General features: G+C 44.7%; 1 protein-coding gene and 1 long non-coding RNA gene across 3 annotated transcripts; both read left to right on the top strand.

Moving 5' to 3' along the window:
• Positions 1-6,542: 6,542 nt before the first annotated feature.
• Positions 6,543-53,309, top strand: LOC147657700 (uncharacterized). The gene is made up of 3 exons (XR_015291887.1): positions 6,543-6,806; positions 43,941-44,083; positions 53,146-53,309. It is a non-coding gene; the product is annotated as an uncharacterized LOC147657700 (long non-coding RNA).
• Positions 53,310-53,631: 322 nt separating this feature from the next.
• LOC100864650 (uncharacterized) lies at positions 53,632-114,326 on the top strand. Of its 2 annotated transcripts, none has more exons than XM_086907516.1 (9): positions 53,632-54,897; positions 94,490-94,589; positions 107,926-108,096; positions 108,452-108,607; positions 108,698-108,931; positions 109,027-109,256; positions 109,400-110,062; positions 110,175-110,555; positions 110,636-114,326. In XM_086907516.1, the coding sequence occupies exons 1-9, from the start codon at positions 54,718-54,720 to the stop codon at positions 112,028-112,030; spliced, it is 3,510 nt and encodes a 1,169-aa protein (XP_086763642.1). In that variant the 5' UTR covers positions 53,632-54,717; the 3' UTR covers positions 112,031-114,326. The 2 variants fall into 2 exon arrangements, with proteins under 2 accessions (XP_086763642.1, XP_012347115.2); XM_012491661.3 differs by lacking the exon at positions 53,632-54,897 and adding an exon at positions 65,110-66,096.
• The last annotated feature ends 3,400 nt before the right edge of the window (positions 114,327-117,726 follow it).

The following is a 117,726-nucleotide window of genomic DNA, read 5'->3' as shown; positions in this document are numbered from 1 at the left end:
CTTCAATATATGTTTGAATTAATTCAAAGATTATATTGTAAGTTATTGTTACCATGCACATGCGATATTATCGATTATCGAAATGGAATAAGACAATAACGCTATTAGAATAAAAGAAATTGTAATTAAATCATAGCGAATCATAAGAATTAAAATTATTAAATTCAAAAATTAAAAGAAATGTAAATTTATATTTATAAAAATATATTTATTAAATTTCTTTATTATGTTTTAATTTTTTCTAATTTCATTAATTTTTATATTAAATTAATTTTAATAATTTATTTTTATTATTATAATCGGTGTATTATTTTTTCAATTTTAAATACATAGATTCATAATTTATATTATACAATATTTCAATTTTCGCGCGGTTTCAAGATGAGGAAGCATATAGCTCCAGCCAATCAGATAAGTTCTAAGGCCCAGCGGTTAAACGAATCAGAGTGGATGGCGTCAGTCTGCTGTTGAAAGTGATAGAGTGAGGATGTGTTATACCGGTATGTGGAATTTCTGCGTATTGATATCTGAGGTATGATTTATAAATTCTTACTTTTGTAATTAATAACAGTTCGTTTAATCATTTATTAAGCATTATTATACTAGAATTAATTAATTTTTTGCACTTTTTTCATTGTTTTCTATATTTTCATCTATTTAGTAGTTACGATTACTACCGGTGTTTGTGTCATAAATTTTAGATTTGACTCTAATTATTACATTAATATTATCTTAATTTTATACATTTTTTTTATGATTTTGATTTCTATTTGTGCAGGTTATCGTTTGATCATCGATCTGACTTCTAAACTATAGGTTATGACACAGGATATATAGAGAGATATATTTACGACGTACAAGTGTAGTAAGATTTTATTTATTTAAAAAATTCTAGTTACTAAATTACTAGTATCTAAATTTTATTTATATTTCTATTTATTCGTAAATGAAAGTAGTCAAATTGTTATAATTAATTTTATTTCATATATATTTCATATATTCTTTAATGTATATATTACGTTAACGTTAATGTATCGATGTTTTTGTTTTTATATTTTGCTTAAACGTTTAGTTGTAAACGTTTCGTATATTTCTATATTTGTTTTGATATCATGCTCAAGTTTGAAAATATTTCTTATCACAGATTTTCGAGAAAATTGGCGGTTTATGTTCGTATATGTCGACATATTTCGACATGTTTCGACTTGTCGCCGAGCATATCCCTTCCCCAATTTGTTATATTATAGCGATTGAGGCGCAGGCTGTCATTTTGCGGTTGAAAATTGTGACATCTCGACGATTCGATCAGGTATGTAATTTATAATACATTATTTCCATAATTATTTTTGTACTTTTTGTATTACTGTTACGCGATCAATTAATTATTCATTAAATATTATTATAAATAATAATCTTTTGGAAAATAATTTATTCTTTTTTATTTATTAATCTATGATTGTTAAAGTTATAGATAGTTTGTATTATTTCGAATTTATTATATTCGAAAATAAAATTTGAGTTTAGTTATGGCTTTGATTTAATACAATCAATTTTAATTTTATATATTTATTTTTCAAGGTTTTAAGATAAGATTTAAAGATCATCTTTTGTATAAATTGAGTGATAGAATAAGGCGGGAAAATAGGATTCCAATATGGACGCCGCAATGAACATTTGACACAATGATCAGTCTAATGGCGATTCCTCGTAATAGAATGGTAACGTTTATTTTGTTAACAGAAATAAGTATATTTTATTTTTATTTATTATTAAGTAATTCATAATCATTTATCATAATACATTGTAGTAGAATGAAAATAGAAGAAATTAAACAAATTGCATATTAAAAAATATTAAACTATTTTTATTAAATTTTTTTTTTTTTATCTCAGATTAAATCAATTTTTAATATATTTTTGTGAAATGAAAAATAACTTTTTTCGAACAAACGTTTGATTAAAAAATAAAAAAATATTAATTTTCCTTCTTTTTTTATCATCTCATTTTTTATTTTCAGATAATATTTGTAACCGCGTGCAATGTGGTTAGTAGAGTCAGTGTTTGCTTCGTAATAATAATTTATGTATTTTTTAGAACACAGCTGTTCTAATGTAATTATAATTATATAATCACTCGTGAAATTAGAGTCAGTTTGTTCGCCAATTATAATTTAAACGGTCTCGATTTGATATTTTTTTATTTTTTTTTCCTCAATTTAAATATTCTTGTATATATATTACATAGAATTGTATATTGTATATTAAAGTGTATATATATATTAAAGTTAGTGCTTCAAGAGGATAAAGCAATCATTCATCACGCGAAAAGGTAATTACTTTTTTTATTTCAATTTAAATAATCATTACATGCACTTTGTTTTAAATTATAATGTTTCATTTTTTATTACAGTTTTCTCTTATTTGATGGCAACTTTGATGAGTTTACATGGGTTAATATCGACGACAGTATCTTCACATTTAATGGTGAGTCGCATGCATTTTGATTCCTCCGGTTACTTAATCATGTCGTAGAATGAAAGGTTCAAATCGACACGAGTGACTGGTTGTATACGTAGAATTTTGCACGAGCACAGTGACCGTGGGTATTTATCATACTCATGTATAGTAATACTTTTTTGTATGATTTATTTTTTAGTACAGGCTAGGTCTTCTTGTACATCGCGCTTTTAAATATTAGTAATTTTCAGAATTAATCATATAAAGTTAAATCATTGTAATATTCTATTCAATATAGATATATTTGTAAATGTACAATATTTAAATATATGAATATTCATATACAAAATTAGACACGAATATTCGGATAAATAACAAATTATTCTTAATCTCATTTTTTATAGTAATATTTTAATTGATTTAGTTATTTGATTTTCTAGATAATAAAAATTAATAGTTTTTCTCTCGTTCGAAACAATATTAAATTTTATATACAAGAAGACACTTCGCGACAGGTAGATTTTGAAATCAAAGCTACAATTTTAAAATGCTTCTTCCATATTTTCGAAAATATGCTTTGATGAAGGAATCACCTGAGGATATTTTCATTCGTATTAAAATTTAAATTTGAGTCAATTATTTTATTACATTTTAATTTTTTTGATAGATATGTTCCATTTAATTGTTTTTATAAAAGATTAAAATTTAAATAATTCATCGCATCGAGTAAAGTTATAAAGTGCAAAGAGATACTTCAGATAAGATGAGAATATAGAATACATTCATTAGCCCGTTAGACACAAAATATTTATATTAATCTATCTTTTTAGCTTAGGATTTTCAGGTTTAATCCTTTCCGTGTTCATATTGTCAGGATCTCGCTCACGTGCCCAGGTGCTACTTGAGTGAGAGAAAGGCGATGAGCACGATGACCTTAGCTCAATAACAATTTCTCAGCGACTGACGATGCGTTAGTGTATCGTGCACGACGTATTTTCCGCATTGTGTGCGTATGGTTAGGCCGTGGAATTGCGTCGTTTCGTTCGTATATTACATTCCATAATACGATTTGTACGCGATAATACAATTCTTATTTTCAAATTACAACAACATATCATCAAATTTTTTTTAATTAAATTGTTTTATTCTTTCGTATAATAAATAAGTTTTCTTAAAATTAAAGATACACGCTTGTCTATCGCATATCACGCAAAGGTCACTAGCCATCGTCGGTCGATTTCAGGAAAATGGTACGTAAACTTAGAGTGTGCGAGTGTGGCAAGCTCGGGTGTCGGAGGGGGTCCCGGGACGCTTTCCCTAGTGCAGGCTTTTTTTGCGCCCGAGCGTTATGCGTGAGAATCGTGGAGCGAGTGTGTTGGTGCGCCTGTTTTTTGCCATTTTTTTTTTAAATATAGGACTAGGTAGGATAGGTAGTATACTTCTGGTGTGTGTGTGTGTATTAATTATAAGTAGGTAGGGCCGGGCAGGTTGTCACAGTCTCTCGGATCGGGTAGGCGCGTTCTCGCGTGGCAATCTGTTTCAGGAAATCAAATTTGAAAAATCGAGGAAGGAAGTTGGGAGGAAGGAACGATGGCTCGCGTTCATTCCTCGGCTTCGCCGATCGATCTTTCGAGTTTCGTGGCCGCGGTCGCGGAATAAAATTCGAAACGAACGTTGCGCTCGAGATTGTGCACGTGCACGGAGAACGATCATTGCGATCGTTGGTCGTTCGTGTGCGCTTAGCTTTCGCGATATGATCTTTTATTTTTTTTTTTTTTTTTCGATTAGTGAATCTCGAGCCTAGATTTAAGTTTCAGCGGGCATCGCGCCCGAAGGAGGAAGACCGAAGAGGCCCGACAAACTGTCACGAAGAGGGCTGCAACGAATGGCTTTCTCATTTTTTGGGTCTTTTTTCGGTCCAAAGAATGGGAAGTCATTGTTACTATTTTGTCACTGTGCTCGTTCTAGTAGTAAACGTAGTAAATGTTGTATCGTCTGGCCGATTTGCATGCCGGCCCACCACGGATCCAGTCATCAAGGGCATCGCGATTTTGAATTTTAGTGTTGCGTTATTTTTATTTATTATTATTATCGCGATTTCTTTTAATTATTAATTCTTTTAATAATTTGAAATCATGAATTCGGTCTTTTATTCATTTATTTTCTTTATTTAAACTTGAATTTATTCTGTGGTGTTGCGATTGGTGATATCGGGATATCTTTTCATTTGTAGTGTATAATAGTAAATTTTGTATTATGTAATAGTAAATTCACTTTAAAATCACTTCTAAATTGCGTGTTTTTTTAACTAACGTTTACAAATTGCCCATATTTTTTCCACTTGGACAGTGGAAACATGTTCCTGTTCCTAATCACCTATTGCAATTAAAAGAGTTGCACGAGGCTGATTGTACAACGGCAATTTCCGATATGGCTGCAATCTTTCGTTATTAGCGTTGCGTATAATAAAATGCGAGTGCATAAAATAGTTTAATTAGAGTTTCGTAAATGGTTAAAACTTATTGCATGTGTATGTTTCCGTGAGTTTTCTTTTTTTTTTTTTTTTTTTTTTTTTGTTCAAGAATTTCATTGCAAATATAACAAAGCACTCTTCGTGTTTTCGTTTGTGAATTTAGCGTGTTGCGAAACAGAAAAAAATATTTCACTCACGGTTTGTTCGGGTTTACATCGAGTGGATAATTATTTTGGTAACTTTTCTGGCTATCTTTCTTTCCAGCGTTTTTCTTTTCAGCCTTCCTTTATGAAAAGTGTTTGTATACTGTTAAAAAATATATTTCTTTCTTATTGATGATTTTGATAAAATTATGAATTACTTGACAAATTATATTTTGTTAATTTCTTTTTTTGTTACTAATCCAGTAATTGAGTTTGTTGCAGGTGTAAATCCAGGAAGAAAATAAATAGAAGGAAAAAGGTAGGAGAGATAATTACGTAACAATGTTTGATCGAAAATTATATTTTGTTATTGAGTTTTATTAATTCCATTGTATATCCAATCTTTTTTTTCAGGAATTCTACAGAATGGAAGAGAAACAAGATTTTATTCTTTTTTCCTCATTAGATATACCTAGATATATCTTCAGATTTTATATTAGAAAACAACAAGGAAACATTTAGCTTTCTGATAGGTAGGATTTATAAATGCGTTTAATGCTTTGTTATCGAAAGGTTTATCCTCACTAAACTTTCTCATTTTAAACAATCAAATTCTTGATAGCTACGTGATTTTATTCACTAGTTATCTGCACTTTCCAACTTAGATTTTTATTAGCTATAATGGTTCGTGTCGTATTAAAAATTGTCGATGTCATTAGTATGAACATAGGATTGTGAAAAGAATGTTTTAGATTTTCGATAAGCAGGTTTATAAACAATATATTTAATTCTTCTTTACAATGCATGTATGTAGAGATATGAAATCAGCTTTTTAAATAGGTAGTTTTAATGTTGTGTTTAAGTTTGTTTCAGGCTTCTTCATAGGAGCAGATTATATTATTAAATTACATTATATATATATATATATAAAAACTCTTATTTCTTTTTAGGAATTATAATACGAAATATAATACGTGATACGGTATCTATGTATTTCCCATTACAAGGCTTGAAATTTTCATATCCTGCTCCTATGTTGTCCTATTCCTTCTTCGTTACAAATTTTCAAATAGATGGGATTTATAGACAATTCTTTTTATATGTATATACGTAGAGTTGTTTGATATTGATTTATTTACTTATAAATCATCTATTTAATTTTTATCGATTTGTGGGATGAAAGTTTTTTAGATTTTTAGTAGGTAGATTGGATTTATAGAAAAAACTGTTTAATTTTTAATATTAAATATTTAATAAAACGGTATAGTTTTTGTATTCATTTTTTATTATCAATAATCGATATTGAGAAACGTAGATTGCAATATCGTAGCTTGGTATTGCAGATTGTACAAAAAGTTGAACTCTACACCGAGAGATGGTACTGGCTACGAATTCCCAACATTCCACTGGTCGTTCGAAACGGGAGATGCGCGCGCGTTCGATGAAGACATGCGCGAGACAAGCGGCCGCAGTCTCGACAGTCGGTGCATGGCGGCCCGAGGCCCATCGTATCGCGCAGCCCTCGAGATACGCGTTCGAATATACGAGTGCATTCGTGGTGAACCGGGAAAATTTCTCTCTTTTCCTTGGATCGTTCGGTCGTAAGAATATTAGCGGCGTGATCGACAAAGTGGGTGACGCTTGTGTGACAGAATTTTTCGTCCCAGCGGAATCTCGTGGATTCGCCGGAATCGTCACACGACAGAGAGAGAGAGAAGACGAGATATCGTTTCGGTAAGTACTCGCACGTACTAATATTTCAAATCGTGTTTTCAATCATCCTTAAAACATTGCACATTATCCTTCGTATTTTTATATATTTGATCAATTAAAGGGACGCGAAAAACTCCGGTTTTAAAAAGTGACATTTCGCCTCGCTATTTTCTCTTCGAATTTCTTACCACGAATGTCACGCAATGCCATTTACGCGATTCGATTCGAACATTAGGAACGATTAGCGAGAACAATCGATATAATTTCTCCCATTATAGATATTAGCACGGATATTCCGGAACACGAGGGCGACGTGTCTGACGTGAGTAAAACGTAATATACTATCATCGGATGACGTATCCGGCAACGGTGTTCAATGATGTGGAAAATATCGAAGGGACAGGAGATGGCCAGGCTCGGTGGAACGGATTTCTCGCGGATATCTTTATTTCCGTGCCTCATATGTGCCTCATATGTGGTTTTCAAGCCTCTTCTTCTTTTTTTCCCTTTCTTTTCGTTCTCGTCCGTTATACGGACATCCGTGTGGAGTCCACACCCGCAACGTTGCCAAACGCTACAGGTGTGGTCATTGACTTGGAGCATAAGGTTTGTTGTTAATCGGTCGTGTTGAGAAAAAGATAGCGTGGATAATTCGGAAATATTATCCGCTCGAAATTTCGCCGCCAATTACGAACGCATATAAGCGGTATTCGTAACATCACTTTCACGGCTCCTATCGGCTACGTGGGCGAGCGGGCACGCTCGATTCGAGCAAACCGAACAAGGTTAACGCGGACGGGCAAGGTTAACGTTAATTCGCTTCGCATCCACGTTTCGAATCGCAAGGATTCTTTAGATTATCGCCAACTTCGAAACCCATACCATCCGTATCCTTATTATCCTTGCGATATTATTTTATAATGCGATATCTATTTAAAAATCTGTATAAAAATTAATGCGTTCGTCACGTACACATAACATAGACATTCCTACGGATAATAAGATTCTCTCGATTCGAAGATGGACTCGGTTCAACCAGTTTCCACGAAGCGAACGAGGTTAACGCGGAAGAGCAAGGTTAATGTAGACGACACCAGATGCTCGTATATCGCGGCAACTAGTAATCTGGTCTTATCAGTCGAACCGTGTTGGGTACCGTTGCTTATCAATTCACGGTTGAAGATAGATTTCTAGCGTACGATGGTAAACTTGGATCGTGGTTCGCATTTACCGGAAGCGGAAACGATACGTCGTAGCTTCTCCTTCCATGCCTGGCGCATTCGCGTTTAATTACGATAATAATGATGATGATTACAGATACGTATGGGCATAGAAATGACAAGATTATGCGTCAACAGACACTAACGATGGCTTAAATACGATGGTGTATTAAATATTAGCATTTTTCGCGTTTATCGAAAATTTTCAGACATAAATATAAATTTGATGCAGCTTTAAAATCATACGAGGTAAGGATACGATACTTGTTAACGAACGTTTTCGCGTTTCGATAATCGTTCTTTAACATCCGCGTCATTACTCGTATTTCTTTCTTTTTCCATTATTGCCGAAACACTCACGCAAATCACGTAAAATATTCCTTCAATGCGCTCTTTTATACTTAAATATCGAATATCCGCATTTATCCTTATTCACATCCAATTTTAACTATTCGATTTTACTTCTTTCCAATCGAAATCGCTCGTTCGAACGATCTTCGAAGCTCATTCGTAACAATTACGATCCCTTTTTTTACGATCTTTTACGATCTCACTCGCTCGCTATCTTCTCGTTCATTGTCGGCGTTCCTGCTCTGAAACCTGAGCGATAGAGAGCGAAACGAGATGAGACGCGTTAGAATTACAAAACGCTCGTTAAATTGTACGTCGCGAGGAACGCGTCGAAGGCGCGAGAACAATAGGTTAGCGGTGACCGGTTAAGCGAGAGGGAAGCACGAATCCTCTCTCTGTTCGCATTTTCTCTCGTTTATCTCGTTTCTCTGGTTGCTCTACGGAGAGCGAACAGAAGCGTATTTATGTAGGTATACCGAGTGAGAGTAGACTCTTGTCTCGAGAACGGTCACTCGAGTGGTGAATTAGCGGAGTCAGCGACACCCGTTTCTTTCCCTTTCTCCTTCCACTTGCTCTTCGTCGATCGTTTCGCTCGCGATTTCTTAGTATTCCACAGGTACAGATGGATCTTCTCGCGGATACGATCGTTGGTCTCGTATCAATTTAACCGTTATTCGTCTCGAGGTATACCACATTCGCCTTTTATTCATGAAAAGGAATCGAAATATTAAAAAAAAAAAAAAAAAAAAAACTCGACACTTTTGTCTTAAACTCGTCACGATTTTTGCAGAAAATATCAACAGCTGTTCATCGCAATTTACGAGCAAAGATTCGTCTCCTTCCCCCTTTGTCTCGAACGAGACATATCACTCAAAAAAGGGGAAAAAATTTTTCGCTGCACGATATTTCATCCTCGTCGCCCCCGTGGAATCCGTAGAAACGTTTTTCCACGATTCCGATATCCCATCGATCGCCTCGTTAAAATTCATCCACGAATCCGTGACTCTCCACCAACTTGCACATTCGATAGAAAGTATTTCAGCGGGGATTGTACGTGGTTATTGACCTTGTTCATGACCTCCATCGCAATTACGTTGCCGCGTTGCGCTTTTCAAGGATATTGAGCCGGCGCACCGAGTCGATCGATGAGGTCTTCAACCGTGGCTCCGCTTTTTCTCCCCCCCCCTCTTATCTTTTCCCTTTTTCCTTCTTCTATTCTTTTCTTTCCCCCTCTCTCTCTCTCTCTCTCTCTCTCTTCTTTTCATTCTTTCTCCTCGGCTCTCTTTTTCCTCCCTCTTATTTCGACCTCCCACCCCCCTCTCTTAGCCCCCATCGAATGGAACTCCGATATTCGCCGAGCTTCGATAAAGCCGCGGCTTTCGAAGTGTAAGTGCGTCGCCTATTAATAGAGCTCTCTCTTCCCTCATCTCTCTTCTTTCCTTCCGGGGCATACTTTGGACGAGGAGAAGACGAAGAAGGGAGGAGGCGGCCCTTTTTGCCGCACGCACCGCGTGTCGGATCCCGTACGCGGCAATCCCCCTTTTCCGCGCTACTCCAGACGGGAAAAAATAAAAACAAGTCGAATGAAAAATAAGTCGTAAAGTGGAATAGTCCCGCTATTCCTTCTTCTTCCCCTTCTTCTCCTCCTCCCGTTCGCGCGCATTGTCGAAACATCCTTTCCGATCCTTTCTCTTTTTTCTGCAAATTTCCCGAAATTTCTTGCTGCCTCGAATCTCGGTTTCGATCGGCCAATGAATGCCTGGACGAGAGCGTAACGATTTTCTTTATCCGGGGAAAATTAAACGGATGTTTCTCGACTATGTTCCAATAATATTCGATCTACGATTTTATTATACAGGGGTAAAGTAGTAATCTCTTACTCGCTGATAATTTTAATCGCTCGATCCTGTTATCGCACGTAATTAGGTAGAAAGTGATAAGTAAGTTATTAGTAAGTGTAGATAACCGTGATAATTATTCTCGTTATCTTTTCGAGCTAAATATCACGAGTTTCCACTTAATAGAGAAAAACGCGAGGTTTTTTCTTTTTTTTTTTTTTCTTATAAACGGAAAGTTTATACACAGTTCGATATAAAAATTTGTCTTGCCTTCATACGAGACGCGATTCACCTTTGCTTTTTATCGTAAAAATTAACGACTTCTCTAGTCGGTCCGTTCGAGTGGAGATCCGGCAAACCAACAAAAAAAAAAAAAAAAAAAAAAGAAAAAGAAAGGAAAAAAGAAAAGAAAACTACAAGCGCAAACGTTCCTTTCAGCCTCGCCTCCCCTCACAGTGCACACAGTGTTGCAATTGAAAGGCTTGGGGCTACTAGCCGGACCCCTGCGACAATACCTTTCTCTGTAATTAGTCTAACGTGGCCGTTGCGTATGGAAAGGCTCAATTAGAACGAGTGGCACACGCGGTCAAATAAGCGATCGGGATGGAAGAAAGCAGAGATGGAACGTGTCGCTTTGAAAATTCATCGTCACGCGATGCGAACGGTATTTTTTCTTTTCTTTTCTTATCTCAAGGTCGTTGGTCGCTCGCTCGCCCATTGGAGGAGCCATCCCCGACCACGCGAAAATAATCTAATCATTTTATCTTGGTGAATGCAGATTCACGAAGGAGCGTGTCATGCGCAAATATTTAACGACTCGTAAAACTCGTTGCTTTCTTATCGCGACGAACAGCCGATGCATTATCGCCGATAACGATCGCGTTCTCGAAGAGCGATGATCTCATTTATAACAACGGGAGACCTCGATCCACAATCTGTTACGCCTCCTCCTCTTTCGTCCCTCCTCTTCCCAATCTTTTTTCCGGGATTTCTTCCTCCACTTTCTTGGAATTTAATCGAATCGTGCCCCAACACGAAACATTATCCTCTCCTACCACGGGAGAGGAACACATCTTTTCATCCCCCGATTCAATTTCTCCTTCCCATTTCTTTCCTTTCCTTTCCTTCCTCTTTTCGACGGCTTTTAATCGCGGAACAATGCGTACTCGTCTTTTCCTGGATCTCCTCTCTCGCGCGGTCTCTCCTCGGGGACAGAGCCAGGGGCTTTATCGCGAATGTTTACAGGGTTTATCTTCGCACCCTTCGCAGTGGTCCGTCCCAGTCACTTACGTCCCCTGCTTATATCGCTCTTGCTGGCTCGCTCGGACCTCGAAGGGATTCCCCGAAGGGGTTGCAACACGTATGCCGCCCACCTTTCCTCACCTTTCCTCTCTCTCTCTCTCTCTCTCTTTCTCTGTCTTCCCTGCGACAGGAATAAAGGAAAGAGGATTCTCGCGAATTTTATCAACGCGCGGAGAAGTTCTCGTTTCGAGGGATAATAATAATAATAATAATAAGGGGAAAGAGTTTCGAAGGAATTTTAATAAACGGAGAGGAGACGTGAGAGATGGAACGTGGGATGGGAATGGGAGGAACGTTGAAAGAATTTTTGTAGGAATGGAGGGTGGAAAACGCGACACGATTTTCGATCGATTAAAAAGGGTGAAAAAAAAAAAAAAATCCGTGCGCACCATTTTTATTCAACGCGAGGAGGAGAGAAGTTGCGGCGAGGTATTACAACCCTCCAACTGTTAATCAACCTTCCATTAAAACAAAATGCTTACCGTGAATTAAAACGTGGAGAATTTTGTTCGCGTGGCGGCGTAAATCCTGCAACGGTGCCGTTTATAATTATTTTAACGACTTTGAATTTTAACGTTTCAACGTAATTACATTTTCCACTAAACAATCTCATATTCGTAAGATAATTTTAATTCCCGCCAGTGCGTGGCGCAATAAAATCGGAGATATTCGACGGAAAAATCGTTACCTATATTTATTTTCCCTGCTATATTCATTCGTTTGTTCCTGGTTTTACAAAGCCAACGAAACGAGCGCAATTCTGAATCTCGTTCAACAAACGTTTCGCCTCGACGGGATAACAAAAAAGCTGCTCCGAGCAAAATAATAATAACACTCTCGATAAATTTTACCCAAATTTGCCCCGTCATTGAAGAAAAATGCGGAAAATCGTGGTGTACACGAGGCAGATTCGAATAATTAGAAACGTCACCGGTTTTCGTGGGGGGTTACAACACTTTGTAAATCACGCAACCCGCCGTTGGGAACATGCGTGCACCTATGCAGTCGATGCACGCAGGCGTGATCGCAGGTAGACGACGACGCGTGCCTCCACAGAGGTGGTGCACTCGAGCTGCGCCCTTCCGACGTTCGCACACGCGATCCTCTCGTTAATTGTACCCAAGTTGCACGCACGCACGCAGTTTGCTTCGCGATATACGGCCTGCTTCCCTTTTCGTCGAGCGCTCCCATCGTGGCTTTTCGACCGCGTGCATTATCACCCTTCTTTCTTCCTCTTGCTTTCTTTCTTCCTTTAATTCAACGTGCTCGCTTCTTTTCGGACAGATAGATTCGGTTGGTCCCCGTGAAAATTTCACGGCCCCGCTCGAGCCACGTGAGCCGGCCTCGATTCTTAATGGCTCGTCACGCTCGACCGTGGACAATTCGCAGAGATTGTCGGTGGTGGCGCGAGATACGATCGGATTCTTTCCACCGAATCCGCTGCTTCGCTTTTTACACGCGATCCTGCCGCGTCGCGAACCTTGGAAACTTTCCCACACGACCGACTTCCTTATCGTGATAAAGAGTAGAGCACGTGATGGAGATACGCAATAATACGTGTTATTAATTACGCTTATTCGATAAAGAGAAAAACAAAAAATAGTGCGAATGGTTTCTTTCTCCTTTCCTTACTCGTCGTCCTCCTCTTCCCAGCCAGAGTTTCTCTGAAGATCGTGGCTCGTGCTGGTACATCCATCGTGCTCTATTCCTCCTAAATTACAATCCGCACCACGTGTTTCCAACGTTCCCTGCCTTTGTCTCCGTCGCGGATATAATTCAGGCTCAGGCACTCTCTGTCTTTCTTTCTCTCTCTCTCGAGAGAGAGAGAAAGAAGAACGATATTAACGATTGGACGATTGGTTTACACGAAGTTGTAAGCCGAGCTTGTTCCTGTCTGGCTGCAATGCCGGTAATGGCGAGCATTAGACGAAATTACCGTTACAGCATGATTGCACGGAATTGAAGCTTGAAATTGACGCGTGATATCGCCGTGTGAAATTACGTATCGGCCGCGTGAGAGGCCCCATGAGAAACGGTTACGTCGTCGCTCGTGTTTTATTTAATGTTCCTTAAATAGACGCGTTGTGATTCTCTTCCCGTGATACTTGCCCGTTCTTCGCAACCTGGTTCAAGTGGCTCGAGCCACTGGAAATTCCGTGTTGTTGTTCCGCGCTTTAGCCAAGTGCTTTCGATTTACTTCTTCTTTTCTCCACCGTCCTCTCTCTCTCTCTCTCTCTCTCTAACGCTTTAGAATTTCTCACGAATCGTGACACTTTGATTTGTTCACACTTTCTCCGGAATAAAAAACGAGATCGATATCGACAACAATCTCCATCCGTTCATTTCGTTCGGATGGGCGAAAAAAGAAAGAAGGAAGCAGACTCGAAATTTTGTTGGAAAGGCTATAGCACGAAAACTACTCGAGTCGAGTAAGTTGTCGAAGCGTGGAGAGTTTTCACAGCTGTTCCGGGCACAGACGGCCAAGCCGCTGCCTATGTCTATATTTACGCCACACTTCGACTTTCCGGTTTCCTCGTTTCCTTTAATGGCGAGTTCACGGAAGTTGGTTAATGTAGAAACCGATCTATTATTGGAGGAGGAAGGCGCGGAAGCAGAGCACACGTAGAGCACCGTTCGTTCTAACGAGAAACGATTGGGGAGAGAGAGAGAGAGAGAGAGAGAGAGCAGCGAGATCGATGTATCTCGCTTCTCGAAAAGATCGATTTCGATGGTGGAGTCACGAATCGAAGTCGTGGCCGTTTCTCGAGGCCTGTTCCTGTGCGGCTCAGGAACGCGAAAACGATCGATAACTCGGTGGAACGCCCCCGTTGTCGAGGAGAGAGAAAGGAAGAAGGACAGCGCGAGCGGCCCACCCTTTCTCTCTTTATATTCCTCCTCCTCCTCCTCCTCCTCCTCCCCCTTTCTCCCTCCTTCTTTTCAAACCAAGAAGCTCCTTTAACCTTTCCTCCTCCAAGGTATATACGTACACCGACGAGAAGTCGGCCAGGGCTGTCGATAGGATGACAAAAGGAGAAGTTAACGCCTTATCCCGGACGATACGTGTGGGAACAGTCCTCTTTTTACCTTTCTCTTCCTTATCCTATTAACGAAAATTATTCGAAAATTAGCTCCGCTTCTCTAACTCGGTTCTCGAGGGTCGATTTCTCTTTCGTTCTCAGGGTTGAGAGAGAAAGGATTCGAGCGTCAACGAGATCGTCTATCGAGAAACCGATAGATAGAAGCACAGATGTCGTTTCTCCTCCTCCTCCTTCTCTTCTTCTTTCGATCGAATATTTCTTTCGTATCGACCGAGCAATCGGTGAAGAACGATTAAACGTCGGTGGTATCGTCTCTCGTTTCTCGCCCCTCTCTCTCTCTCTCTCTCTTCGATTACATCGCGTAATTGCCGTCTGAGCCGATCCTCGAACCTCGTCTTTTGAAACGAGCTCGAAACAAAGCTGTGCCCGTTCGTTTCGATTGCTGTACCGCCGTTTTCGTCTCGCGTCGCGCTTGAAACCACGCGAAAAATGCTTTCCACGACGCGGAAACGGAGAGGAGGATGCGACCCAAGCAAATTATCGACCGTGTATTCTTTTCCACCGAGGATCATCGATTTCTCCTCCCGTTCCTCGATTATTGTACCGTTCTATTTGAAATATCGTATCGATTTGTTATTGGTTGGATATATTTAAAGATTAAAGCGAAAAGTGTTTTCCACGAAACGGAGAGGAGGACCCAAGCAAATTATCGGCCGTGTATTCTTTTCCACGGGAGGCAACGATTTGGATCATCGATTTCGGGATTGCTCGATTATTGTACCGTTTTATTTGAAATATCGTATCGCAACTTCGATTCGATTTGTTATCAGTTGGATATATTTAAAGATTAAAGTTTACGCGTTACACGTTCGCGCTGTGAAAGAAGCGGTAAACAACGTGTTCTCGGAAGCACTGTTCTCTTGGCCGTTAATACCAAGATAATATACACGTTGGAGGAAATGGAACTGGGAAAAAATTCATAACATCCGCCGCGAATGCAACCCAACCTCTTCGACCCGGTTCCCCGATTTTCCAAGCGTTGCTCGAGCACGGAACACGTGCAAACTTTGTCGCTTTGTCGACCGCTTCGACAAAAGATCGCGAATAAATATTTCCATTGGTTTGTTTGGCCACGTGGCTTCCGTTTACAAGCCACGTTTCGCTTGGTCGGAAGCGACCTCCACCCGTTCGACAAAAGAGAATCTTATTAAAGATTCGAAACATGGGGTGGGTGCATTTCTGCATCGAGCTTTTTCGCCCCACTTTCTTTATCTCGAAAAAGGTTTTTCGAAAAACAATCGGCGCGATTGAGAAATTACACACGCGCCGTTTCGAGGGGAATTGCAAACCTGCCCACGTTTCGCTCGCGTAGGTTTGCAGATACGCTCGCGGGTTGCAACGTGCTGCGACGTTACGCTAATGCGGTTTCAATAGTATAGCGGACACGTAGGTGCGTGTATGCGCGCGGAGTTCAAGGTTCTTGAAAGTGAGAAGAGGATGATTTCCCTCGTGAGAAAAATTTGAAGTGAGAAGAGAAAAGTGGATAGATCTAGACTTTGGTCGAGGAAGGAAAGGAAGAAAATTGGATCTTTGAGGATATTTTCTATCGTAATCGATCGAGAGAAATTTTTTAAATAGGAACAAAGAGGGAACAGAATAAAATTCGATACATACTCGTATATCGAAGGGAACGTTAATTACGCAACGATTCGTCGAAACGTCGTGTACAACAGTTTCAGAATCATTTTTATCGACGCCGTGGCGTTCCTTGGCGGAAGGAAAAAAACTCATCCTCGTCGAGTTGTCCTTGTCTCGGCGGTGGAGTTCGGTTTGGAGAGGCGAGGGAACGGGAATATTTCGGCCAACAAAGGAAGCCTTTTGATTTCCTTTCGACCGTCGTTGCGCACGGGGAGGCAGATAATCAAGCTTAATTAAAACGATTATACCCACAAATCGAGCGGCAACGAGAATGCGGGCTTTCGAGCGCTTTCTTCCCTTTCAACCAATTACCTTCACCGAGCTTTCGAATCGAAGGGAGCGGGCTTCGAGAGAGAGAGAGAGAGAGACAGAGAGAGGAGAGGTTGCCGTGCACGCGATTGAAGTTTCATTCTCTTGGAGGGAGGAGTACACGTTTTAACGGAGTGCTTTCAGACGCTGCTTCGCCGTGAATTACTTACGACGACCCAAAGCGATCCGAAACGTGTTGTCCGTGGAAAGACTTTAATCTCGCCTATCTCTACTTTCTCTTTCGATTCTCTTTCCACCTCTCTTTCTTACGTACGACAGGGATCCGCGTATCGCATCGCATCGTATCGGCACGATTGTTCTACAAAGACGCGTTATTCCGTCACGCAAGAACGGCGCGTAAGCGCAAAAATGTTCGAAATTTTTTTTCGAAAGCACGAAAATGGAGGCTGGTCCCGAAAGGGGGAAGGAAGGATTTCACCGGCCAATTAACGGAGTGAGTTTGGTTTTATCTTCGGTGAAAGATGGACAGAGTCTCCGTTGGGGCGACGAGAGGAGAGCTTCGAGGTGTAAACGCGTTACCTTTTCAAACGACGCGAGGATAAGACGCCTCCCTGCTTAAGGGCACAGGCGTTTAAAACCCCCTCGCGAATCAATGTTAATAATAATCGTTGAAAGCGCGATTTAACTCTCTTCGAACGGGATCCTTTCGGCGATCGTCCTTTCCGCTTTCGTTTCCAAAGAACAAGTTGTTCTTCTAGGCGGTGGTTTCGAGAGGGAATCCAATCTTCTTAGGCAAACTTTTTTAAACGAGAATTTTCAGTCGCTCTGATCTATCGAACGCGAATAACATTTCTCTCTTATCACGAAATAACGTCAAGTCGAATCTTTCGAATCCCGTGTTTGAAAGCTGTGCCGAAGATCCCGTCACCAACGACGGGAAGAGTGTAGGGAAAAATACGATTGCCCGTAATTTATGGATCGTCGAACTTATCTCGATTTTCCCATTTTCGGGATTACAATCCTCTTAATCGGTCCGCTTGCTTTAAGCTGTGTCGATCGTTCTTGGATCGTTCGCGATTTTCATTTCCGTTTTATGGGGGACCTGCTGCGGGAAACGACTCGAATTTTACGATCATTCCTCACCCTTCCTTTTCCTCCAAGTTATTATTCTCGCGAAAGGTGGTCGACTAGAGGACGAGGATCATGGCGGTGGAGTCTTTACGACGACTATGCGTTTCGTGATTTCGTTTGAAGTAACGAAATTTGAGTTAAATTTTCGGAAACGGAGTAATCATTTCGCGAAAGAAAATCGCTCTTCAAATAATTTCTCGCACGCGAATCGATCACGAATTCAATCATTTTATTCGGTCGGGTTTTTACGTTATGAATGTAAATGTTTTTACGCGCGATAATAAAATAATGGAAGGGATAAAATATTTTAGAATAATTTCAGGATTTTATTATTGGGCTGATTGATTCAACTTTTGCGAGTGATAAAGTAAAGAGAGAGAGAGAGAGAGAGAGAGAGTTTCTCGTAAAAATCGTAAAAATAAGAATTAAGCAGTAGAGCGAGTAGAGTTTTTTCTTTTTTTTCTTCTTTTTTTTTAATGCTAGAATATATATTTGCGTAAAATTCTTATTTATTATAGATGTCTAAGAACGAACTACGATATCGGTATCTTTCCACGATATGCAAAAATGGTCGTGTATCGTTAGAAAAAGTCGACTTAATCGCGGCCGACTGCGAAATTTTGTTTCCTCGTTTACCGTTTATCGCGTCGATACGTCCCACGATTCTAGCATAAAGATTTCACGTTTGCCCACGTATGTCTGTTGCTTTAATACGGCCAACCTACCTTTCGTACGAGCGATTCCAGAGAAAATTGGTTGCTATCCAGTTGGAAATAAAATTACGCGAACCGATTCGATATCGTCTCAACGTTCTAAACTTTGTAATCTTTATCAAAAAAAAAAAAAAAAAACCATTATAATTTAAATATTTTCGTTTCGAAAAGAGAGAGAGAGAGAGAGAGAGATCCTTTCGAAACGAATCGAATATAATTTTATCATTTACAAGGTTGCAGAGGAAGAGATATTTTCGAAATTCCCGTCACGTATTTATTAATTTTTTCTTCTTTTTTCACGCTCTCTACGCGTATTTACGCGTGGATCTCTCAAAATTTTATTTCGTATCCACGAGTAAAAGCGGCAAATTTCTCTCTGGAATAGTATATTATTCCAACGACGCGCGTAAGCGTGCTATTACATAATGCAGCGACCGTGCGAACGAGAAAATCGCACGAACAAAACGAGATCGAGGAAACACGCGCGTTTCTGTGAAAAAGCCGATATTGTTATTTCGATCGATCCTTCCTTCACCCTTAAAAAAAAAAAAAAAGAAAGAGAGTACGATCGATCGCGATGTCCGTTCGATTTACCGAGGGAAAATTCGTTCCCTCGCGGATCGAAACGACAGGATCGGAGCGATCGGATCCGTGAAATATCGCGCGTGTATCTGCATGTCAAAGGGTTGGAAGAGCACAGCCCCCCCCTCCCCGGAGCTCGAAAGAGTTTGTTGACTGTTGCACGCGCGTGATTTGCGCGTCTACGTCTACGAAGTGACTCTCTCTCCCTGCTTTTCAGACCTCGCGTGTTTCTCCGTCTGTCCGTTCGCCGTCGTCCATTTCCCCCTCGGCGGAGGGGAGGAGAGGCTTTTGCTGAAGTGAAGGAGCGGTCTCGTTGACGGGGCGGGGGGGGGGGGGAGGAGTTGCGAGATAGTCGCAAGCGGGAAGCCGACGAGCGGCTTTGTCGTCCTCGAGTGCTCGCTTGGAGATCGTGTTTAAGGCGGCAGTTGGAATAAATTCGACGGAGGGGCGATGACGACGATCACGGTTCGATCTCCTCGAACGATCAGCCGCGCGGAAATTTGAGTTTCGTCGATTCGCCCTCTCGCGATGATATCGCTGTTTAAACGCTGACTTCGCACGCTGTTCCGCAACCGTTGTTGGATCCCTTGCGATGTTTATCCATCTCGTGAGAGGGTGGGGGGGGGAGGGCAGGGGGTCGAGAGCCGGGTCCTTTTTTTCACCTAACTAAGCTACTTTCTCTCGATGACGGTTCTCTTTAAAATTCAAATGAACGAGAAGTACGTAGGATGGAAGGGGGAGGAGATGGTTGGATCGAATTCTCCTCTCGGATGGAAAAACGGGGACGCCGTTGGCCGATCCGGGAAATTCTTCTGTGAATTTCGTTGTTTATTTCGTTTCACTTTTTTCCATCGGTCGCGAGGAAAGACGAACGGGGTTGGAGGGAATTACGAGCAAGTATCGGATGTCGAGCGGGATTCGCAAACCGATTCGGATGTTTCATCGGCGAGGCGCGTTATCCTCGACGAGATAAGGAGGCCTCACCCTCCTTAGCCTCGTGTAATTAATGAAGTTACGCTAACGCGATCAGCTCCATCCTCTGCCGCTGTTGGTGGCGATTCCCTGTCCTGTTAATGCCGTCGATGGCTCGAGTCTTCTCGTGTTTGTGTGACGTTTTGTTTGGGATCGAGAGGTGAGATGAAAAATATTAAGGTGTCCCATAAGTTTGTTTGTTTGTTTTTACGAAATACGAAATGAATATTTGTTGTTTAAGGTTGTAAGGTTGATTCGCGTTGTATATGAACCTTCTTCCATCTCTCAGGAAACCTCGTTATTTCCAAAATTGTTGGAGAATTTTTTTAACGACAGGAATAGTCGAGTGGAAATTGCCAGCTCTAAATCTCTTAAACCAAACGATCGTAATAATCGTAGCATTTCCGTAAACAAATACAACTCTCGTTTCCAGTATCATTTGAACTATTTACCTTTTTTAAAGCAACGAAGCATACCCCTTCCTTTGGCTATCCATATCGAAGGGTGTAGAAAAAAGTTTTTAAAAAGGGACCACGTAACCAGCGGAATGTACTTTTAAAAAAAGCTCTGAAAAAAGTTAATAAATAAGCTTGTTTGTATAAAAATAGCCAGTTAAAGTGATTCGTAGCCCGTAGGTACGAAAGAAACTTTACACCCTAATATATCGTTTCGAGATATAGCAGATAGGTATACGATCGATGCAAAATGCTTTGGTTGGAAAAGTGAAAGGCGTAGGGTATTTTATCGGATCGTTGGACACGACGGGCAAATCTATATTTGCAAAAAGGGGGACGTAGCGTTTTGGGAACCACGCGGAGCGTGGTGTGTCGACTTAAAATTATCGCTGGTCGGGCGGGCACGTAGAGAATTTTCGGTTGGCAAAACGATGTTGTTCCCGCGACAGCTCGTGCCAAGGGAAATGCGACGCGTGGGAAAGCGTTGTTTCCAGCTACGTATCGAATAAATGCCGTTGAGAATGCCGGCTAACCTCCTCGTCGTGCGCGTCGAAGAATTCGAATCGTGATACCGTGCCCGTTTGACGAAAACCATTTACATTTTACAACCGGCGTCGTGACGGCTGTCTTACCGTTCGCTCTCGCTTAATTAATCCAATTAACCCCCGGCCAAATATCCCCCTCTTACCTTCTTCTTCTTATCGACGCGGTATTCCTCGCTAAAACATGTAAAATAATTAATTTACAAATTCGCGTTAATAATCGTACGAATGGTGGAACGGATTCGAGTTTCGGGATCATCAGTTTTGCCTGCGACAATTCGTCGTAACCGTTTTTCGACCGGTTATCGGATTTTCGGTGTCAGAAACGAAGTGGATACGGTTGGAGGAGGTTGGCCGCGCTTACGCGGTGGAACGGATTCGATGACGAAGCTCCGTAAGATAGCGCGGAAGTGTATCTCGTCCGCCTCGTCGAAGCCAGCGGTTTGTTTGCTTTCTTGTGCACACGCACAGATACGGGGATAGTGCGGGAAACCGCAGTTAATAATCCTGTTCTCGTGATCGGTGAACAGACCGGTAAACAGACGTTCTTGTCTTAATAAGCGTACGAAATCGTAAGCTGGTTAACATCGATCCGCGTTAATCCATCGATCGGAGTTTTACGAGAGCGAAACGAAACGTTGACGAAACGGGAAGACTCCTTTCTTGCGTGTAAGGAATGGAATGGAAGATATTTCGTGCGATTTCGTGGAAGAAGAATTATTGTGAAATTGACGATTGAGATTTCCAGTCACGCGTGATCGAATTTTTAATGTCGATAATAAATTTCCACGGCCAAGAATACGATCGATGCACGCACTAACATTCCACCCTTTCCCTTTTTTTAATATTCACAAAACCATCGATATTCGTATTCGTTGAGCGAGGAAAGCATAAGATAAAGTAACATCTGGCGCGTTATTGATCGAAAATCAATTTGCCGATCTTGCGCTAATTCTGATCGAGGGTAAGAGGGTTAATGGCGTTGGTCGACCGATTTTTTCCCAGATTAGCCTCATCTGGCCCGGCCATTGTCTTCCATTACGCTTTTTTTTTTTTTTTTTGCCAGCCGATCCATGGCGAACGATTGATCTTCTTCTTAACGTAGATGGGACACGATACGCTCTCTCTCTCTCTCTCTCTCTCTGTTCGAGCTAGTTTTACAATTGGTGATTCGCATACCGTCCCACGATAATCAACGGTCGGCCGAGAGGCGATCGTTCGAACTGGCCGCGTGTCGTGTCGCGTCGTTTCATTCCGTTTCGATTCGCGAAAGGTCAATGGTACAACGCCTCGAGTTGCACATTGTTGCACACGGCCGCCTGTCACGCCGAAGCGCGGCTATTGATTTTCAGATACGCGGCGGCCAAAGGATTCTCCCGTTGTCCGTTCAACAGGACAACCTTTTCTACACCCGAGACATTTTTTTTCAATCTCACACTTCACGCGATTACGCGTTTTGATTTAGAACATTTTGATTTCAAATGTAAATATTTTTTTCCCCGATTTGTATTTAACTCGAATCGAAGTTTTTCTTGTTCACGCAAATCCGTGTTACGTAAATCGTTGTTTCGTACGATCTCGTGAGATAACCGGAATGTTAAATCGAAATGTAAATCGGGTGCGTAGGTATTCGCGTGATTCGGCCTTTCAAGGCGGTCGAACCAGGAATAATGTCTAATATTTCACCTGCGTTCCTCCGTTCTTCGCGTCAAACTGCCAAGTGGTAAACCGTTCCTTTACCTGTTCGATCGTAAAATCACGAGTCGAGTCGAAGATAAAATCCAGAGCGAACGTTTCGAGTTTCGCGACAAATTTGTGCAACGAACGGTTTTTCGTCGATTCGATATAACGAAAATAAAATCGAGTCACGATAACTCGCAATTTTCGGCTTCTCGCTGTTCTTCCTTCACCGCGTAATACACGCGCGGAAACCGAGAACGGTTTTCGAGTGGCGTGCTCGTTTCAACCGGTATATACGAAATTGGTTTCGTACGCCCGGCCAAAGTACCTCATTTTCCATCTCTCTCGCTCTCCACTCGAGCGTGCATTCCTATTTATGTTTTCGCGATGCAACAGAACTGCATTGTCGACGCGGCCGTAGGAAGCGCATTCGCGTCGAAAACGGGATATCTTATCTCATTTCCATTGACTGGTTTAACGAGTCGAGGGCGGCCAAATACGAGGAGCTTACTTTTCCACGAATTTTCGTTGGAATATTATCGTATAATATCGTAATAATAATAATAATAATAATAATAACAGCAACAACGTTGCTTAATTAAAGATATATATATATATATTCGGTGTATATAGAGAACTGTATCGTGCAATGAAAATATTTTCGTTGTTACTTTTGACGTATCGGGGAAAATAATCGAATAATAACAATTTTTCACGACGAAATTTTCGAAAGAAATTAAATCTGAAAAGAACGTTACACCACTGCTTGTACCGATACTTTCTACGATAGTAGAACGAAATAAAAGAATCTCTGTGCTCGCAATCTTGAGGAAACACGCGTCTTCCGTGAAATATCTCGCGTGTTTTAACAACGATATTTAAACGGAGCGTTTTATGCACTGCTCGCGATATTAAGTGTCGCTTATCTCGATGAGATAAGGCTGGATAAGGGGCACGATGAATTTTTACGCGACGCGCAATATTTGAGAGGAGTGGGAGTGGTGCGAAACGAGGGGAAATGCAAATTGCGCACGAAATAATGCACGTAACCGTGTTATTGAACATTACGCGTGCCCACGCCTCTCTAATGACTCCCAGAGAACGTATGCCAAGTATTTGGCCCTCATTACCATCTACGTTGCGCCACCCACCTCGGTCTTCACCCATTCCAAACAAATTGACTAATTATACGATTGCACAAGCGTACGGATTCGTTGGCTACCTGATTGCTTTCAATTAACGCCCGACCTTTTCCTTCTTTCGCCGCTTTGCCTCTTCCTCCTCTCCCACGTTTTTTAATCCTCGCGCGTTTTGTTTGTTAAAAATAGGAGAAATGTGTATATATATACATATATATATATAAAAGACAGAAATGCGGTGGAGAAAGATAGATGGGTCGATCGATGGTTTATTTAGATTGCGGATCGTCTTGTGATTTATAGCCGGTTCGTGTCGATAAGAGCACGCTTGTAACGAGCGATGTTACGATGTCAACGACTTAATTTGCGAATTCAGGAAGAACTTGATGTTAACGACGCTTTGACACGTGATTTCTACGTTGGATAGAAATCCCTTTCGAGATCAACTCGGTGCACGCGACCCTCTTCGAATCGCCCGCCTCGATTTTGACTCGATACGAGACTCGTTTGTTAGAGTCTTTGTTCCGACAAATCGTGTTTGCCATCTCTGGGATTCTGCAAGTAATGCGTTAAAAAGCTTTCTAAGCTTAATTTTATCCTTACAAGTTTCGTGACGTTCCACGAATTAGATCTCCGGATTCGATATATCGCGAAGATTTATCAACGCGTCTTATATACCACGTTTTATCGCTGCAAAGTGTAGATACGCGTGGAATTAAATCGCGTTGCGTGAGGGAAATTAATCGGAAGCTAGGAGTGGGTCACGCGTGCCGCGTTTCGTACCTGATGCGCTAATTATTCGCATCGATAAATTTTTAAAGGAAACGTTTTATCGAACCTTGGTTTACTCTGAAAAAACGATATTCGTTTGTTCAGAATTTAGACGACAATTTAAAAATTGTTCTCTGAAATATTTCCAAAATCTTTTATTCCGCTCCGCCGACAAATAAATCTACCCGTACGTAACAACAACAACAACGATCTCCTTGTAAAACGCGACACCGTGTATCCTGGTGTCGTCCAGTCGCCGAATCGGTTCACCGTGTCGAAAGGAAGCGCTGGTCTTGGCGTAAAATCGAAATTCGTCCCTGTTTCCTCCTCCTTATCGACGACAGGTAACACGTTTTATTTCGTCCTTCGGCCGATGGTAATTCGCCCATCCTTCACGCCCTTACGATCGCATGCATAATGCACGCAGGCGGCCCGCCTGTCGTCTCTCAGCGAGCGACTCTTCTCGATTTCTTCACGGAGGTATATCAATCGGTGGTGGGTGTGCATTAGACATTGTTATTAAGCTTCTGCGAAACACTTGGTGATTTAATCGATACGATTTCGAAATTCAATCTCGTTGCGAATCGTGCGCTGGATAAAGTTAAATTTCCGTTCCGAGTCTTGTATGGGGAAAAATTGGTTCCGCGCTCGTTTGCATCCGAGCAGGAGAAGGTAAATTGAGAGGTATTTTGAACAAGCTCCGTGACTGATTATATAGTGAAAGTCACGTTTGCAGTTGGTGGTAATCGTTGGTCGACTATTAGACGCGGATTGCCAGTGTTTCCACGGCACAATGACCCTGTTCCGATCCTTTGCCTTAATGAGTCTTTGTGCCCCTCCTTTTGCACGCGATACGTATTCAGCGTGCTGAAAGATGACTCGGCGATACAACGCAGAACCCTCTTAAATCGACGATTGCCTCCAACGAGATCTTCTCCTCTCTTTTCTTCTGTTTATCCGAAATAACGGCGTTCTCTTCGCGATATATCTTTTTCTTCCTCAATTCGATTAATCTTCTGGTCAAGTATCAGAAATAGAGCAAATTTTTGTTCAACCGAACGTCCGTTAATTTACGAAAATTTTCGTTTCATTGGATTCGTTCTTTTTCTACGGGGAAAGATTAAAAATTCTCCACTCCTTCTATTTTTTTTCCTCGCTTATTATTATCATCGTCGTAGAGGAATGGAGCGCAATTGGGGAGGGATTGAAGGAAATATGTTTTTTTTTAAAAAGATGGAGAAACCAGGTGGAATCGCGTCTAAATTGGTCTTTGGACATTTAGGAGCCTAGAAACGGACGGAGGGTCTTGAATCTTCTCGCGTGGGTGTGACCACGGCACACGGTTATTTATGAGTACCTGGCGGGAACTCGTTTCGAATTTTCGAGCGCAGGGTGGTCCTGCGTCGTGGATTCTTTCTCACAGCGAGCGGATCCCTCGGACTTGTTGCGTGTCCCGTGATTTGTAGATTCGTGACAAACTTTCGTAAAAATGAGACGGAATTCTTTCCTTACCCCGTGATCCATGCTTCGTGATACATCGACGGGGACATGGAAGGAAATGGTATCGGAAATGGATGGTGATTTATTCGATCTCAACGTTAAAATATTAAACGTCAAAATTTTAAAAAGTTGTTTACGCTTCCGATACTAAATACGCGATCCGATATTCGTTTATTTCTTCGCGATACACTCTTGCTTTTCCCCCCGTCGGGTCAAAGTATCCATTTTTCAAGTTCTTAAGTTAAGCCAAGTTGAACAGCCCGTTCGTTTACGACGTCAAGTGCATAAATTCTTGAGATGTTTCTTGCGCGTCCACCGCTCCTTCCTTCTCCCCTCCCCCCTTTTTTTTTTCGCATGACAAATGCGTTTCTCGAAATGTTTCATTAATCCTTGGGCGTGTGGGATTAAGAGAAGTATTCAAGAATTAACGTTTTATACTCGAGAAAAAACGCCCCCTTTTTTCCCTGTTGTAACTTTCCTTTCCTGTAACTCTACTCCTTCGAAACTCTTGGAAAACGGTTCCAAGTTGGTTGGTCGTTGAAACAGTCGGATCCGAATCATTTTGACGAGTGTTGGAGGAAGTGTCGAGTTTTATTAGCACCTGGTAAACCGTCCGTTCGATAACATCCGATGATTATTCGATCGGTGTTATCCGCGTTGCACTTGCAGTTTACAGAGTGCCGGCCGTGTTTCTCGGCGGGCGACCGCGGTTCCCCAAGATTATGCGCTTGTCTCGCGATAGCGCGTGCCATTGTTCCCGATCTGTTTGCAGCGATCTGACGTCAACAGTGCCCCCACGCCACGCGAGAACCATAGCTGCTTCCATTTCTTCAAAAGCGAAAGACGAATTGCCTCGTCTCTCTTTGAAGAGAAATATCGTGATAATTGAAACGAGAATTTTAGAATTTCTTTTTAGAAAATTTTTTTCGAGGAAGAAAGGAATCGCGGGGACGCGAGAAACATTTGCAAGTCGAATTTTTCGATGGCGCGGGCTCTCGTTAAACGTTGGCGTTAAACGAGCGACCGAGCAACTTTTCTGCTTCGTTTCTTATCTCTCCACGTGGCGTCGCAAAGTACCGGGAACGGCTCTAATTACTACGCGTTCCCCGTATTTCGAAACGGATCTCCATTCTCGTCCGAAAAGAAATTATCCTCTCTCGAGCTCGTCGTGCCCTTTCCTTTTTGACGTACTCGAAAGGATTGATTCTAACGAGATAGCGGAGCTTCTTTCTTCCCTCTCTCGCGAATAATATTGGAAGAATATTGATCCAGAAAAACGTTTGAAAAAGAGATTTTTCGAAAACGATCTCCTCTCTAGGCCCAAGTTTTCTCGGCCCATCGACTCTCCAATTCCACTCGACTGTGTACACAACCCGTTTCACACGTTTTACAACCGCGTTCCACGCCTTTTTATCGCACCCGACTTCTTTCTCCATCGAAAGACGTCCTCCAATATTCCCACAAGAAACCCGAGGACGGCGCACAACAAGGTTTCGACGGTTGGAAGGGCATCGTATCGCCAAGAGATTTTCCTCGGTGAAGAAGAAAGAATGCGCGTGAAGAGAGAACGTGGCGAAGTGGGTCACTGTTGGGGAGAGATGTACACACGAAGAGGGATTCTCGATTCTCTCCGCCCGTTGCACGCTCGAGCGATAGCGGTGAACGACGTTGGACAAACGAGCGGGGAAGGCAACACGAAGGGAAGTGGACAAGAGGGAACGGAGAACGAGAAGGATGAACCGTTATAAGCGTGTACGAAACCGTGCACGCATCGATCGTGCGCACGGTAATCCTTCGCTCCACGCGATTAATCCGAATAAATTGCCGATATTCCTCGATATTTTCGCCAATAATAATCTTGTTTGAATACAATTTTTACAGATCATCGTTCGTTTTCTTCTTCTTTCAAAACACGATTCCATAAAATCGTGGAATTTCGACCACAGGTGAATCCTTTGCGTTGCGATTAATTCGGATAAATTGTCGATATTCCTCGATATTTTCGTCAATAATAATCCTCTTTGAATACAATTTTTATCGATCGAAAGAATTACAAGTCGTTCAGGATGTATATACGCTTCGTTCTTCATTTCTTCTTCTTCTTTCAAAAACACGATTCCAAAGGTGAATCCTCGCTGGGACGAGATAATAAATTTCGGAATCACGAAGCGGAGGTGCTCGTGAATTGTTTGAATTTCCATTACCGCGTTGGAGACCAGTCGAGATGGAGAAAGAAGGAAGGAGGAGTGTCTCGTCTGGCGATTTTTAATCGATCGGATCCGTGCACGCCTCGAGATTCTCGCGTATGGGAATAATCCCGACTCGACTCGCACGTTGGAGTAAAAAAAGCTTGGTCACACGGGGTCGTGGACGAGGATCTCTTGCGTCACGGGACCCCGTAAAGGGGCCACGTATGGCGGCCAAATATGGCCAGGAATCTTACCAAACATTGATCGAGAGCGAGAGGGGGCATCTCGCTCGTTTCCAAATCGAGCCAAAACAATTCGAGGAATCGCTCCTTGCTCACCATTTACATTTTTTTTTTTTTTTTACATTCGACCTCTGATCGAGAACGGGAGGAAAATCACGCCAATCGATCGATCACGCTCTCGACAAAAATTGTACATAAATCCACTCGAGGTCAAGACATTTTAATCTCGTGAATAATTCTGCATATGTTAAAATCCTCGATTTTAACGGGATAAATTACGCGTTAAATAATTAATTTTCATCGATTTTTTCAAGCGATATTTCTCTCCCCTCTTCCCATACTTAAAAAAGAAGATAAATAGTCGACACTTTCGGATCTCTTCTTCGTTTCGTTTCGTTTCGTTTCGAGGCGAAGCAAATTTATTGGCTACGAAGATATCGATCGATCGATCGATGGAATAAAATTGGAATTTTCGTTGGAAGGTAAGTTCACCTTGGCTCGAGCTACGATCCGTTTGACCGTGTTATCGAGCGCTGCCTAAACGGACTGCATCATCGTTCGGTCACGTTTCAGAGCGCTCAATAACGCTCGAAAGCGTACAGCGATTGTTTCCTGGCCGTGTCGTGACTGGACTGTCGTTACAAATCAAATTTTACAATCTTAACGCGATGTGTATAACGCGGGACAATGTCGGTGCATTAAAGTGAAAGGAACGAGTAATTGTTTCGCGGATATTTCTCCTCCCGTTTTAAAACTTGCCTCTCCTCAACGGGATCCACGAATCGAATCGAGAAAGATTAGATATCGAAATGGAGAGAGAGAGAGAGAGAGAGAGAGATAGGTGACGTAGATAAATCGTTGGATGTCGCAACGCTCGAAAGGGATACTTTTATCGATATATTAAAATGGCCGTCGTGGTCGTTGTCTCGCAGATCGAACCGGAAGCAAAGTTCGCTCTTCCGTTTCTCCTCCTCGCGCTTCTCGATTCCTTTCGCATACGCGCACGTGGAAGCTCGTTGGAGGAGCCGTTTTCTGCAGCTCGATACCAACGAGGGAGAGTTCGCGGCTCACGTTCCACTCGACTTCCGCTCGCAGAAAGCACGTGTGCGCCTCGTCTTTCCGCCTCGTAATCGCTTCCATCACTTACGATATCGATCGAAATCCATTCCCTCGTTGATCCATGCTTTTCGATCGGTATTCGGAAAGGAATCGATATCGAAGAAATTATCGCTTTGCGCGATAATTGTAAAACGATAACGATAGCTTGGAGGAATTTTTCAATCGAATCGTAGGATCATCCGATTATTTTCTTTCTGGGAATTAAGAGTTTATTTCCAAGAGTCCGTCGATCGAAGAACAAGAAAAAAAAAAATAAATAAACACGTGGAATTGAATTGGAGTATTATCTTAGAGAGTGGAAAAAGTTTGCTGGAAAATATATACTTGGATTGAAGATTCCGTGCGAATAGACACGAACGCGTCGTTCAACTTTGACCACCCCGATAAAAGCGAAAACTTTATCGGGCTCTGAAACTGTCTTACCGTGCTTACAACTCGATACCCACGAACCCACGTTTCTCCAACTTTGGCCGAATCGTCCCCTGGAACTCGTCTCGAAAAAAAAATGGACCGATTCTATCCTTCCAACTTCTTTCTCCACGATATATACATAGGCTACGGCTCGGATTCGATCGTTCCGTTTCGTTCGCACACGGATCGATTATTCAGAGGCCGTGAAACGGCGGAATCGACTCGCCTCGATGATCCTTCTCGCTTCGTCGAGGAGGAACGCTCCAAACTGTGTACCATTCCGGCACGGTGCACGTGTACGCACACACGCGTGTTTGCCGGGGATACATAGAGAGATCGGTGCCCTCGAGTAATCCCATCGACCGCGCCACGCCATTTCCGCGATATCCTATATATCTAGATTTCCCGTGCGTGCCACCCCTGCGTGTATCGTACGTAAGTCAGCCTCGTCTCAAGCCTTGCTTTCGATTCCACCCGTGATAATAACGAATGGATTGTCCGCTCGAAATCGATTATTTAACATTATTTTTCCAACGCGTTTCTAAATATCCCCCCGCGACGGAGATAGCAGACTCGGCGGGAAGGGTTTTGCTCTTTTTCGCCGAAACCGAAATAAACTTGGCCCGTCAACTCTCGGTCCCCGAGAAACTTCAGTCCCCGTCTAAACTTTCACCGAGCTTAACCGGGAGGAGGAGGAGGAGGTAGAACTCGAGCGTGGAATTTCTAATTCGCAGTAAATCAATATTCTCTTGACGAGTCGTAGGTTGTTAAGCAAGCAGGTAAGCGAGTAAATCAATATTCCTGGATAAACCGGAACTCGATCTTTCCGCGTTTTCCGCTCGACCAAAGTCGAAAGAAACCGCAGAGATCGGATCAACTCTCGCGCAGACGGATAGTTTAGTTTTAGGTTTAGCTGAGAAGGAAAGTTTCGTTAAAACTTCTTCTCCGTCCGGATCGGCACGTTATTAACCCACTACGGGCGATTATAGTCGCTCTGCGAAAGATGCCGTACGATACGATCAGTTGTTTGCACTTCGAGTGGAAATGTAGCGTCGATATTTTGTTTTTACCATCAATTTTCTTGTCAATGAAGGCAACGATCTTTCTCGTTTTTGGCGTCGAGATATACGTTGATCGGCGTGGATCAGGCGTGAAGAATTTTCATTTTCGGTTGGCGACTTCGAAGCACCGGGCCTCAAAACGAGTGCGCGAAACGCACTCAAGAGACGAGGGAAGAAGCGAAGGAGGATTCGAAACGCGAGTACTAGACGTTGATACACGGCCTAATAGAAATATCGATCCTCAGGGTCGATGCACTTTACGCCGCGTTCGAGCGTTTAGCCACTTCGCTTCTCGACGAGCGGCGAATCGCTTTTAATCGCTGCAACCGATTTTCACTTTCTTTCGCAAGAAAAATTTTCTCAAGAAACTCGAGGATAGTAGTAGTGGAGGATAGTTTGAGGATTGAATATTCTTGGAAACGAGTCTTGCCCGGTCTTTTTGTATTCCTTGAATGCGTTGATCGGCGAAAGAATAGAAAAATGGGTAGGGCGCGTATCGAGCGGATACTCGACGTCGAGTCCGATCGAAATCCTATATTTAGAAAGAACTGTGGAGAGAACTGTCGGTACTTTAAGCGCCGGCAGTCGTCCACGTACGAGTTGGCTATTCCCGTATTCTGCCCTCCACGCTTGCCTCTTCGTTTTTCGTCTGGCGCGCTGTGTCCTCGCTCGCCGCCTCCTTCTCGATTCTCTCTTCTTCCTTTTGTCTCGACGTCCTCTCTCCTCTATACGCGTAGAATTTTTGCCCACCGAAATCGCTTCATCCTCGTCGCCCAACTTTTCCTTCCACCCGAATCTTTCCGCCGGAATTGGCGCGACACGGATGATTTTCCTTGTTTATCGCGCGTCCATTCGTCGAATTCGAACGTGGATTCGTTCCACGATGCGATTACGAAGGGAGCGGGCGAGAGTTTTGCTTTTCCTCCCGTTTTCCCTCCAATTGCAACTTCTCTTGGAAATTCGTCGTTGACCAGAACGAACGAACTTGCGAACTCGAACAAAGAATTCAGTCATTCGTCGTCGCCAGAACGATACGTACGTGGTTGCAAGCCACGCATACATACGTTCTCGTGTAATGTCCCTCCTCGCCGAATTCACCTCCCTCTGAAAACTTGCACGCGGCGCAGTTGGACACGTTTTTCATTTACGAAGGCAATTTTAAAAATTTTTTTTTGCGCCCAACGATCGTTAAAATCGTCACGATCTTTCGAACGATTTCCAGGCGTGGCAAAAGATAGACGCGGGCTAGATAAAAATAATTTTCCAACAACGCGTTATCGAACCCAGAGACAATTTTTCAAAATATTCGACGAGTGGATTGATTTTGACGGACGAGCATACATCATTTCAACGATATACAGAAAAATCGGCGGATGCATTTTGCGAAGAATGGGTGCGTGGGCGTGGATCGATCTGCTTCCACTCGTGAGTCATGGCAACGTTGATCGCGAGACGATTCTCGATCAATCGAGAACTAATTCGCGTTCTTTGCCGATATTCCGTTCACGGTCACGTGCGTGCAACGATACAACAATCCAGGATTGGCCAGGCGAGAATCGATCGCAACGTGGCTCACCTTTGAAAAGGGAGAGAGAGAGAGAGAGATATTGTGCCGCTCGATGAACTTGATTAAAAAAAAACTTGACGAAGATCGCCGAGAATCGTAAGAATAAAACGTTTGGATTTACAATTTTGTTCCAACCGATTATTTTAACAAGTTGTGGGAGAAGAAGAAGAAGAAGAAGAAAGATGGCGCGTACAACGAATATGAAATCGTATACGCGAAACAGGATACTCGTGTTTCAAACGTTATTCGCGACAAAAATACGCGATACGATATTTGACGTCACCTCGAGCATGGCGTACACGCGTTATTACGGAACAGTCGGGGGCATTCATTCGTTACAGATACGCGTCGGCTTATCAACCGGAGGGAAAGTTGAATGAGATTGCGGGTAAAATTCCCCTTACTTTTTATTAAACGTGGATCATCGATCTCCTCCTCCTCGTCGAATGGCGAACGAATTTTGTGGAGGAACGCGAACCGAAAGGGTTCGACCACGCGGCAAAATAACGAGGCGCGATGAATGAAAATTTTCCCCTCCTCTTCCTATTTATTCCTCTTCTGTTTCGGACATTCGTTCGCAACCACACGTACGATCGAAAAGGGGATGCAAGTTTGCTCGATGTGAAAAAAAACGATGGACTCGTTTTCCGGGGAATAGAATAAAAATTCGATTGGCCGGAGAGAAAGAGGACGATCGAAGGTGTACGAAAGCGAGGTAGCGTAACTTGGAAGCTCCCCCGTTTCCTTTCGTCGCTTCGTTTTCTCCTGGTCGTCGTCTCGTTTCAACCACACAGCCACACCGCCTCTTCTTCCTTTTGTGGCGCGAATCGAAACGTCGCGTTGCGCTCGACCTCGACGGAGGATGATCTCGAGAGAGAAAGGAGAGGCGAGAGGAATGGTGATAATGCGAGGGAGGGAAGAGAGGAAGGTGAGGGAATGGAAAAAATATATATACACATTGTATATATACGAGAATAAAGGAATTGGAATCTTGCGCAGGCGGTGAAAAGAAAATGAAGGGAGGGAGATCTGTTTTAACGCCTGTTTCTTCTTCTCTCCTCGTCGAGTTAGCCGAGAACGTGGCAATATCTCGTAATAAAATCTGTTCGATGGTCCCTTCTTCGATGGATCGGCGAGAAAAGAAGGGAAAAACAAGCGGAGCGGAATAAATAAGGCGTATGAAGCGACAGACACGCGGGAGCGTGATTAATTCGTCGTCGTTTGATTTATTCAAATTACTCGTTTCCCTTTGTAATGACTGGCTGGCTCGGTAAGAGGAGCGATAGAGAGAGCGATAGGGAGAGATAGGGGAGAGATGATCCTCCGAACGGACGATGCGACGATGGAACCAACTTTGGAACCGTTAAACATATTTTCCATTCATAACCCGGCCGCTCTCCTCTTTCTCCTCTTTCCCCTCTTGTTTTCGAGTCAGCGATCCAGCGTGCGTAAGAGAAGCATCCCACCAACGTTCCACCAACTCTTGGCGGAAAAAAAAGAAGAGGAAAAAGAAAAAGGAAAAAGGAAGAGGAGAGGGAAGAAGAAACACATGCGCATCCGGTTCGTAATCGACGGATCGACGGGAGAGGAGTCGTATAAATAGAGATAGTGACGGGCCGCATCTTCGATGGCTTTGGTAATTTTTGTCGAGCGGATGTAAATTGGTGAGCGTGCAAAGGTAATACGGGACGAGAAACATCGATGGGAGTTGGATCGATGTCCGCAACGACTCGAGTTTCGTTGACGGATGGTTGGCGCGTCGCGTGACGATCGGATATTATGAGGATTGGAACGGATGACACGTCGATGACAGCGTCTCGGTCGCTCAGAACTCGATTCCTCCGCGTAGGCAAATATTTTAACGAGGCGATCGCGCGGAATTTCGCGCGACAATGGCCGCTCGAATTGTAAACGACAGCTGCGCTCGATCAACGACTCAACGTCGCACCGATCAATTTCCATTTTAATTCGGATAAAATTTTCTTTGGAACGAAGAATCGATCGCGATTAGAAAAATTCGATACGTTGTCGTAATTCGTTCGATGTTCGTTCGAGAGAGAATTATTTTGAATCAATTTGAAAACAAAGCCAGTTGGAATTCGATTCCGCAAAGTTCAGCGATACTGTCTGTTCCCTGTTCGTGTTTACCCTATTCCCGACGTCTCGAGGAAATCCTCGAATTGTAGGTAGGACGGTAGCTGTTGGAAATCGAAATCGAAGAGGTGTTATTATATTTGGTATCGCCACGGGCGAAGGTACACGGTTTATACGTATAGCGAGTACCGTTCCGGTCGCATCTCGGCCAGGAATGGTTGTACGGAATGGCCCCGGTTCCTTTCCTTTCGTTTATTTTTACCGACTTACGCTGGTCGGGCCACGCATCGTGCCTTCTTATTGAGACGTTGACGTCCGCCACGTGGGCAGATTGGGGATCGCGATATATATATATTCCCGACTCGATCGAGAACCCGTCGAAATGTCGAGGCCTTCCAAGCCTCCGATCCTTTTTATCGATATATCGGTTTATTTACGATGGAATCGAATCGTGGGCATAAAACGACCCAACAAAATTATGCGATGTATCCGTGAAACGAATCGTCAACGTGGTTTGAAACGCGATTTAAATTTAATACGAAAGCGTAATAAATTTACCAAGTAACAAATATATAAGAAGTGGTAATAATCCGTTCGCGGGATCGAGAAACGACTCGAATCGAGTCCGTTCTGTTTCCAATCCGTGGAAGAAGATTTTTCAAACCCGTTCCAACAATTTTTAACCTCGCCGCAATCGTTCGAAGAACCGATGCTCCCCGAATATTTCTCCTCCTCGGACAGATCGTGTGGGGAAAATTACGAGAAATGAATTAACTCTTAACTGCGGTAGAATCGCAGCTTATAACCACCCACTCGTGTCACCGACGCGAGTGTGGTCCTCGTCGCGTTTCACCGGGCGAAACTTTCACCCGGAACGACAACTCGCGAACGATCTTCTCGATCCCCGAGAAAGTTGTCGCGAGAATCAACTCCCTTCGAGCATGGGGGAAAAACCGAAACGGATTGGAACGGAAGGGAACGAGTAAATCGCGATACCTGGATCGACGAGGATCGATCGATCGAATCGCGTGGTCGTGTCGCATCCCCTCGAGAGTGGGTATCGAGATTAGTTTCGAACCTCGACTGCTCCCGTTTTTTTTTTTTTTTTTGCCCAACCCGTTGCTTTTCTCAATTATTAAACGTCTCCGCGTTTCGCGCGGAACTTGTCCTGTAATCCAGGAGGGGAGCCTGTTGTATCGCTTTCATCCCCGTCCTCCTCGTGAATGGAATCCTCCGTGAAGGATATGGATTCGTCTCTCGTTCGTTATTCACATCCACTCCCTTTACGAGGAAACCGAGGACAAACAAGCTTGAAATTGGCATCCCGATGGACGCGCGACTCAGACGGCTCGTTTGCTCGATGCTCCTCGATAAAACGTTGCCCAACATGCCGGCGCAAGCTTATCGTTTTTTAACCTTTTGGATCGATCTTTGCCACGATGAAACGTCGGCAAATCGATGATCGACGGTGATCGGCGAGCGAGCGTTTCTCTCGGCAAGTGTGCGTCGAAGAAGAAAGGGAAAAAAAAAGGAGAAATCACGATGCTCGTATTCGTATTCGAGGGAAGGGATTTAAAAGGCCGTGTCAGATGGGCACGCGTGCAATTCGATCTACACGCGTGTGTAAATAAATGCGAGCGTGGATGCTGAGATGGATAGGAATCGATATCGCTTGACTTTATCCGCCGGTCGAACCGTTGGACGCCCTCCATCTCCGTCCATCGATCTCCCCATCGTCGTCCGTCGTCGTCGGTGTAGGGGCTCGGATTACCTTGCCGGGATGCGGAACGAATCGCAAATATGCGCGATTTAAGGAAGCGGGATCCTCGAAAGGTAAACACGGAGGAGGATTCGAACGTGGAAGGAATTTTTCGAATTTATTCTTTTTCCCTCGATCGTATATGTCATGATCGGATTCTCTCTTCGTTGAGCAAACAGGCCGAGCTTATTTTTCGACACGAAAAGCAAATTTCCCGGAAGATGGCGACATCTCGAGCGTCCATCGCAGGTCGCAGATCAAAACGAAGTGGACGTTAACAGCGATCAATGGTGTCGCGTCTCGTTGGATTTCGAGTTTGCGGTCACCGTACGCATGCGTTAGAAACGGGGCCGGAAGATCGAAACCGATCGGTGGCTCTCGAGACTCGGCCACGAGAGAAATCTGTTGCTCTTTGATTCCCCCTCTCCATATATATTTATTGGATTATCCTCGCGTTCCGTTCTCCTTTCCTCGTCCTTAATTAGATTTTAACCGGTTGATGGATCGTTGAAAGTATTTTTTTTTTTTTTCCCCTCCCCCTCTTCCCCTTCTCTCATCGTTCTCCAACGTTTTCCAACGTTTTCGAACGAGGCGAGAATAGTGGCGGAATTTTCGGATCGGATAATCACGGGCTCCGTGACCGTGACCGTGATGCGTCTCGAGCGTTTTTCTCGATCCCTCTTGGGGGGATCGATTTCTTCGCGAGTAACTCTTCGTTGAAACGGGATACTTGCCGCCACTGAATACCGTGTAAATTGGCGGCTTCACGCACGATCAGGTTTCGCGCGGACGAGCGATGGAACACATGTCGAACAAACGATTGCCGAGCTACCGGTAATTACCGATCGCCGGTGTAATTGTTCGTCACGGTGCTTATTTGGAGAAAGTCGATTTTACGCGAAAGGGAAACGTCGATCAAACAACTCGAGGGGGTTCGATCGATCTCTCCTTGGATCTATTTTTCGATCGAAATCGGATGTGGGAAAAAGTGGGAAGAATTTCCACGTTCGCGTGAAATTTCATAATAATCGAAAGTTTGAGTTTGAGCTTGGACGAGATTAGATCGATGTTACGCGTGGCGATGGGGAGGGAAAAAAAAAAAAGAGATTAAATTAAAAAGCAGCGCACACTCGATATCGTCCTACTCGCTTTCGCGCGGAGAAACATTTCGACGGGTTTTGCGGTGCGTCGCATACATAATAAAAAGTACGTTTATTAAAATAAGAGAGGATAGACGGGTGGTGGGATTTTTCTGAACAATTTTAAAACGCGTGTTTCAACGTTTCGAGGACCACTTTTAAAAGTTTTATTTCACGGTTTGGCAAAAATAGCTTTCGAAAATCTCGTTTCACCGCGAACACCGTTCATCGAAACGCATTCGGATGCAGGAGGATGAGACGCGAGAATCGATAACGTCGCGTGTTTTCGCGCCTGCTTCGTCCTTCGGAAAATCTTCGATTTAGAATATTCCAGGCGTTTGCCAGAATTTCCGTACACATATCACGCGTGCGAAGAAAGAAATTTAATTCTTTGAAACGAAAACGCAAGACGTCGGAGAATAAATTAATTTCCGTAGCAAAATGATTGTTACATTGGTCGAAACGTGCATTTCCATAATTGAAAATGTTGTGTCGCGCTAAATTTCAACTTGGACAACAAGAAGAGGGCGCTGTTAAATCGTATTTTAACATGCCTAGGAGGCGTGTTCGAACCAGAAAGCTGTGCAGTATCGTGTATCGTGTATATACCCGAAAAGCGCTTCTACCCTTCCTATTAAATTACCCTCCCTCCGAATATGACTTCTCCCCTTTGAACTTTCATCCTTCTGATCTTTAACGTATCACACGCACGCATATAACTGAAAAAATGGAACAGAACGGAAAAACATCTTCTCGTCGATTCGTTTTATTTCGAGAGGAAAGAAGAAGCGGCCACTCTTTGCCGCTCTTTCCACGCCTAAGTTACACGCACAATACTTGCGCAACGAACCACGTACGTCGATGTAGCGGTAAGCCTCCCTAAGCCAGATCGTTACATTATTAATCGGGCAAATCGATATCTCTCCGGCCTGCGTTCCGTTCTATGCACGGTTTCATCGAACGGCAAAAACCTTGCGAGGAGAGCAAAGTCTTTCCTTCCTCTTCGATACACGATCGAGTGGAGGACGGCATTCGAAACGACTTTTTGTGAAAATTCCACGCGCGCGGGTTAATTGGAGGACAAGGGCAAGAGCAGCACAGCATGTGACGCATTCTTTCCTCGCTTCGATAACGATTGTTTTAACATTCACGTTGATATCGCGACACCGTAACGTAACGAACAGAAAATTTACACCTCGCGCCTGTTGATAAAATACTCGCGACACCGTACGAGTCGTGTAACAAAACCTTGCAAGGACATCCACCGCAGCCTTTGCGATAAACTCGTTTCTCTCTCATCCCGCTACACGGTAATTACCTGCGAATCAGGATTATTGCGTCGAATGGAATGCAATAACGTTTCGGGGGGAGAGAGAAGAGGCGCGAATAATCCTCGCCGTTCGCGCATTCAACGCTGTTGCGTTTCAATGGAGATACACTTTGAACCGAGCGAAAGAAAATCAACGGCGAGTACTTATTGTACGCCGATACGAGCGAAAGTTGTGAATTAAATTTTGTTACAACGCGCAATTTGTTACTCGCCACTTTGGTTATTTACGATCCCCGCGCGGGGAGAGCCTCGGTTGAAATACGACCATGCTCGTCGTATACGGATATTACCCGCTCTGAATATTAAATACGAATCGCGAAAAAAAGAAGTGGAAAGGTCGCGTGGGAGTTTTTTTCTTTCTCTTTTTTTTTTTGCGGCAAAAAACGCGCTTCTAATATCGCGCTCCAGTGACGCGAGAGATATTTCTTTTTTTTTTATTAGCGCATCGAGTGAACAGATCGAAGGGGAAAAGTCTCGCGTTCAAAATTCAATTTTACCATATTTTACTAGTTTATTTATATAATTATCCCATCGATCCATCGATCCATTATCGTCGTCGATATTCTTCGGATTAACGGGCGAGAATACGATCTCGATGTTGAGTTTAATAATATTACGTATTTAACGTAAGATCTAATAGGTGGCGTGCAAAGTATCGAAGCAAAGTTACGAAGAGAAATTAATTTTTCATTCGTCGCACGATATATCCATAGCTACCAAACGGAAGAAACACGCTCGACGCTCTACTCAACGTTATAACGTAACGAGATACGCTTATATTTATCGATGACACATAGTCGCGCAACTTCTGTGCAAGAAATTATACCTCCCTCCCTCTTTTCTTTTCTTTTCTCTCCGACCTGTATTACGTAAAATTGTCGATCGCGAAGCCCTCGTTTCCCTCGTCGTGGACGTTATTGTATTGCGCCGTACATGCGCATAGCGTGGACCAGATCGCGTGAACGTATCGCGTGATTCATCGAATTATCGAAAATGCAGAGATCGTCACTGCTCGTGGCGAACTCTGATCGCGGATTCCGACGCTGACGCATTTCTCGCTGCAGATTTCCAGATTTTCGATTCTTCCATTGTTTCGTTGGTAAATTTTTTTTTTTTCCACTCGCCGATTCGTAAATTGGCAGATTCGTTCGAGAGGCAAAAATAGATGTACGCGATAAACAACGCGAATTACGTCGAACAATAATGGAGAATCGATTGAAATTCCCGGACGATTGTCCTTTTAACAGTTTTGTTTACGTAACGCGGAAAATTTCAGAGACAAAAGCGAGCGCTGTTGGGGCGGCGACGAAGGCGAAGAAGAAGGCGACCAGGATGGAATCTCAATGACCGCCGATCGTCTCGGTGAATTACGTCAGATCCATTTGTCATTCGGTTTGCAAAGCGGATTCCGTAGACGAGGATCGTGTTCGCGGTATTTCGAGTAATTGCGCCACGAGTAATCGCCGATAAATTCCGATTGTCGAGCCGTTTCGTTCGCCAATCCGACCCAAACAATTCCTCCCCCCCTCTTCGTATACCCACTCTGCTCTCTTTTCCTCCTCGAACGAAGAGGAAAAGAAAAATCGCGCGCGCAAAATCGTCCCTCCAAATATTCAACGACTTCGGTTCCAACCGGTTTTAAGCGACTTTGCTTTCCGTTCCTTTCCTACGTCGCGTCGATTGCGAAAACGGTTGGCGAGCGAGTGGTCGTCGATCCTCCGCGAGGAGTAAGAATTTATCACGAGCCCGTTAATCGGCGGTTAATTAGAGGCCGCCGAGTGGCGGGGAGGGCGCGTGGGCTCTCTTCCGCTTGATTTACAATCGAGGTAACGCGTCGCCTCTCCTCCGCCAGCCTACATAAAATGTTACTTAACCCCGCCCGAAGTAAATCGATTTCTGCGGTTAATTCGCCGCTATCCCGCGCCAACTTTGCATATCCCTACGTACACACGCGCGCGCGTCTCTTTCCTTCTTTCTTTCTTTCTTTCTTTCTTTTCCCTCAGAGATTCACGCTCTCGCGTCTGGTCGAACGGGAAATATCACCGATCGACCAACGGTACGCCGATCCTTGATCATCGTCGTCGATCAAACCGATCGACCGTAAGGATTTTCGTAATCGTAATCGGAACGGAAGTAATCGGTACGCTCGTTGCTATGCAATTTGAACGTAACTGGGTTAGGTCTGTAGTCGTACGTATAGCTGGAAACGTATAGTAGGAATTCGTGTCTATCGAATGTAAATTCGATTCAGAGAATTTAATCCCAATTCTCCAAACTTGGTTCTGTCGCTATCGGTTTGAACAAGCTTCGAGTAGCGGAGTAAAAATTCTTGATCGATTATAGGAAGAATTCGTTCTCTTCCCAGATTAATCCCAGAATGAAAATCGGTGGAATTAAGAATGAAGTTTTTGAAAGTATTTGCCTCTTTGCACGAGTTTGCAGTCGTTTGAAAGGTGAAGAAATGGGGGAAAATGTTCTTCGAACGCGATCGAGTTGATTTTCTATTCCGTGAAAGAAAGATTCGTTTATCGAGGATGCGATGTTTGACGAAGGAAGGACACGATTTGCGCCGGACGTGTAGCTCCTTAAAGCGGGGAAATTGATTGCCGTGACGCTGACTCGCTGACCTTGTTGCTATAATATACCTCGTAAAAAGGCGTACAGTTAGTCAGCGATGAACCGAGACGTGAATTTCTCGGGGAATACGTTTCTTCGAAGTGCGAACTGCTTGTTGCTCATTCACTTTTTATTGCAAATTGTGTTCTCCTCAAACTGGGGACGGGTATTAACAGGATGAGATTTCTTTCTTCCCGTCTTTTGTCTCCGAGAAATAATAAGCGTTATCGAGAAATTTTAAGAAACACAGGAGAGATTGAAATAATATCTACGATACATACATATGTTTCATCACGCAATCGTAAAAAGCCGTCTTAAATGTATGTACGAAGTTTATCCTCGACGCGACGACCACTTTCTTTCCAGTTTTCTTTCTTCTTCTGTCTTTCCAATTCCGATTTTTCTTTTTTCTTCTTTCGAGATGAAATCATCCCGCGCGAAGAGGGAAGTCGCGCATTCTTGGAAATTCTTCCAGTAATTCTTTCCACTCTGGCGGGCTCAAACTTCCTTCTCGAACGAATAGCAAAGCTCTGCCACTTTGAGACGTTGGTTGGAGAATATGAGGGAAAACGAGTATAACAAAACGCCACCGCGTTTTTCTATAGTTATTTTTTCGCCGAAATGGACGAAGGTTGGAGGGGGGGGGGGGCGGCGGCAAGGTGTACGCGTTTCGACGACCGAGCTTTGCGTTTCCCTCCCCTCCGAGATTGCACGCTCGCTCGCAACGAGCGAGGCGAGTCGAGGCACACTTTGATCCTCCACCAGAGGAAAGTTTTTTTCTGCCTGCTGGCATTTTTCCTCGCCGCTTCCGGTGTTTATTATCACGCGCGAACCACCATTCGAGTCACGAGACGCGAACACACCCCTTCCCTTTCGCCGTTCGTCGCCGTAAAACGTGTTATTCGCAAATGCTGCCGGCAAATTCGTTGAAAACCCGGCCAACGAAAGCGTTCAACCCTTTCGCGTGCAACCGTTCTTCAACGCAGAGAGAGAGAGAGATACCTTTTCTCTCCTCTTCGTCTTTTCGAGACTTCTTTGTTCCGGTTTGGAAAATTCGTGAAAAACGAAAAAAACGCGAATTTCTTTCGATGGAATTTCGATGGTAAAACATGGAGAGAATCTCGAGGCGCGTGGTGTAAATATATCGGTGACACGATCGTGATCGCACGTGTCGTGGAAACAGGACGTATAGGTATATCTCGTTTGCAATGTAGGAATCGATCGATGCGTCACGTCGTCGCATTCATCGTTGGATCGATTCGCGTGTCGATTCTTGGTAAAAATCATCCATCTTTCCACTCGTTTCTCTTTCTCTCTCTCTCTCTGTGACGAGAGGGAAGAAACTCGACTCGTTTGTCGTCTCGTGTCTAAAAATCTAAGTGGGTGATTCGAATCGAAATTCGCGCAGGATCGTTCGTTTCGCTGGTGAAAGCGAGAAAAAAGAAAAAGAAAAAGAAAAAAAAAAGAAAGGAAGAAGCGGAAGAAGCAACGCGTTCGCACGAACGGGCTAAGTTTGGCAATTGGAACCACTTGGCCCGAGTTCAAAAACTTTTTTACCAAGTTTTCTTTCTTGGTGGCAGCCTAGGAGGACGGTGACTAACGAGTGCGTCACGCTCCTCTTCTGCCCGCCGCAACCTGTTTTTTTCAATGTTTGCTGCGCTCGCCTTTGCTACGCGTGTGTCAGCGTCACGCGTTTATGCCTTCGCTACCGGCTTCCCCCGCCCGCTCCTTCGTATTTCATTTTTCATGCCTGCCTCGTCCTAAAGTGGGACACGACCACGACAGTTCTCGCGCGTTTCCACTTTTGCGCCCGCGTGCCTACCTTTAACCGCTCTCCTCCGCTCTGTTCCCGATTCCCCTGTGGAAAGTTTTCGTTTGATAAAATTTCGTTCGTAATAACGAAACAACCCGTGAAATAAATTCCATCCGTCCTATTCGAAAGATCCACCTTCCGTGCTTCGACTTGTCGCGAGAGTCAATCAAGAAAATAATGAGAAAAGTCGCCTCGAATTCGTATATTATCCTCCTATGCATCATCTCGGATCGTGTCGGTTCCTTTAATGCACCCGTGGTGAACAGGCGGCTAATCGCGCGATCGATGAGAGTGAAGAGTCGCGCGATCCGTTGTTCGCGATCCGTGGCCCATTAGCGGGCATTTTCGAGGGGTGCGAGATCAGGGGTTCGAATTCCGTTTCGAGTCCTCGCCCAATCTCCTTTCTTCTCCTTTCGGAACCCTCTCCTTTCCGATTGTGTCGCGCCGAGTGTCGTTGAAGGGAGCGAAGGTGGCGCGAAAGGGCTTCTTTTAGATAGGTTACAGCGAGTGGTTTTAAGCGGTGAGAATTATCGGGCGAAATGCATTCGTTTCTGTCGGGGGAGAATCGTGCTCGTCCAATGGCTTGGAATTAAAAAAGCGCGTGTTCTTGCAGAGGATAAGGAGAGCCGTCGTGGAGCTGGATTAAGGACGGACGTCATGGAGCGCTACGAGGAGGAAGGCGAGGACAGCGACAACGAGACGGACCCGGAACAACTTTTGAACGAATGGCTCGGCGAGTTGGACAGCCTGACCGTGGTGAGTAGTTTTTCTCTGGTTAATAATCGCCGTAATAATCGCCGCTACGCGATCGAATCGGTGTGGAGAAGAGGCGTCTCGTTGCCACATTGTAGTTGCCACGCCGGTCAATTGGTGTCAATTGACGTGTAATCTAAATAATAATTCGGCAGGGTCGTTTCGTTACGAAAACAAAAAAAGAAAAAAGAAAAAAGACACGACCGTTTCTACTTCTACTAAAACTTCTACTAAAGTTTCTCTAAACTATACATACGCGCAATTCCGTGAACGGCGTGTATAAATCTTGGACACAATGAGAACGAACGAGATTTCGATCTGTTCTCCGCGACGAATTCGATGTTCGCTATCGCCGTGGTCGATAACCGAGCGAACGGTTCGAAGTTCTCGAGAGCACAATGAAGGCCGCAAAGCGACAAATTGTCGACAATTGACGCGATCGCGATTCGAACTTTGCCCGACCAACTTTCCATCTCCTCGTCGCTCTCTGTTCCTTCAATTACTTTCTTCGAATTATCCGTTTAATCCGTAAAAACGTTGGAATCGTTTTCCAAATAATTCATCTTCTTCGAGGAACACGCGCGTCGACGATTAAGAGAGAGAATTTTAAAACGGGGGATGGGAATTTGGTTGGAATAAACGAAAATCACGCAGGGAAGGGAGATGGAACGGTTGCTCGTCCGTATCTCGAAGGCGGCGACGCGCGATAGATGCGAAGAGTTCACTTACTCGGAAGATAGATTAAACGTGTTCGCGAGTAGCAATCAACGATCGAAACAGTTTCTCGTAGTACTTGTACTTGGACTTGCCGTGGAAAATCGATAGCCACGCATTCCATGCTCGATCCCGTGTGCGTGCACTTTTACCCTCGCGATTCTTCGAATTCGAACGATTTAACCAGCTTTTCGAAAGCTCGAATAGCAGCGGGATTTTGTGTGCGCAAACGAGGATACGAGTTACAACGGACTTAGGGCGGTGGATAAAATGATGATGAAACGTAATGGAACAGCGTAAAGTGAGACGCGTGCATCGAAACCGTTCGATATTTCGATATTACCAGATTTAATCAATTATAATCCTGCATCACAAACTGTTCGATTAAGGCAGAATTAACAGAATTGGAATTATTCGTTGACGCTGCGCCCGATCAAACGACTAATTATTATACAAAGTGATTTCTATAATTGTAAAACGACGAGTAAGTAAGAACATTTTATCGAAAATCAAGCTATCTAGCATCGGTGAAAGTTTCTAACAAGTTTCTAACAACAATGAAAGCAACGTTATTGAACGAAACAAATAGCCCGATCGAAAGTGCAGGAAAGTATGTCGAGACGTCAATTTAATCAAGTCCGTTCGTGTTTTGCGCGCATTTATCCGTAATAATCACGGTTCGACTTTCTTATAGACGTGCTACTCTACATAGATAACGTAAAAAGAAGAAGAAGGGAAAAAAAAAAAGAAAGCTTGAAAAAGAAAAAAAAAAAAGAAGAAGAAGAAACGCCTGGAAATGTTAACGCCACGAACGATATCGGTCGCGTAAAGTTAGGTAGCGTTGCGCGTGCAACAACGCTCGTACGTACGTACGTACGTAAGGGAAGGTGTTCGATTATCTGTCTAGCGCGATGCGCGCGCCGGATCCTTCCTGTCCGAGAGCGGAAAGGTGAGAGAGCTTTTGCACTTGCACTTGGCGATGCATCGGAGGTCGGTCAAGGCGCCTGTGCACGGATCGATAACCTGGCCAACGCGGAATGGATAACGTTGCAGCGCGGTGGTCGGTGACCTCGACAGAGGCCTATTCGCAAATATTGGAGTACACGCGATTCTATCGTTAAAAATCTCGGCATTTTTTTCAATATAATCCCCTCCCCCCCCTCCCCTGCCCCCCGGATATCGGCTCGATCGATCAACGAACGGAGGCTCGATATTCGTCGCTCGTTTTCTTCCATCCGTTTGATCAATGATCGAATCGAATCGTTTCGCTTTTCTCGTCGTTTCTACGCGATACCCTTTAAAATTTGCGCGAACGTTCATCATTTCGAAAATATTCTTCTCGATAGATTGAAATTGTAGAGACGGGGTTAAAAACGAATTATACACGGTGGACAATGGTTCTATCTCTCGCTCCATGGTTTCGTTACACGTCACGTATAAGATTTCTCTCTTAGGAGCGGCGAATCGCACAATTGAATTCCGAGAATGCAGATGAAACTGCAACGATGTTAATTTGTCCTCTTGATGATGAATACAATTCTTAATTGGCATACACCAGATAACATTGTTGTTACATTTATCGTCGGGAAGAGATTAGATTTTTCTCTCTCGTTATTATTCGCTTTTATCGTGTCATTATATTGAATAAACATTTTCAATGAAAATATTAATAATAGACGCATCGTGTCGAGATATATCGGAACGTATCTCCTCGCGTGTTTGCTTCTAATTAAATTAATCTTTTTTTAATAGTATAACAAAGATAGAGAAAGAGTTTATTATTTAACGAAACGTTTCCTCCTTTAAAGAAGGAAATTTGTCTTTTTTTACAATTTACAACTTTTCCCTTCATTCCAGCGCGATCTAATATTTCAAGCTCGAATTTGATTCTCGTATATCTCGAATTATCTTCGTCGAGTATATTACCGACTCGATACAGTTCCCTGTTTTATCCATCGCCAGTAAAGTTTCAGACCTTGCGCTCGCAATGCGCTTCGGAATTTAAATACGCGCGGCGCGAATGCAGCGAGTTGAGCGAGAGATGTTACTCTAAAAAATATAAGATAATGTTAAATTAATGTTAAAACGATGAAATAACATCTTTTTTCTCCTAATAATTTTTTAAATTTCGAACGGATCGATTTAAAAAATTTCAAATTTTTAATATCGTAATCCCGATCCTCGAGAAATCAATCGTATCGTATTTCTCAGATCTCGAATTGTTTCTCATTATGTATCGTTGCATTCGTATGCGATCTTGCTGCTCATAATGGATCATTAATTAGAAATAATTACATTCGCGATTGTCCTTCGACAAGTTGGTTCAGTCCTTGACATAATAATAAAGGCAAGAATCGCGTTATACGAAACGACGAGGTATATTATATACGTGCAGCGGTAAAATAGACAAATGTCGGAGGACTTCCGGCGGCTATTAGTATGCGGGCTTCGTTGTATCCGCATCCGTGCGGCTCTTCTTAGCATTGTTAATCGACGAGAACCTTTGTCCGTCGATATTACTATATCCGGTTGTAATTCCCTACGATCTCATTGATAGAACGAAAAATTTCCTAGAATCGGTTCGCGCTCTCTTCGCTGGGAACAGATGAATAAATTTCTCCGTACGAAATTAATCGAAATGAATCGTTATATCGAATATGAAACGGATAAATTTTTAGGCCCGCATGAATATGTTTGAAGAAGGAAGAGGGGAAATTTTTTTCATTTTTTTTCAATCACGATCAATCGACCAATCGTGATCCTGATATTTGATTGGTGAAAAGCGCAATAAAAATCCTCGATTCTTCTCGACTCGAAAGGCTCGTTAATGAAATATAAATGGACGCCATTGTCCATTATCGAAAATTCAAAAGAACAAGTTGGACCATCACCTGTGGCTACCACCTGGTTTCGAGAAACGATAGATTCTCTTTTGTTAATTTTCGGCCGCGCGTTGTGCGTGAAAAGGGCAGGGAGAAAAGCGTTGGAAAAGAAGAAGACGAAAGACAGCGGAGGGAATAGGTCAGGTAGCTGTTCGATCCACGTGCCCAGTGGCAGCTGCAATTTGACGGCCCTTCTTCCTCTGCTTCCTCGACTCCCTCGTAAGGCGATCCTCTCGTTCCCCAACGAGGCTTCTGTTTTCCTCAACCGAATCGTTATTATCGGCCTCGCCTCGCGAAATCAATGCCATTTTTCTTCTTCGACTTGGGATAAGAGACGATGAATGAACTTATTCTTTGTCCGCAGCGCAGTGGCCTCGCGCAAAAGCAAGTCGAAAATAGACTGGTGATAATGATAATTTACTAATCGTGGTTAAAGTAACTGCACGAATTTCCCTGATACGAACGTTATTTTTTTTTTTTTTTTCGAATGAATAGGAAAGAAAATGAAAGGAAAACTTGTATCTAGCATCAGCCACGCGTTCTGTCTACCATCTGTTGCCCTCCTCTCCTAATCTTTTTCGAGATCTGTGAAGCGAACTGGAAATACTACTGTCGGTAGGAATTTTTAAAGATTCGTCTCTTCGAAATCTCTCCACTCCTCTGTTAAAGTTTCGAGATTACATTAAATTATCGAGGATGCGTGCATTTTGAATTCGAAGCTTCTTGTCGTCGACGATATATCTCGTTAATTTCTCCTCTTTAATTAATGGTGGAAACGATGGGCGGGGAAGGTTCGAGAAGAAGCGAGGCGCGCTCGACGCTGCTCGGGGATATCTGTATCCCCGAAACACTCTCAACACCTCGGAAACAGGCCTGTCCCGTCTCCTGCGTCGTCGTTTGGGTTGCAGCTGCCTCGTAGCTGCAGCACGTGTTCCTCTTCACGGGGGCAGGTGGTTGGCGTCGTTAAGCAATCGCCTCCCCCTCGACGAGGGCCGAGATTTGGACCGTCGTGGCACACGGTCGACCAACAGGAACAGGATCTTTTACGAGCGAGAGGGGGATATAATAATACGGGGGATAGAAGAGAGTGGTTGGTCCAGCAAGCACGAGGCAAGGAGGAAGGGAAAAGGTGTCCGGGATGAAAAGGTTGGATTGAACATCGCCGGGATATATCGAACGTATATCGAACACACGCGGATTCGAAGCGGATTTACGCGCCAGAATTAGCAAAATCTTGGCGAAAGTTCGATCACGGAACTTTGTTCATACTTTGACGAGTTATTTCGATCGAATTATGAGGAGGAGATTCTTTTTCGAGATCCGAGTAGGCGATACGTCGAGTTTGCGCCTACGTTTGTCACTATCGGTTTCACGGATCTGCTCGTGAGATTACGTGTACGTGTATTGGCTATAAATGGAAGTAGGTTGTATCGTGTAACGTAACGTAATTGGTAATGCAAGTGAGAGGTGTGCGCGAGAAGAGGATGCGTTTTAAATCCGGTTCTCATTGTCAGACGAGACTCGCTCGCTCGTTTTCCTTTAAATCGTTTTAACGCGAAAAAAAAAATATTTCTTCTGTATCCTCATATATATATATATGATATATTCGATTCATTCTCGGCTTCTTCGAGGATATCTTCTACTTTCGCCTACTTTTCTAAAAAGAAGAAAAAAAAAAAAAAAAAAATGTAAGAGAAACCTTTCACCGAAGTACTCGAAACACGTTGCAACGCGTCTCCTCTACATAACGGGTCATCGAGCAGCTCTGTTACCTTATGATAACGGGCCCAAAGCAATAAACCCGCCGACAACCTGAATATTTTGTTTCTCACGAGGCGACCAATCCATCTCTCCGATCCGCGCTCGGAAGAAAATCCGTGCGTGGAAGGGGACGAAATAGGATGATACGCGGTCGTAATCACCTTTTTCATTTCTTTTCCTTTCTTGAAATAGCTAGTAGTAGCAGCAGCGATGGAGGGAAGAGGGGGAGGAGGAAGGGGGAGAGGGAGAGGAGGCAGGTGATACCGGAGATTTGCTTCTCGCTCGTGACCGGTTCCTGGATATGCGGTTTTACTGCCGCTTAATAAGCTGTAATAAGGACCGGCCTGATACCCTCGCCACTCGATATTCCGTAGAGCGATAAATCTGCGAGCGGCGCGGTCGTAACGCGAATCGCGCAAGGGCGAGAGACAGGCAGGCAGGCAGGCAGAAGGCAGGTGGTTCGTGACTCGTTCCGATACCGATGATGCTGTCTGCCGACGTGGCAACTTCTAACGAGTCCTTCAAACCTGTCTCTGTAGTTCTCGTATTCCTTCGATTCTCTCCTTCTCCTCGCTCTCTGTCTCTCCCTCTCTCTCGATGGAGGGACGAGTCCATTCCATCGAATCGAACGTCTCCTCCTCTCTTGGTGTTGTTCGAGAAATATTTCTCGCGTCTGAACGATTCGGCCGAAATGAATTACGCGTAATTTTAATTAAATCCATCTATCGTTTCTATTCGAAAACTTGGAGGTTAACGAGGCTAAGGAAGGAAAGTTAGTAGGAAGTTGGTGAACGGAATGAAGGAGAGGTAAGTTTCGGAAGTTTGTCACCTTCTTTTTTTTTTTTTTTTTTCGATCGACTCTTTCGTTGCGCAATCTCGAATACACGCTCATCCGTAAAGGGGTCTAGGAGAAATTGAAATGGACGATGGACAGACGGTAAAGGCATCGAAGGAAGGATCGAAGGAAGGGGGGATTGGACGCGTGATAAATCTCGCTTTTTGGCCGGCAGTGTTGGGTTAGGTCTTGCCTCCAACTCGTTTATCGCCACGGTCGATCGAGAGGTTTAACGACGCAACACAAGGGTTGCGTTCTTCTAAATGGGGACGGTCCACCCTCTTGCGCGGGTGTCGGCCTGTCCTTTTTTTTCGGTATCGATTCGACGAAGAGTTCTCTCTCTCTCTCTCTCTCTCTTGCCAAGGACTCGAGTTGGATAAAGGAATGACGGAAAGATGGATTTTTCCTCCTTTCTTCTCTCGCCTTCTTCTTCCTTCCTTCCTTCCTTCTTTTCTTTCTTTCTTTCCTTGTTTCTTTGGTAAATCAGATGCAGCCTCGCCTCTCGTCGCAGCGGCGTGCAACAGTTGGCGAGGAGGAAACATCTGTCGGTCGCGGCGCATGCGTATATCCCTCAGGTAAAACCTGCACCAACTCAGAGATTCTCAAATTTCTCACCTCGTTCCTCGCAAAAGCGATGTTTCTCGCGATCGGTTAAAAAAAAAGGATGTCGATCGAAGTTTTGATACACGGAATCAAAGAAAAGAAAAAGAAAAAAAAAAAAAATCGAATCGAACTTTTTGAAAATTGAACAAAGAATCTTTTCTCGCGCAATTAGTTCCGCGCTTGTGATTACGAACGTCCTGACAATCGTTTTGCCATAACAATCGTCACGGTAAGAGTGGCTGCAATTACCAATGACAATTAAGAGTGAAGAATCACGGCCTCGTTTCAAGAGCTCGAACGAATCGAGTTTCTCACAATTGCTCGCCCTCCCCTCTCCTCGTGATTTCAGAAAAGTAACATGGTCCCGCGGATATTCTTAGGATCGGATTTCCCTCTCGGTCGAAGCTGGCAATTTCAATTACTTTACAACAGATATTATTCCGGAATACTCGAGTCCATATTTACGATTTCCAGCCGCTTACGAACGGACACTGCTATCTCTCACGCGATTGTTCCCGCGAGAAAGCAAATTGCGATCCTTTGAAGACCGATCCTTTGAAGAAGTAATAATAATTCGTTTCAAATGTTGGAAAAAAAAAATACATACATATATATAAATATATATATACACACTTAAAAAAACAAAAGAAAAAAAAAAGGATATGGAAAGTGTAATGCAACAGTGTATTTCATTCTTAAGAACCTCAGAAGCTAGTTGACCTTCTATTGTTCTCTTTATCGCCGATAGGTCTCACCCGATCTTTTAGCAGAGTCGAAGAAGAAAGTGCAACGACCACCTCTCCCTTTCCCTCCTCCAACTGGTTCGTTACGCTGAAAACTCAATTCACACTGTTTCGAACACACTGTTCTCGTTGCGACCTCGTTGTTCAACACCGACCAATCCGATCAATGGATTAATTAACACACGAACGTCTCTTCCTTCCTTCCTCCAGAGGAGGAGGAGGGAAAAGTGGCGAGACACAGCTCCAACCCGATAATCCTATCCGATAATTAAAATTGAACACCATCTTCGGTCTCGCCGCCTTGAAATTCAATTAGATCTAACCGCGAGTTACGATCCGAGTTCGATTTACACTGCCATGACGGCGGTCACCGCTGTTTCTGTTCCCAATAATAGGATGACTCACTCACGATGAAAATTACGTATCCACGAAGGGGTGGAACACCCTCGTCGCGTGCCTCGCTTTATTCTTATCATTCCGATTCTGATGCAAATTCGTCGGACACTGGATTTGTTTTGTTAGTCACGAAGGGAGAAGGAGGTGGTGGTGGTGGTCAACTTCGATAGAAAGATGGAGGAAAATATTAAAAATTGCTCGCGAAGCGAACGATATCGACTCGTTCGTTATTTGGTTGAACGGTGCTAGTTACCTGGCACCGGGTTACACGACGTCGGTTCGCGTGCTAGAAGGAGGGTACTTTGTTCCCGTTAATCACTCTCGAATTTCGTTCGATTTCGGTCGCGAAAGTTTGCTCGCCTCTTTTCTTCCGTGCTCGCGATTCGAGTGATATCGATTTCTTACCGATTACTCCAGATTTCGTCCATCTCTTTAGATTTTTCTACTACCTCAACGCGAGGAGTAGGAATCTTGTTTAACGTCCGAAGACTAACAACTTTACGCGTAAAAGAGAAACAAAAGTAACGATTGCGTCACGTACACAATAATCGCATCTATCGAGGATTCACAGTTCGAGGAATTGATATTGATTTTCGATCGATGATCGGCGATCTCCGGATGCAGGAAAGTAGGGGAATAACGCGTCCGGCGCGAGAAACGACCGTCCCTTCGTGAGGTGGTCGAAACCGCAGATATTCACGGGTGGAAAAAAAGAAAAAAAGCGAACGCGCTCGAACGTGAAATCAATAACGATATTCAACGAGATTACGCAAGGACTGACAGATGTATCGGTTGACCTATATTCGTTCGATCTTCGGCGTGATTAATTGATTTCGGAGGGAAATATTTATTGTCGCGATAAATGTTGTTGGAAAGAAGAAGAAAAAGAAAAAAGGAGGGATAGAGTTTAAAACTTTGAGGATGGAAAACGTTGAAAAATTGAATCGAACGCGACGATTTATAATCGTGGCCGCAACAGATCCTTGGAGCATGGATGGAACGACGATTCTGAAATTCAAGAGCGCGAACTGGGTCACCCGGATCGTGATACTTCCTCGTCTTTTTTTTTTTTTTTTTTTTTTTCATCCTGTATCGCGTAGAGCGAGTCCTTCAAAGTTATCTCATCCATAGGTGTGCCTCGTGCGGACCGTTCTGTTGTGCAACACAAGTTCCCAGAGGAAGCCGTATGCATCGTCTGTATACGATACGATACGAAAGAAGAAGGAACTTCGAACGCGTGCAATGAATCGTAAAAATAATAATTTCTAAAAATAAAACGAAATTACGTTTTTTAACGTTTGGTTTTTATCGAATCAAGTCGAACGTTGTTATTTTATTTAAAAAATAGAAAGAAGGTGTAGAGGGGAAGGAAGATTTTTACGAGTTTATAAAAGAGTGAAAAGGGAGAAAGAGGTGGTCGGTTTGGAAAGACGATGCGATTCGGTGGGGCTGGAGATCCGTTTGGAAGAAAAGGAAAAGGAGAGGATTTTGAGAAACACTGCGTATCTGTGCCGAGCGCCACGCGACCAGGTCGTCCGGTCGGGCTGGGTGCCGGGTGTTGTTGAAATCAACGTGGTGGGGTTCCTTCGACGACCACAACCGGAGCCTTATGCCTTCAGTCGACTCTCGGCTCTCACTGCGACTCGAGCTGGCTGAGATTCCGTTAATTAAGCAACCACCGATCCGCAACCATCGGCACGCGCTCGAATCGCGTCCGTCGATCGTCGCCCCGACGAAAAAAACAACGCTCGTCCCGACCTCGAGCAGAGAAGAAGCGAACCGAGGGAGGGAGGGGGGGGGGGAAAGCCTCTCCAAGATTCCATTCGCTGCCGATCCATTCGCGAACCAGTCACGAGCCGATCGGTTTCTCGAAACGTCGTTCATCCAAAGGATGAATCGATCGAACATCGGCAACATCGAGGATCGACGAGGAGCGTCGCGACGAACGTTTTAAAACCCGCGTGCAACGATCCCGTCACGGCCGGGATCACGACCAGTTCCTTTTACCGGTCGATCACCTCGATCCACCGCGTCACAATCGCTCGTGGAGCGGGACGTGCACGTCGCGTACGCGTCGTTGGCTGGTTAATTAGTACGTGGGTGCCGTGATAGAGTGGGAGAGGTTGGTCGAGAGAGAGAGAGAGAGAGAGAGCGAGTGGATGCAAAGAGATGCCGAAAGTGGTGGAGGGAGCACGATTGAGAGGAGCAGAAGAAGAGAGCATCGAGAAATAAAAGAGGAGGCGAGAAGAGGGTTGTTGGTTGTGGAAGAAGCCGGAGTGGAGCCTGTGTGGAGACGGTTAAATAGATGCAGGAATCTGTACGCCTCGGCGCCATGCTGGTGTAGCGGCGAGAAAAAAATATTTCGGTGTTGTGTGAACGTGTCCGTGCGCGGATAGGAATCCCAGGAGCGTAACAGTCGTCGCGTTCGGTTAAAGGGATTCGTGAATTCGCTCGAGGACCAGTTCGCCTATCGACACACACCCGTTGGAGCAAGAGGAGGAGGAGGAGGAGGAGGAGGAGGAGGAGGAAACGTTGGAACAGGGAGAATTTATCTCGAAAGGGGGATTGTCAGGAGGGTGAAAATTCGAATCGAAAAGATCGATGATCCTCGACCAGTGATTTTATTTTATTTTATTCTACTTTTTCCTTCCCCGTTCTCTTATCATTACGATTACGATTGAACGTGAATAACGCGCGAGGAACATGTTGTGCGGCACGTTCGGGAAGAAGAGAAGGCATCCAGGGGATGAGTATCGATTGGTGAGATCGAACACGATGCCTAGGATCCTGTCGGCGAAGGAAGGCAGCCTGGTCACGGTCCGGAGAACAAAGTCCTCGAGGGTGGCGGCTCGTTCCCCTCATCTCAGGGATCTTCTGCACATGGTAAGCCAATAAACTCGGTGGTGATTCGAGGTATTATTGTTTGTCCCTCGCGATGAATATCTAACGTCGGAAAATCGACTCTCGAGGAAACGAGTATGTACGCGATTACCGTTTCGTTGTCCTTCAACGTCGTGGCTCGAGCGTTGAAACAAAGAACGGGAAAGGTCGTCAACGACCTTGCAACTTTATCTTTCCCCTTCTTTCCTTCTCGTACGAAATCGATCGGAATTGTATTTTACACGTTTCGCGTTTCGAGCGCAGCTGTTTGAACACGGACAAACGATTTCGACCATGTAACGCAGCTGCTGTCCTCGACAAGATTAGATTAAATTTGGTAGAATCGATACAATCGTAATACCGTCTTCCAATTTTCTATTTCTCGTCGAAAAGTTTCAATTCGCAAATTTATCCATCCATCCCCTCTGATTCCTTCGTGTAAAAGAAGCCGAGGGAAAAGGTGATCCGTCGTAATACATTTTCGCTTTCGAAAATAATTGGAAGAAGAGGTCGATCGTGCAACGACACGTTTTACAACCCCCGTATGGCAACAAGGGAGCTTCGATCGATTCTTCTTCCTCGAACGACTCTCTAATCGTCCCTCGAATCTACGTACACGCGAATGCTTCGTTCGCATATATCCGCACGCGATGATATAGTCGAGCGGGCGTGTACACGTTGCATAATTTACGACACCGTCCAACCGGCGTTGAACGCTCGATTCGTTCGAAAGCGGAGAGACCGATCTTCGATTCCATCCCGATATTTCCCTAATCGCGCCGATAATATTGGCCTCTTCGCCAACATTGTTGTGAAACGATTTCATCTGATTGGAATTTAATCAACAACAACATGTTTCAACATGTTTCAGCCAAATTCGAAGCTCCCTAGAGATCAGCATCCCTATTTACAATTTATCGGAGTAAAACGACTTGGAGTCTATTCCAAGATGCGAAAGAAAAGAAATGGAGAAAGCAAGAGGAGAGAGAGAGAGAGAGAAAGGAATAATTTCTGCATCGTGCAGAAATTCGGCGTGTCTCGCGAGAATCGTTGGGGGGAAGGAGGAGGTATCGATCGAGGGGGGCCGGTCACGATCATCCTCTTTGTCCTCCTCGTCTTTCCGAAACTCCTCCTCGCTGTTTCTTTTTACGGTCTAAATCCGGCCACGGAGGCGCCTGTGACCGCTCGCACAAGTCGCCACGAGATACTCGTGAGATGAGAAAGAGAGAGAGAGAGAGAGAGAGAGCAAAAGGAAGCACGCGAGCCACCTTCTCGAGATGTTGGCCTTATAAGGCCTCCTCCGGGTGCTGCTCGTCGGTCTTCCATTAGAAATCCTTTGTCGTCCCGACCTCTTTTTCCGGACGGATTCTCGAGGGCTTTTCGTCGCCGGGATAGAATCCGCGGGCCCGACCTGGATGGATGGGGAGCGAGGATCGTTAGGAGAAGGTTGGTTCGTGTCGTGGAACATCGGTGAGCAGTTTTTAAGATAATGAGAAAGCGAGCCGTGCTCTTTCTTTGTCCACTTGAGAGAATTACCCGACCCGAGAAAGGGATGACGTCGAGAGGGGACGCGATCTGGATCGGGCCTTTCTAACGCTGTGAAACCTGGGATTCTTCCGTCTTTTTTCAGTCTCGAAGAAATCTTTGCCCGCTCTCCCGGGGACCGACCGTCCCTTTGTCCAGGGCATATATCCGGCATATCGTCCCGAGTTAACGCTTCCTCGACGTTGCTCCTCCTTTCGTCTCGAGGCTTTTTATATATATATATATGTAAAATTATGAAAATAAGTCTGACCGAAGGAAAGAGAATTTTATACGTGACTTTTTATCTGACTCGCGTAATAACGCGATAGAAATTGGAATCGTTAGAAGAAATCTTGTTTCTGAGAAAAAAAACAGCAAAGCGAGAAGAGCGTGAAAATTTGTCGTTCCAGTTGTCCGTCCTGCGACCGCCTACGAGAGCTCCTTCTCCCGAGCCGCTTTGCAGCCGTGTCTAGTTTCGCCTCTCTTCTACCCGGATAAAAAAAAAAACGATCTCGACTCGATTTCTATAATTGCCTTGCTACTTTTTCAACGTCCTTCGTTGCCGAGTAATCACCACCGCCTTTCACTATTCGTTCGCCGTTGCTGCGAGTTTTCAATGCCTCGTTTGAACGCGCGAGAACCAGGAAATTAGATTCGAATTCGAATATTGGCGAGCCGATCGAGAGAAGAGGACGGATTTTTTTCACCGTCCCTCGAGGGGATGAAACGCGGGGAGAAGAAGCGATTCCATCTGGCTGGCAATTTGTGTACCCGGTCAGCCCGCTTCGTTCCCTTTTGTTCCCCTCCCCCTCCTCCTCTTCTTTTTCTTCGCTCTTCCCTCGCTGGAATTCCACTTGCCCCACCCCAGGACTCGCGAAATATCTCGACGCATTCCTGCGCACCGTGCAGCTCCTTGGATTTGTGCCCTCTCGTTGTGCCGCTCTTAAGGACCTGTTACGACTCTCTCCCACCAAATCCACGCTCGATTCGCACGCGACGATAAATATAATATAATTGATGATTTCTTGATCCGAAAACTATTCGGAGGAAAGGCGCACGTTTCCATCCACGAAAACAAAGCAAAAAGGATATTAACGATGGATTAACTTGCGCAACTTGTTAATGGAAAGTTAATTATAGGAATATTTCTAGATGCCAACCGCTATTTCTGTCTAGAGAGAAGGGAGACTTGGTAATCCTCGTAACTGGTACCAGATGCCATCAATCCTTCGGATACCCGCTTCTCTTCCGGTAACCTTCCATCGATAGGATTCTCGACGATGAAAAATTCCTCCCTCCCCCCTCATGAAAATTGCGCAATCGCGGCAAAATCGTTGTACAAGCGGTGACGAGAGAGTCGAAGGAGAGTAGCTCGGTTCAAAGAACTTGTATCGTCGCGCCCTATATTTCGTTATCGCGGTGTCGTTAAACCGCGCTTTTAAACTCGCCGCTTTCGTCGTCGAGAATTGTGCCCTCTGAAACGCTTCTGAAACGGACGCTCCTTTTTTCTTTTCTTTTCTTTTCTTTGTCGTTCGAGCGAGGAAAACAAGGAGGAAAACAAGGAGGTTTTTTTGTCGTTCGATCGTGAAAATTGTAGACGAGAATGCAACCGTGGCGGGATAGGATTATTCTTGGAGCAATTAGCACGACGTAAATTAATTTTAGCCATTCGATCGTGGCACGATGAATAGGAGTCGCGTTGCATACAGCTGGAAGGATGAGGAAGAGGAGGAACAGGTTGAAAGGTTTTAGAAAGTCATCCTGACTTATTGAGCTTTACTCTTTTATTAGAAAGTTTGCTGATATCGTGATTCTTAACGGAACACCGAAACCAATTTACAGTTAACAATTGGTGAAATCAAACGCATTGTTCAATTTCCTACATACGAGTCTCTATTATATTTGCAATAATTTTTATTATTAGATCTAAGATATATACACACACATATATATATATATTATTTACTTTTACTTATTTTTTATCGATAGTTGACGGTGAATAGTGAATGGAAGTAAGAAAAAAAAGAAAGAAAAAATAGGCGTCGCATTGGGACGCAATTTTATTAGCGATTCGATTCGTTGGAGCGTTCTTTAAACCTTCTCCGGATTGGTTTACGCCGGTTTCAATTTGTGGCGCCGTCCGCGAAGCTTCTTCTAATTACCGCTAATTAGAGCCGATGCTGCAAGTGGCGGCTGTTCTCTCTTCTCGGATCGTTGAAAGGAATTCCCTCGACTATTGGCGTCGCCTAGTTTCCAGGAACGTTACTTTATCCAGAAACGGGACAGAGACTCTGAAAGCGATACCGGCGCTTCTTCTTGCGTTACACATCCTCCTCTCGTTAGACTAGACAAGCTTTTGCCTATCAAAAATCTTTTTAATCTTCCCTTTCGAATCGGATGCATTTTTTAATTTCAACTTTTCTTCCTCGAATTAAACGCGATTGATACTTTTTTCTTCTTTTTTTTGAAAGTGTTGTACGCGACGATTTGTATTCCAACAGATTCGTTTCGCAGGCTTGTCGCTCTTCGAGTTGGAGAAACAAGGAACGGTTAAAAATCGCGGAAGAACGTTGCTACGAGGAAACTCGGTCGCGAGAAACAATGGTGTAACTCTATTAGAGATCGTGCAAAGGTTGTGGCGGGCGAATATGACGATTCTAGGAGAGGTTAAATCGGGCCCACATGCGCGTTTCACTGGGCGTGGCCGGCCACTTAATCCGAACGACAACGTCGACGAAACACGGTTCCCTTTGCTGCAGAATTCTCCAAACCATCCGAGAATACTAACCATCCGATTCAGTTGGATCGATATCTCGTTGAACGTCTAAACCGAGAGATAATGGGGGAAAAAAAAAAAAAAAAAAGAAATCAAGTGACGAAAGTAAAATATATTTTTTTTTTTTTCCAATTTCTTCAACTTTCCTCGATCTAATCGACGAGATGTACGAATCTTCTCAGGAGAGAACGAGCGAAAAGATCCTGTCGTGGGATAGTCTCCGCTTCCCAGGGACCCTTTTGGCCTCGCCGTTTATATTTCTTCTTCCACCACCTTCCTCTTTCTCTCGCGCTTGCTTCTCCTACCTTGCCCCTTTCCGCACCCGGGAGATGTAAATCTTCGGGAGATGAACTTTTGCCTCTTGCGTCAGCCGAGGCTTCAACTTCAAAGGTCCGAAACTCTGACCACTGGTTGCTTTCTTCTTCCATGGAACAGACACCTCGAGGGGCCAGTGGTTAAAAATTAACCACTTAACTTTTCGTTCGCGACAGCGCCACCAATTCGTCCGATTTATTAATTCCTCTGGAATTCTCTCATTTTCTTCCTTTTTTTTTTTTTTTCTTCCAGTCCAGTAGAACCCGTTTAAACCCGTCACGTCGAGTATTTAAAGTATATTCTTGTATTCCTTGTCGATCGAAGCGGCCGTCAAAATTTCGAACAAATCCTACTAATCCGAAAAATTCCGATCTTCGTCTTCTTCCCGTTGCGCCTGTAGCTAGCCAGCTAGTCCGCCATATTGGCTGTAGCGCGAGGAGACGGCGTGCATGGTGGACGTGGTCCGCTCGCGAGAAAACGGTATCCTCGGCAATCGAAAGCGGCAATCGAAGAAGAAGCTAGGAGCATTAGCAGCGACTCGGTCGAAAAATGGTAGAACGCGAGTTACAAGCAGGCGACTCAAGTTGTCGGTGGAAAGAAAAGAGCACGCGAGAGATGATATTTCGACGCGTCGTTTCCTAACTAAAAAAAATTCTCCGTCCAAATTTCTCAACTCCCACGCGTGGCCGAAGGCGTTCTCTCTCTCTCTCTCTCTGGTTGGAGAAACGCGAGGGGCTTCTCTAGGTGCATTCAACTCGTCCCTGGTTCGTGGTAGCGTTGGTGGGGTTTAATGGGCAAGCATGTCGTACCGTGAACACAGCACCGGCAATCATGACTTACGCGCGTATCGGCGCGCGCGAACCGCATAGGACGGCGGGCATAATGCCACGGGAACGCTTCGCTCGTGGCCTGTTTCAATTTAATGCACAATTGCTCGCCTCGTGTCCCGCTCCGCGTTTCCTTTCTTCGTCGAGATCCGCCCGGTTCTCTCTCGTCGGTGTGCCGGGGCCCTCTCCTTTACACATGCGCGCGTCCCTCTCTGCGGCCTGGTTGTTGGACTTTCCAGAATAATGCAACCACGCGAAATAGCGTTCTCTCTCTCTCTCTCTCTCTCTCTCGTAGGAAGGGGAAATAATCTTTTTTTCCTTTTCTCTCTAACGGAGAGATTTTAGAGAGAAAGAGACGGGATCGGTGAGAATTGGATGGATCGGATGGATGATCGGATGGACAACGATTGGTTTGATAATATAAACGGTTCTTGGTGTACGTTTGAGAGATTAGAAATTAGACAGAGTGTCGTGAGAATTTATATAACAATTTATCCAGCGATAGATGGATGGATGGTGGGTAGGTGGGAGTCGTGAAAGGATGATATTGCGAATTTAGAGTCGGTTTGGTAGTGAGCTTCGTGAAATTTTTTCGTATCCCAGTTTTTTATATGGTGTAACGGAAAGGGGAACACGCGAATAAAGGAAAAATGAAAAATACATGAGATTCGTGGAAACGTATCGAGCGTGAAATCTAACTTAACAACGTTGAGAGATACGTTTCTTCCGCTTAATCTGATGATCTAAAATCGTTGAATCAAGCGCATTGTATTCTCTTCTTTCTAATTGCATATACCTCGTAATTATTATTGTTAAATAATTAATAGTATCGGGTTCGTTATATCAGAATTATGAAAATGATAACACAAGATAATAAAAAATCTTTTTTCACGAGATTGCAATCTTGCAAACTACTTCGCACGCGTGTATTTAATGAAAAATACTCGTGTAACGATTAAGATTCCATTATTAACCGAAGTATCATCCGTATTATTATTATTATTATTATTATTATTATTATTATTATTATTATTATTATTTGAGACGAATCATGTCAAAATATAATAATGATATAAAAATTTGATTGTGATCAATTAAAACGGGTTTTGTCGAAACATCTCGACCTCGATCTTCGAAACGCGAGCATCCTCCCGCCCCCTCCCCCCTTCCCCTTTCTCCCTTTCCGGCATTAAACGATTTAATAAGCGCATTACGTAATCAGAGAAACGAGGATCGTTTCTCTGAAAAAAACGACCGTAGTGAGCTGAATTATCAAGAGCCCTCTTCCTGACGCGGTTCTCCGCGAAAAACCGCTATTACCATCGACCGATAATCAAGCCGATAACGATCGTCCAGGTAGCGAAGAGAATGTGAGGCTGGTAGAATGCATTTTGCATGCACCACCACGATATCCCGGATTACGGCATGAGCGCTGTTAATTGGTGCGCACAATACGATTGTGCCAGGACGCAACTGCCATACCGGTACGACTGCATTCTCCTCGCTGGCTAGCCCGAATTCTTCTCCGTGCGTTCGAATTCTTCTCTGGACAATCTGGATAATTATTCCTAACTCGGTACGTGATCACGTACAGTGTGAATGAAGTTGATGGACAAGGGAAAAATGGACGCGCAATTCGCGCAAATTCGGACGGACAAGAGGAGAATCCTTTTTGGATTTGGATTGATTTTTTTTAATCATTTTGAGGGATAACAATTTTCGATAATTCTAATCATCCGACAAAATTACACAAAGAATGAATAAATATACAATACAAACTTGAAACGTATATATTCGAAAAAGCGGGGAATAATAATGAAATCGATGCCACGATTGATTATTTCGATATTGGTAACATGCAATGGCATACCGTCATCACGGTCGAACGATTCGCAAAAAGAAAAAAAAAAAAAAAAAAAAAAAACGGAAGCAAATACACGGGAAGCACGGGAGGATCGTTTTCCAGTTCAATGCCAGACTCGATATTGTATATACCCTGTTTCATTCGCCGACCTCTTTGCATAGAGGGTTGTGACCGAAAGATCTCCATTCGGTGGTCAGGATGTCGCGACGTGGCGCACGTAGACGACGATAACGCGGTTTCATTGCGTGCTTCGATCGAATAGCAACATCGTGGCAACGAACGCGGAGGCGAAATCAATTAACTCGGCCACGTGTGTGGACGCACACGAACCTGACCTCCCGTTTTCCATTGTACAAGCGGGTAGTAGTAGTAGTAGTACGCGTAGTACAACCTACAGAGTTACGTATACTATACGTACGCTTTTCCCGTACGTGTACAGGCAGCGTTGTCCTGAACGAGTACGAGGCCTGTACCCGCGTACATTAGCCGCGTGGGTTGCCATGGGCAACCCATGACTAACACACGTTCCAGCATCACGTGTCTCTCCTGCGTCTGTCTCTTTCTCTCGTGGTTCGCGCCAGTGCCGTCCTAACTGGTGGCGCTGCGCTCTTGTCATTTAGTTTCGATTTTATAATCGAATTTTGTAACAATTTTCTGTTGTTGTGTCGTTATTTTTTATACAGAAATATTTTACAAATGAAAATATAAATGTGTGTACGAAGTTTTCGTGAGTGTCGGGCAATTGGAACTCTCTGATTAAGAATTCGATTTCTGTGTTCAGAAGATACCTTTCTCGAAGATATCGTTTGGAAGATAGCAACGAAATAGAGGTTAGTTAATATCGTTCAAGATAATTATTTGATCGATCGTTTAATAGATCGTTTAAGAGATAATTATCAGAAATCAAAGTAATTTGAATTCATTCTCGAGTGAAATTTTGATAAAAGCATTCTTTAAATATACTGTAACGTAAGAAGAGATTATTTACTCAATATGTTTTTTGTACGTTTATTACGTTTGTATCGAACAAGTGACTGGAGATAGGTAGTTAAGTAAGTAGCGGTAACGGACGTGCGATATTTTAGTTGAATTTTTTACCACTCGTTTGCTTGTTACGGTACTGAGGGTCATTCTTCCTCGTTCTGCCTAAGTTATGCCCATCTTTTTCTAAAGTATTCCGCTTCTTCAAGTGCTCTAGCATCCAGGAGGTTTGCTCCTCTTCTCCTTGTCGTTCTTATCGTGACATACTTGCCATTTTCATCGCTCCTCTTTCTTCCTCGATGGTACCTACCATACCTCAGGGATGTATCGTGGTTCATTGCGGTTCAACGATGCGTAATTTTTCAGAGACACGGCTTACGTAATATTTCACGAACTTGGTTCAAGGGTGGTCCAAATTATCGATTATTCGAATTATTCGTATCGTCGTATATTCGTATTTATCTATTTTATAACGGATGATCTTTTTTTAATATTTAATCGTTAAATTCATAAATGCCTTTGTCAGCTTAACAAAAAACTTCGTTCCCGTTCAACGAAGCAACGAAGTACTTGATACTAATAATCTAGTGGTGGAATTCCAATTGTCTTATCCTTTCGAGAAACAAGATCGTTCCTTGTTCTTCGAGGATCTTTTCTCGCGAATGATTCTTTCTTATCGGCAATTTGTTTATCGGCCTCACAAATCTATATCTCGAATCCCGTAACGCGCGAGCATAAAAAGATGAAATCCCTGGCGCTAGAAGAAAGTCGCTATTTCTGGTATCCCTCGGGGCGTTAGATCCAGGGTCTCGACTGAAAACGGATCGTCCCTGAACTCGTAGCGACTCCACGCGAAAGGGAAGGGGTCATGGAACTGGAGAGAGGGAGGAACGGATCGAGTTGAACAGAGATGGACAATTCCTGGTGGGGGAGGATGAAGGACAAGAGCGGGAGGAAGAGAAACGGAACAGGGATGCTGCTCTTGGACAAAGATAGGGCATACGGAGTAAGAAGCGAGACAGAAATGAGAGAACTATTTCTGGCCACCCTTGGCTACGTTTTTTTTCTTTCTTTCTCATACTTCTACTCTACCCTATCTTTTTTCTCGTTTCCTCGTCTTTGCCCAATTACGGATGATAGTTGCCGTTTTTTTCGTTCACTCGCGGAAAGAAGAAAGTCACGAAAGAACGAAGAAAGGAGAGGTCAAGCAGAGAAATGCATAATGACGGAAGAAAGAAGGAAGTCCGAGGATGGTGGAGAGAAATAGAGTCGAGCTAAAGCGACGAGGGAAGCTGTAACGAAATACATATAAAGAGCGCATATATAATATATGCGACGAAAGAAAGATAGAGAGAGAGAGAGAGAGAGAGAGAGTTGGCAAAGAAACAGAAACGAACGAAACGAAGAGGGAAAACAGGAGGCTAACAAAGGGTGGGAGGAAGATGGCGTAAAGGTAGCACGATAGAGGTTAACGTACAGAGAACAGAGAGGGCACTAGAGTTGCGGGGAGAGTTGTAGAGTGGGACCAAGATGGGATGACGAAACTACGAGGAGGAGAAAGAAGAAATTAAAGGGAGAAAGAAGGTTGAACGAGAGGAAGATAAACGTTAGGTCTGACTGAATCATCGAAGAAGGATGGAAGATACGATGCGGTTGCGAGTAACGGGGAAGGAACGACGAGAGAGAGGTAGTGAAAAGGCGACGAGTGCGAGAGAGACGGAAGAGCGGCGGACGATTCAGTGAAAAGAGCGAGAGTGAGCGAGAAACGGAGTTTTCGTGGGCACAAGAGAGAAAGTATTACTGTTCCCTGTCCGTCGAATAGAGAGGGAGAGGGCAGATGAAGCACGTCTGGATAAGAGAAGGAGAGAGTATGAGCGAGGAAGGGAAAGAGCAGGGACGAGACAGAGTGCGCCCACCGAGCCGCCTCCATACCACCTCCAGCATTCCCGGCCTGCACACACAGTTGCAGCTGCACCGCCGCCGTGGTTCGCTCGTGTGCACATGCGAGACTGCGCGCGCGTCCATCTCTCGCTCGCTCGCTCGCTCGCTCGCAATCATCTCTTCGCCGGTACGCTGTGTGTATTAACGACGCGTTCTCTTCTCGAATATCGAACCGTATAGCGTGTAAGTTTTTCCTCTCGATAAGAGTGTGTCGTGTCGACCAAGATCGAGCCAGTTTTCCTCGTGACTTTGATCGTGTAAAGAGGATCATCGATCGGATCATCGTCGTCAATGTTCGTGAAGGAAATTTCGGAAAACTTTCATTTTCCAAAAATCGTATCTTATACTCTTTTCCAACGAAATCATTCCCCCCCTCCTCCTCCTTCCTCCCCCTCTCCCCAGTGAGATACAGTGAACAAATTTTTTCGAAGCAAGATTTCTTCGCGTATCATCGGAGCATACGCGATTGGTGCACACGTGCATTCGTGGTCCCGGTACGCGAACGCACATCGAAATTTCGTCACCTTGTTAATTCCAGGAATATATTGCACGATCGATCAGAAAAACTTTGACATTTGGCAAATGTCAGCGGTGTACCCCGGCGGAGTGGCTTCCGCATAATCGAAGCGTGGCTCGTGATAAACGATAAGAAAAAGCAAGTTACGGTTGAGTGTTTCTCTGTTTTTCGATACACACGCACGCACACACGAGTATCGCGGTTGTTTCCTTGGCTGTTGTGATATCCGATCGATTTCAAGGGAGACATGTGATCTCGCGTCGAAACGAGCAAGGAATAGGATCGAGAAGAAGCATCAGCTTGACCGGTCGCTCAGAGGCTCGAAAGGGATTCGAAGATGGATTGGGTGAGAAGGCAGGACATTAAGGAGGAGTCACCGGAAACTCCTACCGCTCTGACACCGGATGAGCCCGACGAGTCCTACTTCGAGGAAGACACCTCGATAGACGAGGGCATGGTACGTGATTCGCGTGGCTATTGCCACTTACACTACCGTTCGTTTATCAAACTATCAACGAATCATTTTATTCGTAAATTTCAACCTTGAGATTCGTCGAGCCATTCTTTTTACGATTCTTCGAGATAAATAAACCTCGTTAAAAGAATCCTCGAAAAGATCATAACTTTTAGAAGGTGCGATTTAGAAGAATTTAGAATTCGAGTAATTCGTTCAGGTCACTGATAAATCGTGAAAGGCATTCTCGATATTTGCAAATCATAGCGAGGGAACTCGACGACTAAAACGAGTTTCGCAACGAGGAAATTTTGCCATTGTTTTCAACCATCTATTGCGCGATGATTCATTCATTCGAGTTTTGAGCAATAATTTTTTTCCTAATTCGTATAATAACGATCGACGAGCACGAAGGAAATCGGACTCTGAGATTAATCGCAAAATCATCAATTTTCGATTGCGTGATCGCGTATGGCTTGAAACGAGTGTGTCACCGACTCTCGTATTCCGTTATTAATGGAAAAGTATGCATGTTAATTTAACGCGTCGCCACGCACCGAGAACGTTTCGAAAGTTTGTTCCGATCTTTACGCCGATCTCGTTCCTCTCGAGAAACTCGCGAGGGAAATATTTACAGGAGACGTTACGTATCGATTTCAATAGAATATTGTATAAGGAAAGTACACGCGAAAGATCGAAGATTAAATTTTAATCTTCCTCGTTCGAAAATTTAATTCAATCCTCTTCTCGTAATATCTTCTTTGTAAAACGTTGAACGTATCGTAAAATGAATATTTATCGATATCTGGATTTTAACCAATCCTGGCACCGCAATAAACCTTTCCTCGAAGTCGGCATAGATAATATTACAATACGGATTCTAATTCTCGAGAAGTAACTTGGAAGTTACTACTACTACGACGCTTTATACGCTGCGTCATTGATCTTCAATCTTTCGGCCATAGATCGTTGGGGAGAAAGCGTGTACCTCGACTAACTCGATTCTATTTCACGCGCATTTGCTCGCCAGTAATCGTCGCGGGCGGCTCGTGTCGTGAATCCATGCCCGATAATAATTTAAATTAACGATGCTCGTGTTACGTTGGCCCACGGCCACGTAATTCAGCCGAGCTTTTTTCTTCCGGCGAACTCTCTCTCTCTCTCGGAGATCCGAGAGACGGGGATTTAGGTCTGCCATTAATTTTGCTTTATCTCACCTTGACCCTTCCCCTCCTCCCCTCTTCTCTCGTCCCTTTTTTAATCTTTACGAGGCTACGCGAAGTAAGAAGTTATTACGACGCTTCCTTCCGGCGAGGCGCGCCTGTAATTGTTATCATTTTGAGCGGAAGATGCTATTCTCCCTCTCTCTCTCTCTCTCTCTCGATGCTTTTAAACGCTCTATCTCGAACTTTTCGAATATTATTGTTGTGTAAGGGATAGATATTACAATGGAAGCAAAACATTATTTATTAGACTCTCTATTTTCTCTCTCTAACATCATATTCGTTGACACTCTTCTCTCCTCCATAATCTCGACTCGAGATAAAACCTAACATTTACCATCGTACACGAGCAAATATACGGTAATAAACGTTGATGGGATACGCGTACGCGATCCGTTTCCACGCAAAATCTTCTCCACACGCTTCCTTAACGATCCTGCCTCCCTCGACTCGCGAGAGCATTGCACGATTCGGTTGGATCGACGACGACGAGGTCGGTATCTCGAGTTACCGAGTCTCCCTGGTAATTGGCACGCGGGGCGGGCGAGAGGAGCGGCCGTTAAGGGAAATTCGAACACGTGTCGCGAGCCCTTCCCCCTCCCTCTTTCCTCGACAGAGGAGCCGGCCTTGGAGCGTTGGGCGCGAACGTTGCAGCGGGTTTAAGCGGCGGGCAACGAGAAAATGGACTCGAGTGTAAAGTTACCTCGAATCTACAGTTACGGCCATTGTTGCGGCCGTTCCGTTGCCTCTGAAGTGGCTGCTTGAATTACGGCCCTGAAGCCGCCCCGCTCGTCTCGATCGAGCACACGCACGCACGGGGGCCGGCTTTAAACGCCGCGATACAAACGTTTCACGCGGCCAAAGATCGCTCGATCGTAACGGGCTTGAAAAACCTTCCGATCGATGTAACAACACAGAAGACATATGGTCGCGTTTAAACGCGATAGCAGATATCCGCACGGGGAGAGCTAATATGCCGATTTCGCGGTTATTTCTCGCCGAATGAACGAAACAAGCGCGCCGCTGTTTCGACAAGTATTTTCCTCGAAATATTTTCCAAACCGATTCTCGAAGAGTAAACGAAGAGAAAGAGAGTGAGAGAGAGAGAGGAGCACGAAACGAGAGGTGATTCATCGCGACCGTCGTCGTCCTTGGAGTTTCCGCCCGTGACATCGAAACGACACGAGGGGTGGAGGGGAAAAAAATCGTGTTACAAGATTACGGTTATTACCCGTGTAGACCGTAGTTCGGTTATCTGTCTCGCGTTTTCGTGGGTGCGCGTGTGTGGCCTGAAGGCGGCAGATAAATATGGAGGATCAGCGACGCAGCGGTTATCGCGGCCGTGTACCGGCAAAGACGGAAGTCACGTGAGCTTGGGTAGCCTCTGTTGGTCGGTATCATGGCCGGCGAGAGCCCCGTTTTTTCTTCCTAGACCCGAGCTCGATAAGAGGAAGCGATAAAAGTGGTTGGAAGCCGGGCACCGAAACCTTGGCAACGCCGTGGCTCGGCTCGAAGGGCCAGGATGATTCAGCGACAGCTGCGTGGCCGAGGGCCGTCTTGCTCCCGAAATTTGTTAGTCAAAATCCGGAGGTGGACGCGATCGACGCGCGATCGATCCTCCCGTGCCGCGGTTTCAAACATGCACACTCTCTCGTTCTCCACACCTCTTCCGTCCGCAAATTGCTGTCCCGGATTTATAGCTCGCCACTCTCCGCTTTTTTTTTTCTTTTTTTTTTTTTTTTTCGAACGTCGATCGCGAATTGATATAATTTATGAATCTTGTCCCGATCGATCATGCGGTGTTTTCCTTTTTCTCTCGTTGTGGATGGTTCTCTCGTTGTGGTGTCTAGTCGGAGGGGAAACGTTCCAGACAAAAAGAGAAAAGAGAAACACGCGCATCTATTACGAGTATCTATTAATACGCGGATTGTAGAAAGACTGATATTTTTCGATCACAGCGCGCGACGTATCCTAAAAAAAAATCTGGCCCTCGAAACTTCAAACGCGAGGGACTAGAATCCGAACTCGGGAGAGGAGAGTCGGTTAGCTAAAATGATTTGGACGAGCATCGAGTCACGGAACGGCCGGAGATAGAGGGAAATATAATTTCAATCGCAAAGAGGAAATCCATAGGCGGTGGCTGGCGAAACGGAGGGGGATGTTGGCGACCAGTCGCCGTGCCCGTCCACCCTCACCCCCTCTCTCGCTCCGTGGGGGATGAAGCATGAGTCACCACCACCCCTGTTTTTCGGCTGTCTCGTGCCACCCCAAACCTCGTGGATCAAACGGAACGAGGAGAGAAACGGGCATTATCATAATCCTTGTCGACAGGCCAGTGCAGGGGAAAAAAAAAGAAAGGAAAGTATACATAGTCGGAGTCAGAGATAGACTCGGTTCAGGTGTCGTTGTTGTCCCTCGATGATAATGTTTTCGAGTGGTGCGGATCGTCACGGACGAGCGGATTGCTTTGAAAGTTAACGCGAAAAGGGGCTGACGATTCCTGTTTGCGGAGATGAGAGAAGAACGAGGTCGAGGGAGAGATAATCCATGTGTATGCAACCTGAAAACCTGGCTCCTTTTCTTCTTTCAACGTGAACGATTCCGAATTACGGCGGAAGGATTTTGGAAAGTGTTTTTCTCTCTTGTGTTTTTGTTTATCGACTTTGGTCGACGAAAGAGGCGTCGGACAGATACGGATAGAAAGGCTCGTAGAACGTTAAATTGTCGTTACGGGTAGAGTACAGTAGAATTCCATTTATAGCCGAGTCCATTTGTCCGAGCTAAAGTTGTAGTTAGTGCCCCGTTAACCCAACTCCCCTCGAATCCATTTAACTGGTTGAACCTGTGTTATTATTTCGAGCGAAAGGTAGAAGGTGTTTCACGATCCGTTTTTCCGATTCGTTAGGTCTCTTAGTAAAAACTCGGGTGTCCGAATAATTTTCCATCCCACTCGGAGGAAGAAGAATCTCGAAGACGCTGTTTCGAAATATCGTTCGCGTACGGGAAGAGAAACACTCGAACGTCGGTTATTCGAAACGATTCGACGGAGAAGAATCTCGCTCGTAAAAAAGTCTCCACTCGTCTCTGTATCGCCATATTGAACTAATATCTCTCCATGCAAAAACTATCCTACATCCCATTCTTTTTTCTCCTTCGTCCAGCTGGAATTCGAATTAGAAACGAAGGGGGATAAATAGAGAGAAGAAAAAAAGATATGGTTTCCGTTCACACGTGCGGGGGAGATCACCGATCACCGCGGTGTCGTCATCGACGCGAGTTAATCCCATTATTTTCGTTCGCCTTCTCGTCCCCCAGAAAGGGGAGGCGACGCGCGTGAAACGTTGGCATCTGGAAAAGCTGGCATCTGCCGTGCAACACCGAACGAGTTTCGATGTCGAAACTAGATTACCAACCGCCCCTTCCAAGATGGTGGAATACCGTGGATTTATTATGCGCTTCCTTGGGCTCGTGCCGAGCCCGATACGCGCCTTTTCGAACGGAGAGGATGGGTGGGTTTTCGCGCTCGACCATCGTCCGCGATTCAGGGGCGGAGGTTATCTCTTATCTCATCGTTGGCTCGATCCGAATGCGGAGAAATTATTGTCAGGTTATCTTGATTCCGCTCCACTCAATTTGCACGAACTTCCTGAAAGCTCACGCGCCTATTCAATACCTTTCGTTCGTTCTCGTGATTTATTCGTTTATTCTCTACTTCTTTAATTGCGCTTAATCTTTTACTACTTCGAAATATATTTGATATTTTTCGGTACACATATATATAGTTATATAGTTTTTCCAATTTGGATTTTTCGCTCCAGAGGCTCGCGTTTGAATTTTCGTACGAATCGAGGTGGACGTAACGCGACGAGCAGACGTTGGAACGATTTGCGAAACGCGGCGCGGTATCGATTCTCCAGACCCGATGCGGTTTTTTGCCAGAGAGCGAAGCTAGAGAGGATCGCGCGCGAGTGGAAGAGCGCAAAAACCCCGGCCGAGCAGAGAGAGAGAAGGATATCTCGGCGTGGGCGAATGGTTATTATTGCTTGGCGCCAGACTGGAGGAGGAGTCCCCATGCTAAGAACGCGTTGCGTTTCACTCTTGCCAATTCTTTCTCGCGGGAGAAGAAAGAATCGCGATGGATCGCGATCATCGTCGAGGACTACCTACTCGTTTCCCTTAACCCTTTCGCTTCCACTTCTCAGCCGAGCTCGAGAAAAATGCTCGAGAAAGATCGTTCGAATTCTTCCTCTCGAGTTTCCTTCGCCAGATGGGACGATCTTAACTCACCTTTAGTACGATCGTTTCCACCTGGAAACAAAGTCATTCCATCGATCGATTCTCAACCATTCGATTCATCACATTTCTGATGGGGAGGAAACTGGGGATGCTCGTAAATTCGCTTCACCGGCGATTGGATCCCGATGAGTCATTTGACGAGGTTTCAGGGTTGGAGAATCGCGAAACGTGGCGCAGATAAGGCGAGAACCACCACAAGGGTATCCGCTTTCTTATTGTCGTGGCCGAGGGGGTATCGTAACGCGAGACGTGGCCGCAGAATGTCGCGGCCGGATTACGACACCCGCGTCCAGCCCCGGCGTAACGGCGGTTACGAGCGGATGTAGCACGGTTGCGTCGTGCTTAACCCGCTCCTCCGGGGAAATTGGAGAGCAGAAGTTGGATGAACTCGTACGTCGCTGCCTCGTTCCGCTACTTGATTTAAATTAGTGCGTTGAGAGCGATGATCCTTTCCTCCTTTTTTTCTTTTCCCTCGAATTTCGGTAGATCTGAATTTCGTCGCGAAAGGGAATTCCTTTCCCACCGTCCTACCATGAGATCTTTCTCGAACCATCCATCCGTCGTATCTCGAGGAACGAGAAGGAGACTCGTTGCTCCACCGACACCGCATGTGTCTCTAATGGGCTCGCGGACAGACTGGTGCCACTTATTCTCCTTCCTTCTGCTCTTTTGTGCTCCAACTATGCTCTCGACCAACCTCTGGATCTCTCTCCCATTCATCCGAGTACTTACTCCCTTACTACCGTGTGCCCAACCCCAACGCTATATTTCGAGTGTAAATCCAGCGAGAAAAATTCATCCATCTCTTTTTACTGTCACAATCTTTCGAGGAAACGAGTGTCGATTCCCTGGTTAATATCGATCGTAACGAGAGAGAGAGAGAGAGAGAGAGAGAGAGAGAGAGAGAGGGGAGAGAAGCGATCGGGATCTTGGCCAGGTTGTCGAGGAAAGGAGGGATTTGCGTTGGGAAGGAGAAAACGGGAAGACGCGATGGAGAGACAATGCGAGGATTACGGACTCGTCGCGTCGAGGCCCATCGTCTTTCGCTGCACTCGCTCGTTGGCGAAAGGGTGGTTTTTCACAGGCGGCATCCGTACGACACTCGGGCCCGGATTAATCGAGCGGAACACTCGACGAACGCGGTCACGATCCGCGGATCGTTTCTCATTGTTCTCGATTATTTCCTCCTCTTGCCTCCCTCCTGATTCTCAATCATCGATTACGAAATCCCTATCGCCAACCTGTTACCCGTTTCCGCGATAAGGAAACGATCGATCGTCTGCGAAGGGGATAGAAATGGCGGATCGTCGTCGTAAGATGAAAGAGAGAGGGAGAGGTAGAAAGTCACGCCCTTTTTCTCGCTTAGGAATCGGCGAGGAGGTCTACATATTTGTAGGATTTGTATTAGACTTTTTTGTGTAGAGAAATTTGTAAAAGAATGCGAGAAATCTGTATTTTTGTTGAGGGATTAAAAAGAAAGAAGAGAAAAAGTGGCGGGGCGGAGTTAGGGAGAAGTCAACGCGCATATAAGGAGCATATTAACCGTGGGCTGGCACGCGAGAGCCCCACAAATCCGTGGACGAAAAGCTTTACGTGACCAAGCACGTTCGCGACGAACGGTCTGACCGTGACCGCACGTAACCTTAGAGCTCCTTTCAGTTTCTTCGCCTTTTCGCCTTTTCATCCTTCGTTTCCTCTCGCGTGAACGTGATCTCGCCGGTCTATAAACTTTTCCACCTTCGATTTCGAAATTTTAAAACTTCGTAAACCCTCGCTCTAAGGGGAAGCTTTTCTCCCTCTTTTCATCGAGTCGACCGAAAATTGGAAAAAATTAGTATCGTTCCTTTTAGTTGGGGAGGGAGAAATCAGGTATAGAAAAGTTTTTGTTCGAGGAGAAAGAAAAGTTTCTCGTTATCACGAAAATTATACACCTTCGTGATCTAGCTTCGAACAGATTAACGACTCGAAGCCACGAAATATTCTCCTGGATATAAACCTTGCCTTTAAATCGTTTCGTTATCCTTTCTCGCTCCTCCCTCCGATTTTCGTTGGTACGAGCGATCGTGGTAAAAAGATATCTTTGGAATAGTCTTGGATCCGAAATAGTAGCTTTTCCAAGAAGATCTCGCCGTTTAGATAGAAACGAATGCGGGTCGAGACACGGGTGTGATTCAGCCGCTTTCGCTTTCCATTCCGCTCGCGCGTAGAATGCCACGAGCAAGCGAAACGCTGGTATTCCTCGTATTCAACGCCGATGAATAAGTCTTTCTCTCTCTCTCTCTCTCTAAGTTTTTCTTTTTCTCGCGCGATCGTTTCATTTTTTTGTGGAGGATATTTCCAATCTTTCAGGATAACGAGCAGTTCTCCTCCAGTCCAAACGAGCGACTCTAAACTAGTAATTTTATTCCATGCACGAATATTGGTACGTGTAAATTTAGCAAGTGCTCAATCCGTTATCGGTGATGGGTAATTGAGAGATGCCCCGAGCGCACTTATTTTTATCGTCGCACCGTCCTAAATCGTGCGCGGCCGTTTTTTATTTTCGACGACGAGGCGACGAGTTTCATCGACATCCCGTTTCTTTCTTTCGTTTTTCGAGGGTGAACCGCGCTCCCTTTATGGAGTGATCACTCGCGCTTCAAGATGAAGTCGAGGATGTTTCCGGATGACTTGTGTCACCGACTCTCCGACACGTTGAAATTGTTCCTCCACCTATTTTCTTCTCCTCCAGCGTTTTTTTTTTTTTCTATTACGAGTCCAATGAAGTTCTCTTTCTTTCTTTCTTTCTTTTTTTTTTTTTTTTTAAAGAAATACTCGTTCCAGAACGCTTTATATTCCTAGAGAACACTCTTGGCTCAATCTACACGAGTTTCTACACGAGTTTCCAACTTCCTCTTCACGCTCCATTAAAGCATTCCTTACGCGAACTCTTAATGGCATTCCAATACGAACGAACAATCTCCTTTTAACAGAGCATTTTCCAAGAGCATTTATATTCGTAAATAATTAATATCGAATTCGAAGATTTCAAAAGACACTCTGTCAACGTTTCTCAAACTTCAATCTTAATCGATTCGATTTATTTTCCTCGTTCCTTATCCAACCTCCGTATAAATAATCCAGATCGTTTCTCTAGATTCCTCGAACAAATTCCATCTATTTCTCGAACCACGCGTTTCCTGCTTCGTATCGATCTCTTTCAAAAAAAAAAAAAAAAACACGCAATCAGTTCGATCCATTCCTCGAAATCGAATGTTCGAATCCTTTTTAAGATCAAGTCGATTCGTGTAAAAATCTTTGGGCGAACAACCAACGTGTCCCTCCTATTTCGGTTCCTCGAGCTTTCTATTTGCAGGTAAACGTGCAAGTGGACGAGGTCGGACGGAGCCGTGTAATCTGCGCGAACGTGATCAGGAAAGGTGGAGAGGGGAGAGAGAACTCGGCTCGTCGGGGTCGTCCGCATTAGAACTATTCGTGCTTAGATCGCGAAGGTTGCGAGCAGAATGCAATCCGCAGATGTCGAGCAGCTGCCGCGGTAAATTGCTTTCGTGTCTTGCATTTAATCCCGCATTGGTAGCTTCTCTAGGCAACGATGACGAACGAGACGCCAGCACAGCTGGCATCGACTTTCCAATTCGACCATCCTCTTAACAACCGTCCTCTGCTCCGGGATAATAATATTTCCTAACTCGAACGATAGAGGTCTCCATGCTCGAACCATTTCTTTCTCTCTCTCAGATCAGATCAGACGGGAAAGAAATGTTATTCCACGATCGAATTTGCAAATAGGTTTCTCGATCATCGATTTCGCGTTAATTTTCCACCAACTATAACACGATCGGGATTAAATTTCGTTGGAACGAGGGAGAGAAACATTGGATGAAGGGAAACTTGGGAATTCCGGTTCGTTGCACGAGGCACCGTTTGTGCCTGCCTTGGACGACGTAGACGCTCGAGTTGGTCGAGCAACTTTTGCTTAATCGCTCGCACCCTCGTCGTCGCGATTTTATCGGGCGATACTTTATCGTGGGGGAGAAGTTTGGGTTTAACGATGGACAGGCGGAAAAAGTTTGGTAATAATTTCGAGAATTTCGTTGCTGGTCGAGATTTCGTCGAGACTGGGGGATGGGGAGGGGAGTTGATTCGGAAAATCAAGCGGCCGTCGACGGCAATTATTTCGAAGAAAAAGGAAGAAAAAGGTAGAGGAGGGGTAGAGAAGATGGCGAGGTATCGTGGTGCTTTTATTCCTTCGGGATTCCTTCGTGGTTCCAGCTCGATCGGTTCGCCTCGTAAAATCTAATACTTTGTATTCGGATTGGACGGTTTTAGGGGCTCGTAACAAAAGCAACAACCCCAGAAATCATTTCCCTCCCCCGTCGAGTCAAAGGGAGAAGTTTATTAAACGAGATGGTGTCCGATTACCGCCTTTTTTCCTTTTCTTTATCAATGTCCTTCTTATCAATCGCTTCTAACCTCTCGATCCTTAAAAAAAGATATCCGTTCCTCGTAAACATTTTACGCTAATTTGTCGTGATCGAAATGTTCCTATCCCAAACACCGTTACGGCCAAACCTTTTTCACAATCGGCAACGGAGTTAATCGATGGACTCGAGCGGAGAGAAAAAGTTGGTCTCTTTGTCGAAAAACGGGGATGGGACGTCGGGGCTCGTTCACGCGCACCTGAAAGTGTCTCCCAATTAAAAGTTTCGGAGTTTGGCCGGGGAAGTTTATCGCGTGGCGATCATCTCGTTTTCGGTGCGGAACGAATGGCCGGTTTTGCGGCGTGTCGATCGCAAGGTTTCGTTGCAACGGCCGGAAATTTAGTAAATTGTATGCGCGCCGGCGTGGCGCGTGCCTCCGCATAAATTGTCTCACGCACAACCCCCTTTTCGCGCCACCCTTCCGCTCAAAATAAATTCGGGATAATGAGCGTTATCGTTGCGTCATCCCCGTCCGGATTAACCGGCGAATTTAAATTGGCCGATGCGAGGGGTAGATTTCGATCGTCCTTTTGGCTTTCGAACGGATCGGGCCGTTGAGTCGACCAGATAAGAGATTGATCGAATTTGTCTCGTCGCTTTTTCCCCTCTACGATTTCTTTGTTCGATGGAACGTTTTTTTTTTTCTTTTTCAAGATCAAGAGACGATCTCTCCAATTTTTGACCGAGGAAGGAGAGGAACCTGTGTTCGATCGGGTTTTCGGTCGCGTGGGGAAACGTGTTCAACGCGGATAAGAGAAGGTAAATGGATAAATGGCGCGTGGAATTGTGCCCGAGAGGAAAGGAACGCTCGTTATTATTAAATCCAAACAGAATCCTAGAATCCTAATTCGCTTTCGTTATTTCGTTCGCTCCCTCGACTCGAAACGAGCGCAATTAAAGCGCTATTGTGCGGTGATCGCATGAAAAAACCTCTCGGAATATCACCCCTCTCGGCCACGAAAAATATTGACACGAGTGGTGGAGAGAGTGGTGGTTGCCCGTGTCGAGGCGCGGCGTGAGTAACGCGAAGAGAGAGAGAGAGAGAGAGAGTGAGAGGAGAAGCAAAGAGGAAGAAGGAGGAAAAGTAGAAGAGAGTGAAAGGAGGGAAAAACGCGGTGGTTGCGTGGGCGTAGGCCGACAACGCAAACAGCGAAACCTCGGTATCGGTACAATAAGTTGTAACAAATGGCTACCTCGGCCGTTCCCCTCCCCTCCCCTCGCGTAAGGGCGCGCGAAGAAAGGACGAAGACGAAGGGGACGAAGACGATGGTGGTGCCACGCCTCGGTATATAAAAATATCGGGGCGACGGTGGGCGTTTAAATAAACTTGTGCAGCCACGTCTCTCGCCGAGTCCTCGAAAACGAGACGAATGGGGGGAGGGATACGGCGGGGGGTGGAGGGGCAGAAGAAGAGGAAGGAGAGAGACGTGGTTGTCTCCACGTGGAATGAGAAATGACCAGCGAGAGGATATATCGGGTTTTATGGGGGCTCGGGTAAGAGCCACCGAAATGAACCACCACGGCCCGCAATAATATTATTGTTAGTGCTTGGTACGGAGGGTGCCTCGTAAATCAATCGTTTTACGCGCGCAAATTATTAATTGTTACGTTACATTCATTTTAGAACGTAGTACTTTATTATTCGGAAGTTATAGTATCGAGAGAATCGAACGATATCGAAGTTATTTTTTTTTTTTATTATTTTATTATATATTTATTATAATAATTTGGACGAACGATCGATCGCGATTTCGTTCGTGTAATTTATTTATGAGAGCGGAGGGAAGGGGAGAGGAACGATAAGGAGAGGAGAGGGCGATAATGGGAAGGTGGTTTTTGTAAACAAAAGGCCGCGACGCGACTCGGTCTCGAGTCACTTCCGCTCGGCGAGACGGCGGCCGTTTCCTCCGGCGCGAGCTCATTGTCGCGCGGCGATCGCACGCGGCATCGGAATGAGAAATTTCGGTCGTGCGATCGAGGCGAGAATTCGAGGCGCGGAGAGAAAGTTGGTGTTCCGGCTAATAATCGGCCTTGTCGCGATCGAATCGCCTCGATTAAGAGCGTGTCGCTGTTGCGTTTCGCGCAATTATTTTAACACCTTTAACACCGTTCCGACCGCTCCCGCTTTCTCTCTGAATTTTATCCATCGGATCTCTCCCGCTTGAAGAAACGAATCCGAAACTCCTTTTTCCTCTATCTGATTCGCCCCAAGGACGACGCGATAAACGAAACGGGCCAATAACAGATGCTTATCGGATCCACGGTTGCGCCATCACGCTGATCGACACGAATACTCGGTAATAAACGGCACACCACCAGTTCTCTCTCACGTAGCATTCCGTGGCGTGAAAACATCTTGTTTCCAGCTCCTACGGATGGGTGATTCGCCTGAAAATTATTGCCTTTTGAATTTCGTGTCTTTTCGTCCTACGCTCTGCTCTCTCTCTCTCTCTCTCTCTCTCTCTCACGTCGTTGCGTGTAAAAGAATGTCGCGAGATCGAGCAAAAACCACCGCCGCCGAATTGTTTCGTTGTTATTACACGTTCGAACGGCGGGGTTAAGTGATTCGAACGTTTGGTTAAATCGGTAAGTTCGATCGTCTGATTGTCTCAAAGTCGTTCTCTTCAATTTTCGAACGATTCGATTATTAACGAGCGTTGTAATTTGAGGATCGTTCGTATCGATATGTATTTATTTGATAATTTGATTCATGGATGAACTTTCGTTTTATTTCGATTTTTGTTGAAAATTCGTTTCAAAATGCGAAGCGAATAGAACGTAACAGTCTTCTTTTTTTGTTTCGAACGAGTTTGCCTGTTTAGGAATGGAAACCTCATTTCGAAAGAAGGAAGAATTAGTTTTTGGAGTAGCGAGGACTCGACACGATGGGCGGATCGTTTATACACGCGGTCCTTTTGGCCTCTGTGAAATATATAGCCGAGGGTTTCACCCTTGAAAAGGCAATAAAAACCGTCTCGTGCCCAACCGTCGAGTGCATCGACGTCTTGAGCATCGTTTCTATTTACGGTTGCGCTTCGCACGTGTTGCGTTTCAAAAATTTATGCTCGTTGAAAAACGCGTATATAATATCGTGTCGTCGATCTCTTTCGTTTCGTCGCGTTCGTCGATCAACAATGTATTGATGTATTAATTTCTCGTATATTAATCTTATCTCGGCGAATATTAATTCTCTCTTGCGCGTCCAACTCCAGAATCGTACAGACTTAAGAAGACCTCGATAAAGAAAGAAAGGGGTGGAGGGGGTGGGGGGGAGTTCCCTTTTATAGGAACAAGTCGAAGGGAATTATCAGACGTCGAACCATTTCCTTCGAAAGAAAGAAGATCTTTCTCGCTTTCTACCTTCTTGAATGCTCTTTGTTCCACCAGTTTGTTCTCGAGAATCAAACCCGACAAATCCTTCTCGCGATTCTTGCCAAGTTCGTGATCCCTCCGCCAATACACTCCTCCTCCCCATGGCCACCTTTTGTTCCATTCTCTTTGTCACAGTGTATCGGTTTTTCTGTCATTTCGTTCCCTCCACTTTCCAGTTAGGGCCTTCTCCTCCCCTCCGTTGTTCTCTCCAAATCCCCATGGTCAACCGCTCCCTGAAATTGCTCCATCTGAACACTGCTCCTCGTCTATTTTTCTTCTCTCTCTCTCTCTCTCTCTCTCTCTCTTTTTCACGACTTCGTAACGTTTTCCCTCTCGATCCGTGAAAACGAGATTTTCCTTTGACCTCTCGCAAATAGGATTTCGAATCGTTTGTAGATTCGAAAGTTTCTTCCCGCCACTTTTCTCCTTCGTTCGCGATAGACAGGCGCGTTTCTCGAAAATTGTTGTGTGAAAATTTGCCCAAAAGAGTCGATCGGTGCTTTGCAAAGATCTAATATCGATGGATATTTTATTCGTATATATATCGAACGATGAAGAAGGAACGTTTATCCGACTCTCGATTCCAACAGGCGTGTGTCAATAGCGTGCGGGTGAATGAGCGAATTCCGTTATATTTGAATCATTGGTGAGGAAGAATAAGGTTGGAAAGGTGGTGTCGAGACGGTCGTCGTTTGCGGAATGCAGCCAGGTCCGGGGGCACCGACTGCGATGTATAAATAGCGGTCGGCGTTACCCGAGTTCGGCTATTATTGGAAACGTCGCGGTTTTCCACTCCATTTTCTCTTGTTTCGCGCGAAAAAACGGCGTGGACGAGGTTTTCTTTGACGGTCAGGGCCTGGTGGGCGGCGTGCAGAGACACGCAGTCGACGAAAATAGAGGATGATACTTGAACCTCGAGGAGTTCTCCGACCGAATCCGAGTTCGATCTATTAATAATCGGCCATCGAAATAATATTTTGCCCCGCGTGATGGATGAAACGGATCCACTTGGCGGCCCAACTCATTTTCCAAACTGATCGTTCCAAACGAAATTCGTACAAAATGAAAGGCAGGAAGGAAGGGAGGAAAAGGAAGCGACGTAGAATTTAATCAATTCGTTTCCGTTTCGAAACGAGAGAAAAACGGGAAAATCCCATCGATATTTTCGTATCCTTTGATTTATCCGCTCGCGTGAATGTGACGCGTGGGAAACGATCATCCACGACGAACACGTGGATTCTCGTTTCGTATCCGTCCATATTTTCTTTTCCTCCTTTTGTCGACGACGAAAAAAAGGGGAGGAGAGGATTTCGTTGGTTTTCGTTGATCCGAGATCGAGAAGCGATCGATTCGCGCGCGAGTCGCAAATAACTCGTGGATTTTTTACTCTCGACGAATCATCAGAGTTTATCCCCTCTCTTACCCTCGCGATATTTTTATCTTTTATCTTTTCAGCGGCAGATTTCCAAAATTCCACGTATTCCACGTGGAAGAAACGCCTTTTCCTCTTTCCTCCTTCTGATCTCTCGAAACCGTTAAGGGAAGTTCTAATCGGCGGGATACCGGTTGGAGGAAGGCTGGCCGGCCGGCTATATTTAAACTGGCGGGCCACGATGTTCCACGATTGGGATGCGTGGAAATGCCACGGGACGTGCTTAACGAGCGGAAGTACGTTGCAGCTGCAGTCGAGCTGCGAGAAGGAGGAATCCTCCCGTGTTGCTCGCTTTCTTTGTCTTCGCAAAAATCAAATCGATCCTTTCGCGCGACCAATATTTTCTCTCGTCTAAACTTTGACTCTTCTTTCCAAAAACACGAGCGGAAACGGAAAATTTTGCACGGGTGGAGAAAAAAAAAAAATGTTGGGAAGATTAACGGTGGAAAAGGTCGGAAGGAGGGGAGGGAGAAATAAAAACGTTGTCTCGAAGGGTGAAACGATACGATACGAACGAATTTATACGTGTGGCTGGTCGAATGGAAATTCGGTTGAATGCGTTCGAAACGTTGAGTCGATCATCCTCTCGCTTAGCGAGAGAGCTTTGTCCCGCGCTTTCCACGGGATTAGAATTTGTCGAATCGGCCTGTCCACTTGCTCCTTTGTTTAACTTTCGGCTTCTGCCTTTGCCTCCCTGTGATTTATCTTTTAAATCGATTCGAAACGCTTCGAGTCGAGTTAAAACGAGTTTAAACGAACTCGTCGCACGCAGAAAAATATAAAACTTGCCATTTTCATTCGCTTGCATTTTCATCTTTCTCTCGGGGAACGGTCTCAAAATTACGAGGCAATATTATTATTTTCCATTTCGACTATATAGAACGACGAAACGTTGTGGAATTCGGTATAACGTAGCGGGATTCGATTTGTCGACTCGAGGCCAATATCCGTGATAGGGAATCGTAAATCCCTCGGACAAATCCCTTCCCCCGATTTCCATTCGTTTGCCAACAGCCGTTGGAGCGTGTCTTTTGACCCGGAAGCGGCGCACTACGGTGCAATACGCGAGTCAGGGAAGACGATTTGTCCCCCCCCTTCTCTCTCTCTCTCTCTCGTCGCTCAATTACCAACGTATTCGAGCGTATCCATGCGCGTCGCTGAAGTGTCCACTTCCTTGAAACGATCCAATTTTGCCCCCGGTGGCGGACCAATATCGTCCAATTGCCGTCCTGGTCCTGGCGTAGCGAGAAATTGCGGCGAATCCGCGGACTGTTCGCGCAACCAGTTCCGCGCTCGTTTCCCAATTATCAACGTTTTCATCTCGTGAATCGTTGGACGGAGGAACGTTGGTCATCTCTTCGATATTCGAGGTTAAGAGATCCAATTTTATTATTTGTTACAAACTCGTGCGTATACGTGCAACGAATCGAGAGATGCTTTTAATTTTCTTTCGTGCGTTGAGAAGTCTGTTTACAAGATGAGGGGGGGGGGAAGGGGGATTGTGCATCCCCGCCCCGAGTAATGAAGAAATTAAATCTGGCCGAGTGATGATCGAGTCGATTACGCAGGAAAGTTTGTTAATTAATACGGAATCATCGCAATTAATCTCTCGTTACGCGGTCAACGTGAGATTAATTGCCAGCCATCCGACGTAATTGCGATAATTAAAAATCCGTTTGCGAAAAATACACTCGAGGATATATATCGCAACTACTCTTTCAATAAATCGAAGGAAGGAAGGATTTTTCGTGAATGATTTTTATCGTCAGATTAAGACGATTCGTTCTTCGTTCGCGCCCAATCTCCTGCGAATCGTCAGGGAATGCACGCAGCAGCGGATGTATATAGGAGATCGATCGTGTTCCAAATCCTCTCCCCCCTCTGTTGCCAACAACGCGAATAAACAGCACGGTTTCCAATTACTGGGTCGTAGAACGAGGCGTGGTCGATTAAAAGTGCTCTATCGAGCATCCCAGTTTATGCACACGAATCGGGAAAAAACCGAAACTTGCTCGTTCGTTGCCGCGTTATTTCCTGTATCAGCTCGTCTCGTCGCGGCTGGTGTATGGCGGGGAAAAAGAGGCGGCCCGTTCCCGTTGATTTCGAACGTCAGTTTTCGAGGAATCAAGTCGACGTTGATACCGTGCCAACTGGAACGGGGGAGAAGATGAGAAAAACCGTGGAAAAATAGAGAGGGGAAGAGATATTTTTCTTGGGTTGGAAATCCATTTCTGATTCTACTCGTCGTAATCCGGATATTTTTTTAATCAACCCGAGATAACGGATCTCTCGATCAGCAGGAGGAAGTGACGCATCGTGGCGCAGAACGCGCAACGTTTCGCTCGAACGATAAGCGACGAACGAGAGTAAACGCGTTAATAACCGCGGTTTTGCGAATTTTATATAAAACCACGTAATTACCGCTAAATATCGCTCCTTTCGATCCCTCCGACGAAGAACAATTCCCGTAGGCGTGCGCTCTTTTACCTCGAATTATCGATGTGTACACAGGAAAAAGATCAGGCATATCCATCGAAGAAGAGTAACTCAGTTGTTTTCGCCTTCGAGCGTTACGCAGCAAGCGCAAAGCGACTCGTGTTACTCACGCCTCGTGGTTAGCCGATATCGATTTTATAGGAAACCCGCAGCGCGATAATCGATAATAATTAAGAACACCTGGAGACGCGATTCGTCCTTATACGATCGGCGTGCAAAACCGTCATCGATCGATCGTGAGAGAAAAAGCGAAGACAGGAAGTAGGGAAGTCCTGAACCCAGTCGGTTATCCTCGTATCGAACGATCGTTGGAAAAAATGGTGCGTACACGGCTCGCGTGCGCATCGCGTTTAGTCGAGACAGCAGGAGATAAGCAGCATCCTGTTTGCTCGTCGTCGCGTCGAAATTTGTCATCGACCGTGAAAACGAACGACACGTCTCTTCCTCCTCCTTGTTTTTTTTCCTCTTCTTTTTCTTTTTTCTTTGTCTTGCTTCCTTCCCTGGCTCTCGACCTGGATCTCGAGATTGCTTCACCTTGATTAAATCAATCAGAAATTTTCAGCCCGGCTATTATTAACCCGGGCTGAAAAGCGGGTGCTGCTCATTGTGTTGCGTTATACAAGCGACCGGTTGTTGCGCCGATATCGCGAGCGGAGAAATACGCGCTCGAATGGATGGATCTCTCGTCGCGTTCTATGCTGAAATTTTCAGAGTTCAGCTGAGTTCGTTGGATTAATAAAGGGAAGAAGGGTGCGCGAATCTTTGCTTTCCGTATCGAGCTGTTCCGATAAGATTCGAACAGCGTTTATTGGTCGAATTCGAAGTATTTCTCGAGTATTGTATTTCCTCGTTTCGATAATCCCTGCTCGATAATGCCAGCCACTCGAGAAATATCAATAAAACGCGGTATCGCCGGAACCAGAAAAGAAAACGAAGAGAGAGAGAGAGAGAGACAGGTTTCTTACAAGAAAAAATTTCTCGGCATTGTCGCGTCCTCCCCGATAACTTTTCGATATGCTATCTATCGTGCCCTCTATCGATACACCTTCGATAACTTCACCGCGATTTCGATTTCGTGGATCTCATTTCAATAAGCGACCGAGTCGCGACTCTTCGATACTTTTAACCGCGCCGGGGAGGGGAAATGTCGAAACCAGGCTTAATAATGCTAATGGACGGGCGAGCGCCGATGCCAAGACGCGAGATCCAAAAAAGAAAAGGAGGAAAAAAAAAAATAACGTTGGAAAAACAAAAAATCAGACAGATATCGAGGGAAGAAAAGAAGAAATGGCACGGGCCGAAGGATTGCCTTTTAGCCTTATTCCCTTTGAGAGTCTGAGGTGCTGGCAAACGCGGTGAACGAGCATCGCGAAGTAATCCGCAAATGAATGATTTTATGCTTATATTTCGGGAATTGCAAAGGGTGCACAAGTGTGTGGCGTTCACAAACCTTCTTCCTCTCTTCTAAAATTCATCCGTGCGCGTCTATCGACGATGGAAAACAAACGAGCACCGCTTCTCTTCAACATCGATTCATCAAAAGTCGGGGAAAGTCGGGCATATAGGCGAGCGAACGATAGGGCACGTATGCTCGAAAGAGGAGGAGGCTGCGCGGTTTATCGAACGAGGCCCGATGCCGTAAAATCCGAGACAAACGTGCCGTTGTTTTCGTAGGAGGGCAGAGATAATTCCGTGCGAACAAGCTCGATAATTTATCGGAAGAGCGATGGATATTTTCGTCCTTTCGACAAACTGTATCCGCAAATCTTGCCTCTCTCTCTCTCTCAGAGAAGATTTGCATGCGCGTGACTTCGCAAACACCGTTCCTCCATTCACCGCTTTTAGCCCGGTTGCAAAGGGTTTCGAAATTGTACGAATCGTCGAAGGGCGGCGACGATTAATCGTCAGTTAGCACCCTCGATTCCAGGGTGAATATTAGGCCGATATTAGTTTCAACCAGTCTAATTTGTCGATCGACACGAATGTGCCGATTTCCACTTCCTTTCTTTTTTCCGTTCTACGATTATTCAAAATTAATTAATTCCATTCTTCTCGAATCGAGCAACACGTTCAAACGAGGTCGAAAATTTGTGCGCGGATGTTCGAACGCGGCGGCAGGCGAATGGAGGGACGGCGGTTTTTTGGGGACTGGACACCGGGTCTAATTTATCATTTTACTCGACAGGATGTTCCCTCGAATCGCACGATACGCGGCCCAACTTTAAAAAAATTCTCGTTTCCTATCGCGCTTAGAATCTAGAATAGACGGACCGGGTGCAACAGCTGGTTGCAAAATTTCTGCGAAACTTGGTGGAAATGGAAGGAAACGTTTATCGAATATCAAATATGAAACGAAATTTTAGCAATTATTATATCTTGTGCAAAATCGAGATCGCGTGCAACAACAAGTTATTTGGGAGTGAACGAGCTTCCTCGCGTCTCGAGCTTGTCCATCATTCGTTCCTCTATTCTTTCGCGCAGAAGAGAAAGGAAGAAGAAGAGAGAAAAAAAAAGGACTTTTTTCTTCAATCTCTCCCGTTTCACGTCCAATTAATTTCCGGCCGGGCTTTCATTGCTCTGAAAGCAAAGAGAGAGAGAGAGAGAGAGAGCGAGTCGATATCTCGTCATCGACGACAGAAAGGAGCGATGACATCGCGCGGACACACGCAAGTCTCTAGTGCCGCGCGCATTGTCGTTCGAGTGCACCAGATATGCACGAAGCGCGCGACAGCTTAGCCGACGACCCATGTTTATTCCCCCCCGAATATTTTTCATCGAATCGACGGGCAACGCGACGTTTAAATCTTCTTTGCTCCTCGTATTGAATATTGCTTCGAAATTCGTCGAACCGTCTCGAACACCTTTCCGCTGCATTTCTGCGACTGACGCGGATAAACCGAATTGGAGTGAAAAATCGAATTTTCCACCCCCTCTGACTTTTTCGTAAGCGAGAGTTAATTCACGGTTCTAAATCTAATCTTCCATTTTGTTTTGTTACGACGACTCGTTAAAATGGCCGATCCGAAAGTAAATTAAAAATCGTGAACGAAATGGAATTTCACGGGATGAAACTCGGTCTTCGAATGATCCAACAGTTTTCTCGCAACGCGCGAGAATTCTTTGGACGCAGTTTAAGTTGCAAAACATCGTTCTCGGTGAGCAGACGAGAGAGCATCGAACGACGAGAATCCTCCTCTGCTTGTTTTCGAGTCAGAATTAAACTTATGCCTCTCCTTATAGAAAACCACGAGTGTTCCTCCTCCTCTTCCTCGGCCGATTTCTACCGCCTCGGCAACGAGTCTATAATTATATTTGCCTCCTTGCAGTCTCTGACATTTCTTGTGGACGTTTTGCACCGCATACGCAGACGACTTCGAAATAAATACGGATCGACTTTTGCATTTTCCGATTTCGCGCGATCGAACGTGCTTCGGAAGATAAATCGCGATGTTATCGCGCGGGGAGACGATGCCGAGGGAGAAGTTTCTTCGTGGAATCGATAAAAAATAAAGATTGGAGCTGTTATTCGAGATAGATAAGAGGCTTAAACGAGGCTAAAACGAAGCGGTGGGATAAATTGAAAATAAAGAAGAATTCCACCGAAATTAAATTAAACCTTAAAAATTGGGGGGGGGGGGGGGAATCGCAGTTGGGGAAGCAGAATTGTTTAATCTTCGATCGATCGAAATTTGTACGAGGAAATTGTTCCACGATATTAAATTTATATATCAAGATTGTTGCGAAACATTGGAGCAGCGATTATCCCCGGGAACGGATGTGATCGATGCGTTCACCCGCGAGTTTCTCTCGGTCCGACCTGTCTCCATTACTCGAAAACTCTAATTGGGGTTGAACCGCAACCGGCGGTGAGATTATACAGCGTGTGTGGCCTTGTGTGTACACATGGTAATAGGTACCTTTGGATCGTGCTCCTTTGGAGCGTCACGACGATAATGGAAGCCAAAGAGGCGGTTGTTGGAGAGAGGAGCAGTGCGCGCCTCCCCTCGAGTATGTTTGACCGCTGATCGATCCATTTGCCTGTGACTTTGGATTTCGTGTAAACGCTTCGGGTCAAGGCTACGGAACGCATTAGCCGAGCCTGTTTGCTTCCTTTCTCTCCTCCGCCTTTTCTCCGAACCGGCCACTCGCGTTAATTGAAAAATATCGTATCGACGAGGAAACAATTTTCGCGCGAAGAAAACGGAGAAGAGGAAGGAGAGGCGATTCGTTGCTTTTACAGAGAACAAAATATTTCGCGTTTCGAGAGAACGTACGTTCATCCAAAGATACGGAGATGCACACAGGAATCTTCGAATCGAAGTTTCATCTCCAAGGATTTCATCTCTAAGGATGATTCAATGGGTATCGTAAAAATGGAAATACTGGAAAAGTTAAAAAAGAAAGAAGGTTATCGCGTCCACTCGTTTCAAAGATCGGAATTTTTCAGCTCGAAACGGCGAGGGGGGGGGGGAGAGAGAGGAGTGGACACGGAGGATTCGTCGCAGCCTCGGTTCGTACGCAGGTTCGTGTAGGTGCGTGAACGCACGAACGAGTTCGAATGCGGCACCTGAGTGAATGCATCTGCCGTTTGGTCCAATCCCCGTCGACCCCCACGGGGGGAGGATGGGGGGTAATTCGACCCCCGTGAATTGTTATGGCGGTGCGTATCGAGGGTTGCATGGAGTGCAGCTGGGGTCGTAGAAACGAGTCAACGGTGTCGAATCGATGAATACGATGAAAGAGAACAGTCGAAAGAGAATCGTGATGATTCTCTGAAATCGCACGTTCTTTGCACGTTCTTTGTCGCTCATGGAAACATGGAACGGCGTCGAATAGTTTAATCGGTAAAATTTAACTATAGAGTTTCCAAACGATTCGCGAACAATTTTTAATCTGGATTATCCTTCGATAGGGAGGAATAACAGTTTTGTTTCGAGTCGAATTGTTCAATTGTTTCATTCCGTACCCTCGTACTTTTTTCAACGAGAAAATTCTCGTTTATTAAAATTAATTCGAGCGACGAGTTGCTCGCAAGAGTTGCCTTTAATTACGATTTGTTTCGAACGCGACACACGATTTGCAGAGACAAATTTTCTCGCGCAGGGAAAATCGTGTACGAGAGATTATACCGGGAGAGGGGGGGAGGGGGAGGGGGATGCATCGGTGCATCGATGCGGTTCCATCTTTAATTAAACTCGCCCAAAGTCGGAACGCGCCGTTCGTTAAATCCTTTTAATTAAGCTCGGTTTAATCAGCAGGCTCGGGACGCTTGTGGCGAACTGAAAAAACACGATTAACGATCCTTCGCTTATACTTCGTCCCCGTGAACGATAAATCGCGTGAGTTTTTCACGTCGAAGAAATTATCCCGATTAAATGGAGAACCGTTTTACCACCTACGATAATATACCAAAAGAGAAAAGAGAAAAGGGAAGCTAGAGAGAAGAGAAATGGATTGGGAAACGTAAAACGTAAAATTGGGCTGTTTGGAAGCGTAGCATTCGGTTCCCGTGCTCTCCTTATCCTGTCCCCGACCGACAGGATGGTTGAGCACGAGGACGATTTCCTCGCGGCATTGCGCAGGGAAGAGCATCGGCGTGGTCCTGTGCTCCTGCGGGAACAGGCGGAATCGATAGCCGCACATGCGCGTGCTGGACGCAGAGGGAAGCAAAGGGGAGAGAAAGGGGGACGGATAGCTGCATCTACTCTCGAGTTGAGGGAATCGGGAGGGCGAGGGGGCGAAGAAGCGACCGGCTCCACGTTGAATCCCTCGCGGATCAGCATCCAGTGTTCGCAACGCCAGTCGCGATCGCGCCGCTCCTCCGCTTCGAACCTCGTTCGCCTCGAACCGTCCTTCCTCCCCCTCCTCTCCCCCACATCTCGAAAATATCCTCTCTCCGATTTCGTCGTGTCAACCTCGTCTCTGTTCGCATCGACGGTGAAAAAAAGAAAGAAGAAAAAAAAAAATTGACGGACGGAGAACATTTTAAAAGATTTAGAAAATTTTCGTGCGGCCTCAAGTCGAAACGATGCTGTCGGTAGTTTCTCTCTCTTAGATTCGGAAGGAGGACACGTCGAAGCGAGATCGAGATGTGATCGATCGATTCCTGTCCCATCGCGTGGTTATCGCACACGTTGTCGGCGCGAGAGAGGAAATCCGATGATTTCATTTAATCCGCTGCCCCTCGCTGGAGAGGACGAAGGCCCATGACCGTTCGATCCCGCGATGACCGTCTTCGAACGATCGCCAGGTTCAAGAGCGACACGGTGTTTTACGTCCCCATCTCCGATCCTTAGCTTCGATCGAGGAGGGATCGCCTCGAAGATCGAAGGAAGAAAGATCGTTTCTGAAGTAATCCGAAGTTGACTCGCGGGACGGGTCAGAGTCCAAATTTTTGTGCTTCTCTCTTCGATCTCTCTTTCCACGAGATCGTGCTCGCCATCATGCCGGGAATAATCGTGGATTCGCGTGGATTTTTGTGAATTATCGAGGAAGAGGCGGGGATTGTTATTATTCTTGGAAGATGTGAGCGAGGCAAAGTTCGGACGAGAGAAGCTGGCCAGGAGATGGACAGGTTTTTCCGGTGGAAAAGCCACAACAAGGCGCAGGAGGACGTGAGTATGCGCCAACAGCGTCACCACCGCCGCATTTCCTCTCCCGAGGAAAAATTTACATTCGATCGGGCGGAGGCCCAGAAGGCCCCCGACTCGGGAACAATAACGCGCCGGATAAAGGAGAATAACGCGGGAGAGGAGTGGAGAAGACGAAATTATGCATGTATTAGGAGAACTCGGGTTAAGCGAGCTCTCTCAGGTGGAACGGGTTCCTAGAAATTGTAACTCGATTTCCTCTCTAGGCTCTCTGTGAACGCGTAGGATTATACACTTCCCTAAACCGGTTTCCGCGGTTTAAAACACCGAACGTTACGTGTAACGCGTGACCGACCATCTCGCGGAAACACGGCCTGAATGAACGAGACATTTTCCGAGATTATTCCTGTTCCTAACGTTATTCCTGTTTTTTTTTTTTTCTTTTTTTTCGAAACGCAAACTGTATCGTAACGAATCGATCCTTTAACCTTTTTCTTTTTCTTCTCGATACGATATGCGCGGAGGATCGTTTACGTTTTGCTTTCCGACGTGGAATTTTAAAGTGTTTCCAAATTCGTGGTTAAAAAAATATCTTTCGCATGTTCGTTTAAATTCGTTAAATCCAATCGTCTCTCAGAAGCGAAACACACTCGACGTTTTATATCGTCGCTATAAATTCGAGTGACTCGAGGAAACAATGTTTTGGCACGAGTCGCTGCCCCATCGGAGGAGAAAGGCTGATTCTTCGGGAATTCTTCCGGACGGAGACAAATCACGTATTTTTCTCGCGCGAGAGAAGGCAATCTCCTCGTATCCGTAGCCAAGAAGAGGATTAAATGAACCCGTGCTACTTTTCCCCCTCCTCTTTGTAGCCGAATTCGAGCGACGTCTTTTGGACTTTCCCCGAGACTCCTATTTATCCTCATTTCAACCCCTTAATCCTAAAAAAAAAATCGAGCGAATAAACCCGAAATTTCTCCATCTTTCACGCGGCGAGAAAGATTTAGAGGAGATCGTTTTCTCTCCTTTTCCTCGTCCATAAACCTCGATGGAAATGGTCGCGTTTAATTTCGATTTTTACGAAAAAGTTTTCTCTTCTTCTCTCGACTCGAATTTTACGAGCTATTCTCCGAAAACACACTTTCTTACTCGAGTTCGATGGGCCGAAATATCGCTCGGCGCGCGATGAATGCTGCGGCATCCTCGATATCGCATGACTTCGTTGCACGCATCGTTGGCGTGCATTTCGATTAATCATGCTTACGCGTCGAGCAAGTATTGACATTAGAATGGAAAATTTTCGTTATATCGGATACGTATCTTTGCGGAGTCAACAGGATTGAAGGAAGAAAAAAAAAAAAAAGAGAACGAATTCTTGGCACGCGAGTTTACCCTTCAAACTTTTTTAAACCTTCTTCCCGATCATTTTTTCACGCTGTTTCCTCTCCAGAGAACGTTTCAACGTGAAAAGTTTCCCGCTCGAGTCGAGAGAACTAATCTCGCGTGGTTATTGCTCTCGATTAAATCGAAAAGTTGGAAGCGAAAAGTTTTTATCGCTCGGCGATAAAGCGGGGGAATAAATTGGTGGCAAGCCGGTCTTTCCTTCTTTCTTTCCTTCTTTTTCCCTCCCTACTTTGGATTTTTCGCGGGGAAAAAGCGCGAGTCCTCGAGAGGGCAGCGTGAAAGGGCCAGAAAGCTCGAGTCGGCTCGAGTCGAGAGTAAACTCGCTCTTTGCACGGGTAAACCGACACTCGGCTAGTGCGAGCTTTTCTGCTCTTTTCACTCGGCCGTTCCGCCGCCCGGAAGAGAGCCCGTGGCCATGAAAAATGTAAGAGCCACGCGCGCGCGCAAGCACAAATTATTTCATCATCGGTGGAGAACGTCTCGAGGGAGTTCTTTTCCTCCCTGTCGAGAACGCTTCCACCGTCTTCCTTCCACTCGTAGTCGAAATTTTCACGAATCTTCTTCCAAAAAAAAAAAAAAAAAAAAAAGAAGATATAGGAGACGGCGATTGACCCAGTTTGATTCACGATCGAGAATACGCTCGAGAATAAATCGATCGTGTTGGCTATATACCGCGAGATCGGCATAAATTAAACGTTACTAACGTTTCAACCGCGTACAATCCTCCTCCTCCTTCTCCTCCTCCTCCTCCTTCTCTCGAGTTGGAATCGCGGAGAAACTCGATTCCTCGGAGGATAAGATCGGAATCGAGTTGATTCGAATGCTCGCTTCGACTCCCACGCGCTCGTTTCGAGGATCGTTCGCGGATCGATTAACTCCTCAACGAGCGGAACAAGCGTAGAAATTTGTTGGCCTTTCTGCCCTATCGTCTCGTGGTGAACTTGGATAACATCCGCTAAATATCCGTGACAATGGCGAGAGGAGCGCGCGAGAGCAACGTTATAACCGTGGACGAGTTTCGCGTTACAGGAAGAGTCGGGTTATCCGGTCGAATCTAATTGTTGTGCCTGTTGGCCGAATGGTGGTTACCGGGTCGTTCACCACATTCACGCCCACGCTCTTGCCTCGACTCGCCAAGAAGCCATCGATGTAACGCGGCGTCCCTCTCTCGTCGGCTACTTAAGCTCTTGCGATTTATCGGGGCTTGACGCGCTTCGGTCAACTCGAAAATCAACCATTTCTCTCTCTCCCATTCTTTTTTCCCCAGCTTGTATATATACCTCTTATCGCCGTTTTACACGCGCCTAACAACATCCCCTTCTTTTTAGAGAATACTTCATTTTGCGCTTCTATGGAAGAAACTTTTCTTTAAGACTTTTCTTACACGCGCGTCGAAGCGAAGATCGATATAGAACGATCGATCGGCAAAGTCGAAATCCGTGAAAATGGAGGAAACCATCGGTTCGTTGCCTGGATAAACGATCGAGAGAGAGAGAGAGAGAGAAGAAAAAAAAACTACGCATCATCGACCCGTCTCAAATCCCTTCGTGCGAAAAAAAATCTCTTTCGCGTATCGTTATCGCTCGGCAAAGCCGTCACGAAGCATTCGACGAGCAACGCCGCACACGCCACCATTTCACCCCCATCGTTTCCAACTTACCCCGCCGCGTTTTACTCCACTCGCCTCGACCATCGTTCGACGAGCCAACCGTCGAAGAATCGCCGATACACACACACACACACACACAGAGACGAGTCCCGCGTGAGATGCCTGCCCTCCGGTCACGTGGTTGGACAGGGGCGAGGGACGGAGAGGAGGCGATCTATCAGGCGTAGCGAAACGTGTACACACGGAGTACACACAACACGGCTGTGCCCAGTTTTCTCCTGTCCGTTAGAACGTTTCGCCTCGTGTTCCTCCTCGCTCTGTGTATATAGGTGTGCGTATATAGATTGGCCGAAGGCATTGTGTGTCCACCGTGTGTGGAGCTGTTGCTTGATTAACCGCCGTGGAACGGCCACGTATACACACACACACACACACACACACGATCGAACGACCGACCGACTCGGTTCTCGCATTATTTACGGTTAATGGTTGAAAACGCGGAAGTCCGCTGGCTGTGCGCCATCGTCAGAGAAAAGAAGAAGAAGAAGAAGAAGAAGATTTTAAACTATTTTCCCCGTCGCGATAGAATTCGCGATATCAGGTGAGGAAATTCGGATAAAAATTCTCTTATCCAAGGAGAATATCGACAATATCGCGATTATTACAATATTGCGTTTCCGTTTACAACCGTTCGATATTCCCTCGATGTCGATGAAAACGTGCGTTATTTTCGAGAGAGAGAGAGAGAGAGAGAGAGAGCACCGTTGGACGGTCAAAGCAACGCCACCGACGGTTATAACGGAAGCGTGCAAACTTCCTCTCTGCGCAAACACATCCGTTTAAGAGGCAAGTTTTCGCCAAGCCTCCAGGCTTACGGAGAAAAACGTTATCGTATTGCATCCAAGAATCTTCCACTTCTCTCCAATAACGTAACTTCCACTGTTATTATTCGTTACTTCATCGACGATTTTCCATTTCGCCCGAACGGAAAGTAAAAATTCCTCTCCCGAAGGAACTGGCCCATCTTGATATTTCAGAGAAGCTTGTGGTGTGAAATTGATCGATCGAAGGACAGGCATCATCGTAAGAGAAATCGAGCGAGCCGCACCACGGTTTCGCGCAAATCGCATTTCCAGCCGAGTCTCGGCCGTAAAAGGATCTCGAGCGGATTACCGGGTTGTGAGGCGAGAAATATCGGTGGTTCGTGCGAGAAACGACGAATTCAGCTCGCGTCCGCGCCTCCGGTTCCCTCTGCAAGGGGGAGGGAAGGGGAGTTGGTAGTGTTTCCTTCGTGGAACGTGCTCGATTATCGACGCTCCGAAAGCAAATGATTTATTTCTGTACCGGAAACAGCTGAGAACGAGAAAGAAAGAAAGAAAGAAAGAAAGAAATAAATCCGGAATTATCGATCGATCGAGCTATCATCGCATCGAAGCGCGAATAAAAATCGATTCTCGCGTTTAACTCACGTCAACGATGAATTGATGTTCCAGGGTCTGGACAATGTGAGCTCAGCGACCCTCAGGCCTTTCAACTCGGACATCAACACGCCGAGGATCGACAGTTATAGGTTCTCCATGGCGAATCTGGAAGGTGAGCTATCTATCTTTTTCATAAGCCTTGTACGCAATGATGGACGCGTCTATCGTGCGATTTCCGTATCCTCCCTAAGAAAAAGAAAAAAAGAAAAAAGTCGAAAGTTCTTTCTCCTCTTTTTGTTCACCCTCGTGAAAGTTGCAGCCGCGTCTATATCCGATTCGTGTCCCCTCCCGTATGTAGGACAGTTTTTCCAACGTTCCACCCTCTTCCATTTTGCGCTTCGTGAATAAACGAGCACGGGCACCGTGGACAAAAGGGGCGTTTCATCCCGCGAGATTGTGTTTTTTCTCGGCGAAACGAGGGAAACGAGGATGCTCGTTTCGCTTCGATCTTACCTTACCGTCCTCACCACCTCGCATCAAATCGAATCGAATGTCTGCGCGTTGATCAAATCGAGTCGACGAACGAATGAACGAGCTTTTCTACGGTCGGGGAGGAAGAGGGGACGGATCGGTAAAGAGCAATTTCCGCTGTTTTATCGCACCTTGTGCCGCGATCTCGTGGCAAGATTCGAGACCAGACGCGATCGTCTTGTCGCGAATCAACCGAATTTATTGGGAGACTCGAAGTTACAAAGCTATTGCAACTAACCGTTCGGATCGTTTCTTCTTCGAACGAAGATCCAACGTAGAGAGAAAAACGGAGAGGATATTCGAAGAAAATAAAAAGTTTCACGGGTGTAAATTACGTTCCATTCGAAGGAAGCCTGTCACACGGTTCGCTCGCTTATTAATTCCTCCCTCTTCCCTGCGTTTTACTATTCCAACGGCGGCAATCGAAAAGCGACGAAAACATTCTCCTCCGCGAGCGTGGTCCTCCGTGAAGCGTAGAAGGTCAAGCGTAGAAAATTGGACGCTCGTCGAACGTGATCCGTGGTCGGGTCGTGTCTCGAGTCACCGGTCACGTCCAGCCCCCTTCGTCCCCTGCGGCGATTCTGCGGCAGCTGCAACTGCACCAACAACCCACACTCTCCTCGCACCTACACCGCCCATGCTTTATCTCGAATCTTTTGAACTAGCTCCAACAACCTCTCCTCTCGATGCTTCGAGAGAAAAAAGAAAATAATCCGCGCTCGTATCAGCGGATTTACGCTCGATCGTGGTGTCGCGTCGCAAACCGCCTCGATAATCTGGGAAAAAAAAACTTCCCTTCGATCCTCTGCTTAGCTGACTAGAAACTCTCCTCGATCGTTTGTAGTAATTTCTCTAATTGTTTCGTTGTTTCGAAAATTTGTCTAATTTTTTTTACGGAACATTTTGTCCGCGGTATCAATATCGCCAGGTTTTCGATCGAAGTTTTAACGAGATCGAAAGGAAGCGTTGAACCGTTCACGCGTACTGTTCACGGCTTAGTGGATTGTTTCGTTTCTTGGTTGCAATGTCTGATTGAAAATAACGATCTAAATGACGGAGGAAACTCGTAAACGCGATCACTCGTTAAAAGTTCGTTCAATTACCAGGGAAAGCGGTGGAAAATGATACAAAGTCGATGGATATCGGTAAATAAGTGTAGTGTAATTGAAGTAAGCGTTAAAATATGAAGTAATTTAACGAAGTGACGAAGTAAAAAAAAAAAAAAAAGAAAGAAAGAAGAAGAAAAAAATCGCTTCTGCGTTAATTAATGCACGTTCACGTTGAAATCGTTGGAATTACCACGGTGGTGTGGTTGATACGATGCAATAATCTCTTTTAATCCCTTCTTTCTACCCTCGTTCCTGCCCTTTTCGCTTCTCCACGCTCTCTCCTTCCCGCACTTTTCCGTTAATTATTTCTTCGACTTTCGTTCGCGGCGCCTTCGTCAAAGGGGGGAAGACGAAGAGAATTTCGCACATTCAACATTCTCGAACCAATTCGATCAACGTTTCGCTTTTAAAACGTTTCGTTTAAATTACGCCCGATGAAATTGAACTCGTTTTCATTACCGTAAAACATTTTAAAGTGGATTTTTAATCAAGTTGTTGTTGGATAAATTTTCAATTAATCATCGTTGGAACGTGTAATTATTCGTAACTAACTTATCTAGAAATTAAAATTATTTTATACGCCCGGGTGGAACGCGTTCGAATTAATTCACATTAAGAATTCATTTTACAACCTCTGAAATATTTCAAGTCAAGGATTCTTACAATAGCCAAATAATCCAAATGATATGCGCACAATTTTTCAAATTATTTGAGAAACAACCGTATTATTTAAGAACACCCTTTTCCCCTTTTTTGTCCTTCGAAATAAAATAAACGGGGGGCGAAAGAGCAAAGGGGCGAAACACAAAAGAGGCGCTCGAAGGAGGCCAAAACGCTCAAACGACTAATGACTGTTAGTTAAGTTCGACTCGAGACGGGACTCAGTGGGGGGGGGGTAAAATTGGCAACTCGACGAAATTCAAGGGAGGCAAAGGAGGCATAACATAAAAAATTAATCCCATTTTTTTTATTCGTTCCAAGAACGTGACGTTAGAGGCGCCGCGGTTCATCATTGCAAGCATTCTATTTGCGAATCAGCCACTTTTTATTTCATTACGTCACGTATTTGAACGAGCCAACTCAGCTCGTGGCAGTACGCCGGTTGTATACGCTGCGCTGGCTTGCGTTCCTCGATCGAAGAGAACGATGAGACGGCCGCGTGTACCGGCGAAATTGTGTACACGCTCACAGTCGTTGATCGCGATCCGGTATCTCGGGCTTTGAGAGGCTCGCGTCTCTCTCGAGGGCAGAGTTGGCGTTGGTGGAAAAATCGGGAGCAGATTCTGCATTCAATTACAGAGAGAGACGTGGCTTCGCAGAAATTTAATCAATCATCTCGCGACGCATTAAAATAGCTCGGGGAGCAGGAGGTGGGCGTCGTTTCGATCCTCTCCCGGATGTATAACGTTCGGCCGATGGCTACGTGGAATTTCTATGGCTCGTTACTGCCGTTATCGGCCGGCCAAATACGCGCAATTCGCATCGTTTCGGCGATTTTATTCCCTCTTCCTGGTCTTGGAACGCGCGTTCGAACACCCGAAATATTTATTATTCAATTCGATTGATGGATGGCGAAGACGTTTCTTATCTTTTCCATCCTTTTCTCGCGAACAAGATCATAAATGTTGCGTGCTCTTTCATTCGCGCAGGATATCGTCGCGATGTAGCTTCGTTTCGTTTCATTCGAAAATAAAAATTCCGAAAAAGCGAAGCTTAAAATTTGCAAAGTAATCGATTCGTTATATATATCGTCCGAACGTGATGGAAAATTCTTTTTACTTTTCCCCTCCCCGAAAACATAAAATTTACTCGCAAAACAAAAAAAGGGAATATGGATATAATAATATAGAGTTTAATATCGATGCAAATTTTCGAATTGGCAAACGATTCGACGATAAAGCGGGTAAATCGAAATCGAGGCTTGAAAAAATCATCGTCCTTTGTGTCGGCTCGTCTAATATGATTTTATTAACCATAGTCGGATAGAGGCTAGAACAATTCTCTCGTATCGTTCGCGTAACTAAGTAAAGGAGAAAATAATGAGATTTTAATTGGTGATTTCGATGAAAATGGGAATTGGAAAAATTCAATCGCAACCAGATTTCGATACGAATCGGTAAAAAGCAAGAAAATCGAATTCGTTGGCGGGGAAAACACTTTTACGCCACTTTCAAACTATCTTGATCGCGCTCGAAGGGAAATCCCCTCCCCTAGCTCGCTAATTTATTCCCTTTGACAAATTGTTTCTTCTTAGCCGAGAACGAGCATCCTGTGGGAAAGGTTGAGGCAGAAATTGCCGGAGGCCACCGGGACCGAACCGGTCGTATCACGTTCCAGCCTCCTCTTCTGACGGATAACGTCGCGAGTTTATTTCCCTCCCTCCACCGTGATATAATTCACCCCACCTCCGTAAATTTTATTACGATTCTGAGACGCGGTTTTCTTACTTACTTACTTACTTACTTACTTGCTCGGAAGAAGGGGATGAATTTATCGTTGAAGGGACGTTTGTTGGCACCCGATAAACGTCAAGCACGCTTAAAATTGAGAAATGAAAAACGTCGAGAGTGTTATTGACAATCCAACTCGAGGAGGAACGAAGAGAAACGCAATTAGAAACTTTTTTTTAAACCATGTCGCGATTATTTTTAACATTTTCGCGCGACTCTACTCCCCCTGTTCAACACGGGATTAAAGTTCCTCCGTTTATTTACGGATGATGCCGATATATCCTCCTGTCCCTGCCCCAGGGAGATCCGAGAATTATTCGCGATCGCGATAACGGGACGATATCGTCGCGACGGTTTGGAAAAAAGAAACGTCGAAACGAGCGGGAGAGAAACTCGGCCGAGAGAAAAATTATTGCCACGGATTAGCGCGACAGACTTGAAACCTGGCTGTCATTATTATTTCACGGTAGCCTAACGAGCGCGTCTCGTGCGACTGTTTTATCGCGCGACAACAGCGACTTAAGGCTCTTACTGCCGCGTTTAACCTGATTACGTACTTTCCTCGCCGAGGCACGATCCTCGGCTGCTGTCCGTTTAATCGCGCGAAAAAAAATTCCTCGTCGTTCTACGTGTTCTACGTGGATTTCAATCGAGGCTGACCAATTAATTTTCTGGTATTCGTGGCCAAGATTTTCTTCCTTTTGACCAGGCAAAGGTCAAAAATTCAACGTAAGCGATTCGATACTTTATTAGTTCAAAATCGCGAAAGAAACGATCCTTTCGAAGTACTAGCATATAGTATATTCTTGCTTGATGGTGGAAGTCAGGGTTAGGCTGGAGATCGGTTTCCTGGACACGCAACGTACGCTGCATTTGTGCCCGCACGACGGTGTTAATAAAACCTTGGGGTCATTCGTGACGCAGGGCGGGGCTCATTAGTTAATTAAACAAAGTGTGGGTCACGTGCACGCGATCGAAGGTCACAGCGCCTCTTTCGCCGCTGCTTTCTTTTCCTCTGCAAAACCTTTTTGCTTTTTTTGAGAAAAAAAAAAAAAGAAAAATAACACGTGAGATTTTATTCGTCGAAAACTGAAGAACATCAAGAACGAGCCGATCTCGAATCTTGATTTTTTAAGCACTCGAAGAAGTTTCTTCGCTCGACCAGAAGCTTTATTAGCCTTTTCTCGTCGTTAGTTTCACCGGTCGTCCTCGATAAGAGCCAGCCTCCCCATCGAGGGAATCAATCCATTATATTATAACGCAGAAGCTGCAAATTGTCGCGATACCAGTCTCCTCTTCAGCCTCGGTCGTTCGCCTCGTTCGCGCGAACGTATCACCTACCAATTAAGTCCGATAGGAAATTGTCATTGGGGAAAAATATCGCCGCGTCAGCGCGCGAATTAATCGTTCCTTCTGTCCCACCAACCAAGCCAAGACCGAAATAATCGAACGCTTCGTTTTTCAAACCGTTTCCTTACCGTCCCCTGATCTAACGAAAATCTGATTAAACGTCCAAATCCTTGCCTCCTGAAAGTCCACTCCGCGCCTTGTTTCCAGCCGACTCGACAAACCGATAACATTATCGTAACGTTAATTACGTGGAAGCCGGAGCACATTTCCGTTCGTATCTATGCAGAACGATCGACCTGTTCGAATTATCGCTGTGGCTCGTCTGGCTGAATGGTTTCAATGGTAATAAGGCTACCCACGAGGCAGAGGAAAGCGATGAAACAGATATATATATGTGTATATGTACGATCGCAAATTTCCCTCGATGAGGGGGAAGGAAATCGGGCGAATAACGGATAATTAATCGGCAAAGGGAGAGAAGAAGAGGGATGGGAAGAGTGTAGATGCGAAAAGTGTCCCTTTGTTCCCCTCTTCGGCTGGTATAAGCACGCTCGTCGATTCGAGCAGCAGTGCTTATGACGCTTATAAATATCGCGATTCGCGCATTGGAACGCGCGCGTCGAGGATCGACGATTGTTCTTCGCGAAGGCTCGAGTTGAGAAAACGAGGCGAGTTAGAATTTCGGATCCCGATCTTACGCTTCTCGATTCCTCGTGATTCGATAAATTGCGGTATCAAGGCTTGCTAAGGCTTCTTCTTTTGTGGTGGCTATATTGTGCGGCAATTGACGTCGACCAACGATGTGTAATCGTTCTACAATGCTTTTTTACTATTTAAGTTTTGTATCGTATTGATCCGTAGAAAATGATTCTGAGAATCAGGGAAGGGTATATATTCTATTTTTCTTATTCGTAACCAGGGTGGGGTAACGCGTAACTCGTTGTTTGACGAGAGAAAATTGGATTGTCGAGAAGCGAGCGAAATTGAAACGCGATAAAATTCGAGTTAAAAATGGGTTAGGCACGAAATTTCGCAATTTTGATCGATCAAAAGGCTTCGGCTCGAATTAATCGGTTTCGAGGAGATAACGTTGCAAAGACCGGTTTGTCCGCGGCACAATTGGTCAAATACGACGCAGCTGCGGTGTGAAATTCAGAATCAATTCGAACTCGATAAAGAGATGGAAAAAAATTATTATTCGCTCGTTGGAGAGCACTTCGACGTCGTACGTTTATTTCGCCCTTCCTCTCTTTCTATCTTTCAACGGAGAACTGAAGTTACACTTCGCGTCGAGCGATTAATTTTACTAATTGTCTCCTCGTTTATTCGTTCGCCTTTTCTATTCCTGCGAATAAGGTGTTGCGAATAAATTCAACGAGAAACAATCGTCAATCGTGTTATTTTTTTCTTTTTTTTTTTTACGATTCGTAATACTGACGTAGCAGATAACACGATACGAGGGATTTTTCGGGATCGATCCGACGGATCAAAATTAAACACGAGTTTATAATTCCTTTCGCGATTCCATTAATAAATTATCGAATCGTACAACTTTTTTTTTCAATTCGACGTTATCGGCCAGACACAATTCTGATGCATATATATATATATATATAATGCTTGTACTATTTAGATCGGAACGCGAAGCTGAATAAAAGGCGGGTGATAAAATGTTAACGAATTTGCGGAAAATATTGCGATATCGTTTCCATGATATATTAACGAGGATCTCGGAGGTCAGACGCGATCGAATCGAGTTTGACGCCACCCGTGGATTTTCTTTTCGCGAGAGATAACGAGCGAAAGAAAAATATTGATCGTCAAAAGTCTAGGCAACAATGATTTATGCGGTTCGATTAATCTGGGTTACGCCGTTTATCGCTCGCTTTGCGTATTCGCATAATCGACAGGGGTGAACGAACCTCGCCTCGATCGCAATCGCGTACGTTCTCGTCGAGGGGGAGAGCGTAGGAAAAAAAGGAGAATAAAGAAAAGGAGGTTAGCCAAAGTCTGATAACGATTTGTATCGATGCATCTGCCGTGATAAAATGGACAGAAGTTCCACAGAATTTCAGCTGGGGAATCCTAGAAATAAGATAAAGAAATAGAAGAAGAATTGAATCGATGTGCAACTAAAAATAGGCGAGTTTCGTTCAATTGGAGACGGATGTTACGTAAATCCACGTTAAAATCGAATTCAGTTAAGTAAGGGGAAGAGGCTCAGTCTGCGACGATAAACCGTATCGAACCGCATTAATCACCGTCCATCCCTTCTTCCCCGACACGTACTTGGCCGACAAGAATTACAACAACGCAAATTAGTTGGAAAAGAAGATCCACGAACGCTGGCGTCGATTGTAATTTATCAAATCGGCCGTTGGCGCCCACACTTCAATCAATACGAATCTTCTCCTCCTCCTCGGTCCGTGAACTCTTTCTCTCCCCCGTCGTCTGGCATCGTCCGTGCCAACGAACGGAACGTGTGTCCCCGTCGGTCTGCAGAACGCAATTTCGATCCGTATCGGACCACATTTTTCCCTCCCCCTCCCTTTCGATTCGATTCGATCGCATCGTGTCGATCGTTGCCTCGAGAAAACCGCCGCAACCGGATGCTTCGATCGGTTCGATGAAAAGGATGAACGTTTCGATGTTAGGATCGGCAGAGTAGTACTACTTTAACGTTTGACACGGTTTGTCGTTTATGTTGGAAGCGGAGGAACGGCGTGGGTGGCGGTTGAAGTAATTAGGAAATTGAGTCTCGTGGTGTTTGTACAGTGTGGAGAATATTAAGGGACGGAGATAAGATATATATATATTTGATTTAGAAATGATTTTTGTTAATTACAAAAGTACGAAGGCAACTTCGTTCAGAGTTAATTTTTCATTTCGGATGGAAATTTTGTAAATATTCGTTTTTTCGAAATGTACGATATCGCGCGCGATATCATCGCCTCCTCTTTCAAGATCGGTTTTATTCGAATCGGAGCGATCGATACGACATAATGCGCTTAATGAAGCGGTTATCTTACAACAGCTTTCACGGCTTGTTACGTTTTATGCCGGCTATAAAACGTATTAGCACTTTCACATTTGTGGATTATTATGCGTTTAATCGGCGAATACAATACGAATTATGACACGATGAAACTCATTGAATCGGAAGATTTATACCGGTTAAGTAACGATTGCGAGTAACTCTATCGAGTTCTCGAATTAAAACGTAACAATGTTGATCGAAAAAAAAAAAAAAAAGAAAAAGAAAAAAAAAATATTTACACTCCTCCATTTCGCGACGAATGAAAATCAAATTTCTATTCTCCCCTCGTCTCTCTCTCTCTCTTGTTCGCTTTTCTCAGGCCGATGATCGCGTGAAATAATTTTTAACGCTAATAGCCAGTCTAATGGACGTTTGCGTAATTCCCCGTGCACGTCCAACCCTCTTTACCGCTTTGGAGACATAACCACGTACGAGGTACACCTACACGCAAGCGTGGAGCGCGTCCGCGTGGAAAACTCTCGAGGCAAGAGGCAAGTGTGTTCACCTTAAGGCCTTTAGTCGAGCGCCGTCGCACGCGCGGTAAACATGCGTTCGTGTCGCGTATCTCCCCGTCTCCTGCCGCATTATCTCGCCCAATGATCCCTCCTTTTCCTATCCACCGCCTCGTATACCCACGATTCCTCGCTCTCTCGTCGTCATCTCATCGTTCGCGTTTTTCGATTCGATCCGATCCGAATTATCGCACGAAATTCGCCAATTTCGTATTATTACGTCGTATACGCGAGTTTTGTGATCGCCCTGATCTCTCTCTCTCTCTCTCTCTCTTCTCTCGTTCGCCCGAATTTTCCAAATCGTCGAAGGAATGTTTGTATACAGTTATCCGAGTCACCCGAAGTGTTGATACGATTGTGCTTCCGTTTCACGGCATAATAAAGTGTTAGATGCTGATTGATATCGATTGGCGATAAGGATCGGCGCGAGGCATTCTCGAAGATGCTCGCGAATTTCGGAAGCAACGAGAGTATACTGGGTTACCTGGCCAGCAAAGGTACGTGCAGCAAAGGTGTCCAATTAGCAGCGATGTCTGTTAAGATCTGAGAAGGAAGGACGACGAAGGCTGGTAGAGGAACAGGAAGCTTTTAGATACACGGGCTCGGATTCGACCGCGTGATAATGCAGTGTCGCGATAGAAAGCAGATAGAAAGTAGGCTCCCCGATGCCTTCGAACGAACGAATTCTCGTCGAGATCGCTTTCGTTGCGATAAAGTCGTATTATTTTACTTTTTTCTATCTCGCTCGTTCATTCGATCATTTTGCCACGATGACGAGATCTCAACGTCTCGATAGTTGGATAGATCGAACTTTTCGCCCAACCAAGATTATCGGGATTTGTTATTATCGTGATATTCGTCGAAATGACTTTTCGTTTATAATTTAAGGATCGTGTTCAAGTTCTCGAGCAGAATTATTTACCTTGAATGGAATTCGAGTAATGTTTCATTTGTAATTTATTACAAATATAAAACCACTACTTATCGGCGCAATTAATCATCGCTGTTAAATCAGCGCCTGTAGCCACGCCTTAAAAATACTAATTTGTTATTCGTATTTAAACCCGTCGTCGTCGTTTGGAAGCCATTATTTGTTACTCTTTTAAAACAACTTTTTTCCACGATGAATACAACAAGTGAAATATCTTTTTCCCGAAATTTTCTTTGAGGTACGATTCTTCTTTGTCCAATCAAAAAATTCAATAATATAATTCCCCAAACCAAAAAAAAAAGAGGTGAAGAAAAGGTGTTTGGGAAAACGTAGGTATTGGAAAAGGAATCGAGCATCCTCCGTTATTCAACGAAGAAAGTGTGCGCAGACTGACTAAACTCGGCTCGGCTCGCGGCGTGTGTTCACGCGTTGAATGGGTGACGCCCCCGGACTCCCTAAAAATTTTATAGTTTCCTCGTCTGGTGCACGAGGAGAGAACATTGTGAGGATAGATAGAGTACGTGTCGTATCGTGGAGGAGGATCGCGCGTGGTTGGGCATTAACGCGGCTCACAGAAAACACACGTGCACATCACCTCTGTGTCGGATGCGGATCCTCGTGGGAATACAAATTGGACGTTTCTCGTGTCCCATTGGACGGCGTCGAGGCGGCGGTAGACGCGTGGCTAACGGTAATCCATTGGCTTATTCGCGAGTTTACGAGGCGTAGGCACTCTCGAGGTTACTCCATCGTGTTCGTAAACGTGGAAAGTGCATCGTGCATGCTCGCTGCAAGCTCGTCGTCGGTTTCAGTTTCGTTTGGAACGAGCTGCCCGATCAGGTTTGGAATCGAGTTCGAATCTCCGTTGGATCGTGTCCTTTGTCGAGAAAGAATGAAAGAAAAATTGTAATTCGAATAAACAATAACGATTTAGATATTGCGGCGATAAAACAAATAAACGAATACAAGCGGTATTTGTATCGGTATACCGCATATACCGATCGATAATCATCAAAAGATAAATTATGCACCCCCGTTTTGTCGATGGCTTTCAAGCACGCAATTCGATATATATATATATATAATATATATATATATATATATATATATATATATATAATATATATATATATATTATATCGACTAGAATTTCGAATATGTTTAGCTTCGCGAATCTCTGAAATTACCGGTAATCTGACGATCAACGGGGGATTTAGATTTCTATGAAAATATTTGCTTAATTTTATTCATTCGATATCCTGACCGTGGTTTACGGTCTCGCTCGAATATTCGAAATATTGAATTAAATTTAATCCATCGGATTATCTAGTAATTTTGCAATTGCAAAAATATAAAATACTACGTTCACAGTGATCGTGAAGTGCAATAAAATAAAATTCTTGTGTAGATATATATGTATATATATATATTTTTTGTATATAAATATTTCTGTATTCTTTTTAAGAATGACGAAGCAAACGAAAAAATTCGAGGCGATTAAGAAGGTAAAAAGCTGCGATAAGATATAATCGAGAGACGGAACACGATAAAATATTATCATTCAAAGAAGATTCGATTTCGAGGGAATTTCCGCGGGACTTCCGTTCCCATTGTTATCATTGGTTTGTCGGTGGATTGAAAAGCGTCGGTTCTCTCTCTCTCTCTCTCTCTCTGACCGATCGAGAAGTTAAGCTCGAATCGCCACGATTACAGCTCGTTGTTAAGCAGATGACCGTTCCGAAACTACCGAATGGTTTTCGCTCTTGGACTAACAATCGGTGATTAGCGAGCAGCTCTTATTGTTAGTTCTAATTATAGCCAGCCGGTCGAAGATTTGGCTGGTCGAGGTCGTTTCTCCTATCATCACCCTATTGTGTCGCTGTTTCACTTTTCACCGAGTCATTTGCTTCTTGTTTAATCTCGTTTAAACCACGATGAAATCCGAGTTTAAAGAGAAAAGAAGTGAATTTGAGATAATATTCGGTTCGATCGAGTGCGAAGATGTGCAATGAACGTCCATTTTGCACACGCGTCATACACGTTACAATGGCGTAACCAACGGCGAGCTCCTTTTCCGCTGAATTAAATGTCAGCAGGTTGGAAATTCAAAGCGAAGAATCCGATTGATAACGTTAGCCCGAGTTTCTTGGGTTTCCTATCGTCGCCGACGTAGCTAGACAATCCTGAACGAGATATCGTCGCATTCCACGTTGACCTCGTCATTCATTCACTCGATCTTTCGTTTCTCTTAACTCGGATACGCGTAAATAAGCTCGTCGTTCGTTCGAGAAAAGAGTGGGTAAACGAATGAATATCAAATACAATTTTTGTACCACCAAATTACATTTATATATATTTCCGTTACGTGTCGTCTCTCTCCACGATTAACTCTCGTACGATCCGAATTAGAAACGATCTTGACACTAATTCGCGAGTAATTGATCACCTTGATAAAGCGTGTCGCATCTTATAACTCGAACGAGTCGTATTATAGTTTAAGGAAACCAGCGTTAAGCTGGTAAGAAGCTGGTAATTTTCAGAAGAAGAAAAAAGTTGTTTTAGAAAGGACTGATGGGGAGAGAGAGAGAGAGAGAGAGATACGCACGGAGCGCCCTTAGCCGAGCTCGGGAGGTTCGCGATGGAATGTCTCACGCCTTCGTAACTCTTGGCGAGAATTTCATTCTGAACTGCTATTCGCTAATTGCGAGCTCTGTTATGAAAGGAGGGCAACAGTCGATGAACGATAAAATAATCTTGGGGAACGTTGCTTCTTAGAAGCGTTGATAGATATCGATCGAAACTATTTGTTATTTCGTTTCTCGATATTATTTTTCTTTCTTTTCTTTTCACTTAATAGAGATAACGAAGATGGATAGTATATGCGAGTAACAACTCGTTGCATAACTCGTTGGAACAATTCTTTCCGGGTTGAAAAATCCTGTTGTTTCTGTTAACCGGTCTAATTTCGTTAATTATCTTAACGAAGTCGATATTATCACGTACGGGGAAGGATTCCTCGATAATCACCGCTGCGCAAGAGGAAGCAAGGGGTTGCGGATTCTCGTCTCTCGTCGTTATTCATCGAGATCGAAGGGGAATCAGGTAAAAAGATCGATTTGCACGAGGAGGGATTCCGAAAACAGGCATCGACCGGTTTAAACGATCTACGGTCGCAATTAAAACCGTTCGTTTCTGAGGCGAGCCAAGGACTTTCGCCTCGGTGTTGCACGAGGTCAGGTACACGAGGCTCCGAGGCCTCGTTTCACATTCGAGGAACACACGAAGCGAGCGAGCGAGCGTGCGGTTACCAGATGACCGTACAATCGTGCGGGTAATTAGCGCGGAACTGGTTTCATCGTTGGATCGTTCATAATTCGTGTCCATTAGCAGTTTCCCCCATTACGATCGTAATCGTCGAGCACGATCCTTTCTTTTAGCATGCCTGCGCGTCCGATATTCACTTTCGATATCTTCCCGTGCTTTTTCTTTTCTTCTTTTCTTTCTTTCCTTCTACTCCTTTTATCATTTTTTGGCTCGCTTTGTTTTCACACGGCGATCAATCTCGATGTTATCCCGTATTTGTTGCAGATTCCCAGGATGTCGATCTGGACGCCATCCTTGGCGAGTTGTGCGCTCTGGAGCGCCGCTGCGATGGCGACATCGCTTCCACACCTGCGCCCGACTCGCAGAGACAGGGCCGACCTAATAGCACTAGAATCACCGCTGGCGACAATACCGATATCGGCAAAAACGAAGGAGGTACGTATTGATTCGATAATTTTTTTTTTTTTTTTTTCTTTTGTTACCCCTAGAAATTTGTCTAAGTTTATTTATCTATTTGACGCTTGAAGTTTCGTCTCTCACGATAAATAAGATAAAACCTCTTATCGAGGTAAAGCATATATCATCGCGATTTCGCGATTAAGAATATTACAAAATTTCTCATGAATTTTCCGCATCGTTGTGTATTTCACCATTCGTCGTTTCAGAAAAATATAAACGTATTCTTTCGAAAATTTATTTGATCTTTGAAATTTTGCCCAGGAACAATAAAATTTGTCCTTATCGTAGGATCCCCCGATCAAGTATTAATATCACAAGTATTTGTTTTCAGCTATGCGCACCGACAGTCCCGACAACGACAGCGCGTTCTCGGACACGGTGTCGATGTTGTCCAGTGAGAGTTCCGCGAGCAGCAGCGGTTCCGGGCACAAACCACCTCAGACCGCCATGCACACAGGTCCCCAGCAGCAATCTCACCAACTCATGGGTGAGTTTTTCACATTTTTTTTTTTCATTTTTGAACGAAAATTCGGAAGTACGACGTTTTAACGCTTCTGTCGATTCGTCGCATGGAAAGACGCCGCGAGCCGAGTGAAGGCAGAGAAGATCCGGTTGGCGTTGGAGAAGATGCGCGAAGCCAGCGTTCAGAAGCTGTTCATCAAAGCGTTCACCTTGGACGGGAGTGGCAAAAGCTTGCTCGTAGACGAAGGAATGAGCGTGGCGCACGTGTGCAGGCTTCTGGCCGATAAGAATCACGTGCCGATGGATCCAAAGTGGACGGTGGTCGAGCATTTGCCCGACCTTTTCATGGGTGAATATCGCGATCGAAATCGGTTTGCCCGACCGTTTCTTCATTCCCGTCTGATTTCTTTCTTTTTTCTTTCTTTTTTTTTTTTTTTCTTTTAGAAAGGGTATACGAAGATCACGAATTGCTGGTGGAGAATCTTTTACTGTGGACCAGAGACTCGAAAAACAAGCTGCTTTTCGTCGAGAGGCCAGAAAAGACGCAACTTTTCCTTACCCCGGAGAGATTTCTTCTGGGTTTATCCGACAGAAGTTGCGGCGAATACGACGATCACTCGCGCAATATCCTTCTCGAGGAATTCTTTTCCAGCAGTAACGTTGGCGTGCCAGAGGTAATTAAAAATTGGATTGCTTTCGATTTACGCTTGCGTCGATGCGGTTGGTGCTATCTTATCGTAGTTCGTTCATAAAAAAGGAAAGTATTAAAAGAGGAAATTAACGAAGAGGAATAACGTTTCGACATGGATCGTTTCAGGTCGAGGGGCCATTGTATCTGAAATCGGATAGCAAGAAGGGATGGAAGAGATATCATTTTATTCTTCGAGCGTCAGGCCTGTACTATTGGCCGAAGGAAAAGGCTCGTACTGCTCGCGACCTCGTTTGCCTGGCCACCTTCGACGTGAATCAAATTTACTACGGTATCGGGTGGAAAAAGAAGTACAAAGCACCGACAGATTTTTGTTTCGCCGTGAAACATCCGAGACTGCAACAACCGAAATCGACAAAGTACATCAAATTTCTTTGCGCGGAGGATAACGCGTCTTTGGAACGATGGATGGTTGGAATCAGAGTGGCCAAGTACGGAAGACAGTTGATGGAGAATTACAGGACCCTGGTCGACGAGCTCGCTCAGGAGGATCTCGATATGCTGGCCCACGCGAGGTCGTGTTCGGTCAGCTCGATCGCCCCGCCGACTCAGAATCAAACTCAGTACAACACGACCAACGACAACGCCCGCCAATTCACGGAAAATTCGAGGCACAACGCGGAAGTAGCCAATGCTAGACAGTACGAAGGCCAGAGGCAAAGTTACAATTCCGAGCAACGACAGAGTTACAATAACGACGGTAGGCTGAGCAGAGCGAGCAGCTCGAGTTCCAGTGGATGCCTGTCCGATGGAGCGCCCAGTAGTTGCGAGGTAAACGAGGGGGACAAAATCTTTGGATTTTAACTTTTCCAATCTGTTGATATCTTAGCGATCTTTAATTTTCGTTTCGTTTCGTCTCGTTTCGTTGCACGCGGGTATACAGGTGGCTTTCGAATGCGGCGAGTTTCCAACGGGTACGATAAAGAGGAAACCCTCGATGAATCCGAAATTGCCGCTAACATCGATCACGAGACAATTGAAGGAAGTGGGTGAGACGGTTCGCGACGAGCCAGATTCGTGTCCCAGTCCGACCAGCTCGGGCTCCGGAACGTTGACCAGAAGGCACAGCCGGAGAAGGAGCGGCACCGACTCGGATGGATCCGGAACGTTGAAGAGACATCACAGATCGGGTAACGCGACCCCCGTCAGTCCCGTACCACCTGGCACTCCGGTCAGAGAAAGAGCGAGCCCTATGGGGTACAACAACAACAGATCGGAGAATCAGGAATCGAAAACACCTACGAGTCCTATACCATCGTGCATGGTTGGTATCGGTAAATTAATCGAGCGCCGTTAATTGAACCAGTCCGATACGGTTATCTCGATATACATATATTTTTCCAGATGGATTCGATCACTTCGTTACCACCGCCACCATCGCCGTCGAGAGTGACGGAGGAGGCAGAATCCGACAACGAGCCGCTCCCACCACCTCCGCCCGAGATGTTCCGATCGAATCTCTCGTTGGACTCTTTGCCGCCCCCTCCAGCGCCCGGCGAACTGCCGGTATGCAACACCCCGGAACTCACCGGTTCCTCGTTGAGTTTGGCGTCCCTTCCGCCACCCCCGAGCCCCCTGGTCGGCGAGACGGGAACGATTCGTCGAGCCAGGCCCAAACAGTCTACGTCCTCGAGCTCGTCGATGACGCCGGAAGGCACACCGACCCACGCGTCGTCCAATCGACCGTCGAACAATCAACAAGCGTATTCGAATCCGGGCAACAACTCGGCGATGCAGAACAGCCAGAGCTACGGTTCCTCGAACCCCGCGCAGAACGCTCTTCACGCGAGCAACGCCGTGAACTCGGTGTCGTCGCCGCACAGTTCCTATCCAGGCTCGAGCGCCAGCACACCGACCTACGCCCCGAGCTCGCCGAACTTTGCCTCGCCCCCTCCCTTCGTCCCCCCGCCAGCCTACGGTTCCCAACAGCAGCAACACGGAAGCAACGGTTCCTCCAGCCTGACGAGGCAAAACTCGAAGATCGAGTCGATGTACGGTGGCCACCAGCACAACACAGTGATCCAGCCAATCAGGCCGAACCCGAACATGGACACGGTGAGGCGAAGCGCGATGAAGCAAGGATCGGGCCACTACGCTGCCCCTCCCTATCTGGCGGAGTTGAAGGCCGCCTCGAGTCCCCAGCCGCAACGAAGGGTCACCATTCAAGAGCCGCCTACGTCGCCCAAGTCGAAGACCGGCACAGGGAAGAAGATCACGTTCAACCTTCCCCCGCAACAGGAGCCGGGCAGCCCCGCTTTGCCGCAGAGGAAACCGATGCCGCCCAGGAGGTCGGACAGCACGAGGCTCACGTCACCCAAGAAGCTGGCAGCCTCGGATCAAGCGCCACCCGGCGATTTCCTCAAGGATCTTCAACGAGTGATGAGGAAAAAGTGGCAAGTGGCGCAGAAGTGCAAGCTCGACTCGACCACCACCCCTCACGAGGTGCTCGGTTTCCGCGACCCACCCCCCGCCGTGGCCGATTACAGGGAGACGAACGTGTCGAACTGGGTTCAGGAACACTACGGGGCCGACAATCTGTACGAGAACGTGTACGCGACGGATCCTCACGCGCCCGTCGAGTACGCGTCCAGCCCCGCGCGGCAATCGAGCGTGAGGTTCGCGGACGAGAATCGCAGCATCAACATCGTGAACGCGATCGCGAGTAAACGAAGGCCGCCACCGCCACCGCCCAAAAGGGCGGAGACCACCCATCTGACCACAACCAGGGCGATGCACTGACAATAGCAGATACTCCAGCCCCATCCCGAGAGGCGATGGTTTTGCTGTTTGTGCAGCTGGTGGAAGGGTTAGGCAGGGCTAGGGCGAGGCCGCTTCCTTGCTCTGCGATCTCGGCACCACTAACTGCTCTGCTCCGCAGTTCTGTCTGTCCAACGCGGATGTCCGTCGACCCTCCTCCTCCGAGGAAAACAGGCGACGACGAAGCGGGGAGGGGGAGAGGAAAGCGGAGACGATTATCGTATTATCCTTATCCTCGAGAAGAGAAGAGTTCGGCTTTTTTGCGTTGTTGGCGTTCGCGTCGCCCTACAGTTTTTGCTTGATGGAATCGGCTTCTGGAACGATCGCTTCGAAACGATCCTTTTTTTTCTTTCTTTCTTTCTTTCTTTCTTTCTTTTTTTGGACAGTGTTCGCTAAAGGAAACCTGCGACCTGTCGCCTCTAGGATAAAATAATAATACTAATTTGTGTACATTTTAAGGCCTCGCGGACGAAAGTGTCACGCGATCGATACTGCCAATCCGATGATCACGATGATCACGTGCGTCGAGTCCCGAGTGCGGCTCGAACGGTATAGGAGAATTTTCTTTTTCTTTTTCTTTTATATATATAGCGACGAGTTTGGTATGATCGCAAATCGAAGCTGAAACGAGTTTTCGATGTCAAACATCGATTCTCAGCGCCGAGTCCTTCTCGACTCGCCGATCAAATTTATTCTTGGGCGTTGGAGAAGCAAATATTGCCGCACATATTATTGACGATGTGATATAATAAATCTTAAGCTGCTAATTTCGTTGTCCCCGTTTTGGAAACGACCGAGACGATTGATTCCGACCGATTTCGCTTAGCTTCGATCTGGTCGGGGATGCGAATCCTCTCGGTTTCGAGGCGATCGAATTTCGAAACGATTAAAAGTAAGAAAAGAAGGAAGAAGAAGAAGAAGAAGAAGAAGAAGAAAAAGAAAAAGATAAATACACGAGAATCGTGTGGTCGTATCTCTGTGTGCAAATTTTGTAATCCAGAGTTTAATAACTTAGGCTTTTAGCTAAAGTATCTCTGATGCTGGCTGACGCGTTAAGAAAATTCGCGTTTAATAGGAAGATGGACGGTTTTTTCCTTTCTTTTTTTTTTTCTTTTTCCTCCTTGCGTTGTTCCAATTACAATAACAATTGTATTTTCGCGACGCGGTTAAAAGGAATGATGAAATCGGGACAAAAATTTTGTTCACGGGGAAGAGGATGCTTCTCGTCAGACAGACACACATACTCGAAGACACACACGCACACACACACACACACCGTACACATACACACACACACTCGGTTCGCACGAGACACACGCAAGATGACAAGTATTGCGTTTCCTTTTTTTTTTGAAAACGTACTCGTACATAAGTGTGTATGTATATAAATGAAACATGATGTATGAGCGTTTATATGGATATATCGACTTTTTGATGCTGTATGTTTAGATCGATATCGTACGATATTACGAAATATCCTCTGCGACGCGTGAAGCACGATAAAGCATGATCCATTCGACAGTTGGACGCCATGGACGCGCCGCGATCCTCGTCGAGGCTCTGCTACGAACGCGTACGCATACACGATTACGAATACGCTAAATTTTTTCGACAAAAAAAAAACGCCACTTTCTTATTCTCGACTCTCTTTCAAAAGAAAAGAAAAAAAAAAGAAAAAAAAGAAAAAAATTTCACTCCACGACTCGACATATCTTTTCGTTCGACGTACCATCTTCGTTCCCGTTTCGCTGCCTCGATCCGTAGCTAAATTATCGATCGAAACTCGAAACACCGATGACTCTGACTTTAAAAGCTCCGAAGCTTTTCAATAATTTCGTCGTCTTCGATCGACAGGAAAGAAACGCGTGGACTTTGGAAATTGTATCTGTTTGTTTACCGAGCTCGAACACTTCGTTTCGATATCTTCTGTGCACCGATTGCGTGCAAGTCTACTTTGATCCATCCCTTCGATATATCTCATCTAACCGAGTTTCGATATCGTCGACGTGATTTGGTACGTGATCGAGTAGTTTTTTTTTTTTTTTTTTTTTTTTATTCGACATACATATCAAAGTAATTTTTCAAGTAGATTCCACGATCGATTTGTACCAAATCAGAAACGTTTACAGATTTTAACGCAGCAAATATTTCGCTCGAGTTCTATCGACTTTTCTATCGACCATGCGCACCGTTCGTCTACTTCGATCCTCCCGATCGATGAATCGTGCCAGAACATTACGTTCATTTTATATTTGTATCGATTAAGAGCAATATACGAGGAACTGGATTTCGACGATTTACAACTCTTTCATCAACGACTGAAGGCCTCTCGTTGACCTTACTTTTTTATATCGAACTATCGATGGGAGTTACATCTCCTATATAGAATTTCACAGAGTGCGTTACTCCTTTTTCGACTCCTTTTAACTTGGAAAGTTAAGCGTATTCGGGTAAGGAAACGAAAAGAAAAAAAAAAGAAAAGAAAAAAAAAAAGAAAAAAGAAAAAAGGAAAAAAAAGAAACAATGGAATGAAATATATATAAAAGATAAAAAAAAGGGGGAAGGAGTCTCGTCGAGTTGCAAGCTTTTTACAAGACATTTAAACGATATTTACCGAAAGAAGCGACGAAGATGCGAAGATATTTTCTACTAATTCAATTTTGATACGAATGGACAAGATGACAAAGGGGGAATTTTTTACGCGTATCCAGTGCCTCTCCTGGTGAGCTTTTTTTCCTAATCGTTCCAACACGCGACACGCGACAACACTCCGATCGTGTTACGATTTTTCCGCGATAATTCATTAAGGAATTCAAAAAGAATTTAGGATATCGATTCTCGATTTCGAGTGGTAATCGTATACCGTGAACAAGGTTGGTCCAATTGAGAACTGAACCAATAATATTGATTGAACGATATTCTTTTCGAGACTAATTGTATCGATATATTTATAGCCGGCGATAGATTATTCGCTGTCCGTGTCTTTCTTACGTACGAGAGATTTCTGCAAGAATATCTTGGAATGCACGATATCTTTTTCTCGCGTCCAAGATGACGTGCTCGATCGATGCCGACCAGCGCCACGTGGAATGAATTCTTCTTCTTACGCGGTTTTCCTTCGAGAGGAGGGAGGGGGAGGGGGGGGGGGGGGAAGAAAATAGTAGAGCGATTACAAAGGGAACGAAAATTTGATATTGAAATGTGAATTTTCGCGTTTCGAATGTTGAAGGATTGTTGAAGGAAAAAAAGGAAGAATAAATTTTTAGTTTCTTATTTTCCAAGATATTTCTTCCAAGATGTATATGATAGGAATAAATAAGCGATATAATTTTAGTTCGATATCTATACGAGAAGGATTTTTTTTTTTCTTTATTTTTAATTCTTAAGAGAAACTCTACGAACCGCTACTTTTCTTTTCTCATTACTTTTTTTTTAAATATATTTACAATTTGGAAATTACAATTTGTACTTGTACTTTTGGGTGAATATCCCAGAGACGAGAGAATTTTTTTATCAATAACGAATATTCTGTAACCCATACGATTTAAAGCGACACATATTTTTACATATTTGTATTATTTGTAAGGTTTGATTTATTTATTTTAATTTTGTACATAATTGTGATTCGAAAGTAGAGAGTACAAATATTTAATAAAAGTATGTAGAAATGAAAAACCATGTTTTTTTAAGTTCATATTTTAGTTTATATCTTTTTTTTTTTTTTTTTTTTTTTCTTTTACGTAAGATCTTAAGACTTTTAAGATTAGAAGTAGAAATAATTGCCAGATGTTTGGGTTACAGAGTTTATTTAATTTCTTCGCCTCTTCTTTTTTGTGTCTTTTTTACCGTCGCTTGTTACGAAAATTTCCTCGAACAATTGCCGCTAAGAAGGAACAAGCGCCACGTGGTCCCAGTTGAACGGAAGAACTTTTATAAGAATCGGCGCCGTCGCGAAGCGAACAACTCCTTTTTATACCCGTATACAATTTAAGGAACCATTAATCGAGCTAAACGAAGGGAAGAAGAAAAGAGCGGATAGTTTTAGCGCGTGCTTGATCGTTTCCTTAGCGCTGATTTAATCGAGCGCTGCAACGACAACGATCATCGCCATGTTGAACGTGATTATCTTACGATTCATCTTCTCTTCTATTCGTTCGATCCATCGACGAAACGATAATGTAATTTCGCGTCGAGAAATGATCACGACGATGGAGGGGAGGCGATGGTTTTTTGACGGAATTTTTAAACATTTGACTTGATGGATCGACTGGAAAAAATCGAAATTCATTCTTACTTTCGAGTGCGGTAAGAGGATCGAGTGCAATTGGAGAACAAATTTCTTGGCAGAGAAGCGATGATTTCGAATTTGAAATTTTTGAAAATGAAATTTTCGGCTCGAAAAAACGTTGATCGACCATTTGTCTATCGATCTATCGACGAGGAAGGAAAGCGAAATGAGAGAAAACGAACGATAAAACGTTTTAATTAATTCGTGTATCCTATTTTATTTTCTTTTTTCCACCGATATTCTGAATATATCTTGTGTTGTACGTACAATTTTTTCTCTCTTTTTTTTTTCTTTTTTTTTTTTTTTGTAAATATTGTAACGAACACGAGAAAGAGTTGGAGGCGAAAGATGATGGATGATGGGGTGAAAAATGACGAATCGACCGTGCTCCACCGATTTTAATATAATATAAACGCGCTATTTATGACAAAAGAAGAAAGGAAGTGATTTTCCTTTTCTTTTCTTTTTTTTTTTTTTTTTTTTTTTCGTTCTTGTCGCGCGCACATGTATGGATCGTGTCGAAGGAAAGGGATGGGAGGGAGGGAATAATGGAGGCGAGAGAAAGAGAAAAAGGAAAGGGAGAGAAAGGAGAGATAAAAGGAAAGAATCCATTGCGTTTCGCCGAGAATTGCGTTTGCATCTTATCGATTACGTTTCCTTTTTTAGAGATACGCCGTCTTTAGAGGATTAGTTGATGATCGTTTCTCGCTATTTTCTATTTCTCTCTTTCTCTCCGTCGATCTTTATAATCTTTTCGTTCGATGAATTGTCTCGGCGATTTAAAATGAATGCGGCAATTATAATCGGTTAATTTTGGACAAGAACTGTCTCGACGCCGATTGTTTTTCGAATATATTGACACCGAGTGGAAAAGCGAAGAGAGTGCAAGCAGCAGTTGAAATATTATAGGTATTATATTCATGTTTTTATGTAAATAAATTTTTGGTATATTTCAATGATGGTCGACTTCTTTTTTTTTTTCTTCTTCTTCTCCCTCTTCCTCCTACTATCCTTCACGCTATCCGAACAAATACCGTAATCGGTATCTCGACACAACGAGCACGAAACAACACTCATTTTGTTCCGCTCATTTTCACATGCGCGTTCGAGATACCGAATCAGGGGAGGGGGAGGGATGGAAGAGTTTCACAGCGAGCGCAAGTGATAAAACCGTTGCTGTTCATAAAGCGGTCCGATAAAAAAGCCTCTCTTTTTAATATTGCCGTGGTGCGCAGCAGGGACCGCATCGTGCAAGTACGCATAAACTGTTCGCCTATTGAATTTCCTTTGCATAAAGCCGATCCTCGTGTGTGCTCGTATAACGTAATATCGTCCCCTGATATTCGATAAAAAGAAGAGAAAAAAAAAAAAAAAAAAAATTAAACGCCTA

The sequence above is a fragment of the Apis florea genome, unplaced genomic scaffold, assembly GCF_048593485.1.
Source record: "Apis florea isolate Af1SG1 unplaced genomic scaffold, ASM4859348v1 contig_2897_pilon, whole genome shotgun sequence".
Taxonomy (NCBI): Eukaryota; Metazoa; Arthropoda; class Insecta; order Hymenoptera; family Apidae; genus Apis; species Apis florea.
Note: the sequence above shows the minus strand (reverse complement) of the source record. Positions and strands in the feature narration are given on the sequence as shown.

What these genes read in the sequence shown, in the direction of transcription:
- LOC100864650 (XM_086907516.1), top strand. Translation starts at nt 54,718, where the DNA reads ATGTTGTGCGGCACGTTCGGGAAGAAGAGAAGGCATCCAGGGGATGAG. An exon ending in TCAGGGATCTTCTGCACATG is followed by an intron (nt 54,898 to 94,489) that starts GTAAGCCAATAA and finishes TTGATGTTCCAG; the next exon opens with GGTCTGGACAATGTGAGCTC. An exon ending in GTCCTATACCATCGTGCATG is followed by an intron (nt 110,556 to 110,635) that starts GTTGGTATCGGT and finishes ATATTTTTCCAG; the next exon opens with ATGGATTCGATCACTTCGTT.